The 140,756-nt window shown below is 43.4% G+C and overlaps 12 protein-coding genes and 1 long non-coding RNA gene across 20 annotated transcripts; 8 read left to right on the top strand and 5 right to left on the bottom strand.

Moving 5' to 3' along the window:
• The first annotated feature begins 2,182 nt into the window (after positions 1 to 2,182).
• On the top strand, positions 2,183 to 5,140 carry LOC144712074 (putative leucine-rich repeat receptor-like serine/threonine-protein kinase At2g19230). Its single transcript, XM_078586255.1, has 8 exons — positions 2,183 to 2,485; positions 2,553 to 3,081; positions 3,423 to 3,910; positions 4,003 to 4,144; positions 4,225 to 4,296; positions 4,397 to 4,468; positions 4,561 to 4,638; positions 4,834 to 5,140. The coding sequence occupies exons 1-8, from the start codon at positions 2,371 to 2,373 to the stop codon at positions 4,994 to 4,996; spliced, it is 1,659 nt and encodes a 552-aa protein (XP_078442381.1). The 5' UTR covers positions 2,183 to 2,370; the 3' UTR covers positions 4,997 to 5,140.
• An 8,842-nt stretch (positions 5,141 to 13,982) lies between these two features.
• Positions 13,983 to 16,728, top strand: LOC144712174 (putative LRR receptor-like serine/threonine-protein kinase At1g05700). 3 transcript variants are annotated; one of them, XM_078586373.1, is made up of 9 exons: positions 13,983 to 14,183; positions 14,274 to 14,401; positions 14,477 to 14,802; positions 14,988 to 15,475; positions 15,566 to 15,707; positions 15,788 to 15,859; positions 15,960 to 16,031; positions 16,124 to 16,201; positions 16,341 to 16,728. In XM_078586373.1, exons 1-9 carry the CDS (start codon positions 14,090 to 14,092, stop codon positions 16,486 to 16,488), a joined length of 1,548 nt encoding a protein of 515 aa, XP_078442499.1. In that variant the 5' UTR covers positions 13,983 to 14,089; the 3' UTR covers positions 16,489 to 16,728. The 3 variants fall into 3 exon arrangements, 2 of the variants coding, with proteins under 2 accessions (XP_078442499.1, XP_078442498.1); XM_078586372.1 differs by having other exon boundaries at positions 13,985 to 14,183; positions 14,274 to 14,802; XR_013583742.1 differs by lacking the exon at positions 16,341 to 16,728 and having other exon boundaries at positions 14,274 to 14,802; positions 15,944 to 16,031.
• Positions 16,729 to 34,181: 17,453 nt separating this feature from the next.
• Positions 34,182 to 34,793, bottom strand: LOC144712005 (putative transcriptional regulator tpeD). Its single transcript, XM_078586181.1, has one exon. The coding sequence runs from the start codon at positions 34,791 to 34,793 to the stop codon at positions 34,182 to 34,184; it is 612 nt and encodes a 203-aa protein (XP_078442307.1).
• A 52,340-nt stretch (positions 34,794 to 87,133) lies between these two features.
• LOC144711989 (uncharacterized) lies at positions 87,134 to 88,125 on the bottom strand. Its single transcript, XM_078586162.1, has 2 exons — positions 87,522 to 88,125; positions 87,134 to 87,429 (listed from the first exon to the last, which is right to left on the bottom strand). The coding sequence occupies exon 1, from the start codon at positions 87,854 to 87,856 to the stop codon at positions 87,527 to 87,529; it is 330 nt and encodes a 109-aa protein (XP_078442288.1). The 5' UTR covers positions 87,857 to 88,125; the 3' UTR covers positions 87,134 to 87,429; positions 87,522 to 87,526.
• Positions 88,126 to 92,954: 4,829 nt separating this feature from the next.
• Positions 92,955 to 95,736, bottom strand: LOC144711626 (la-related protein 6C-like). Its single transcript, XM_078585616.1, has 9 exons — positions 95,238 to 95,736; positions 95,004 to 95,153; positions 94,844 to 94,915; positions 94,699 to 94,778; positions 94,546 to 94,630; positions 93,868 to 93,915; positions 93,694 to 93,762; positions 93,497 to 93,616; positions 92,955 to 93,414 (listed from the first exon to the last, which is right to left on the bottom strand). The coding sequence occupies exons 1-9, from the start codon at positions 95,601 to 95,603 to the stop codon at positions 93,082 to 93,084; spliced, it is 1,323 nt and encodes a 440-aa protein (XP_078441742.1). The 5' UTR covers positions 95,604 to 95,736; the 3' UTR covers positions 92,955 to 93,081.
• Positions 95,737 to 95,832: 96 nt separating this feature from the next.
• LOC144711627 (FkbM family methyltransferase) lies at positions 95,833 to 97,783 on the top strand. Its single transcript, XM_078585617.1, has one exon. The coding sequence runs from the start codon at positions 95,855 to 95,857 to the stop codon at positions 96,815 to 96,817; it is 963 nt and encodes a 320-aa protein (XP_078441743.1). The 5' UTR covers positions 95,833 to 95,854; the 3' UTR covers positions 96,818 to 97,783.
• On the bottom strand, positions 96,849 to 103,837 carry LOC144711625 (P-loop containing nucleoside triphosphate hydrolases superfamily protein). 3 transcript variants are annotated; one of them, XM_078585613.1, is made up of 26 exons: positions 103,723 to 103,837; positions 103,382 to 103,585; positions 103,130 to 103,276; positions 102,903 to 103,055; positions 102,503 to 102,753; positions 102,211 to 102,392; positions 101,993 to 102,117; positions 101,792 to 101,828; positions 101,607 to 101,698; positions 101,407 to 101,520; positions 101,196 to 101,309; positions 101,042 to 101,128; positions 100,745 to 100,946; positions 100,514 to 100,614; positions 100,109 to 100,207; positions 99,915 to 100,028; positions 99,724 to 99,840; positions 99,560 to 99,640; positions 99,141 to 99,212; positions 98,958 to 99,051; positions 98,849 to 98,880; positions 98,690 to 98,775; positions 98,416 to 98,490; positions 97,974 to 98,340; positions 97,800 to 97,898; positions 96,849 to 97,717 (listed from the first exon to the last, which is right to left on the bottom strand). In XM_078585613.1, exons 2-26 carry the CDS (start codon positions 103,520 to 103,522, stop codon positions 96,932 to 96,934), a joined length of 3,768 nt encoding a protein of 1,255 aa, XP_078441739.1. In that variant the 5' UTR covers positions 103,523 to 103,585; positions 103,723 to 103,837; the 3' UTR covers positions 96,849 to 96,931. The 3 variants fall into 3 exon arrangements, with proteins under 3 accessions (XP_078441739.1, XP_078441738.1, XP_078441740.1); XM_078585612.1 differs by having other exon boundaries at positions 103,382 to 103,534; positions 103,723 to 103,827; XM_078585614.1 differs by having other exon boundaries at positions 100,766 to 100,946; positions 103,382 to 103,534; positions 103,723 to 103,827.
• LOC144711628 (uncharacterized) lies at positions 99,605 to 100,156 on the top strand. The gene is made up of 2 exons (XR_013583625.1): positions 99,605 to 99,743; positions 99,832 to 100,156. It is a non-coding gene; the product is annotated as an uncharacterized LOC144711628 (long non-coding RNA).
• Positions 103,838 to 104,112: 275 nt separating the features above from the next.
• On the top strand, positions 104,113 to 107,480 carry LOC144712274 (uncharacterized). Of its 3 annotated transcripts, none has more exons than XM_078586505.1 (5): positions 104,113 to 104,303; positions 104,385 to 104,689; positions 105,501 to 105,975; positions 106,343 to 106,638; positions 106,759 to 107,480. In XM_078586505.1, exons 2-5 carry the CDS (start codon positions 104,387 to 104,389, stop codon positions 107,338 to 107,340), a joined length of 1,656 nt encoding a protein of 551 aa, XP_078442631.1. In that variant the 5' UTR covers positions 104,113 to 104,303; positions 104,385 to 104,386; the 3' UTR covers positions 107,341 to 107,480. The 3 variants fall into 3 exon arrangements, with proteins under 3 accessions (XP_078442631.1, XP_078442629.1, XP_078442630.1); XM_078586504.1 differs by having other exon boundaries at positions 104,114 to 104,303; positions 104,380 to 104,689; XM_078586503.1 differs by having other exon boundaries at positions 104,113 to 104,689.
• On the top strand, positions 107,380 to 108,991 carry LOC144712276 (Inositol monophosphatase family protein). The gene is made up of 2 exons (XM_078586507.1): positions 107,380 to 107,979; positions 108,053 to 108,991. The coding sequence occupies exons 1-2, from the start codon at positions 107,542 to 107,544 to the stop codon at positions 108,851 to 108,853; spliced, it is 1,239 nt and encodes a 412-aa protein (XP_078442633.1). The 5' UTR covers positions 107,380 to 107,541; the 3' UTR covers positions 108,854 to 108,991.
• Positions 108,992 to 109,142: 151 nt separating this feature from the next.
• LOC144712275 (uncharacterized) lies at positions 109,143 to 111,756 on the top strand. Its single transcript, XM_078586506.1, has one exon. The coding sequence runs from the start codon at positions 109,666 to 109,668 to the stop codon at positions 111,121 to 111,123; it is 1,458 nt and encodes a 485-aa protein (XP_078442632.1). The 5' UTR covers positions 109,143 to 109,665; the 3' UTR covers positions 111,124 to 111,756.
• A 15,171-nt stretch (positions 111,757 to 126,927) lies between these two features.
• On the top strand, positions 126,928 to 130,346 carry LOC144712123 (1,4-dihydroxy-2-naphthoyl-CoA thioesterase 1-like). 2 transcript variants are annotated; one of them, XM_078586310.1, is made up of 8 exons: positions 126,928 to 127,782; positions 127,886 to 128,283; positions 128,415 to 128,605; positions 128,713 to 128,779; positions 128,867 to 128,901; positions 129,181 to 129,248; positions 129,322 to 129,629; positions 129,751 to 129,889. In XM_078586310.1, exons 1-6 carry the CDS (start codon positions 127,047 to 127,049, stop codon positions 129,191 to 129,193), a joined length of 1,440 nt encoding a protein of 479 aa, XP_078442436.1. In that variant the 5' UTR covers positions 126,928 to 127,046; the 3' UTR covers positions 129,194 to 129,248; positions 129,322 to 129,629; positions 129,751 to 129,889. The 2 variants fall into 2 exon arrangements, with proteins under 2 accessions (XP_078442436.1, XP_078442437.1); XM_078586311.1 differs by lacking the exons at positions 126,928 to 127,782; positions 127,886 to 128,283; positions 128,415 to 128,605; ... (1 more) ...; positions 128,867 to 128,901; positions 129,181 to 129,248 and adding an exon at positions 130,017 to 130,346 and having other exon boundaries at positions 129,751 to 129,942.
• A 2,626-nt stretch (positions 130,347 to 132,972) lies between these two features.
• LOC144711911 (1,4-dihydroxy-2-naphthoyl-CoA thioesterase 1-like) lies at positions 132,973 to 133,875 on the bottom strand. Its single transcript, XM_078586050.1, has 3 exons — positions 133,665 to 133,875; positions 133,352 to 133,543; positions 132,973 to 133,277 (listed from the first exon to the last, which is right to left on the bottom strand). The coding sequence occupies exons 1-3, from the start codon at positions 133,788 to 133,790 to the stop codon at positions 133,110 to 133,112; spliced, it is 486 nt and encodes a 161-aa protein (XP_078442176.1). The 5' UTR covers positions 133,791 to 133,875; the 3' UTR covers positions 132,973 to 133,109.
• Positions 133,876 to 140,756: the final 6,881 nt, after the last annotated feature.

The raw sequence follows: 140,756 nt of genomic DNA, 5'->3' as shown, positions 1-140,756 counted from the left end.
TTCTTTCAGGATAATTTGATGTCCATCCCAATTATCTTTTAATATAAATTTTTATATTATATGTTTAAAGAATAGAGATTGTTGTATTTTGATTTGATCATATTTAACTAGATCATTGAATGTATTCAAGGACTTCGTTATAAACACCACAAGAGAATGCAAATGAACAAATAGTTATTTGAATGAACTTAAACATGATATGGAAGTGTGATTGGCTTGAAATTATCCATTACCCATAAGATGTATTATCCATTACTTATAGTTTATTGGCTTGAAATTCTCAATCAAGTACCAGTATTTTTATGTTTGTTCAAAATCAAGTATTTCTCATCCTTTTAAGTTTCAAATATGTGTGGATAAAGTCTCTGATCATATCTTATCACAGTTTCATCTTGTTTCCCCAACAATTATATTTTATTCTTTGTAATATGTTGATATTGGACCCTTTACACTACAATAACTCCATATACTATTGTGACTTTATTTAATTTTCTTTTCATTACTTTATCAAAATTTATTTATAGGGTTTTTCTCCATTATTCCTTAAGTTAGAAACTTTAGTCTTCTATCATCAATCTTCTCACATTCTGCATACTGTAGATTCATCCATCAGGAATACCCTTTCCTATACCCCAATATATTGGTGAATATTATCTTTTTGTCCTCACTAAGAAATCCAAGGTTTTACAATTTCCAAACCACTTTACAACTCAACCAAATGTCAATTTTATGACACTCTAAGCATATGTTCTAAGTTTGATGCCAGCCCAATTGCTTGGGGTAAACTTCATAAGATATCCTCGCAAACCAATCACATATATTCCCTAATAATATTATTATATATGACATACTAATGAATCACACTTTCCACTTCTATTCAAGGAAACATATTCATTATGAGGTATGTGTGGTAATTATAATAAAGTTCAAGTATTTGTGCAAGGATTAATGAATCATGATGAGATCATAAAGAAATGATTACTTATCTTTAAATATTAGTCCTAAATATTTTTATGCATTGCTTATCAAAATATCTGGCTAGAATACCATTTTGTGCTCTTGCTCATAAGATGAATATGATTGATCATGGAACCACTTGTCGAAGACACAATATTATAATGGATGCTAACGTTTGGGATTCTTCCTGATAGCAGTGGCTACAGGTGGGGGCGGTGCCAGTCGGAGGATCCCTGCAGGAAAGATCACAAGATAGTAAGTAAAAGAACACAAAACAATTCAATAATCTTCATGTCTCTAGAAAAATAGAGTTCCAAGTATTTATATAGAAGCGGCGGGCAATGGGCAGAAGGAAGAATGCGAAGAGTCTGTTAGCGGGGACATATCTCCAAAATAAATGAAGTTGGGGTCTTTTTGCACTGGTCGTCGCAGCAGGATAATTTTTCTGGGCCACCTGTCTATTGCTGTTGTGGTCCGCACCACAATATCTATTGTTCCTACTTCGATCACCATACTGTGGTTTTCCCATTTGACTTTAATTATTAATATCTGAAATGTAAATTATCCTTCGAATTGAAGTTGAATTTTGTAATCCTTTCTTTAAATCACCTTCTCTAATTGTATCTCAAAGGTTTGACCTACTGTCACAGATTGCTCTGTATTTCATCATCGGCTTATGGTTCTATGAAGATGGTTGTTTATTAAAGGACCATGGCTCCTGACTGGTAATTATTCTCTGATTCTTTGATGCCGCTTCGTTGCAGATGATTCTCTGGCTCTGTTTGCAAGCCCCATTCATAATCCGGGAAAAGTTGAGGACGCTGTCTCAATGCATGTAAACGACTGATGATAGGAAAATTTTCTCTGATCGGATGTCGCCTGAAAGACACGTGTTCACTGACGAGCTTCCTACCGGGTCAAAGAAACCATATAACCTCGCCATCAAAAGACTGAGGAAGCGTTAATTCACGGCATGGAAAGAACTCTCTACATTTGATAGCGTAAGTGCCCTGAGCCAGGTAAGCTTCACCTTAAATTTAGACAGCGATAAATTTACCAATTAACAAAATATGTTATAAGTTCAATGGAAGAAGACAGCGATGATGATGGCGCCGGAGTAAATGCGGTAGCTTGAAGACAGCGATGAGGGAAACACCAGGCTGCGGCAGTGGTTTTGTGGGATGGAGGCGTGGGGACGGCGGCTACGAATAACGCGAGAGAGAGAGAGAGCGAGAGCGAGAATATGTGAGAGAGAGAGAGAGAAGATGAGCTAGAGAGAGAGTAAACCGGCAAGTCTTTCCTGGTCTATCCTGATGATGACATCCACCTCATCTTTAGAGAGGAAACCGGCAGGAGAATTGATTTTATTGCTCCTTATACAGCTGAATTCGTCAACCGGCTTGAGTGAGGACGATGAGTTTCCCGAAGCTTTGCCGAGGCTTCCAAGGCGTGGTCTCCCTTTTTTTTTCCTTCTTCTTCTTCATCTTCTTCTTCCTGATCCTATGCTCGGCGGTTGAAGCCCAGCCAGGTACTTCACAGATTTAAGGATAAGTGAGACGGCCCCGTTTATGATTAGCTCGATTCACGTTGGGCAGGTTTCATAAGCCTGGACTGCGGCCTTCCAGAAGGAAAGGACTATGTAGAAGATGGGACGGGAATAAAATACATCCCTGATGCTAAGTACGTGGACTCCGGGGAAGCCAAAACAGTGAAGGCGAGCGAGTTTGCACAGCGTTATCAGACCCTGCGAGCCTTTCCGCAGGGGGACAGGAACTGCTATAATCTCCGGCCTCTGCAGGTAGGGGGCAGGTACCTGGTTCGAGCTGAATTGTTCTACGGCAACTATGACGGGCTCCAAAAGCCTCCCGCGTTTGACGTTCACGTCGGAGTACACGTCAGGGTCACTGTTTCTCTGTCGCTCAACGAGATATATATCCAGGAATCGATCGCCGCGGCCAACGGCGACACAATATGGGTCTGCTTGGTCAACACAGGCACGGGGACGCCTGTGGTCTCGACGATCCAGCTCAGGCAGCTTCCCGATCTCTTCTACACTGCAGCCAACGCCTCGCAGACCTTGTTAGTTCAACAACGAACCAATTACGGAGCGGCGGCCCAGGTGAGGTAAGCCGGATATTTTTGAGGATCTTTACTGTTTACTTCAACAATTATATAAATATTGGTCAATTTATCTGACGTTCACAATTTGCATGATGATCTCGTATTCTTTACGGATCAAGAATTAATATAACATTGCTTCTATATCTCTTGTGTCCGTAAAACCACCAATGATCAATCAGAAGAACAGTAATTATTGAAGACCAACATCTTGCTTAAAGATAAAAAATAGCGGAAGATCGTCCGGCCTTGGTTTTACCAGACTCGCCTGATAAATCTAGTTTCATAGAATCGCAAGGACAAATTGGCGTTCGTCTGAAAAAGAAAAATTGTCTGGTGGCATGCAGGTACCCGATCGACCGATATGACCGAATATGGTTTCCGCTCTCAGGGTCTTTGCCGACGATCAACACCACCATGCCTGTGAAGTCGATTCTCAACAACAAGTTCCAAGTGCCCTCGATAGTTATGCAGACGGCCACAACGGTCCCAAACGTGGGCTACTCGTTAACCATCCGTGCCGCCACTGGCTCTCCGACCGACACAGTTTATGTCGTGTTATACTTTGCGGAGCTGCAGAACCTGAGCCGCTCGAACCGATCAAGGGTGATGGACATCTTTGGTTCGGGTAGCGAGATAAAGTCCCTGAGCAACTACACGGCTCCGTTCCTTACGACAGCTTACGTCTCCGTCACGAATGCCGTCATCGGGCCTACCTCTTTTTACAACATCACACTTCGCCCCTCGATCACGTCGACCCTGCCCCCCATGATCAACGCCTTGGAGAGCTTCATCATAAAGAAGATCGACGAACTACCGACTGACTTTGTTGATGGTGAGACCCGATCGAGCTTAGCATCATTCAAAGCCTTCTCTACTCTCCCAGATTGGCTCTAATCGACGCTACCCGAATATTTTTCTGTTCAGTTCGAGCAATTCAGGATATCAAGGCAGCATACAAATTGCAGAGTAACTGGCAGGGAGATCCTTGCGTCCCTAAGAAGTATAGCTGGAATGGTGTTGAGTGCGCTTACTACGATGGCACAAAAGCCCCAAGAATTGTCTCTCTGTGAGTGGATCCGTCGCGCTAACCCTTGATCCCAACTCTAGTTCCCTAACGCCTTTTTATATGAATGACCCATAATGTAGAAACCTATCATCGAGCGGTCTGACAGCCGAAATTCCAGCCTCCATTGAGAATCTCACCGCTTTAACGACCCTGTATGAAATATTTTCGCATTGTTATGGTGGATCATGTTCGTCGCAGATCCATGAAATCAGCTGTATTACCACGCTGATTTTTTGGTCTTTTCTTTTTCAGGGATGTGTCTAATAACAGCATTCCAATCACAGTTACAGAACTCCTCGCAAAGTTGCCGTCTCTCAAACTGCTGTGAGCTTCAGTTATCCAGGCTTCGCTCCTTTAAATATTCGTCGGTCAATGTATCGATAATAGAACATCGGAAACCTTCCGTTTTCTGTCAGGAATTTGTCCGGGAACAAGATCACAGGAGTTTCCAAGGATCTTTGCACCAAATCACCGGCCGACAAGCTCTCCCTAAGGTGCAATCTACAAAAGATCTCTTGCTTCCCTTTCTACTTTTCATCTTCACTTGGGTGGTTATTTGAAAGATTATGTTGCTTGGCTGTTAATACATGGTGATCGTTATCACAGGATTTCATGGCACCAATATCTCTTTTTTTCTTGATTTCGTTAACCGTCTAAAATTAAGTCTTCATCCGTGCTTTGAATTCCAGGATTGAAGGGCTTGAGGCCGTATGCGCAACTTCCCCGCAGCCGAGTCCCAGCGCAGCAAAACCCAGCCCACCTCCAAGCCAGAGTGGATCCACATCGTTCAGACCAGGTTTTCATGCTTCTGGTGCTGTGTTCGTTTTCTTTCTCGGCTTACTCGTCGCTTGAACTAAGCTTGAAGCGAATAAGGAGGCGTTCGTTCTTCATGCCCCATAAAGCCTATGAAACTTTCTTGCTCAGCACGTCTCTACTAGCAGTTGTTGTCGATCAAACCATCAAAAAGATAAACCTTCCTTGAAACCCTTTTCTATATCTCTCTCTCCCTCTTCGCTCTCTATCTCTCTTAATGTCTCCATCTCTGAGGAAATTTCCCTCGATTAAACCTGGTAAGTGGGATAAAAAGAGGAAAGTCCTTTTCTTAAACCGGGAAAGTCCGATTAACGTAACATAATCTCTCTTAATTAAACCCAGAACGCATGAGAAAACAAACTTTCTTAAGTAGATATTGTACATTTGTAGGTCTGATATGAATAAAATACTCCATTAGTTAAACCCTTTTCCACGTATCTATATCTCTGTCCATCTCGTTTTTTTAATTTTTCTCCATCTCTTTCTCTATCCTTATATCTTTATCTCCCACCCCCACCCCAATAGTTAGCTTTCTCGAATATGTGTCTATATTGATCTGACTCTCTCTTCATTTATCCCTCCAACCTTTCTTCATCTAATCCCACCATCACTCTCTCTATCCTCTCTATCTCCGTCTCGTCGTCAATATATTTCCCTCCATTTTCCCTTTTTTTCCATATAGCTCTTCGGGCTTTTGTTTTTTTCCATCGAGCTTTATAATACGAAACCCCGTTCGGCCTGAATGATTTTAATGGACCATCCACTTCACTGATCCAGCCATCTCGGTCTCGACTCTACCAATTCGGGCAACTAGCTTTGGATAATCCAATTTTGGAACAAGTTTTTTGGCTGATATTTTCGCTAGTCCCATTAAATAGAACATCGCCGCAATTTCGAGGACCCCAGTCTATGTCCAAATGGGGGACATATAAATAAAGAATTTAAAAAACACTGTAAACCTGGTTAAAAAAAACTATGGATCTATCCCTCTATTCGGCTACATATCTATCTCTTCATCCTTGTGTTGTTGATTTTTCTTATTCACCACTGACATGTTTTATTCCAACATGGGAAATCTCTTTTCAAATCATCCTCCTTTGATATTACGAGCCTCTCTATGTCCGGTAGTCTCTCTCTGTCAGGTATTACGAGCCTTTCGAGGTAGACCGTCAGACTGTTGGCCCTGAAAATGGAGATACAGTACGTTTGGAGATTAGATATATTATTGTAGAAGTGTACATTTTTATTTGCAAGTTGATTTGCAAAAAAAAAAAGTCACTCTTAGGGAATGACAGTTTCAGTCTCGGCATCAGTTTTTGGCCAATTCCTATACCTATACCTAAACGTCGGTACGGTCTCAGTTAGGTCAGAATTCAGTTTTGGTTCAGTAAACCTATAAGTTCGGTCACATCCCTCTTAAAAAAATCATATTGAAAGCAAAAAAATCAAAGTAAAAATTTAGGTAAAAAATACTATTAAAAGAGTTAATAAACATATGTACTATGTAAAGATTCCATTATTTCTATGGATTCATTACATGATCAAAGACCAAACTGTATTTGTGCCACATTTTTATATATTTATATTTGAATTTATGCATTAACATTGTCATAGATTTACATATTTACATAGTCATACATTTACATATTTATATAATTAAATATTTAAGTACTTACACGATTACATATCTAGGTGTTTAAATTTTTGTATTTATATTATTTTTGTACTTGAATATTTATGTTATTTTCATATTAACGTTATTTATAAGTTAATATTCTTTGTTTTTACATTATTTCTGTAATTATGTTATTTGTGTATTGATGTTATTGTCATATTTATGTATTGTTTATATATGTTATCTATGTCTTTATTTGATCTGGGTATTTATGTATTTTTTGTCTATGTTATATTTATATGTTAAATGGATAACTATCTTAATTTTGCATTTATGTTATTTGTGTATATATGTTATTTTTAAATTTATGTATTTTTTATATGTTATTCATTCCTTTATCTGATTTGAATTTTTATATATTTTTTGTATATGTTATTTTTATATTTATATATTATTCATATATGTTATATGTGTATCTATCATAATTTCGCATTTAGGTTATTTATGTATATATGTTATTTTAAAATTGATGTTTTTTATATGTTATTCATGCCTTTATCTGATTTGCATTTTTATGTATTTTTTATATATGTTATTTTCTGATTTATATATTTTACGTATATTTTATTTGCAAATTTATGTTATTTTCATATTTATGTATTTTTCTTTCATTTTATTTGTGTATCTATCCTTTTTTTGCATTGCTGCATTTTTCATAAATGGATTATTTGCATAAAGATTATATTATGGATTAATATTGTTTATTTCATTTTCTAAAGCATAAAGCTGGCTAGCGCAGTTGCCACAAGATTGTTGTGAAAGTATTACTGGTCCCAACTTCAAAAATCACTATCAACATATGTATTGTCCCATTTTTTTGTTAATATAATATTCGGTTAGGTTATCGGTTTGGTTTTCTCCTGAAACTGAACCCGGTACGGAACTTTTGGTACAACTAATTTCGGTTTGGTTTGGTTTTACCACATTTTGGTAAGAAATGACAAACCCTAGTCACTCTTTAGCTTGTTTGGTTAAAGTAACCCTCCTCAAAAATATATTTCAGTTTATCCAATTTCATTGGCACTGGCATGAAAACCTTATTTCATTAAACCATAAAAAAGATTAAGAATGAGAAGAGCAAACCGCCTTTAATTAAACCCTTCTCTCTCTCTCTTTTCATACATCTCCATCTCCGTGGCCATAACTCTCTCCCCCCCTCCCCCCCATATCACTTTTATATTATCTCTTGACCTTCTCTTTATCTCTCTTCACTATTCATTCAGTCTCATAATTGACTCTGGATGGTCCGATAAATATAACAGAAACCCGTAGGTGCAAAAAAAAACTTCTAGAATGAAACCCCTCAGTCCACTAAAGAGTAAGAAATGCCTAAATTAAACCCTTTTTGACGTCCCTCTTTTTCCATCCATACCATTCTCTCACTGTCCCTCAGATTGTCTATATATGTATCTCTTTCTCTGTCTTTCTTTATCTATTTCTCTCCCTTTTTTCATCCATCTATCTTTCCATCTCTCTCTTCCTTCTCCCTCTCTGTCTATGTGTTTATCTCTCGTTCATATTTTTCTCTGCCTATATTTCCTCTAAGATATTTCTTTTATACTCTTCAGCTACTGATCCTTCTCTCTCCATTGATTTTTCTTTGCGTCATTTTTATCCCGCTCTCTATATGTAAGATAAGTCCAAATTTAGGGGTTTAATGTATTTGTTTTAATTCATACTTAACCAACAATAATCATGAAAATTTCCAGTTAACTATATAATTAATATAGTGCAAGGGGTCAATCCGTAGAGAGGCGGAAATTTAATTTCAGAATTTTTCAAACTTGGACAGAAGGAAATGATTTTAAAAGTGAGAAATATAATTTTTTGGATTTTTAGTTAATTTTATTAATCTAGTATGATCAAAATTGAAGCAGAAATACAAGGAAAAACAGTAAAATATTGAGAATAATTTTCATAATTCTAATTAACACAATAAATAGAAAATAAATATTTTAAGAATTTTCTGGATATTAATAAACACTAAAAACCACAAGAAATATTAAAAATGAGAGTTCAATAAATTTTAAGAAGTTTTTTAGATGTCAAAATCACTAGTATTTGATTAGACGAGTTTTAGAGATATTTCCTGATTTTTTTGAAAATTGTAAATGCAGAAAATAATTTTTATGAATTTCTCTTGATTTTTTCTAATTTTTTTTAAATTTTTTAAATGCTAAAATTATAAATTTACCTTTTCCATTGATTGCCAGCATCGGTAGGGGGAAGCGGCGGCAGAGTGGTGGAGCGGGTTGGTCCTATGGGATTGGCAGGGCCCGGTGTGGCCCGTGAAGGACTACATATTGGTCAGCCCAATTAAGGTAGCATTTTGGGTCAACTTAATTGGATCAGCCCAATTGGGTTAGCCAAATTAAGGCAGCCTCTTGGGCCTATAGTGGAGGGACGCGAATAGGACAATTTTTTCATCCTAGGACAAAAAATCATCCCCTCTGTGAGATTGGATGAATACTGGGATGGAAATTCATCTCAAGACGACGGGACACGACAATTTTTGCATCGTCCATGAAAAAACCGTCCCATCCGAAGGTCTCGGACGATGGACGGTATGGGATGGATGAAAATCCACAAAATTTGCTTATGACGGTTGAGATCTTGCCATGTGGCATCACTATATCAATTCCATGACATTTTTCATCAAAGTCCCTACTTTTTTGTGCCCGAAACCTGATGACGCCCGAAAGTAATGGTACATATGTCCCTGCGCGTTCTCTCTCCTCCATATTTGCCTAAAAACTTAGGAAAATCCATATTAATTCAATCAGACCTTGGAACAATTTTTATTGGATATTTACACCTGAAATACGCGATCGAGAGTTGTTTTAAGGGCATATTTGCAACGAAATTTGAAAAAGAGTCCCTCCAACTTTCAAAATTACTTTAAACTCTTATTTTTCTTATAATTGTATCTTTTTTCAATTCAAATATTCAATTCTTTGGCGGTTAACTCCCCAAAAAATCAAATGATATCAAAACTTTTAAACGTGATTTTTTTGTTCGGGACGAGGGACGGGACGGATTTTCTCCGAACGGTGTGAAACTAGCAAAGTCGAGATGCGGACGAGATGATTTTTTTCGTGGAATGAAAAAACTCTCCTGTCCACATCCCTGCACTGACTCCGGACATCAGACGGGATGATCTTTTTCCCTTCCCGTTCGTCATCCACATCCCGGACAATCGGGAACTATACTTGGGTCAGCCGGATTATGGCAGGACTTAGCCGATTTATGTAAGTCCTGCATAGTGCGCTTTTTTGCCCTAAGTGATGGGAATTCAAACACGATTTTTTTAAAATTTGAAATGAAGGAGTTATTATCTTGATAGATATAGGAATGGCTTTTAGGGAGAGAAATAAATTGGTTTCGAGAGAGAGAAAATGACTGAAATGAAGAGATAGAGAGAGAAAATTAAGAGAGGGTGTAGAAGAAGTTGAGATAGAATTTGAAGGTGCAAATGAAGGACATTTTTTATGAAATTTTGAGGGAATGAACTAGGGATATGGATTAAGATCTAGAGAAATAAATAGTTTATTCTAGAGAGAGAAAGTATAGAAAATGAGTGTTTGGAGTGAGAAAGGGATGATTTTAAAGGATAAATTGATGGATAATGAAGGACATTTTTTATGAAAAAATGCAAGTCTTGTGTCCTATCAAGTCTGTATCCTTATATTTTGACAGGATTAGGCATTTTGCAATGCCTTAAAAACTTCAACAAAAACTTACATTAAGAAGGTTGAACAACATGTATTTTGAAATATGCCTTTTCCCGCTGGCCATCCACATGCTAGAGCAATTCCAGAATGAGGGGAAATGAGGGAGAAAAAGAGTATTTATAAATTTTAAGAATTACTAAAATAATCCCTTGGGGCATTCCCTATTCTCTTTTCTTGCCATTTGCCTATTTTTCTCCGGCGGTTGAGAGCTTTGCCTTGTAATTTCCAGCTTCTTTATTTTTTAAAGTGTCTGAAGTCTCAATAGGTAGGTCATGTCATGGCCCAAGTCCCTCTGATTTCTCTTTTAGAAGCCTACAACACGATTTCATCATTTCAGCCCATTTCGATAATCACTAAGCTTAAAAAATTCTCAAGTTCCCTAAGAATTGTATCTTCTGATTCCTGTAAATTCTGCACATTTGTAACTATAAAATAGTCATCAGTAATCAAACTGTTTGACTTCATAGAAGTCAATGAAGTTAGTGAAAAATAACCATAATGTGCAAACATTGAAATTTCTAGCAAATGCATAAATATTTGGTTAATTCAAATAATAACATGATAAATTATAAATTAATGATACAAAACATCTAAAATGTATTGGAATATTTATGCATTTGTCATGTAATCAATATACATCTCCTTTTCTCCATATCTTTTCACTATTCTCTCTCTCTCTCTCTCTCTCCATATTTGTCTTTTTCTTCTACTCTCTTGCCCCCTTGTCTATCCGCATAGTTGATGTCTATATTATGTCTCACAAAATTCATCATAGCATTGTCAAAATCAATTCAATATAAATATTTACCCATCAAGACTACGTAATTTCTAAGAATATCCCCATTTTGATAATTTACAAAACCTAATAGTTCATCCATCAGGTGTACTTTACTATACCTCAATATATTGGTGAATATTATCCTTTTTCTCCTCACTATGAAATCAAAGGTTATACAATTCACAAACCAGTCTGTGAAGCTCACCAAACATTTATCTTATGAAACTACAAGCATATCTTTTCAGCTTGATGCCACCTCGAATCCCTCAGGTAGACTTCATAAGATCTCCTCGCAAACCAATCACATATATGCGGTGCAAGCAAACCACAAATTTCAAATCTATTCAAGGAAACATATTCATTAAGAGGCATATGTGATACTTATAATGAAGATCAAGGATGTATGTAATGATAAATAAATCATGATGAGATCATAAAGAAATGATAACTTATCAGAAGTTGGGATGTTATTTATTGGCTGTCAATACGATCCATTACATATATTTTGAATATGCAATTACATAACCTTAATCATAATTTGATGCATTTGATTTGCATCAATAATGTATGTTATCATTCATTTAATACATATTCTCATAATTCATTGATAATTAATTGTATAATTTTAAAAATAAGAAAATATCAAATAGTCCTCATGAAATGGTGTCCAAAGTCATTGGATAAAGTTACATTACTTAATTTGATTCCCCGAGTTACTAGATTTTTTATTACTTCAGTTTTTTTAAAATGAATTTATCAATTAAGAACATATAGTTCAAAGGATTATTTATATTAATTTCAGAAAGTTTTTGGGTTAATCTGATCAATAGAGTGGGTTAGTGGGTTTGAGGAACAGCTCAGCCGGCTAGCTGGTTGTTGGAGCAGGCCAGAAGACCAGAGGCCATGAGGAGTATGTGGCCTGTAGTTATCAGCCCACAATGGCGTCACACGCTTACAAGATACTGAATCACGAATGTTCGATTGACAATCCCCTTTCTATATATTTTATTGTGAAATATCTCTCTTCTTGTCCGGTGATATACTCTTCATATTTTTAGTGTGCCAAGAAACCAGCATATTAGCATACATTTTCTTTTGTTTTTATAAACTGAGATTTGGGCGAGTCCGTTGAATCTAAGAGTTTATGAATTTGAAAAATAATTGAAGAATAGCTACTGCCACGACCAAGGGGTCTAGTGTTTCTGGTTAATTATATGAAACAATGAATCCGCGTAAAACGGATCTGTCTAAAGGGAAACTAGGTTATCCACTGGCTAGTCTTCGACTTATCATTGATCTTCCAAAATGAGAGAGAGAGAGAAGGAGAGAGAGAGAGAGAGAGAGAGAGAGAGAGAGAGAGAGAGAGAGAGAGAGAGAGAGAGAGAGAGAGAGAGAGAGAAAGAGAACGCGAGACAGAATGAGAGAGAGAGCCAGAGGGGGAGAGGCGAGAATCATAGAGGCTGGAGAGAGAATCAGAGCGAGAAAGATGGAGCAAGAGGGAGAGAGAGAATCAGAGCGATAAAGAGAGAAAGAGAGAACGAGAGAGCGTGTGCGAGAGGGTTAGAACTAGAAAGAGAACTAGTGAGAGAGAGAGATAGAGAGAGAACTAGAAAGAGCACTAGCGAGAGAGAGAGAGAAAGAGATAATAGAAAACAGAACTAGCGAGAGAGTCCCATTGGGCCACGTCAGCATCCTCGCTGACTTGGCTATCGGCAGAGAGCCGAGTTTGAGACTCGCCTACAAGAACAAGAGAGAGAGCATGAGAGAGAGAGAGAAAGAGAGAACGAGCGAGAGAGAACAAGATAGATAGATAGAGAGAGAGAGAGAAAGAGAGAACGAGCGAGAGAGAACAAGATAGATAGATAGAGACAGAGAGAGAGAAAGAGAGAGAAAGAGAGAACAAGCGAGAGAGAACAAGATAGATAGATAGAGAGAGAGAGAGAAAGAGAGAACGAGCGAGAGAGAACAAGATAGATAGAGAGAGAGAGAGAACGAGCGAGAGAGAACAAGATAGATAGATAGAGAGAGATAGAGAGAGAGAGAGAGAGAGAAAGAGAGAGTGAGCACAATAAAGAGAGGGAGAGATCACGATAGGGACAGAGAGAGCCAGAGGAGGGAGGGATAGAATGAGCGAGCAAGCAAGAGAGAGAGAGAGCGAGAATCAGCGAGAGAGAGAGAGAGGGAGAATTAGCGAGAGAGAGAGAGAGAGCGATGGAGCATGAGATAGAGATGTTCCTGCTTTTTTCTTCAACTATCCGATCTCGTTCAAACAGTTGCAATGCATTTAAATTGATTTCGATTTTTCGAATCGAATCCATCGAAAATGTAGATCGAACACGACCGAATCTTTTTCTATTGGAAGATTCGATCTCTTTTAATCCCATTCTGATCAAATCTTGATCGAACCACCGGGTCAAGGAAATAATGGCGGAACGGAAAGTACGAAGACAAGAGAGAGCGAGAGAGGACGAGTCAAAGTCAAGTTTTATTCTTATTTTGGTGGGTTCCACAGATGACTGGACGTCACTGGATGAGGCCCACCAAATATGAATGGAAACTTCCCTTTGCGGATGGGGAAATACCATTTCCCAACTAAAGTATAATTTCTCGAAATTCATCAGTATGGATTAAATACTGCAACTCGCATCACCACAGTGCAAACAAAAAAATAATCTCGAATGTCAACGCCATACGAAATGAAAGTGAAGGCTAAAGCAGCCTAATTTGTTCAATATCTCTAGTTGCCTCCCCTTTCATTATCATATCATGTGATGTCAACGTCAGGACAGACAAACGAAAGAAGAGTCTTCTGGTTCCTCACGCCCATTCCCGTCAAGATAGCTTCTTGACGAAGCCACCTCATCTGTAGAGAGAGGACGCGCAAGAAAATTGTCTTCATTGCTCGTTTTCATGTCGAATCCTTCCTTCCGCCGACTGGAGCGAGGACGATGAGTTTGCCGAAGCTTTGCCGAGGCCTCCAAGCCGTAGGCTCCTCTTTCTTCTTCCTGATCCTCCTCTGCTTTGCGGTTAACGCCCAACCAGGTAATCTACAGATTGAGGATAAACACAACTGTGTTGTTCTTCGCGATAGAGACAGCCCCGTTTATGATTAGCTCGTTTGACGTTGAGCAGGATTCATAACTCTGGACTGCGGCCTTCCTAAAGGGGAGGACTATGTAGATGATGACACGAGAATAAACTTCATCCCCGATGGACAGTACGTGGACACCGGGGAAACCAAGACCGTGAAGGTGAACAAGGTACCACGGCGGTATCAGACCTTGCGAGCCTTTCCGCAGGGGGACAGGAACTGCTATAATCTCAGGCCTCTACAGGTGGGGGGCAAGTACCTGGTTCGAGCCGGATTCATCTACGGTAACTACGACGAGCTCCAAAGGCCTCCCGACTTTGACTTTCATGTTGGGGTACACGCCAGGATCCCAGTTCTTCTGTCGCAAAGCGAAACATACAACCAGGAAGTCATTGCCGTGGCCAACAGCGACACAATATGGGTCTGCTTGGTCAACACAGGCAGGGGGACGCCGGTGGTGTCGACGATCCAGCTCAGGCAGCTCCCCGATCTCTCCTACACTGCAGCCAACGCCTCTCGGAGCTTGTTGCGTCAACGACGATACAATTATGGAGCCAAAACCCAGCTGAGGTAAGCTGTAGATGCCTGAGGATTTATTCAATTTAATCAAAAGAAAATTCTATAGGATGAAGCTAGAAAAGGTGGAAGATTAATCACCACCGGGTTATTCCGGATTCACGAGATAGATATAGTTCACCAAAATTTCTAAGCAACTGATATGCTTACACTAGAAAATTTTGCTACCTGGCCTGCAGGTACCCGATCGACAAGTTTGATCGCATATGGTTGCCGTTCTTAGAGACTATCCAGGCAATCAACACCACCATGGCTGTGAAGTCATTTCCTGAGGACAAGTACCTCGTGCCCTCGCAAGTTATGCAAACGGCCATCACGGCTTCAAACTTGGTCGCACCGTTGATACTCCCAGCTGCCTATGGTCTTCCTACTGACACTGTTTATGTCTTGTTGCATTTCGCCGAGCTCCAGAATCTGAGCCGCTCAAACCAATCAAGGATCATGGACCTCTTCGGTTTGGGTAGCGAGATAGTGTCCCTGACCAACTACACAGCTCTTTTCCTTACGGCAGCTCATGTCAAGATCTCGAATGCCCTTGTCGAGACTTCCGGCGCCTACCACGTCGCCGTTCGAGCCGCGAACACGTCGACCCTGCCTCCCATGCTCAATGCCCTGGAGAGCTTCACCATAAAGAAGGCCAACGAACTTCCAACTGACATTGTTGATGGTGAGAAAGGATTGATCTGAGCACCATTCCTCCTTCTCTACTCTTGCAGACAGGCACTGATCAACGCCACCCAAATTTTTATCTGTTTAGTTCAAGCCATTCAGAACATCAAGGCAGGATACAAATTGCAGAGGAATTGGCAGGGAGATCCTTGCGTCCCCTATGATTATACCTGGATTGGTGTAGGGTGCGACTACAACGATGGCACAAAAGACCCAAGAATTGTCTCCCTGTGAGTGGATCCGTCGCGCTAACCCTTGATCCCAACTCTAGTTCCCTAACGCCTTTTTATATGAATGACCCATAATGTAGAAACCTATCATCGAGCGGTTTGACAGCCGAAATTCCAGCCTCCATTGCGAATCTCACCGCTTTGACGACCCTGTATGAAATATTTTCGCATTGTTATGGCGGATCATGTTCGACGCAGATCCATGAAATCAGCTGTATTACCACGCTGATTTTTAGGCCGTTTCTTTTCCAGGGATGTGTCTAATAACAGCATTCCAATCACAGTTACAGAACTCCTCGCAAAGTTGCCGTCTCTCAAACTGCTGTGAGCTTCAGTTGTTCAGGCTCCTCTCGCTCAAATTCCGCTCGATTAATTTATCAATAATAGAATATCGGATACCTCCCATTTTATATCAGGAATTTGTCTGGGAACAAGATCAGAGAAGTTTCCGCGGATCTCTGCACTAATGCACTGGCCGGCAAGCTCTCCCTAAGGTTCAATATACATAAGATCTATTGTTTCGCTTTCTACTTTGTGAATGATGAAGTTGCTTAGTGCGCATTATCAGAGTATTTCTTGCTACATAGGTCTCATTTTATTGTGTTTCTGTCTTCATCCTTGTTTGAGTTCCAGGATTGAAGGTCTTGAGGCCGTGTGCCCAAAGTCCCCTCAACCGAGTCCCAGCCCACCTCTAGGCAAGAGCAGATCCACATCGTTCAAACTTGGCTTTCATGTTTCTGGTGCTGTGTTCGTTGCCTTGCTTGGCTTACTCGTCGCTTGAACCAAGGTTAAAGCGAATAAGGGGACGTATGTTCTTAATGGCACATCAAGTCTATGAAACTTTCTAGCTCATCACGGTCACCTCTTGAGATCACACTGCTAGGGCTCTGCACGTCTCTACTATTAGTTGTCGTAGTCGATAAACCCATAAGAACGGGAACAATAAGAAAAACCTCTCTCTCTGTCCTATTTTTCTCTTTTTAATTGTATATATATACAATCATCTCTCCCTCTTTCTAAATTCCTGTTGAAAGAAATCCCAGGATGCTATGGTAAAAGGGAAAATACGATTAACATAACAAAACACGTGACAAACAAAACTTTCTTTATTAAACAGTTTAGGTCGGGTAAAAATAAAATACTCCATCTCTCTGTCCATCTCGTTTTTATATTTCTAGAACTGGTTGTTCCTTTTTTATATCTTTATCTCCCTTCTCCCCCCCCCCCCCCCAAAAGCCCCCAACCAATCACTTGTCTCTCTCGAAACATGTGCCTCTCTCCATCTGACTCTCTATTCATGTCTCTATCTTACCTTACTTCATCTCACTCTCACCATCACTCTCTCTATCCTCTCTATCTCCATCTCTTAGTCTGTATCTTTCCTTCCATCTTCTCGTTTTTTTCATCTAACGCTTTGGGCTTTCTTTTCTCCATCAAGAGTTAAGATATGAAACCCCATTTGGCCTGAATGACTTTCATGGGGCATCTACTTGACTGGTCCAAATTGGTTTTTGACCAGCCATCTCGGCCTAGACTCTACCAATTTCGGCAACTAACTTGGATAATCCAATTTGGGAACATGTTTTTTGGCTGAAATCATATCTATTCCCATTTGTTAGGCCCCTAACTAGGCAGCATCCCTGCCCGGAGGCCTGCGTGCTTATTAGGAGGGCGTGTTCGCGTGAGACTCACGATCTGTAATGACTAAGTCCTATTTAGTGCTACGATGCATTAAGGGTGGTGACGCCCAACCTGATCTCTCAGGCCATCACCCGTGTAAGTGGTGATACACTGCAGACAGTGCGCATGCCCGTCCGCACTTAGGCAGAACGGATCAGGTGAAGTCCGTGCGTGCTGGGCGCGCGGGCCGGCAAGCGTGAACGTGCGTGTGCCAAGCGTCGCACGTCAGCGCCAAGCGCCACGCGCTGGTTTGGGACACGTAGCGCGGGAGGCATGATGCGGGTGCATCGCGCATTGTTCCGGATGCCGCGCAGCAGCTGAGCGAGCAGTGCGCCCATTTCATGTGCAGGGCGCGAGGTCGGGAGACATCCTGCCAGGAGACTAAGGCTATTGGCGCTCAGCGAGCGCCGAGACGGCATGGGGGCGTGGCACCCCCACGGGTAGTGTCGGGCGCGCAACACTTGGCTTGAGGTGCCAAATGCGGCGGCGTCGGGCAGATTATGCGCAATAGGTGTCAGCGCGGGTGCTGGTGGCGTGTGTGATCATTAAGGCAGGGGTGGCGTGTGTAATCGCCACGTCTGCGAGCGCACGACACCTGGTATGGGGGCACATGTGTAGCAGCAAGGTTGGCGAGTGTGAGCGCGCGGAACGACGGGCCTCAAGGCGGAGAGGTGATACTACCCTGGCACGATGCACCTCGTCTCTTACTATGTATCATCCCTGGTTTTCCACCTTGTAATGACCCTAACTACGATGTGACCTTTCTATGATATCAATGCGATGACCCTATTCCTCGACAGGGCTGCATCCCCACACTCACCTCTAACATGTTCTATGCGATCTTAAGCAATTCCGAAGTCTTTCGCTACAAGAGATCGAGGCTGCTTAGTGTTATGCTCCAAGCACTGAGGCCGGCACGCACCAAATTCAAATGATTGAGACACCTCGGGATTTGACTGCGTGACAACTTGTATCAAAACCAGGTCGGGCTGCATCTGCCTATGTTCTTAAACCAAGTTGGAGAGATGGACCTCATGAAGATGTTCAAGTTATGAAAGGATAAAATCCATCGACAGAGGCTTCGTCGCATGGAGAAGAACATCTTGGGTTTGAAGACCCAAGTCAACAAGAACCACGATGAAAAAAAAGGAAACATGGAAGATCTGAGGGCAGAGAGCTGCCAGAGATAAGATTACCTCGAGGGGAGAAGGTAAAGATGTGGACCCTGAGATTTAGTGGAGCCCACAATGAGGTAGAAGTGGCCGACTTCCTATATGATTGTGACAGATGTTTCAAAGTCAATGAGTTTTCGGAGGAGAAGAACATCCTCCAGGCCAGCTACTTCATTGTGGAGGACGCCAAACTATGGTGGCGCCAATGATCATAATGTGGAAATTGGCCGCCACCCACCTATGAAGAGTTTGTATGGGAGATAAAGGACAATTGCATTCCCTACAACACAGTGTGGATGGCGAGGGGAGAACTCAATAATTAGAAGATGACTGGTTACTCCAAGGGAGTATGTGAGACAATTTGTTTCCATAATCTGGAGGATTAACGACATGTTCGAGGCGGACAAGCTCTACCATTTCACTAAGGGACTCCCCCACTAGCTCCAGTCAGAGTTGGAAAAACGACAATGTAGAGACCTCAGCTCCGCCTATCAAGTTGTGGAGGGGATATAGCTCCACCCCAATAGAGTGACAAAGCTGTAGGAAAAGTCTGGGAAGTGGGGCAAGCCACACCAAGAGCGCACCAAAGTACCAGCAACCCAGAATGGTCCACGCTTGAAGAGGAAGTGGAAGCCACGCTATGGCAGGAGCCGGGACAAGGGCAAGAGCCCAAGACTGGGGAAGCTGACTCCAAGGGATGGGGGCAACAGGCTAACGTGCTTCGCATGCGGAGGCCCCCACTTCATGAAAGATTGCCTGAGGGGTCGAGGGCAGCCACCAACGTAAACACAATGGTTGTGTCTCTTCCCCAATCAGATGTTCCTGGGGGTAGTAGTATGGTGTCCCTGAACCCCCTCTAGTGCTTGGCGACACTACATGGGGTTGTCCCGATCCAGTATGAGGGTTTGAACCTCTTGCACACCCCGGTATTGATCAACGGCAAACCTGCCACACCCATGGTTGACACGGGGGTGATGCACAACATCCTCGTTGAAAAGGAGGCCAAAAAGCTTGGCTTGAAACTCGCCCCGAGTACGAGGAAGATCAAGGATGTTAACTCGCAAGCGTGAGATATCGTCGGCGTGCCCAAGGGAGTGTTGCTGCAGGTAGGATCGTGGGAGGGCCAGACCAACTTCATGGTGTCCCCCATGGATGACTTCACGATTGCCATGGGTCTCGACCTCTTGATGGAATCACGCGCGGTTGTGTTTCCCCAGTACCATGGCGTGTTGTTCAGGGAGGGATCTCACCCATGTTTCATGAGAGACCATGGAGTTCAGAAGCTGCGTAACACCACTCTCATGTCCGCTATGCAAATCAAGGACGGATTGAGGAAAGGGAAGAGACCTTCCTCATCACCATATGAGGCCCATCACCCCAAAAAAGGGGTGGAAGGTAGGGGTGCACACCAGCCCGTTTAGCTGCTCTGAGTTTGGGTGACAACGACGACAACAACCTCAGTGAAGCCGTGGGTGGACTACCGAGGCCAATTGCGGACGTATTGCAGGAGTTTGTCGGGGTGATGCCCTCACAACTCCCCGCATGCCGCCTAGGAGGGATGTGGACCACAAGATAGAACTATCCCCTGGTACACGTCCTCTTGCGCGGGCACCCTACAAGAGGCCGCCCACCTAACCAGAGGAATTGAGGAAACAGCTACAAGAATTCTAGGAGATCAAGCTAATCAGGCCATCCAAGGCTCACTTTGGCACCCCAGTCCTATTCTAGAAGAAGATGGATGGGTCGCTCCAACTTTTTGCTGATTACCGAGCGGTAAAGAAGTAACAGTGAAAAATAAATATCATGTACCCAACGCTGAGGAATTGTTTGACCGGCTTGAGGATGCCCATTACTTCTCGTAGATGGACTTGAAGAGTGGGTACCACCAAGTGCAGATCAAGGAGGGGGATGAACCGAAGACGGCGTGTATGATGCGCTAAGGATCTTTCAAATTATGTGTCATGCCTTTTGCTACTTTTTGTTGTCTCAGGAACACTATCTTTCGGGACTCTAATGATGATTTCGTTGTTGTATACTTGAATGATATTCTCGTATACAGCCAGAGCTTGGATAACCATGTGAGGCACCTGAGGAAGGTGATGGCCAAGCTGAAGGAGTACGAGCTCTACCTCAACCCAAAGAAGTGTGAGTTCGGCTTGCAGGAGATTGAGTTTCTCGAGCACCTGATCGGGAAGGGAAGTGTACACATGGATCCCTCGAAGGTGAAGGCAATCCATAATTGGATAGAGTTAAAGGGAGTACCACAATTGAGATCTTTCCTTGGTCTAGCTAATTACTACTGGATGTTTATCAAAGGCTTCTCCCGATTAGCACCGCTGTTGACGGATTTTTTGAAGAAAGATGTCAAGAGGCAATGGACAGACTAGTGTAAAAGAGCATTCGACGAGTTGAAGAGTGCAGTCTCTAGTGAACTGGTGCTTCGATTGCCAAAATTCGACCAGCCATATAATGTACACATTGATGCTTCTGACTTCGCACTTGGAGGTGTCTTGATGCAGGACGAGCACCCTGTGGCTTAAGAGAGCCGCAAGCTGAATGGCACATAGAGAAGATATTATGTGCACGAGAAGGAGATGACAGTAGTGGTACATTGCTTGAGGGCCTGGCTAACAATGTGGCCACTAGTTGCTTCGAGTCCTAGAAGAAGCTGACCCCGAAGCAAGCAAGATGGCAAGATTTATTGGCGGAGTTTGATTTTGTCTTGAAATACAAGCTGGGGCAAGCTAACCAAGTTGCCGACGCCTTAAGTCACATGGAACCAGAAGTGTTTGTGGCCACACTTTCAGCAGTCCAAGGAAGCATTCTTGATAAGATCAAGTTGGCGCTAAAAGATGATCCAGAAGATGAAGCGCATTGCTGCGGGCGAGACGAGGAGATTCTGGACGAAGGATGACATCATCTATGCGAATGGGAAAAGGTCTTATGTGCTGCATACGGGTGGGTTGCGCCAAAAGTTCCTCTAAAAAGCACATCGCATACACTACGCTAGACACCTAGGGTTGGTGCGCACGCTTGCACTCTTGTCCAACAGCTATCACTAGCTGGGAATGGAACGAGATGTGGAGGCTTATGTTCTTTTGTGCATGTGTGTCAACAAGACAAGACAGAGAAGACAAAGGCTATAGGAATGCTAGAACCTCTCACGAATGCGAGCAGACCGTGGGAGTCTATTTCAATGGATTTCATCACTTATCTTCCATGCGTGGGTGGGCTTGATGCCATCTTGGTGGTCGTGGATCATTTCTCTAAGTATGCGACATTCATCCCCACCACGTCAGAAGTGCACGCAGATGGTGTGGCTCGTCTCTTCATGTCCAATGTGGCAAAGTACTGGGTTCTTCCACTAGACATCATTAGCGACCGCGATACAAGATTCACAGGTCGTTTCTAGGAGTCATTGTTTAAGTACATGGGCTCCAAGCTCAAATTTTCTACGAGCTTCCACCCCTAGACAGATGATCAGATAGAACGCATAAACGCCATGCTTGAAGAGTATTTACGGCACTACATTTTGGTCAATCAAGAGAATTGGGTGGAGCTACTGGAATTGCACATAACATCAACCGGAGTTCAGATATGGGTCATTCGCCATTTGAGATTGCAATGGAAAGACAACAGCTAACTCCTCTGAAAGTGGTAAGGAGAAACGGGAACGGACATTTCCCAACGGCCTTGCGCTTTGCACGCGATTATCATGTCCACATTGAGGAAGCATGTGAGGCACTGGAACGTGCTGCTCAAAGAATGAAGAAGTACACCGATCAACATAGAAGGGATGTGGAGTTCCAAGTCGGTGACCTGGTCTTGTTGAAGACCAAAGCGCAGATGTTGAAGACAAAGCAAGCAAAGCAACTGCATAAGGGTCTGGTACCTCGCAACGATGGGCCTTTCGAGGTGGTAGCTAAGATCAGACGAGTTGCCTACCAGCTCAACATACCACGTCGGCTAGCGGTCCATCCGGTCTTTCATGTATCGGTTCTAAAGAAATATATACCAGATCCCAAAGACGCACCGAAGAACCAGCCTTAGTGTGCATCATCGAATGTGCGGGCGCATTTCAACTAGGAGGCAGAAGTAGTCTTGACGAAGAGGGAAATTGACCGGGGAGGACGTCACGGTTGCTATCACAAGATTGAGTATCTCATCAAGTGGAAGAATAGAACGGCCGAATCAGCAACATGGGAGTGTGACTCAGATTTATGGCAATTCGAACACCTACTGCGAGCGTATGAAGCGGAACAGCTGGCGTTGACAAGGGCGTCGACAAGTTCATGCGGTGGGGGTGTGTTGGGCCCCTAACTAGGCATCATTACCTACCTAGAGGCCTGCGTGCTTATTGGGAGGGTGTGCTCGTGTGAGACTCACAATCTGTAATGACTGAGTCTTATTTAGTGCTACGATGAACTAAGGGTGGTGACGCCTAACTTGATCTCTCAGGCTATTGCCCCTGTAAGTGATGATACACCGCATGCGGTGCACGTGCCCGTTCGCGCTTAGGTGGAATGGATCAGGTGAAGTCCGTGCGTGATGGGCGTGCGGGCTGACAGGCATGGATGCCCACGCGCGGACACCAACGCTTTGCATGAGCGCCAAGCACCACACGAGAGCGCCAAGCGCAGTGCGCGGGCGCGGGACGCGTAGGCTGGGCAACATGCAATGGGTGTAGCGCGCGGAGTTGTACGGGATGCCACGTGCATTGCGTGTGCGGGGTGCATGGTCGAGGACATCCCGCCAGGAGACTAAGTGGCGTAGGACAACTAAGGAAAAGGTGACTGAGGGATGGATGGGTTGACGGCAGGTAAGGGTAATATACGGGTTATAGGTAGGGATAAAACAATCCACAAAAATTCACGATCGGATTCGGATTTAAAAACCGATGAAAATCTGGTGGTGCAGCTCCGACCCTTGTCGAGGGCGGGAGTACTGTCTTCCCCCACCGCGACGATGCCTAAGCACCGAAATCAATACCCGAATTCGTGTCGCGAGTAAACACTCGAGAAAGAGGGAGAAGAATGTGAAAATCCAAACCAAATCTATTTCTGACGGCGGTGGAAACTTCTCGAGAAAACACTGAACGAGGCACACTTCGACACCAAAGAGTTCAGGCGTACCTTGGCACCGTAGTGCGTGAAGAGGTCGCGGGCAATTCTGATCATGACGGATCTGGGCGAATCCGGGCGTTGAGCGGCCCCACTGGGCGAGGACGAGGCTGGACGTTCCAGGCGTTGAACGGCCCTACTTGAGTGGCAGTTGTCATGGGCACAGAGTCAAGCGTGGGCGAACACCCGCGCGAGCGAAGCGTGCGCGGAGCGCACGGAGCGCGCGGAGCAGCTCATGCGGGCGCTGAGCGCGCAAAGCGCGCGGAGCGCCTGTGAGCACGCGGAGTGCGGCGGAGTGCACCCGAGCGCGCGTAGCACGCGCGGCTCGAAGCGCGGACGGCGCCCGGACACGGACTTCCTGAGCGCGACCTCGGGCGGCCCGGTTTGGGCAGTCTTGGGCGCTCTTGGGCAGCCCTAGCGAGGGTTGCCTAGGGCGGCCAGGTCGGGGCTGCCTGGGCGGCCTGGTCGAGGGCTGCCTGGGCGGCCTTGGCGGGGCTGCATGGGCGGCTCTGGCTGGGTGGCCTGGTCGGGGCTGCCTGGGCGGCCTTGGCGGGGCTGTCTGGGCGGCCTAGGCGGCCTGGTCGGGGTTGCCTGGGCGGCCTGGTCGGGGTTGCCTGGGCGGCCTGGTCGGGGCTGCCTGGGCAGCCTGGTCGGGGCTGCCTGATCAGCCCTGGTGGGACTGCTTGGGCGGCCAAGGTTGGCGGACAAGAGAGGGGGAGAGAGAGAGAGAGAGAGAGAGAGAGAGAGAGAGAGAGAGAGAGAGAGAGAGAGAGAGAGAGAGAGAGAGGAGGGGAGATGAGAGGCCGACGTCGCGAGGCGGCGGCGGCGTTGGCGGCGGCGTTGGCGGCGGCGACGACGGCTAGGGTTAAGAAGGATAGGGGAGGCTGGGCAGTCCTCCAAGAAGAGTTAACAAAACTCAATTCTTGAATTAATGACTGCCTATTGTTTCTTGAAAACAATGGCCTTTATATAGGCCTTGGAGGAAAGAGAAATTGATGAGAAAGTAAAGACGAGAAAATAAAGACGTGCGTCGTGTCACGCCAAAGGGCAGTTGTGGATCTGCCTTTGGCGTAGTGTCATGACGCGCATAGAGGCGTGCGCGGGTGGAGACGTGCAAGTTGGCGGTTGTGGTGTGTCGGCTTTAGGGTTGACTCTGGTTGACCGTGGCGGGTTGACTCCGGTTGACCGTGGTCCAAAGCATGCGTGTTGACTCCGGTTGACCGTGGTGACGTGTTCGTCGATGAGATGTTGGCGTCCGCGCCATCACTAAGGCTATTGCTGCTCAGCGAGGGCCAAGACAGCATGGGGAGTGCACGGCACCCCCGTGGGTAGCTCCGGGCGAGCGACGCTCAGCTTGAGGAGCCGAGTGCGGCAGCATCCGAGTGTGATCGCTTAGAAGTAGGGCTGGCATGTGTGATCGCTAGGCCCCTAGGCGCGTGGCGCCCGGTCTAGGGCATACGTGTTGCGGCCTCAAGGCGTGTGCGGGGCTGCGGGCTTCAAGGTGCAATGGCGCCCCTACCCAGGCACGTGGCTCCTCGTCTCGTTACTTGGGTATCAACCCTGGTCTTCCCCCTTGTAATGATCATGACTAGGATGTAACCTTTATGATATCAATGCAATGACCCTATTGTTCGATGGGGCTGCGCCCCACAATGTCCTCTAACCACTCCTATGCGATCTTAAGCAATGACCTTATTGCAAAGACTTCCGCTACAAGTAATCGAGGTTGCTCAGTATTCTTCTCCAAGCACTAAGGCCGGCACGCGCCAAATTTGACCGATTGACATAGCTCGGGATTAGACCGCGTGACACCATTATATAGAACATCCAGTCGGGTTGATGGACCCCAGTCTATGTCCACATGGGGGACATAAATACAAAATATAATAATCCTAATAAAAAAAATTATATCTGGATATATCTCTTTATTCAGCTACATATATATCTCTCCACTCATGTGTTGTTGATTTTTCTTATTCACCACTGCCATGTTTTACTCCAACATGGGACATTTCTTTTCAAAATCATCCTCCTTTGATCCTCCCATGCAGTCTATCTCTGTCAGATACTACAAGCCTTTCGGTGTAGACTGTCAGACAGTTAGGCCCGCAAATGGAGATATAATAGGTTTGGAGATTAGATATATTATTTGCAAAAATATCAATCTTTACCTTGTTTGGTTAAACCAACTGTCTCCAAAAAGTCTATTTCAATTTATCCAATTTCAATGGCACTTGCATGCAAACCTCATTTCATTAAACCATAAAAACATTAAGAATAAGAAGAGCAAACCTCCTTTAGTTAAACCCTTCTCTCTCTCTCTCTCCTGTCTCTTTCTCATCTTGCTCTCTTTCTATCTCTCTTTTTATGTCTCCATCATCCTCACCATAACTCTCTCTCTCTTCTCATTATATCTCTTTTACATTTTCTCTCCCCCATCTCTTTATCTCTGTTCAGTATTCATTCAGCCCTTTATTTAAAAAGATAATTAGTCTCCCTTAATTAACCACGAATGGTAGGATATATAAAATATATAAACCCGTCAGTGCGACAAAAAAATTTCTAGACTTAAACCCTAAAGTCAACTAAAAGTTAAGAAACGCCTAAACTAAACCTTGTTGACATCGCTATTTTTCCATCCATATCATTCTCTCATGATTCCTCTCTTTGTCTATCTATGTATCTCTTTATCTATCTCCCTATATGTATTCTCTTCTTTTCATCTCTCTATCTCTCTTCCATCTCTCTCTCCCCCCCTCTCTTTTTCTCCATCCATCTATCTATCTGTCTCTCGGTCATATTTTTATCGCTGTCTATATTTCCTTTAATCCATCTCTTTTCACTCTTGAGTTACCAGTCTCTTTATCAATCTATATCTTCTTCTTCTTTCTCTTTCTCTCTATATGTACATTTCCTTTTCTCCATCTCTCTTCACTCTTCAGACACTACTAGCTCTCTCTCTCTCTCTCTTCATTTCTCCCTTTTTCTTTTATTCTCTGGCCCCGAGTGTATCAATGTCGTTGATGTATATATTATGTCTCACAAATTCATCAAGGCATCGTCAAAATGAAGATCATAAAATCATCAAAAATCAATTTAATCTAATTATTTATGCATCAAAATTAACTTTTCAAAGAATATCCCCCTTTTGATAATTTACAAAACCTAGTAATTTATATGATGTTTATATATATTATGAAATGGTATATTATCCTTCGAATCCTAGATCCCCCTCAATTCAAGATGCTTCTACTTATCTGCTCTTGTTCCTCATGTTTCCATAGTCAAATAGGATATGGCATTATAATGAATAGAATATGGGATTCTAAAATTGATATAAAAATCAGCAAATAATATTTTTAATTTTTTAAATCTAAATCATCCGTCATTGTTCAAAAAACAATGACATTCTACATAGGTTTTCTCTTTCCTAAAATGGAAAATTAAGAATGTGACAAGCTATTTTGTGCATGATCTGACTAACAAAAATAGAAATTTAGTATATGTGTTCTCATTGTTTAAATAGTGCATATGAGTCAAACTTTTATTGGGAAATTAGTGAATATTATCACACTATGAAAGCACCATATATTTGACAAACACCACCAGATGAGAGATGATTTGATACAATGTTCAGACATCATAAATCACAATATCATGCGGAAACCATCATGCATTGCATATATATAAGCATAATTTTTATGCACCTATTCTTGAAGATTAGTTTTTCAAATCTACAAGAATGTTGGATTTACTCTCATACCCTAATTATAGTGGCAGATTTATTAGGCCTTGTTTTGAGTGCTTCTGAGTTTCACCATGAAATAAAAATACACGTAGGTAATATTCATAAATGAGATAGTGTTTATGTGAGTTTTTGAAATTTGGATGTGCAGTTTTTTGGGGCTAAGTAGTGCATTACATCCTTTTCACTCTTAAATAACTGTTCATAGTTGTCTCGGTGAATTCCATTCTTCTTTTGGGTCTCATGAGTGAATTCCTCAATATCACTCCAAATATTCATTCCTTTGTAGCTTTAAAGGTTTGTATTTTTCAAATAATAATAAAGTGTTTTCCTCAATATTTAACTCACTTATCATTGCATTCTAGATGCTATCAACAAGTAATTATGGAAGGACACAACTCAGTCAGACCAGACCAAACTGGACGATAGGTCAGCCTTTTTAGAGCTCACCGATTGTTTGATCTCTGCAAACCGGACCAAAGAACACACCCCCTCCCTCTTTTCCACTCTCAATATCTCCATCACTCTCCTTCATGTTCTCATCTCTCTCTTATATTTCCTTCTCTCCCTCACTCTCTCTCTCTATGACATCTTGGAAAGATAATCTTGACTGAGTTCTTTTAGAAGTTAGTTTTGAATGGTTCAATGAAAAAACCAAGTCTGCATGGATCACTAGTTTATAGGAAGTTGTGGAGGCAAGAGCTGATTTTTAGGAGTAGAAGACTGGGTGTCTTGGAGGACCAAGTCTTTTGACAGGTGTGTGGCCATGCTTAGTTTGAGTCTATAGGCAGTTATGGGGAACGCCTATAAATATGTCTGAATTCCTTGTAGTATGCTTTGTGCATCAAATGGTTTCTCCTTCTCTCTGAGTGTTCTTTTTTGCTCTTTCTTCTTCTTTCTCTGTGTGAGATCAACAAAGTGAGAGTTTCCTCTTTCCTTCTATGTGTGAGTCGCTTAAGTAAGAGTGCTAGGTTCCAACATGGCCCTCTCTCTCTCTCGTCCTCTCCCGCTCTTCCTCTTTACCTCTCTCTTGCCCTTTCTCCCGCTCTTCCTCTTTCCCTCTCTCTCGCTCTTCCTCTTTCCGTCTCTTTTGCCCTCTCTCCTGCTCTTCCTCTTTCCCTATCTCTTGCCCTCTCTCCCGCTCTCCCTCTTTCCCTCTCTCTTGCACTCTCTCCCGCTCTTCCTCTTTCCCTCTCTCTTGCCCTCTCTCCCACTCTTCCTCTTTCCCCCCCTCTCTCTCCCTCTCTTCCTGTCTCCCTCCCTCCCTCTCATTCTCCCTCACTCTACTTTTGTTCTCTCTTTCACCCTCTACCCTGCTCACCCTCTCCCCCTCTCATCTTCTCTCACTCTCCTCCTCGCATTCTCTCTCACTCTCCCTCTCTCTCTCTCACCCAGTACCCTGCTCTCCCTCTCTCATTCTCATTCTCCCTCCCCCTCCCCCTCTCATTATCTCTCAATCTCTCTCTCTCGTTCACTCTCACTCTCTTCCTCTCTCTCACACCCTCTTTCATGCTCTCCCTCCATCATTCTCATTCTCTCTCCCTCTCTCCCTCTCTCTCACCCTCTATCCTTCTCTCCCTTTCTCCCTCTCTCACTCTCGTTTTTCCACTCTTAATCTCTCCCTCTCTCATTCTCATTTTTCCACTCTTACTCTCTTCCTCTCACCCTCTATTTCGCTCTCACTCTGTCTCTCTCTCCATCTTGATCTCTCCCTCTCTCACACCCTCTCTCCCTCTCTCTCATCCTCTCACCCTCCCCCTCTCTCCCTCTCTTCCTCATCCTCTCTCACCCTCTCACCTTCCTCTCTCCCTGTCGTTCTCTTTCTCACATACCCTCTCTCTTTTTCTTCCCCACTTCACTCTCATCTCTCCCTCTCTCTCCCTGACCTCACTGTCCTCTCTTCTTCTCTCTCTTCCCCCTTTCACTCTCCTCTCTCTCACTCTCTCTCCCTCTCTCTCTTCCCACTCACACTCTCATTCTCTCCCTCTCTCTCTTCCCACTCTCACCCTTATTCTCTCCCTCTCTATTTTCCCTCACTCTCAATCTCTTCCTCTCGCCGTCCCCACTCTCACTCTCATTCTCTCCCTCTCCTTCTTCCCAATCTCATTCTCATTCTCTCTCTCTTCCAGCTCTCACTCTCCTCTCTCCCTCTCTCACCCCACTCTCACTCTCCTCCCTCTCTCTCTTCCCCCTAGTGTTTGTCCAACCGATATTCATCCGATATCCGATATCGGAAAACTGGTATCCGATATCCACAAAAAAAACTGGGACGGTGTCTGATATCGGATATCAGATATCGGTCAATATCCATCTTTAAGATGTGTACAGATATCGGTTGGCTAAGGATGAGATGGATCTCGGACACTGGATATCGGTTATTGATATCCGGATATCGAAACAGATATCTGGACATTGATATCCAATATCCAAATATTTTTTCCCAAACCGTTGTAATCCCATATGGAAGAATTCTAAGATTTTTTATAGTTCAAATGCTGTCTAGCCATTTTTCATATAAACCCATGTTTTACGTTGAGCGCGCAAACGGATGCTGCCTGTGACATTATTAGAGAAATGCCCCTCCGACTCTATATTCTCCAAGTTTGACTAGGAAAACTATACGAAGATAAAAAATTATTCTTTAAGCCCCTTTAAATAATTTATTTGGATTCTTACACATGCAACGTGTAACATAATTTTTTTGAGGGGCATATTTCTAAGGAATATCAAAAGTATTTTCCTCTAAATTAGAAATTAATCTAAAAGCTTATTTTTAATAACGTTATATCATGTATGTAATGATGATGTCTCCTTATCCACCAATAAATCCCTGATAAAATCAAGAAACTTTTAGTGAAATGTTGAAAATTCTACAATTAATGCCCACATTATATTGATCTTATGCATGATTTAAATACATACATACACACAATATAGCCAATATCACTTTGCACATCACATTAGCAAATTAAGTGAAAGTTTTAAATATTTACATTAGTATTTTTGCGGGATCCACAACCTGTAATCGGAGATTATTAATCTTGAAAAAATCTAGAAATTTTAGGGAAATGTTGAAAATTCTACAATTAATGCCCACACTATATTGACCTTAAACATGATTTAAATACACACGCACACACAATATAGCCAATATCACATTAGTGAATTAATTTCAAGTTTTAAATATTTATATTAGTATTTTTGCAGGATCTACAATCGGTAATTGAATTTTTTTAATGTTGAAAAAATCTAGAAATTTTTAGGGAAATGTTGAAAAGTTTTAACACACAAATTGTGCAACAAAATTGGCTAATTTTGTAATATTTGACCATCAAAATACGCACTTCGTCTTATAATTTCTCAATGGCTCTATCAACGATTTGTACTTGGTCATCACCAGCATAGCGAAAGAGAACAAATGAAACACAATGCTTATGTAAAATATGCATTATATGAGAGTTAGTCTAAGGGATGTGTACCTCGAGCAGATGCAACTACCCCATCCTAGGCATCCTCACCATCCGAATCCAGCTCCACATCATTGTACCATTGCTTGTTGTCCGCACGCAGCCAACGCTTCACAGTGATGAGTGTTTCAATGCTTATCGGTGACTAGCGTGCTCTCTTGTACGTGACAATAGCGTTGCCCTCAGAGAACATGTGTTTAACAGGAGTGCTTGTTGCACATAAAGACTATAGCTCCCTTGTAATGGAGGCAAGTAAGGGGAAGTGTTTTGCCCTTGTGCTGACCCACCAAGATAATGGGGTGAACACTCCCTCATTAGGCACAACCTCTGTTAGGTATTGGTTGAACTCATCCACTGCCGACCTCGTTGACACAAGTGCAGGTTGGACTTTCCACATAGTGCTCTATAGCCAAGAGTCCAACTCTCTACCTTTTTGTTCTCAGTTTCAAAGTGCCCAACCGTTGCATGTCTCGGCAAGTCACATGGTAACTCAGATCGTACATATGAAATGGTTACCTCTTTGATGCCCTCATGGAGCATGGATCCTTTGTGGAATGGGTACATCAATGCCGCGTCAGTGATTGTATCATTCGCCCACAAGATTTCTGCATAGTGCGCTAGCTCGTGTTGCATCGCCTTACACACTTGCGGCTATAGTGCAGGGATGAGGACGAACGAAATTTTTATCCCACGGGACGAATTCGTCCCATCCCGGAGAGTCGGACAAATTTTGGGACGGAAAATCGTCCGTTGGTTCTGTGGACGGGACGAATTCCGTCCGAGGGGACGAAAAAATCATTCGTCTGAAAGGGTTGGACGGTTGACGAATGAATTTGGACGGAAAAAAATGAAAAAAAATTATTTAATCCCCTACGAAATTTAAGGTTTATGATTTAAACTAAACTTCGTATTACAGCAGACTAATTATTATTAGAATTGAGTTTAGTTCCATTATATTGAATCAAATTAATTTGGGTAATTTACTAAATGAACATTAATTATAGATCTGGAGAAATATTATGTGTATGGGTTAAATTTTGAATGGTTAATTATATATACTTTACAAAGAATTTGTAGTATTGTTTATAAATCTAAGAAATTGCACTATTACTTATTATTCTCGACCTATTAAAATAATATGTTCATGGGTTCAATTTTGATTACTTAAGTCAAATAATATAGATAACCAATACCTAAAATGGTGGTTCCGTAATTATTTTTTATATTGCTCCTTCAGTTTAATCACTCGATCTGAGTATGTAAATAAAAATAAAAATGGCAAACCTTTACTTTGTCCAAGTCAAAAAAGTTGTAGACAGTAACTTAAATGTTCAAAAAGTATTTTTAGTATTTTCAGTACAAAGGAAGTGGATGTATAATACGACGCAGAAGACTGGTAAGCACCAAAGCCACACCGTAGCCGCGCCGTAGCCGCACCGTAAACGCACCGTAGCCGCACCGTACTCACACCATAGCCGCCTCCCCCGACCAAAAGGCCAGCTACTTCCTGAAAGTACATGGAATGATAATTGTGAGCTATAATTGACTGTTTAGTAAGAAATGAAGTATATGACACAATAATTATGAAGCAAACTATATCTCAACGGTTCGAAGCGTGTTCATCGGAGGGAAGCGCATTGGTGGGTGCGACAGTGAGCACCGTTGCATTGAAAAGTGTGTAATTCCTTTGAGCGATAAATTCATGCTGGAATATCTCCACAAAAATGCACATTTCATGGAGTCCCGCCGAGGAATATCAACTTTGAGCAGTAAGACAAATCATCATATCTCAACTAATTGTTACGGAAAAACTAAACACCACGTTCGACTGCTGTACACCGCAGGTGCTCAAGAATAATCAGAACATGTCTACGTCAAAATTCCCAGGGTAAATCTAAGACAAAGTTAACTTAGTATTTGTTTTTAATCAAAATTGAAATAGTAATTGGTAGAGAGAGAGAGAGAGATTGAAATAGTAATTTGTAGACAGACTGTACTTACAATGAGGATATGTGTCGTGAGTGAATGACACATCGCGATCATATTGTCTCTCCCTTTACTGTGTAACATGAAACGTAGATACTCAATAAAAGAGAAACATGTTTCTGAAAACTAGGAAAGCGATAGAGCGTAACCCACCATCGGCCGAGCTGTCATCATCGTCGGAGTCATCATCGGAGTCATCGGAGTCCCGCTCTACACGACGGAACCATGCGTGAAGCATCATCAACATCTCAATGCTCTCTGCATCAAGTCGTGATCTTCGGTATGTTGTGATGCCTTGGCCGACTGGAAAAAGACGCTCCACCGGTGCACTGGTCGGACTGACGGAGAGGAATTGGCGAGCAATTACTGTCAGATTTGGCAAGTACCGCATCCCAACATCCTTCCACCAACCTAGGGGGTTGTCTTCCTCCTCACTGCATGGGATGTTAATATACGTATCCAGCTCTTGCCTTGGCATTGAACGTGGTCGTTGACAGGTACACGGACGCGTATATTGCCGCTTGGATGAATATTGCTTTGGACGCCGACTTAGCAACAACATTACCCGCTTTGAGTCGCTTTCATCTCCTCTCGTCGTAGCCGTAGCCTCCAATAGACTGCCAAGATAGGAAAGCACACTCTGTCTACACGAAGGATGAACCACATCTAATTTCAAGACCGAATCTAATGTTGCCACTATAGCAACGGTATTATTGTCCCCAAAGTATCGTTGCATACTGCATCAATTTGCTATGCATAGCACCATACGCTGACCGTAGGGCATTCCAGCGATCGGCATCCAATGTTGCCCCTGCATTGACCGTGGCATGCTCAAGGTGTGTCGTGAGCTCCGCCACTAATGACGTTACTTCAATTATTGGCAATTTCCTCGCCGAGCACACAAAGTCAGTTCCTTGGCATAATGGCCCAAGGACGCCTAGGTATCCATCTATCAACTCCCAGTCCTCTTGACACAGGCCGTAATCTCTGGTGGGCGTCGAAAGGAACCGCATAGCCATGTGGTCCAGGACATCTTTGTTACCAAGAGCACGCTCTAACATCGTGAAGGTTGAGTTCCAGCGCATTGGGCAGTCGATCTTTATCTTGTTCGAATCCGGCAAATCAAACATCTCGCACATGTCAACATATTTTTCAATACGCTACGTGGATCCTTGAATGGCATTCACAATGGCTCTCACGCGTGAAACAGCTTCCCCCAAATGTGCAACTAGTGCCGCAATATCTTCCTCGACATGTGAATCAGTCGGGTCTTCCGTGTCCAACGGTGTTACTGGGCGAAGATCTCAGACACCTAGTAAATTAGTTGTAGGGGGTTCTGGATTGCGAATGACTTTGAGCTTGGCCTGGACGACGAGGTTCAGGACATGGGCAAAGCATGGTACATGTCGGTCCATGGTGAATTGGGGGTTTATTGTCTTCAACTGATCCACAACGGAAGCAATCATTGTTTTGTTGTTGGATGCATTGTCCGTGGTGATGGCACATATCTTCGACTCAATGCCGTGATGATATGCAACTTCCACGATGATCGTCGCTAAGTTCGAGCCGCTATGTGATCCCTTGATCTGTCGCAGTCCTAGAAGAAGCTCACATAGCTTTAAGTTGTTGTCAATCCAGTGGGCAGTGATTCCTAAAAGGGCGATGTTGTTTTGGGATGTCCAAGCATCCACAGTAAGTGATACGCTGGAGACCTCCGCAAACATCTCCACCAGCTTCCCTTGGACATCGGCATACATCCTTTCGGCCGTCGCCTTGACCGCATCCGGACTGGGGATGTCGCCCACCACCTGTGTCCCATAGAACCACAGCCTTTGGAACGACTTCTTCTTCACAAGACGCCAAGGAAGATCGTTGTTGCAGATGAACCTAACAAACTCTTCTTTTGTCTGTTTCATGGTGATGCCGCGTAAGTATAACTTACGTGAGACTAATTCGTAGTGTAGAATGGTTCTCTACTTCAGCTTGCGTCCATTAATTTCGTCGTGAACTCTACGGTGCACCTTCTCTAGATGTCACCAAAATACATTTGTGCTCTTGTCTTTATTCCTCCTGATGACAACCTTACGGATGGGGTTCTCTGCTTGACAAAGCGTGCAGTAATACTCGTTCGGTCCAATTTCAACAAAATAATCTAAAACTTTTGAACGATTACGTCTGCCACTACGAGATGACAGGTTATCATCAACCTCGATTGCGATGCAATCTGCTGTCATCGACGGCGTAGCCTTAGCCGTCGATTTTTGGGTAGTAGCAGAAGTGGATTCGATTACTCTACCTGGGGAATTAATAAGACGCAATCATTTATAAAGAAAGTGTGACTTATAGTAACTAGTAAATTCGGTCGACTAGGAAATTCAGTAAAAAATTGCAATCACTTAAAATCTTGCAAATATTTTCCTCATACATAAATAACTTTGCCATTACCATGGTTGCATAATGAACATTTACAAAAATCCCAGGAATTTCGTAGCCAAAATCAAACTCCACAATCCATACAGTTGAATAATATACCAGCGTAAAAATTTCATACCATCACTATGCATCAAACACAGTAAGGGAGTAAAAACATTAGTAAAAAATAAACGTTGTATCGTTGTCCAAATAGGTATTTTTTTTTTGAAGAAACTTCATTTAAAACGTTATCCCAATAGGGAACTTCATTTAAAATGCGAAAGATAAAGATAGAGAGAAGAGAGAACGCTAGATAATGAGAGGAGAACGCTAGACATAGGAAAACAGTTTCACTTCAACAACAACTGTGTTCTTCCACGTTACTGGAGATATTTAAAGAAAAAGTAGTCTTAAAAGTTTTAACCAACTAAGCTTGGTTTTGAACATGGCATGGTCGTTACTCGACTAGCCATCCATTGCCACCGTTGTCCGCCAAGGGGACTGTAGTTGTATGTGCACCAATGCTGACGTGGTCGTCGCGAAAAGGCTGGGCTACCATAACTTGTACAACGGCAATCATCTCCTATGAAAAATTATGGGCTTCCCAAAAAGCTGTATCCGTGAAAAAATTTTCTGGTACCTTTTGGGGGGGATTCGGAACCCCCAAAAGGAAGGGACGCAAACGGGAGAGAAGGCGGTGTGAACTTTCAATGATAAGGGTGTGCTGTCGGGGCGTGCCATGTGGAAGCAGGACTGTTGGGGACGGAAGGAAAATTACAGCCGGTGGTGGATTCGAGGAAGGATATGGGGTGTTAGAGTCCGAATCCGAGGAAATGTCAATGACGTCTTCATTTGGGTGACGATAGGCCAGGCATTGGAGGAGCAGACGAACACTACGGCGCAGAACGCGTCGACTACAATGCAGGGTATCCACACATGACTCGGCGTGGTGCTGGGTTGTCAATGATGATCGAGGCATAGATGTCGGTCTATCCCGTGACTCCCGTGTACCTGGAAAATACTCGTCCCACAAATGGGGAGCAAGTGTTAAAACATCGGCCGTAAACCATGTGGCGCGACTGGATGCCTTTTGCTAACGATTCCATCAAATGAATCGTTGGAGTAAAAACTAACCAGTTTTGGTGAATCTGATGAGCACGAGAGCCTTCCATTGGATGAATTGGTGGAGTGAAACTGACTAGTTTTGGTGAATCTGATGAGGAGTAGAGCCTTCCGTTTGAAGGAAGTGTTGGAGCGACTAAGAACTTCCAGGGGGGCTTTCTACTGAGGAAGCCGAGGCCAGGATGGGTCAAACTAGAGAGAATAGGGAGATGTAGAAATAGGTGAGAGAAGCTAGAATGATGAAGAAAGGGAGGGATGCAATGGAGAAGGAGACACAATATAGACTGTTGAAGACAGAGAAATCCATCACAAATACTACAAAGCATTCATTTCGTCTCGCAAATGAATTGGGAATTAATGTAAGTGTGATGCGACCAGACTTGGGAATTAATGAGAGTAGAGTAATTTTGTCTCGTAAGGATTAAATACTCCTCTACCCCTGTGATCGATCTCCGCATAAGACATATCTACCTGAGCAGACCAATATTAGAAAAGGATTTTTAAACAGCATACTTAAATCTTATCCAGAGGAGTAAGGAAAAGAAGTTCTCTAGACTGGACGGGACTTAGGGTTCTAAAAATCAGATTTAGGATATTTAAATGAAATTTAAAACACCCTTCAAGTTCCCAATTTTTTTATTGTCCTCTAAAGGAAATCTGTTCTGCTGGGATCAGATATGGACAAGGGGAAAAAAGAGTGGTTATGGACAAGATCACAGACACTTATATCCGCGGCGAATATAGTGGGACGGAGCTGATGACCGTAGAAGAGAAGCTGTTATGTTTCTCAGCTAAGTAATGATGCTTATTATAAACAATCTCATAGCTGGATGTTAAGGAGACTATAAATTGGTGTGTACAGAAACATCAAGCATAAACAACGGCTAAAATTCATAATGATGTATGCATATGACTCCTTAACGGAGCACATATGAGGGGAAATAAAATTCGATTTCCATGGGCGCAACTGTATCCTGGTCATGGCGGTAGTAATTGTATGGTGAGGAATAGGAGACAGATTAAGTAGACTGTGGAAGAAGACTTGTCCGGAGATAGATTCAAAGGAGTTTGAAAGGAGATAGGGGTCTACAAAATGGAAAACGAGTGCATTACACAACCATTCTTAGCTCTTCAGACCAAATTTTTCTTGCCAACGCAGGAGAAAAATGGATTTCCCAACCGTGAGCACGGCTTCTGGAAAACCAAGGTATTACACAACAGAAAGGCGTTACGCACAGCACACAGGAGATGATCACGAGTTTACAACATGAATGCACTTAATGGCGCAAAGAAATGACATCAATCAAGCTAAGAAAAATGGGATGCAACACAACGACATTATAATAAAGCCATTGAAAGAGAAAGAGATGAGAACATACCTTGACGTCAAATAAGCTGCAGAAGAGCGCCCTGCGCCTGCTGGGAGACTTCACGTTTCCGAAGGAGACAACAGGTGATCGTTCCCGAGTTCAGCCTCCGGAGTGCTTCCTCCTTCCTTCAGAGTTACAGGCTACCAGCGGATGCCCTAAATCTGCTGGGCGCGGGAGAGTGGAGACTGGAGAGTGGAGTGTGGAGAGGGGAGAACGGGAGAGTGGAGAGGGAAGATCGGGAGAGTGGAGAGTGGAGAGGGGAGACTGGGAGAGTGGAGAGTGGAGAGGGGAGACCGGGAGAGTGGAGACTGGAGAGTGGGAATGGAGATTTAGGGCTCCAAACGTGGGCCGCATATATTTTTCCCGTCACATATTTTTTCGTCCGGGACGATTTTGTGCCGGGAAAGGACAAAAAACCGTCCCGGCATTTCCGGAGGGGACGATTTTTCTATTCGCGGGATGGAAAATCATCCCGTCCTCCATCCTAACGCTAATGTAGGATGTTAGACGGGACGAAATACGTCCCGAACCATCCTCGTCCCGTCCCGTCCCCGTCCCTGAACTATACTTGCGGCATGTTACAATGATCTCCTTCATGCAACTATCCTATGCAGGTGAAGAAAGTGCCCTCTTCAATTTTTTGGACCACCTCCTCCATGTTGTGCATGAGACCGTCTATGAGAAATAATACATCACATATGACCGGAGTCACTTGATGACTCTAAAATATGTCATCAAATAATCAAGTTCTCAAGTTTAAATTCATTACAATTATCTTGTGAATTCATGCTAAGTTCATGCATATGTATTGTTTTATGAAATCACTAACCCCACTTGATTCTTTGAATCAAGTGGAATATATTTAACATTTTATGGCTAGTGAACATTCAGAAACAGGTTAAGAAGATCAAGGAAGAGAGGAGGATCAACAGAAGTGGGCAAAAATTCGAAGTGGCAAAAATTACGAAAATGCCCCTGGCATGACTTAAGAGAAAACCTATAAATACTCTCTTGAGAGAGGAGTTTAGGTGTTCAGAATTTTCTCTAAGGAAACTAGGGCTTGGAGAAGAGGATTTCTGCACCCTCCAGGAGCTGATGAGCTTTTGGAGTTGGAGAGGAAGAACAGACTGAAGATAGCTTGGATTGAAGAACCACGCCTCGCAAGGACGTGACACCCGACGTGGGAAATCGCAAGCTTCAGCCCTGTAATCCCTCTCTTCTCAGACAATTTTGGTTGGGTTGGAAGAGTCACAAGATCTTCCAATGTTTCCCAACCGAGGATTGTTTCGTTAGATTTGATTTCAGTTTAAACTTTGTTCCTTTGTTGTTCAAATCGTCTTCCCCAAATCTTCCAAAAGAACAGAACTCCTCCGCATCTCCACCACGCCGCAGGCAGCAAAGCCGCAGCCGCTGCAGTACAGCAAGACGCAGCACGCAGCGCGCACGGCGCAACTGACGCAGCACACAAGACAGCAGCGCGGCAGCGTATGCAGCGCGCGGCCGCGTCAAGCCGCGCGCGCAGCAGCGGCCGCAGCCGCGTGCGCAGCGCGCGGCAATCACAAGACAGCCGCAGCAGCGCAGCCGCGCGTGCAGCCGCTGCTGGCAGCGCGCAGCGTGCAAGCGCAGCCGCGCAGCAGCGTCGCGGCAGCCGCGCGCAGCGCAGCGCAGCCAGCAGTCGCTGCAGCGCGCAGCGGCAGCCGCGTGCAGCTGCAGCCGCAGCAGCACGCGCACTGCTGCGCTGGCGCGCACGCAGCACGCAACCGCGTGCAGCACGCAGCCGCGCGCAGCACGCAGCCGCGCGCAGCACGCTGTTGCGTGCAGGCATTCCGTGCATAGGCAGCCGCCGCGCGCTGCATAGTCAGCGCGCAGGAGGCCGCCAAGCACGCAACACCTTGCGCGCAGGTTGTCCCTGCACGCAAGGTGTTCGATCCTTTGCCCCAAAGGGCAAAGGATCTGTCTACAGAGAAATTCTCTGTAGACGGCTTGATTAAGTTGCACTTTAACGTACTGAAAAGGAATTTCCTGCTGTTTTCTTTTGCTCCCTGTGGATCGACCCTCACTCGCCCTAACTTGTGAGGTTTATAAATTCGTTGAATAAGCTTAATCCTCACACATGTTACTGATAAATAACCAGTAAAAAAACACAGTAAAATTGAGCTTATCAACTGGCGCCGTTGCCGGGGAGCACGGTATTACAGTAGAAAATTCTATTTTCTCTGAATCTCTGATTATCTCTCGACACCTACAGTCATTTTGGTAAATCTACAGTCATTTTTGTGAATCTACTCTCATTTCTCTAAATCTACAGTCATTTTTGTTGATTTTTCTAGAGCTGCAGGACTTGACAATCCTCAGCTCATTGTTATTCTAACCGTTTGCTGTAGATTTATGGTAGTAACACGCTCAAGAGCTGGTGAAAAGTCTGCAGAAAAAGACATTAGAGACGCCACTCCGGATTCTACAGTGACAGAACCAGAAAGTCAGCAGAGAAATATGGCTGAAGAGATGCACCAGCAGAATGAGAGGAGGAGGACTATGCTGGATAGGTCCACACCGTCGGGAAGCTTGCGTCAAACCGATGTAAATCTGAACATCGGTGACGGTATTTCCTTTCGATATGACAATGCATTAATTCATTCCTTACCTGAATTTAATGGACTGCCTGCTCAAAACCCATTAGAATTCCTTGATGATTTTCACATTAGGTGTTCATCTCAAAACGTTCCAGGGATATCTACAGAAATTTTAAAAATGAAATATTTTCCTCTAACCTTAAAAGATAAAGCATTTTCCTGGTACATAATTTAGGAATCACTTTTAATTCATGGGAAGAGATGCAGGAAAATTTCTGCAGAAATTTTACCCTCTCTCCAAAACTAACTTTTATAGAAGGGAAATTCACAACTTCCATCCTCATGATGGTGAGGCATTTAGTGAATCATGGGAGAGGTTCAATGATCTGTTGAGGAAGTGCCCTCACCATGGAATTGAACAATGTCAACTAGCTCAGATATTTTATGAGTCTCTCTCTGATTTTATGAAAAACAAGGTAAACCTCGCCACGGGTGGAACGTTTATACTGCATATGAGGATGAAGTTTTTGATATTTTGGAGAGAGTTGCAGAAACTGATTTGCAGGAGATTGGAGCCAATCAGAATGGGAGGAATGTGCAGCCCAAGAGAGCAGGAGTTCTGCAGGTCAACGCCAAGGAGGGAGAGCTACAAGCGGGCCTAAGGGAGACCAACCAGAAATTGGAGGAGCTCACCTCTACCTTGAAGAATGTCTTCCTAGGTAACTCTCCCATCATTAAAGCTAAGATCTGCTCTCTGTTTTAGCAGGAACATGAAGATGGAGCTTGCCAAGCCATGGAAGAAGAGGTGAAGGCTTTCAACCAGCCGCAACAACCGTGGGCGGGTCAAAAGCGGTCAAATTTCCAAAACGGAGAGGCCTTCCACCAAGGAAACAAGCCGGCAGCTCAACCCCCGTTCCAGCAGAGACAACAATTCCAGCACAGGCCTCCACAACAGTATCAGGTTTCATCGCAAACTCAACCTGATTTCTCCACATTAACTCCCGTCATTTCAGATATGATCGAAAAGCAAAATCAAAAGTTGCGGGCGGAAATGGAGATGCGGATGCAAGTGATGATGGAGTTTCAAACGAAGCAAATGCTGGATGCTCAAGAGCAGATGAGGAAGATGCTAGAAAGCCTCAGACCTGTCCAATCTGAACACCAAGGTATACCGTTAGATTCTCCTTGCACATCTTATAAACTTCCCACGAAACCGTCCATCAATCCATGCAACTTGCATCATGTGCAGCATTCCATTCATGATGAGACGAATAGAGATGATCTTGAGGTTCTAGCTATCTCAAAATTGAGAAATGGGAAAGAACTTCAGGATCCCTATCGGACTTCTATAGAGAATTCTAAGAAGGGAACCGAACCACAAGAGGGAGAAGGAGAGGACCCCCCCTACGTGGAGGAGCCTCTACCTTCTACGAGTGGGCAGCATGTTCCCTACCCTTCCGCTTTAAATAGAAAAAAACCGATATTTGATTATGAAAACCGACTGCTAGAGAATTTTAGAAAAGCCACCATGACTGTTACTGTCGAAGATATGCTTAGGTGTGCACCTTCCCTAAAGAAGTACCTTAAGGACTCTTGCACCATTAAGAAGCCTAGGGAAGTGGTTAAATTATCTGAAAATGCCTCTAGCATTCTTAATGCCATCCCTATCAAAATGAGAGACCCCGGAGCCCCTTTCATTACATGCGAAATAGGAGGAAACACCTTCTCTAAAGTTTTATTAGATACGGGAGCAAGCATAAGTATCATTCCGACCGCATTATATGAGGAGAGTGGGTTTGGAGAGTTGGAGGAAATTCATATGGACCTACTCTTAGCTGACGGCACTGTTAGGCAACCCGAGGGAAGGTTAACCGATGTCATGATCACTGTAGCGAATTGTGAAATCCCTGTAGACTTTATAGTGACAGATGTAAAGATATCGGGAGACATTAGTTTAGCTCCTATCATCTTAGGTAGACCATTCTTGGTTACGGCAAAAACGATTATGGATTGGGAGAAGGGGACGGTTGAGTTTAAAATTGGAAAGGAGAGAGTTCAACTGGATATATCGAAAATGATGAAATGTCCTGTAGGAAGCAATGAGGAGTTAAAATTGTGTGCAGAAGATGAAGGAGAGGATGTGGTTAAAGAATACTTGTCACAAGTAGAGGGTAGAGAGCTAGAGGAGAGATCATAGACCCCCTTCGGTAGAGGTAGGGCCAGAATTGAAACCTTTGCCCTCATCCCTCAAATATGCATATCTAGATGAGCAGAAAATCCTACCGGTAATCATATCTTCATCACTATCCTCTGAACAGGAAAAGGACTTGCTAGAGGTACTTAGGGAGCATAGAAATGCCATAGGTTGGACCTTTGATGATATTAGAGGAATTCCATCTTTGATCTGTGAACATAGGATATTTTTAGAAGAGGAAGCAAAACCTTGTAGAGAGCATCAAAGGAGACTCAACCCTTACATGAGAGAAGTTCTTGAGAAAGAAGTGATTAAGTGGTTGAATGCAGGAATAATTTATGCTATATCCGACAGTAGATGGGTGAGTCCTGTACACATGGTACCAAAGAAATCTGGAATTACCGTAGAAGTGAACGAAAAAGGGGAAGAGGTGCAGAAAAGATTGACCACAGGGTGGAGGGTGTGCATTGATTACAGGAAATTAAATAAGGCGACAAAGAAGGATCACTACCCACTACCCTTCATAGATCAAATACTAGAAAAACTGTCAGGGCAGCAATATTTTTGTTTTCTTGATGGTTATTCAGGATACAACCAAGTAAACATCCATCCTGATGATCAAGAGAAGACAACATTTACGAGTCCCGTAGGGACATATGCCTTCAGGCGTATGCCCTTCGGGTTATGCAATGCCCCCGCCACATTTCAGCGATGTATGAATGCCCTATTTTCTGATTTAGTAGGCGAATGTTTAGAAATATTTATGGATGATTTTTCAGTATTTGGATCTACCTTTGAGAACTGCCTCCTAAGCCTCACCAAAGTATTGAAGAGGTGCATTGAGTCCAACCTTGTCCTAAGTTGGGAAAAATCTCATTTCATGGTGCAGGAGGGAGTAGTGCTGGGACACACGGTCAGCAACCGTGGATTGGAAGTGGACAAGGCCAAAATCGAAATCATCCAGGGCCTTCCACCTCCAACCAACCTAAAAACCCTTAGGGTTTCTCGCCACGTGAGTTTCTATAGACGTTTTATCCTTGATTTTGCTAAAATTTCTAAACCTCTTACAAACCTTTTATCGTCTAAAAATAATGATTTTGAACTAACACTAGAGGCTAAAGATGCATTTTATAAATTGAAAGAAGCTTTGGTTAATGCGCCTATCCTGCAAGGGCCCGATTGGACCCTTCCTTTTGAACTAATGTGCGACGCTTCTGATTTTGCAGTAGGTGCAGTGTTAGGCCAAAGAATTGATAAGAAACCCGTGGTGATCTACTACGCCAGCAGGACCTTAGTGGACGCACAACTGAATTACACCACCACCGAAAAGGAGCTGCTGGCCATTATTTTCGCTTTAGAAAAGTTTAGGTCTTATTTACTAGGTAGTAAAATAACTGTTTATTCTGATCATGCAGCTATTAGATACTTGTTAACGAAGAAAGAGGCTAAACCGAGATTGATTAGATGGGTGCTTTTATTACAGGAATTTGATTTGGAAATTAAAGACAAGAAAGGGTGTGAAAATGTAGTAGCCACCATCTCTCACGAATCATAGGCGCCCCACCTGAACAAATTAATGATGCATTTCCTGATGAATTTGTCCTAACTGCACAAGGAACATTCGTTCCTTGGTATGCACATATTGTCAACTTTTTAGTTTCAGGACAAATTCCTACAGGTTGGACTTCCCACGAGAGAAAAAGCTACTCAAGGATGCGCGATTTTATTTTTGGGAAGATCCGGAGCTGTTTCACCAAGGACAAGATCAAATTCTCCGACGATGCGTCCCCGAGAGCGAGCAACGAAGCATCCTAGAATTCTGCCACGCAAAACCAGGAGGGGGTCACTACTCGGCCAAGGTAACAGCTCATAAGATTGTTGAATCGGGTTTCTTTTGGCCTACATTATTTCATGACGCGCAGAAATTTTATAACAGTTGTTTAGCATGCCAAGCATCCATCAATATCAATAGGAAAGATAGAATGCCCCTACAACCCATCTTAGAAGTGGAAATATTTGATTTATGGGGAATTGATTTTATGGGTCCATTTCCTAGTTCTAACGGTTATGAATACATCTTGATGGCTGTTGACTACGTCTCCAAATGGGTAGAAGCCATTCCTCCAAAACCAATGACAGTAAGGTAGTGACCAATTTTATTGAAAAACACATTTTTTATAGATATGGATGCCCACGAGCGATCATTAGTGATGGAGGTTCACACTTCACAAATTACAACTTTAGGAATCTCCTCAAAAAGTTTGGTGTTCATCATCGAGTCACTACCCCATATCATCCTCAAGCCAATGGACAAGTTGAATTGTGCAATAGAGAGGTGAAGAAAATTTTGAGGAAAATAGTGCCCAGATGGGAAAGATTGGTCCAGGAAGCTAGACGAGGCGTTATGGGCTTATAGGACAGCTTACAAAACCCTCTCGGCATGTCTCCTTCCGCCTTATCTTTGGCAAAGCTTGTCACCTACCACTTGAGTTAGAACACAAGGCCCTTTGGGCTATTAGAAAACTCAACCTAGATTTGGATAGAGCCGCAAGCATAGACTTCTTCAATTGAATGAGTTGGAAGAGTTAAGAAATGAGGCTTATGAGAATTCAAAGATTTATAAAGCCAAGATGAAGATGTTTCATGACAAGAGCTTGAGGAGAAGAATTTTTGTGGAGAATCAAAAGTATGGCTTTACAACTCTAGACTAAAACTCTTTCCAGGTAAATTGAAAACGCGATGGGATGGTCCTTCCTTGTTCAACAGGTTTTTGAGAATGGAGCCGTTACAATTTTAGATCCTACGTCTCAAAGATGATTCACTGTGAACGGGCAACGGCTCAAACCCTACTTAGAAGAAGAAGATCTTCACAGCCCCATGAATATTACGTTAGAAAAGCCATCGCATGATAGCTCATGATCCGATTAGTTTTTGTTTTTACTACATTTCATATTCTCTCTGCTTGATTACTTTCCTTGTTTTGTTTTTGTTTCTGCGTTTTTGTTTCTGTTCTCGTGTGCAGCCACTCCGATCCACGCCCACCTAACACGTCACTGGACAACACGCATGCTGATCGCTGCCCTTCCTTCCATGGTTTGGTATTCCTTTCTCCTTTCTCTCATTTATGATTTGTCATGTAGGAACATGCCTTTTATTGAGGGGGGGAGGGGAGTACATTTACATGCATTATCCATGAAATTTTTCGTTTTGCATTCACAAACCATGGATATTTGATGATCTTAGGAGATGATTGTCCAATGATATGCATGATAATTCGATTCTTTCAAAAGGGTAGAAATGCAAGAGTGGCCAGCTAGGGAATCCTAGGTGAAGTAAGCCTAGCTAGGTGCACTACGATCCATACCACGACAGTCGTATCTATTACCATTATACTTCTCTCACCTCACCATCCACCTCGGGTTGAGTTAGCACTTACATGCACGAAAATTTTTAGCTTTAGTGGAGAGTAGGGTTAGTGTTAGCTCATTGGCAGTATTATTATGACGTGAGTGAAGCTCCCTGACCCATGAAGGATACATAACTTCGTCGGGGGAATAAGCTGCCGGTCTACTAAGGACGGCACATGGGTAGTGGATAAGCGCCACCAAACTATCAAGTGAAAGCTGCACTGCGCATAAACAAGCAAAAGCTTGCATCATAGTACTAAAGTTGATTGTCATCAAAGATGACCAACAAGCAGCAAATGCCAAATAAAATAAAGGTGGAAAAGCTGTCTCCGTGTGTTTGAGCCGATGCTACTATAGCCATAGTATTGAGCTAGCATTAATGCCACTCTCACGCCTCGTTCAGTAGTGCGCTTGGAGTGTTAACTCGATCTTATTCCATATACTATGTACTTACTATATGTACTCCATAGATCATGTGCACTTAGTTGAGGTTTAAGGCTGAGATAGATCCTAAATTTCTTCTACGCTGGTCAATTTTAATTGCTGAAAATACTCCTTGAGAAGAGCATGAATCAAAGTTATCGGAAGTCAAAACTCACCTTGAGATCATCTTTTATTCTCACCTGCCTGTCATCACTAAGGGACTAGTAATGATCTAAGTTGGGGTGTTTGATGACTCTAAAATATGTCATCAAATAATCAAGTTCTCAAGTTTAAATTCATTACAATTATCTTGTGAATTCATGCTAAGTTCATGCATATGTATTGTTTTATGAACATTAACCCCACTTGATTCTTTGAATCAAGTGGAATATATTTAACGTTTTATGGCTAGTGAACATTCAGAAACAGGTTAAGAAGATCAAGGAAGAGAGGAGGATCAACAGAAGTGGGCAAAAATTCAAGTGGCAAAATTACGAAAATGCCCTGGCATGACTTAAGAGAAAACCTATAAATACTCTCTTGAGAGAGGAGTTTAGGTGTTCAGAATTTTCTCTAAGGAAACTAGGGCTTGGAGAAGAGGATTTCTGCACCCTCCAGGAGCTGATGAGCTTTTGGAGTTGGAGAGGAAGAACAGATGAAGATAGCTTGGATTGAAGAACCACGCCGCCGCAAGGACGTGACACCCGACGTGGGAAATCGCAAGCTTCAGCCCTGTAATCCCTCTCTTCTCAGACAATTTTGGTTGGGTTGGAAGAGTCACAAGATCTTCCAATGTTTCCCAACTGAGGATTGTTTCGTTTAGATTTGATTTCAGTTTAAACTTTGTTCCTTTGTTGTTCAAATCGTCTTCCCCAAATCTTCCAAAAGAACAGAACTCCTCCGCATCTCCACCACGCAGTGCAGCAAAGCCGCCAGCTCGGCCGCAGTGCAAGACGCGACGCAGCACAGCACTGCACGCAGCAAGACAGCACCACACAGGCGCACGGCCGCGCGGCCAGCTGCGCGCGGCCGCGTGACAAGCCGCGCCGCCTGGCAGCCAAGGCGGCGCAGCGTCTGGCCGCGCAGCAAGGCGCGCAGCAGCGCGCAAGACAGGCGCGTGCAGCCGCGGGCCGCGCAGCGTGCAGCGCAGCCGCGCAGACGCGGCTGGCCGCGCAGCACGCAGCCGCTGCACGCGCAGCGCGCAGCAGCGCATCGCCGCTGCGCCGCACGCCGCGCAGCACGCAGCGTGCAGCGCGCTGCGCGGCACGCGGCAGCGCGCGCCGCAGGCATTCCGCGTGCATAGGCAGCCGCCGCTGCATAGTCAGCGCAGGAGGCCGCCAAATCGCAACACCTTGCGCGCAGGTTGTCCTCGCGCAGGTGTTCGATCCTTTGCCCCAAAGGGCAAGGATCTGTCTACAGAGAAATTCTCTGTAGACGGCTTGATTAAGTTGCACTTTAACGTACTGAAAAGGAATTTCCTGCTGTTTTCTTTTGCTCCCTGTGGATCGACCCTCACTCGCCCTAACTTGTGAGGTTTATAAATTCGTTGAATAAGCTTAATCCTCACACATGTTACTGATAAATAACCAGTAAAAAAACACAGTAAAATTGAGCTTATCATCACTATCCGGCAAACATGATCGAAAGATACAGCGAACCGCCCAATGATGCAACAGAATTCTTTCACCAACTCCCACTTGTCCTTTGACATCTTCGTCGACTTTCCCTTTTTGCCAAAAATTTTTGACACTTCCTCAATCACATCACGTTTCTTCACGGCAGTGGATAACATAGCATAAGTGTTGTTCCTGTAGGTCGAACAGCCCAACATGACCATGTTAGAATCTTCATCTTTGGGGTCATGTTCACATGCCTTCACATATTCTCTCCGTTGAGCTCTGAATACTGTGCACTCGTGTCTGCACCTTCGCAATTGCATCACCCAAATATAACTAACAATGTGCTCCGTCATTGTCTTCAGACACTGAGTACATATCTCCATGTACGTTGTCCTCGTCGTTGTCATACTATTCTGATGTCCTGCTTGCATTGCCTTCATCGGGCTCTATTACTTGGGCCGAAAGACTGCCAAAGCTTTTAATTTCTGCTTGGACAATAATGTTCAGAATGTGTGCAACACATGGGACGTGCCTTTTGGCACTAAACGTTGGGTTGACGTTCTTTATATTCTTTGCAATCACTAATAACATTCTCTTATTCGCAAAGGCATTATCAATAGTCACAGCGTAAACTTGCATAAACACAGGTCACGTATAAAATCACATGTTTACTTACAGAGATAAGTTCGATGTTGAATGATGTCCTTTGGTCGTAGGCAGAATTCTTCTAAGACCTGTACCAGGGAAGCGTGTGGATAGGAGATCAGGGAAAAAAAGAGAGGAGGAGAAGAAAGGTAAGAGGGGAAAAAATTAACAGAGGAAAATGTAACATGAGAAGTGAAGAAGAAAATTTAAGAAGATATGCTAAGAAGAAAGAGGAAGAAGGGAAGTGAAGAGTAAAAAAAAAATTTAGGAGTGGAGAAGAGGGAAAAAGAGTAGAAGGGGCTAAGAAAAAGAAATAAGAGAGAAAAGAACAAGAACCAGGATGGGGAGAGGAGAGGAAAATAGAAACATCAGGAGAGGAGAGCAGGGAAAAAAAGAGAGGAGGAGAAGAAGATAGAAAGATAGAGAAAAAAACAAGAGGAAAAATTTGAAAGAGCAATGAAGAAGATAATTTAAGAGAAGGTGAGAATAAGGAATAGGAAGATGGGAAGAGAAGCGTAAAAAAATTTAGGATGAGATGAAAGGAAGAAAGTGGAAGAACGGGACAGAAGAGGAAAAAAAGCAAGAGGAATGGAAAAGAAGGAAGAAGAGTAGAGGAGTAGAAGAATAAGAAATAGGAAAGAAAATAAGAAGAACAAGGAAGAGGAGAGGAGAGGAAAATAGAAACATCAGGAGAGGAGAGCAGGGGAGAAAAGAAGAGAGGAGAAGAAGAAGATAGGAAGATAGAGAAAAAACAGCAGGGGAATAGGAAGATGAGAAAAGAAGAGTAAAAAAATTGAGGAGTTGACAAGATGGAAGAAGAGTAGAACAAGAGCAGAAAAAGAAAATGGAGAGAACACAAAAGGAGACAGGAAGACGAGAATAGAGAAGGGAAAAATAAAACAGGATGAGACGAAAAGAAATAGGAGAAGAGAATAAGAAAAATAAAGAGATGAAAAAATTAGCAGAAGAAAAAGTAAGAAGAGAATATAAGAAGAAAACTTAAGAAGACAAGAAAAGATGAAAAATTAAGGAAGGAGGATTAAGAAGCAAAATTAAGAAGACAAGAGGATGAAATTTTTTTAAGGGAAGAGAAGGGAATAGAAGAGGATGATCTATAACTATTTAACAATTCCCAAATGCATTGAACACCATTAAATAAATAATCAACACAAAATTAAATATGTAATGGGTGACAATGTTCAAACTTAAAAGAGTAGAACGCAAAAGCTAAATGCATTGAGGAATACAAATAAATTATCGTTACAGATACTTTAAATTTAAATGAAATTCTTTAAATACATGCAATCAGGATGGAAATTTCAACAGTTAAATGAAATGAGCCCACGTGAATTACAACTATTAGTAAGAAGGATAAGAAGGATAAGAAGATGAGAAGGAGAAGAAGAAGAACAACAACAAGATTAGCCAAACAACAAGAAGATGATAATTGGCTGAAGAAGATGATGAGAATTAGCCTGCCATCAGCCGATGCTGCCTTCGCCGCCATCCATCGATACCATCATCCACTATCAGTCGTCCGGCGTCAGTCCGATGTACGACATCGTCGGTGGACGTCCTACAGCAGGAGTGGTCCGCTCATCCTTCTCGGGGACGGTCGTCTCGGACTGCACATCCCGCTCTGGGGGTGTCCCGGAAAGGTCCTGCGCGGGGCCTCAATTCGTTGAAGCCGAAGGTGTCGCTATCTCCACATGGTCTGCGCTCCACTTGGTAGTTGTCGAGGCGTGGGTAGGCCCGACAACCGGTGGGCGGGCAGATCCGCCGGCCTGATGACGACAGCAAGGCCGGCAGCCGGAGGCGGCAGGGGGCGGCGGCCTGAGGCGGCAGCAGGCGGCGGCAGGAGGCGGCGGCTGGAGGCGACGACGGGCGGCGGCCATGGCTGGGCTATGGACTGGGCCGCGGGCAGGGCCACGGACTGGGCCGCGGGCGACCACGGTTTGGGCCGCGGAACTGGGCCGCGGTCTCTAAGGGCTGGCCCAGAAGACCAACTGAGCTGGCGGCCCAATGTGGCAGGCCCATCTGGGGGCTAAGGGCTGATGTGGCACCATCTGGGGACGCGAGCACGGGCGTCCAGTTGAAGCGGGGCCTCGGGGCATGGACCGGGGCGGCTAGGGCAGCTGCGGTGCCTCGGCGCGCGTGGTCTAGGCTGGGCTGGGCCTGGCCGGCTGGCGCCGGCCCAATGGGCGGGTTGGCCCACTAGGCCGGCCGGTGGAGCCCAGGGCGCGCAGCGGCGTGACTCAGGCACGGTGGTGACTTCTAGTATCGGCACAGTGGCGTGGAGTGGGCGAGGCGGCACGGCTTGGGGCGCGACGGCGTGGCTCAGGGCGCGGCAGCGTGGCTCGGGGCGCGGTAACACGGCTCGGAGCGTGACGGCGGCTTCCATGGTCGGTGTAGCGGCGCGGAGCACGGCAGACGACGCCTCGGTGCAGCAGCGCGGCGATGCGGCGCGGGCGCGGCAGGGCAGCGCCGCGAAGCTGCGGCAGCGTGGCGTGGCGATGACGCAGCGCGCGGCGGCAGCGTGGTGCGGCGGGCAGAGTGGCGCGCGGCGCGGCGCAGCACAGTGGGCGGTGCGTGCGGCAGCTGCAGCGCAGTGCGAACTGGCGCGCAGCGCGGGCACAACGGGCGACACGGCGCGGCTGGGCGGCGCAGCGGCGGGCAGCGCGCGTGGCGGCTGTGGTGTGCGCGCACAGGCGGAGGCCAGAGGGGGAGCGCGCTGGCGTCAGCTGGAAGGGGCTGACGGCGGTGGCGCCGCCTTCTTCAAACTCTCTCTAACTCACTCTTGTTCCAAAACTTTCAATCTCAAGACTTGTCTTTCTTCTTAACCTAAGGGTCCTATATATAGGCCCCATAAGAAACAAAGGAAACCCTAACTAAAAATTAAAATTTTACCTAAACCTAGGGAAAAACTTAGATAATTTGAGGGCTTCGCCATCACAGTCTTCCGCCATTCGCCGTCCGCAAAGCCGCCAAAAAATTTGAATCGAAAGTCAGGTTAGTATGTTATAGATGTTGGATATCAAAATTCGATTACCAACATCAACAATTGATGCCGTCATCCTACCCTTGAGACAGAGGCGGATGAGAACATCAAGACAGATATCGATATTGGATATCGTTATCCGGATATCAAAAAAATGATGCCAGAAATTCTCTTTCTGGTACAGTATCCGTCCTGATATCGTCATCTGATACCAGTATAGGGACAGACGATCACTACTTCTCGCTCTCACTCCCCTATCTACCTCTTTATCTCTCTTCTATCCCTCTCTTTCTTAGTACTCACTCTTATCTCTCCTTCTCTCTGTCCCCACTCTCACCCTCATTCTCTCCCTCTCTCTCCCCCCGCCCTCACTCTTCTATCTCCCTCTCTCTCTCTCCCCTCTATCATTCTCCTCTCTCCCCTTTCTCACTTTCCCCTATCTCTCTCTCTCTTCCCGCTCTCGCTCTCCCTTATCCCTCTCTCTCCCCCCTCTCTCACTCTCATCTCTCCCTCTTTCTCCCAGTTCTCACTCTCCTCTCTCCCTCTCTCCCCCCCTCTCATCTCTTATCTAAAGAGGAAAAAAGACCATGGCTTACATAACCGTTAGATAAACTAACGGTTAAAAGTTTAATTTTAAAGAGGTAAATATAGATCTCTATCTATATAACTACCTATTACTAGCCCTTACTACTACTCTATAAATATCAACCCATTTATTTAACAAAGATTCAACTTTTCACAGATTAAAACAATGATCTTCTTCCTTCTCTGGTTTCCATCATCTCGCTCCTTGTCATCTACCTACATTATTCGTCTTCTTCTACTTCAACTTCTTGTGAGAGAGCCTTTCATGATATCAGAGCCAATGATCTGAAGGAGCTTTGAAGAGCAATCAGTTGCTACAGTTTTTTTTCATTGATGAGAACTTTTGTTTCCCTGACATTTGAAGAGAAATCGGTGAGAGGCTTTACTGATATTGTTTCACTGGGGTCTGGCTTTAACCTTTTCACTGCAAAAAATGCAGCACTTCATTGGCGAGTACACCATTCTCTCCGGATTCTCAATGTGCGGAGGAATGATAGAGAATTATTTGACAAAATTTATCACCGTGAAAGAACATCACCCCCGAGGTGTGTTTCGGTGAGGGCTGGCTTCAAACCTCTAACTACAAAGATCAGCGTATGCATCTCTATCATCTCTGGCTTCAGTCCCAACCTGCTGCACTCCTCTCTCTCTCCGTTAATCCTTTGTTCAAAGCGACACCAGGGAAGCGGCCACCCGACAAAGTGATTCGAAATGATTCTTCGAAGAAATTTTCTTGCGAGAAATTTCCTGCTTCGGAGCTACAAAGTCATTAAGCTTCGGCAAACTTCCTGATCCAAGAGCAACATCTCCACTATCACTGTCGCTGATAGTAGAGATTAAAGTGGAAGATTGACTTTCTTATTCGGGTTTGCCAAGTGCAAGTTTTCACTTTCAATTTTGCAGCTCTCAAAAAGAGTTCTATATGAAGTACTTAAGGAATCAGAAAGTCAGTAGTTCTATCATGGGTACCTTAAGCACTGGTGCAATAACCGCCCAGGACGAGTTCTGACACTTGTTCCAATGGGAATGACGGTGTCCATCAAACTTACAAATGACAACTCAACCATGGAACAGCTCCATCTTATCGGTTCTCAACGTGTAAGAATTAGTTAAATATATTGAAGATTCATCACCACCTATCTCTGTTACAGATTCTGAAGGAAATAATGTTGAAAATCCAACTTTCAAAACATGGTGGAAATCCGACCAACAAGTGCTTGGCTTCCTGCATTCAACTCTATCTTAGTTATACCTTGCATCAGAAAAGTACTCTCTTCAAAAGAAGCATGGGATAAACTGGAACATACATTCTCCAATCAAAGTCAATAAAACATTATTGAAATTCATCAACAAATCCATACCATGAAGAAAGGTATTATGACAATTGATGACTATGTAGTTTAGTTTTGATCTACAGTTGAATATCTTGAAATTCCAAATCAAATGATCAGTGAACCAACTATGATCTTCATATTCTTGAGAGGATTAGGCACTGAATACTCACAATTTGTTGTTAGTATCAATGCAAATATCAATAGTATGAAACTTGATGATATTTTCATGAATTTAAAAGCTCATGATGCATATCTGGCCTATCAACAAGAGAGTACTGGAGAAGTTTTTGATCCAACAGCACATAGTACTCAAATTTGTAATACTTGACATTACAATCAGCACCAGAGAGATGGGTATTACAACAGTAATTATTACCAAAATTGTAGCAGAGGTCGTGGCAGAAATAATAGATTCCAACCAAGATGCCAGATTTGCTTCTAGTTTGGATATTGAGCACATGAGTGTAGTGAATTTTGCCACAAAACAGGTTTGCCCTGGGGAAACACAAATCAGCAAAGAATTCAAGGATCGACATCATCTCCCGATCAACCAAGAGCTTACACTGCCAATGCATTTGGAACTTCAAATGAAGCTTGGTACCCTGATAGTTGTGCTACACATCATGTGACACCAGACAAAAATCTGTTACATTTATCAACCAGCTACCTTGGCAATGATCAACTTCAACTAGATAATGGCTCAGGTTTGAATACTCTCTCAATTGAATCTTCTAAACTCGTTACCCATAATAGAAATCTTTATTTAAAAGATGTGATGCATGTTCTACATAACAAAGAATTTATTATCAATTTGACAGTTAACCCTTGATAATGATTTTTTTGTTGAATTTCATTCTTCGTGTTGTCTTATGAAGGACAAGAAAACAAATCGGGTCCTTCATGGAGGATCAATTAAAGATGGGCTTTACTGTCTTGATTCCTCTTCCAACTCAACTATGCCAAAAGCATAACTTGGGGAGAAAGCTTCATCATTTACTTGGCACTCACGACTAGAACATCCTGCTTTTCAAATTTTATACTCTGTTATAAACAAATTTGGTTTACCTGTTTCTCAATTTTGAAAACACTTTATGTGTGAATCTTTTTCTGATAGAAAATCACATAAATTTCCTTTTACTCCTTTAAATCATACTTCACATAAACCTCTAGAAGTCCTCCATTCAGATCTATGGGGACCATCACCGATTCAGTCTCATTCTGGTTTTATTTATTATATCATTTTTTGATGATTTTAGTAAATTTACCTGGCTATATCCACTTAAAGAGAAATCAGATGTCGTAACAACATTTACAGAATTTCAACATGTTATTTTTATGTTAATATATTTCCTTTCTCAAACGCTCAAATTAATACTCTATTGTCTGGTCTTCTTGGATCCCGTCCAAAAGGCACATCCTATTCTTTCCCTTTTTATTTTTCAGTTGCATCTCTATCCAATACTACCATGGATCATTCATCTTATTCTGGTTCACTTTGCTTAAAATCAATTCCTAATTTATCAACTCCTATGAGCTCAAACTTACATACTCCACCATCTCCATCTTCATCCTGTCGAATCAATCTAGATGCAGATTTACTTCCTACTTTAGATCACACATTAGAACGAGATACACATTTTAAAGTTAAATCTTTCTCAGATATCTATCTCCAAGATTCTCAGAATCCAATGAAATGCTCTACTTCATCTGCATCTTCTATACCCTCATCAATAAATACTTCTATTTTTATTAAACATCCTCTACCTGATTGTCTCCGTACCACTCTCCCAACATCTTTAGAACCCACTTCTTTCTCTGTAGCGTCTAAAGAAAACAACTGGATTCTTGTAATGCAATCTGAATTTAATTCTCTCATTGAAAATAATAACTGGTCTCTGGTTCCTCGAAACCCTAATCTACATGTAAATGGGTATATAAAAAAAATACAAATGTTCTGGAAATATTGGTCGATATAAAGCCCGATTTGTTGCCAAAGGATATTGGTGGGGAACAACAAGGGAAACATCCCCCCTTAACGAGATAGATCTCCTTCTATTTCTTTTTATTTTCTTTTAATAGTTTTGATTTTTTTTGTAATTCCAAATGTCGGGAGAATGCTATAAAAGCCATCTCCCTTGACAAAAATGTTGGTGAAAATTTGAATAGAGAAAATATTCATTTTCATCCTTTGGGCTTTGTTGTCGATGTGCTGCCGTCGTACCACCGCTGCATCGCTGTTGTGTCGCCGCCGTACTACTGCGCTGCTGCTCCCGCGCAAGCTCTCCTCTTCTTGTTTGCAATGAGCTGTTGTTGTCGTGTGTCTCGTTTTTGCCATTGGTGACCTGTTGGCCTCGTCGTCACAGTGGCCACCATTGCTGCTCGTCACCGTCCTGCATCAATTTGGTATCAGAGCGCAAGATCCTAATGGAGACGTCTCCATCGCATTCTTCACTACACTTCCTTCTACAAAGCATTTCATCAGGCCCTGTTGGACGGATTTCAGCAGATTCATAATTTCCTCTAGAGATTTGAGTCCAACATGGACAAGCTCGAAGCACGCATGAGGTGTCCCATTGTGCCTAGCGAGCTCCCTGTCAGTTGTTGCGAGGACCATCCCAAGCCTCACCAAGCATCATCTGGGTTGGCTCAATGACCGCTTTATCCATCCACGCTAAGGGGTATCGCAAACTCTAGCATCCATGACGGTCTGAGGTCGAATCCGGGACGACTCGCAAGTGGGTCTTGCGAACACAACCGTGAGAGGGGATCCCATCTCGCCTACACAGCTCCAGCATCATCCAATCCATTTTTTTGAGTGATAGTGGATCCATTTTGGCTCGTTGTCGGGCCTCGCGGACCCACCCTAGTGGGGAAATCAATCAGATTAACCGTAGCCAGCTCCATCGGCGCTCAACATTGCCACGGCATCCATCGTCCCCGAGCTGGCTCCCTTCCCCCATGCTCGGGCCTGCAACTCATGCCACCACCCGGTGTTCTGCCCTTTGCCATGGGTCTCCGCTGCCATCCGTAGCTCTGCCCCCTGGCACCGTCCTGTGTCACTGGCGGCGACTCCATCCCATGCTGACTTCCCCCTCCGTCGCTTGTGTCGCCCCCCATGGCTCCTACATGTGCTGTCACGCGCCGCACATGCTTGGAGATGCCGCTTGGCGCCCTCAATGCCTCCCTCTGTCGCTGCCTCACATTGTCGCTTGCTCTTGTGCCATCGTTAGTGCTGCCCCCATTCGACGCCGACACCTTGTGCAGCCATGGACGCGTCGCCGAGGTGGCGCCGCCTCCCTTGCATCGCCGTGCTCGGGGCGCGATCTCGCTGCAGCAGGCTTGCACAATCGCCCTTCCCCCATGCAACCGCATGCCACCAAGCTCAAGCTGCCATGGGCACACCGTCGAGCTCGCGCCATCGCCTTTGCACCGCCGGTACTGCCACTACGATTACACAGGTGCGACCACTGTTGCTGCGTCATGGCTTCGCTATGCCCTATCGGCGTCGTCGCCGCATTGCACTTTTGTCCCACCATCCCGTGGCGCATCCCTACATCAACTTCCGTCAACCGGTTCAAACGCTGACCAGCTGTTTGTAACAATGCCTCCCAAAATCTTTTGTGCGCCTTCCCCCACACGTTGCTTGCGCTCGCTTGTGCACGAGCTCAAAAGCCTGTGGAAGCATGCCCTGCATTCAGCGACACCCAGCTGCAGCGCTTGCTGCTCCCAAGCCACTTGGAACCTGCAATCAACCTCCTAGAGCACCCTCCAACTGTTTGTGAAAATGTCTCACCGAGACTGGTGCACTATTGTGCTACCTGGAATCAATTTCTCATGCCATTTGGCATAGCAGCACTCTTGCTAAATGCTGATTCATGTAACTCGCTGGAGTTGAGTTCTTGAAGAGGGGGGAGAATTGGTGGGGAACAACAGGGAAAACAAACCCCCTTAACAAGATAGATCTCCTTCTATTTGTGTTTCTTTTCTTTTAATAGTTTTGACTTTTTTGTAATTCCAAATGTGGGGAGAATGCTTTAAAAGCCATATCCCTTGACGAAAACGTTGGTGAAAATTTGAATAGAGAAAATATGCATTTTCATCCTTTGGGCTTCGTCGTCGTCATGCTGCCGCCGTACTGCCACCACGCCGTCGTCGTACCGCTGCCATGCTGTCGCTCCCACGCCAAGCTCTCCTCTTCTCATTTGTGACATGCTGTTGTCATCGTCTGTCTCATTTCCGCCGTTGGTGACGTGTTGGCCTCATCGTCACGGTCACCACCATCGCTGCCCGCCGCCATCCTGCATCGGATAAAGTCAACAAAAAGGTTTTGATTATTTTGAAACATTCAGTCATGTAGTTAAACATACAACTATCCGATTACTTTTATATGTTGCTATTAGTAATAATTAGAAAATTCATCAGTTGGATGTTTCAAATGCATTATTACATGGAGATCTTTCAGAAATTGTTTAGATGGAACAACCTCCAGGATTTCGAGATTCTCAGTATCCAAATCATATATGTAAACTTCAAAGATCTATTTATGGTATGAAACAAGAATCAATAACATGGTTTCATAAGTTAACGTCTTTCCTTCATACTATTGGTTTTCTTGGATCTAAGACTGACACTTCTCTGTTTTACAAATCTGATCCCATTCATCCATTTTTATCCTTATTTATATTGTTGCATTCCTATTATTTGTAAAAATATTTCTCAAATTAATAAACTACTTTCAAATCTTCATACACGTTTTGCAATCAAAGATCTTGGACCAGTTCATTCCTTTCTTGGTATTGAACTTATTCCAACTAAAAGTGGATTTCTTCTATCTCAAATTGAAATACATACATTCACTTTTACAACGTGCTAATTTAGAACATAGCAAACCCTTACCTACTCCTTGTCCCTTAAGTTAATATTCAATGTCATCTCATTCACCTGAGCTACTCGATGATTCTGTTTATCGAAAGTTAGTCGGAGGATTACAATATCTTACTTTAACACGCCCTGATTTTTTTATATTAACAAGGCATGTCATAAAATGTATAATCCTTCAGTTGGTAACTGGCGCGCTTTAAAACACTTACTTTGTTATCTTAAAGGCAGTATTACTCTTGGGCTAATTTTTTATTCTGATTCCAATCTATTTCTAAATGCATTTAGTGATGCAGACTAGGCAGGGAATCATACTAATATAATATCAACTAGTGCTTATTTTGTTTATTTTGGAAGAAATTTAATTTCATGGAGTTCAAAAAAACAACTAACTATGGCTAGATCTAGTAGTGAAACAGAATATAAATCTTTGGCAAATGTGGCATCTGAAATTATTTGGATTAACTCTCTTTTCACATAAATTCACATAGTACCATTATCACCTCCTTCTCTTTGGTGTGACAATATTGGTGCCACTTACTTGGTTAAAAATCTAAATTTTCATGCACGCATGAAACATATTGAGGTTGATTTTCATTTTGTGCGAGAACAGGTTTCCGCAAAATTACTTGATATCAAGTTTATGAGAAGTGATGACCAAATTTCTGATTCTTTGACCAAGTCTATCTCCAAACAATGTTTTTGGAAGCTTCAATCCAAGCTCAACGTCATCTCCGACGCCAATAAGCTAGCGGAGGGCTGAAGAGGAACAGACACCATGGCTTATATAACCTTTAGATAAACTAACAAATAAAAGTTTAATTTTAAAGAGGCAGTTATTAGCCGTTATTAGCCGTTACTATTACGAATAGGTACTAACGAATAAAAGTTACTACCTATTGTTAGCCGTTACTATTACTCTATAAATATCAACCTATTTGTTTAACAAAGATTCAACTTTTGACGGATTCAAACAATAATCTTCTTCCTTGTCTGGTTTCCATCATCTCGCTCCTTCTCCTCTACCTCCATTCTTCTTCTTCTTCTTCTACTTCCACTTCTTGTGAGAGAGCTTTTCACTCTCTTCCTCTCATTCTCTCCCACTCTCTCCCCGCTCTCACTCTCATCTCTCCCTCTCTCTGTCCCTGCTCTCACTGTATCTCTCAATCTTTCTCCCCCCTCTCCCCCTCCCTCTCTCCCTCTCTCACTCTCCTCTGTAGCTCTCTCTCTCTCTCCATTCTCACTCTCATCTCTCCCTCTCTCTCCTCTCTCTAACTCTCCTTTCTAACTCTCCCCTCTCTCTAACTCTCCCCTCTCTTGCTTTCCTATCTCCCTCTCCCTCTCCCCTCTCTCACTCTCCTCTCTCCCTCTCATTCTCTCCCCATCTCTCTCCCTCCCGTTCTCTCCCTCTCTCTCTCATCCTCTATCCCTTCCATTCTCTCTCTCTCTCTCACCCTCTATCCCTTCCATTCTCTCCCTCTCTCTCTCTCTCCCTCTATCCCTTCCATTCTCTCCTCTCTCTTACCCTCTCTCATGCTCTTCTCTCTCTCTCACCCTCTGCCCTCCCATTCTCTCCTTCTCTGTCACCCTCTCTCACGCTCTCCCTCTCCGCTTCCCTTATTCTCTCCATCTCTCCGTTCTCCCTCTCTCCCTCCTGCATTTTCTCTCTCTCCCCCCCATTCTCCCTCTCTCTCTCCATATTCTCCCTCTCTTATTCTCTCTCTCACTCTCTTCCTCTCTTCTTCCCTCTCTTTCTCTCTCTCACTCTCTTCCTCTCATCTTCCCTCTCTTTCTCTCACACACTCTATCCCTCTCTTCTTCTTCTTCGTCTTCTTCTTCTCTCTCTCTCCTTCTCTCCCTCTCTCCTCTCACCTGCTCCCATTCCCTCCCTCAATATCTTCCTCTACCTCCCTCTCCCTCCCCTGTTCCTGCTCTCTCCCCCTCTCCCTCTTTCCTGCTCCTCTCTCTCTCTCTCACTCTCTCACTCTCGTAGTCCCTTCCTTTTTCACCATATCCCTCTCACTTCCCCCTCTCTTTCAATGTTACACCATCTCTCTCCCTCTTGTAGTCCCTTCAACACCATCTCCTCTCACTTCCCTCTCTCCCTCTTTCAAATGAATTTAAACGTGATATCAATGTGTGATTGGCTCGACAGCCTCATAATACCTATAAGAGATTCAATCCATTAGCTGACATTCTCAATCTTGTACTTATACTATATTTTCTCAAACTCAAGTATTTCTGGTACTACTTCACACCATATGAGGGTAAATCTCTGACCATATCTCATCACAAATTGATCTTGTTGCTCCACTAATGACTTTTTTCTTTGTAATATGTAAATATTATCCAATTTTCTCTAGCAGAACTCCATGTACCATTGTGAATTTAGTTCTCTTTCTTTTCATTTTTTATCTTTATTTTTTATTTTTATTTTTATCACGTTATACATTCTTCTCTTCTATCTTTGATGTTATCACATTCATTGCATACTCTAGATGCATACTTGGGTACACCAATGTATTTTGGCAATTATTATACTTTCCTTCTCACTATAAAATCCAAGGTCATACCATTTACAAAGCACTTTGTGTAACTCAAATTCAGTCCATCTTACAACACTCCAAGCATATCTTCTAAGTGCCTGATGCCTCCTCAACTCCCTGGGGTCAAATCCAAAAGATTTTCTTGCAGGATAATCCCATATATTGCCTGCAAACGAATCTCACATTCCACATCGAGTTGTTACAATGAATCAAACATATGCCTAAAAATCAAACATAATCATTATAAGGCATATGAGCTGCTTACAATGAAGATCAAAGATATGTGCAATAAAAAATAAATTACAAAGAGATCATAATACAATGATTCCTTATCTTTAAACATGCGTTCTAGACATTCTTTTTCCTTCAATATCAAAATATCCAATTAGAATGTTATTATTTGCACTTGCTCATAACATGAGTATAATTGATCATGTAACCTTTAGTCGACAACAATATGGAATCATTAATGGATGATCTTTAAGGAAATAGATCATTTAATTGATCCATACATAAAATTTGATTGTTTTATATTCAACTGTCAACCAGGTCAATTCATGTCATTTTATTTAATCAATCCTTAGATTGAGACATTAAACTCATATTGTGGACATGTGGTTGTATTATATTGTGGTTAAAAGGATCTCTTCCTCTCACTATTATACACAATTTGGTGGATATTATGTGGCCGTCAAGACAAGCACACTACCATGTTTATTTAAGTTCATTGAATAAAATATTTGCATTCATTATTGTTCCGTGCGATGTGTATAATGAAGTCCATGAATATGTCCAATGACTTAGTGAATTATGATGAGATCATAAACAGTGATCACTAGTCTTTAAACATGTATTCTATATATTCCTATCCGATGGATAGTTGAGATGGATATCAAATTATCCGGATAGAATAGCACTAGCTGATCCTACTTATACGATAAGTATAGCTGATCTTGTGGCTACTAGTGTGGCGACATTGAAGATAGATAGTGGGTGCTATTTGGAGAAAGAGTTCAGTGAATTGATATGTACGAATCTCTGAATGGTATTATACCTTAAACGTCAATCAGGTTGATTCAAGTCACAGTTTTATAAGTGATCCACTGACCTGAGACACCAAGGACATCTCGTGAGTGGACGACTACGCTTGGACTATGACTTATGAGCCTCTAATCATGGGTTTCAAATAAGTTATAGATCAGATGTAGTAAGAAGTTTACAGAGATGATTGAGTGGTCAAGACAAGATCATCCGTATAAGAGGAGATTACTCAAGGAAGATGATGCAGAAAAAACCCTGGCCAGGGTAATGAGGATATTGGAGAAGGCGTTCTCCAATTATCCCTATTACGCATCAGTACTAATCGAATGATGGATTAGCGTTTGACAATAAACCATATCCTAAGTCTTCTGAGAGTTGTGCACAGATGATGACTTATACATATACGGTAACCGATGATGGTAAAGGTTTCCATGAGAGAGATCGAGACTACTCGGTATCTTCTAGAGCACGAGGGGTAGCTTGGCAATCCACACACTGGAAACTTAACCTATCGATTGGGTTAAATCAACCCTTATTTAATTAATATATATGTTGATAAAGTTAATTAATAAGGTTGGCTAATAAATGTCATTGGGCCACTAAAGTTATTATATAGAATGATACATGGGCCTAGAGGGTCATATGCACAAGGTCTTAAGGGCATTGGTGGATATATTTTACATTGTAGGGTTTTTGAGAAAAAACCTACAGTGAAATATAAAGAGGGAAAGGGGTCTCATTTTAAGCACCCATACAAGCCTGATTTGATAGCCCCTTGATGCCGGACATCGTCTAGGGCATCGTTCGGTCGGTACCGAGATCATACTTGGGTACCTAGATAGTGGGGTCGGATGTCGTCAACAACATCGTCCGACGGATAAACCCTAACAGGTATGTAACTATGATAGAATGATGCATCCTACGTGGTCCTACTTGTAGGCCCCAACTCGTTGGAGAGTGCTGAACTCTGAGCTCCGAAGGGGTTGCCGGGTGATGGCCACGGTGGCCTCTCGAACCTCGTGGGAGGGACGATGGCGTCTACGACCCCAACGGAGTCAATCCGTAGGGCTCGCACGCAACAGACAGGCTCAACCCATACCGATAAGTCACTCAAGTATCGTAGTTATCTCTCACTTCCTCTCTCACCTATCTAGCCCAAGCATAGTGGAGACAATCGACAATATAATGCAAGGAATAATATAACGAGCAGCGGGAGGACGACGTGATGCTCCTCGTGCAGAATCTTCGTCGATGTCGTGGGCCAGGACGGGACTAAGTCGGTGGTGTGCGGAGAGGGCCAGCTCGACAGCAGGCGTCGGCTCGATGTTGGAGCGATAGGCGGAGAGAGGGCACGAGGAGGGGGAGGGACGCAACGACAAGGCAGAGATGAGCATCTGATCATGGCTCGTCGGGCGCATCATAATTGGTGATTCGATGCGGCTGGAGCAGTTGAATGACATTAGTTGTCGTGGGAATGTTTGCCATGCAAGTTCCTCGATGGGCAGCAATCACGATGCTGGTGGCAGCAGCGTAGAGAGGGTGGTTCAATATCAGGGTGTCACGTCGTGTCGCGCACACATAGAAATTGTTGGGTGTGGGGGAAGCACCCCATAGGCCTAGACTGTTGAACTTGACGGTGGGCAGCGGATATCGCTCGTCCGGAAGGACTATCGTGAACGTTCGCAAGTTTGATCAGCGCCATGTCTTTAACACCTTTTGACAATACAGCATTGAGATGCGTCCGCGTAGACGGTGACTCGTCGAGCGGGCGTGACGCAGCTTGACAGTGCCTCGAGCTGTCGGGTGGATTATCTTGGGTGGATCAATAATCGTATGGTCTCTGGAGGTAAGATGGTTGAAGGTATAATCACACTGGTGGGCCGACCGTATCCACCATCGCTCACGCAGGCATGGTGGTGGGCCAATCAACGGACAGTCATCGCCCTTTTTTTCGTTCAACGTATAGGTCAGCAAGACAAGTTTAGCACGACGCGAAGCTCTCTCTCGGGTGTCGGTAGTGGAAATAACCGATGACCCCAGACTCCCCAGACGTCTACAGAAAGTTGAGCGGCTCAAAGCGCAAGTGGCGACTCAATGGGCCTGGTGGTGGGTTGCGATGGCACAGATCAGGATATGTTGTTAAGGGGAAGCGCCTGGATGTTGCGTGGGTCGAATTGCAAGTGGTGGGACTAGGTGTTGCTTTGTTGATTTCCCCTCCTTAGCAGTCCGCCATCTCCCTTCTCATTTTGCCTCCCCCCCCCTCTTTCAACTGCTCTTCTTTCTTCTTCAAGGTGAGACAAAGCTTACAAGAATTCCCTTCTAAAAAAAAAACCTGGTCTGCCTTCTCCTAGGGCGCCACTCTTCCCTTATGAGGGGAATTAATGGGCCCTAGGAGGTCCATCAAGGAGGGGGGGTATGGTCCAATATGGAGGCCCTTATATCATGGGCCCATGTTTACAACCAAAACATAGGCCAAAAAAAAAAAACATAAAATGACTAACACGGATGCACGACGAGCACTTGACGACTCGACAAAAATGATTAGACGAGACCAAAGAAACATAAATGCAACTAATGAAGAAGGCAAAAGAAACCAAAATGCGATACGAACGAATGCAATTTCACCCTGGATCTTCGAGGCCAAGTGTCTTATTAGGTGTCTTGGTGTGATGGCCGGGCAGACGCTAACCGGTGGGCCGACGATGACGAGAAGGATGGTATTGATGACGTCTCCGAGGGAGCAAGATGGCGTGCTCCATCACCCCTCCCTTTCTCTGTTCTCTTCTCACTCATCCAAGGGAGAGGGTCTTCATGGTGAGGAGATCTTCTATATTTTCAAGAAAAATCAAAGAACAAGACGTGGAGACCCAAGCGCCGAGTGATCGCGTGGATACTTCTAGAGGCTAGATGCGTGAATGGCTTCATAACAATCTCGGAGCAGCAAAGTCAAGGGTGGAACAAGTTCCCCATATGGTACATTAGATGTTCAATTTTAAAGATCGATTGTGAATCGATCTACATGCTTCTGCATCCATGAAAATGTATTTTCCATTGACGAACCAATGCACCGAACCTAACACTATTGTCTATCATTCTTATTATTTACAAATATTAGATGTTATCTTCATTTATCTCCATTTCCCTCATCCACTATGTAAGTCGTATTTTATACTCATCTTCTTTCATCTCTTCGATCGTCATTTAAAGAAAACTAAATCACCAAGCATTTTTCCTTGTGAAGATAATCTTTAATTTCCCCAAGCTAAGTTTATTTACATCTAAAAAAAAAAATTATAAATTTATTGATGAAATCAGAAGCATCAATCCAATAAATTCAAACAATTATTTTGAGTTTATTATCAATGTGAGCAAGAAGGTGATCACTAGTAGACACACCAGCGTGAAAGAAGAAGATATGTAGTTTGACATGAGGGCCCAAATGATGCAAATACGAGGTAAAAATATATCACACAAGAACTGGATTGGGGCATAATAGAGAAGAGTTCAGTGTAGTGACAAGCTAGGGCATGGTGTAGTGGCAGGCCAGGTCACAATGCAATTGTAGGATATGCTATGGAGTAGTGGCATGTCAAGGGTGTGGCGAAGGAGTGACACGTATAGGATTCTGGAAAGGAAGGGGGTGGTGGTACTGGGGCAAGGGCTGCAATGGTACTGGTTGTATGGCAGATCAATTAGCAGTTTTTAGGGTAACATGTGGTGGTGCAGTTAGGTCCAGAAATGATCCTACTGTGATGTGATTTGAATCAAAGATAATTAATTATCATGTGTTTGAATCCCATATTATTTATATGTTTGAAACTATATTTTAAATATCAACATGCCTCATCAATCCACATGACCAAACCAGAATGGAAATACTCATCACAATACCAAAAATAGGGAAAGCTTCAAACTTATCATTTTAAAAGTTGAAAAAATTGTCTCATTATATGATTAAATATTTCATACAAAATGATAAATCATTAGTTCCATATGGTTTGATTTCCCATAGTTTCATAATCAATAAATAAATAATGGTAATTGCAAAAATCTATCAAAAACAGTCTTTCACAAAATAAAATTTCACATGAGAATCCTAACAAGAGAATTTGATCAAATTTTTTGAATTTTGAAATACACCATAACATATTTATCAAGATATAAGTACCAATATTTATTTAAAATCTAATTCATTGAAGCTCATGATGAGAAAATTGACAATAAGAATTTATAATTCAGGAGAGAGATTTCCTTGAGATATTTCCTCAAAAAATACATACTTTGTGACGAGAGTGAGAAAATAATATTATTTATAAGAGCCTTAGTTTGGGGTAAAATATTTTTCTTCTCTTGCCATCATACCATTGAAAGGGTATGATTGGCTTATAGTTATTTGGGAGAAAGATAATGAAAGAACCCACAATTATGCAATAATACATGAGGCAATGGAAAATATATTACAAGAAGGCCATCTAAAGTAAATCATAAAAATTAATTCTAAGTTCATGAAATACTGAAATAGGAAATAGAAATAAATAATAATAAGTCACCATAAAACTAAGCTCTTTTGATATTTTTCAAAAAGCTTTCTTACATGTGAGTAGGCATACACTCTGATATTTTTACATAATAAATAAAATAAACTCTTCATGTGGAAAGATACAAAAAAGTAAGAAATGAGTAGCAGAGAAGTAACAATAATAATATACCAAAATGCACATAGATTTTTATGATGTTCGGATTTTATGAAAAAATGGGTATCAACGAATTATTTAGAGACATCACATCACTGTCATTGATCGAAGAATTTGGGATGTTATTTGTAACCTGTCAACATGATCCATTACAAGCGTCTTGAATATGCAATGACGTAGTTTAGTCATAATTTTATACATTTCAGTAACATGCATGTTATCATTCATCTAATTAATATTTACATTATTCATGCATAGCTACTGTTTTTCCTTAATTTTATTCACTTTAAAAGAAGGAAAATTTTAAAAACTTAGATGAAATGGAGTCTAAAGCCAATCAATAAGTTTTACAGTATTCAAATTGGTTTCCTACGTTTTTTGGATTTTTCATTAATTTCCTTATTTAAAAAAAATGATTTTATGAAGTAAGAACATATACTTTAAAGGAATATCTTTATTAATTTCAAAAATTACTTGGATTTTGTCTGCTCAACCAGTTAGATTATTGTGGAATTATACCAATAGACCAATGGATTGCTTCAGTGTACTATTGACATTAGAGAAAGCATATGGAAGAGAAGTGGAAGTTTAGTCAAAGTCATGAATGAGTCAGCTTGATAGTAAGGCCATGAGAGGTATGTGGCTTGTTGTTATCAGCTCATAACGGAGTAGTAACATGGTGAATCACAAGTTTTGGATTTACTCCTTTCCATTTATTTTATGGTACAATATCTCTACTCTTGCTTGGTGATATACTCATATAAATGTATAAAAATCAGCATTTTATTGTACATTTTACTGTTTCTTTACAAAAATGAAATGTTGTCATTTTAATGAATATCCATACATTATAAATTCATGAAGATAATATTTCCATGATGGACAGTATACTTTTTTATAATAATATTATCATTATTTTTAGAAATATATTCCAAATTTCTGTAATTTTATGTATTTTGGGAATCTTGTCTCACATCAAATTCTAAAAGAATATAATATGTCTGAGTTATAATATTATTTTTCTCGACTTTTTCCATAAAATTCAGAAATAAATAATTTTCTAAGTCAAAAAATATATATTTATTAGTATTTTTTGGAATTTATTTTATTAAATATGAATTTTATAATATTATAATACCTTTATTTTTGCAACGCCATGTGTCGCCATTCAATTTGTCGAACAGCAACAAATCAGAAATATTGCCAATAATTAAGGACAATTACTAATAAATACTGATTGGTGTCAGCCAAATATTTAACTAGGTTGTTATGGTATTGTGATCAGTGATGCCATAATTTCATTCAATACTAAAGAAATCACTTTTCACTTTTTCCTGGCTCAGGTGATGCGGAACAATCAGAAAACATACATCCTTTTTATGTAATAAATACTGCATGACGAATGAGACCCAAATTTTAGAATTTATAATTTTTTATTATCACTGACCAATCAAAGATTACACCACTATCTACGTGTCACCGACTCATGGCACCACATGTATACACAGCGCGCGCACTTACACTTAGCTTTTAAGTGTCAATTTGTCATAAAATTTTCAAGAGGCTCGAGCGGATGTGGCCCATGCTGATGCGGCCCCATGTCAGTTGTGACCTGGTTATTTAACAATGTAATTAAATAATAAAATAACAATCTTTTTATTTGTCTTTTTCCCTACGTTTTCACGTGTCATGATGAGAGTTGTCGATCGCAGATGACAAGGAGGAATATCAGCTAATCATCCCATTTAATGCCCAAACCAGATAAAATGCTAATCAAACAATGTGACGGCACTGACAAGAAAGCCTTGAACTCACGAATGCAATCCGGGATCTAAGAAATCACGGATGCGATCCGTGGAAAGGTACATCGTTTCAATGATTTTATCGATGCCGTTCGATTCTTTCAAGTCTTCCGCTGTGAATCGTTTTCATTTATTCATCCATGTCAAGGCCTCTAGAACCCAACAGTCTGCCACATGGGCCACCCGCCTAGGTGGCCACCGCCACGTAGGCGGCCCTCCTTAGGTTCTTTAGGCCTTGACATGAATGAACAAAACAAAACGATTTGCAGAGAAAGCCTTGAACGAATCGAACAACATCAACGAAAACACTAAAACGAGTACCTTTTGACGGATCGCATCTGTGATTTCTTGGATCCCGGAGTGAGCCGAGTCGAGCTGCTCAGGTGTGCAGCCTCTAGTCGTATCCACGCGGTCCTCGGCACATCGGATCTCCTCCTACTTGTTGATGAACCCCGTTCTTTCCTCGCCGGCGTCGTTACGTCGCCCCGATCACATCGGGGAGGGAGAGGGGGTGGTGGGAGAAGGGAGAAGAAGGGGAAAGGACCATGAACAATTATGGTCTGAGTGAATTTCGTTCAGGGCCTTCACCTATTTATACTAAGTGGGTATTTTTCATAAAAACCCCCAAAACTTAAGTATTTCTTCTGACATCCAAAAGATCATTTGTGTGTGACCCTCTAGGCCCATGTATCAGTCTAGTTAACGACTCCATCAGCCCAATAACCTTTATTGGCCTTCCAAATTAATTAACTATATCATCATTTAGATTAATTAATATCGGATCGATTTAACCCAATCGATAGGTTGAGTCTCCGACACGTGGGGTGCCAAGCTACACCTCGTGTCCTAGAAGATACAAAGGAGTGTGTATCGACTTACTCATGGAACATGTTCATCATCAGTTACCGTGTATGTATATCCCTCATCCACTTTACGCTCCTTGGACGACTTAGGGTATGGTCAACTGTCAAACCCTAATCAGTCATCCGAGTTAGTACTGATGCATTCAGAAATCATCGAAGAACTCTTCTCCGATATTTCACTACCTTGGCCAAGGACTTCATCGCATCATCTTCCTTGAGCTGTCACCTCTTATACCGCAGGTGGACGATCCCATCTTGACCACTCAATCGTCTTCGTGAACTTCTTGATGTACCTGAACTAAGACCATTTAGAATCCCATGATTAGAGACTCGTTGGCCATAGCCAAAGTACGACCGTCCATCCACAAGACGTCTTTGGTGTCTCAAGTCTAAGGACCACTTACACAATTCGTGATGTGAATCAACCTGATTGACAGTTTGGAATAATACCATTTAGGGATTCGTACGGATCAATTCAGTGAACTTTTTCTAGTAAAGAGCACCCACTATCTATCCTTAGTGTCTCCACACTAATAGCTACGGGACCAGCCATACTCATCATATGAGTGAGGCTAGATAGTGTTATTCTATCTCGATACTTTGATGTCCTTCTCGCATATCCTTTGAATAGGAATGTTTAGAACACATGTTTAAAGACTAGTGATCTCCGTATTACGATCTCATCATAATTCACTAAGTCCGATCAAGTATTCATAGACTTCACTATGCACATCATACGTGCACTATAATGAATATGTTCTATAAATGAACATGGAACGAGATGTGGAATGTGTGATTGGCTTGCCGAACACATATATTTCCATCAGTTTCCACGTGGCATGATGAGAGTTTTCGATCGCAGATGACAAGGAGAAATATCAGCTAATCATCACATTTAATGCCCAAACCAGATAAAATGCTAATCAAACAACATAACGGCACTGACAAGATCAGGAAAGAGAAATATTTGAATTAAATTGATGGCTATAAATCCTCCAACTTCCAAGGTTGATATCAAACAATCCAGAACTCAAATTGAGCTGACATTTTAAGGGTAGATGCATCTTTTTGTCCTCTATCCATCCATGTGTTTGGATCTGTAAAGTGAATCTTGATATTTATATAAAACATCTTTAAGTTCACTTCCTCCTAGTGAGACATATTGAAATAAAGTGAAGTTTTGAAGGTATATCAAGTATCCCTTGGTGTCTCTAGTGCTTGGAGAGGTTCAACGAAGAAATGGGAAGGTTGATCTGCCACAAGAAGGCGCTTTGATCCAGGTGGAATGTAGGTGAAATGGGAAGGTTGATTTCACCTTACATTGAATCATCTCCAACACATTTAGTTAGTGTAGCCATCTTCACCATCCATCACCTTCATTCATACACCTCTATCACCATCCACTCTCATCCATATGGCGTCCCCTCTCACACTATCACTATCTAATTACCTATATGTTTCAATTACATTACTCTCTCCCATTTTTATCATCATTCTATTTTATTCTCAATATCTCCATCACCATACCCACAACCGACCACATCGCTACCACCTACCATGCAAACTATCAAGTATCCATTTGACGTACCCACTACCAACCACATCACCGTACACACAATCCAATCTTAATCCCAATTAGCAAAACCCTAATTAGCCATATCACTCTCATCATGCATTCACTAACGCGTACGCTAAATATAATTCTTCCTATCTTTGTGATATCACCTGATCGCAATCGTTCATTCCCTAACATTCATTTCCTGTGGAGCCGACCCTTCCTCATCACATTGCAAATTAAACTATTAACGAGTATAGGTTTAATAATTTATTTATTAAGCTTAAATTCTCAACGACGCAATTTTAACCCTGAGCTTGAGTTTATCAGAAATCATACATGATACTTTTTGACTTCATTCAATTTCCAACCTATCCACTAAGACATCCCACTAATTCTGATTAAAATTTTAAAATTGGGCCAATACCTTTTCTGATGTCTCAAATTACTACAAAAAAATAATAAAATTTGGAAGTTATGCTGACATTGTAAAAACTTAATGATGGTTGAATCATACTACTATAATCTCTATAATCATTTATCCTTCATTTAGTATTTGTTCCATGGATGAAAGCATACATAATTTTTTGACTTCATTCCATCCCAAAAACATCCACTGAGAGATTCAATTAATTCTGATACAATATTTGAAATTTTGCCAATAACATTTTGGATCAACCTAAAATCACCACAAGATATTGATAAAATTTGGAACTTATTTTTAGTTTAGAAAATCTTTATGATTTTGAATAGTACTGATATAATGTCTATAATCATTTAAATCATCATTTAGTGTTGTTAAATGAATGCTTTGATCACAATGTGAAAATACATAATATTTTTGTTTGCGATGTGGCGCATGGCATGGAGAGTAAGATGAAGGTGTCCACGAAGTCATGTATCAGTGGTGTAGCAGACTCAAAGAGGGACAAGTACCAGCTGATGACAACCGAGGCCTTCCCATCAACCAGTCAAGGTCTCCCCATAGTATATTTTGACTTTGTGTCGTCTTTGTGGGAAAGTGGGGTCCTTGTGGAATGACGACATGCTTCAGTTGCTATACGCCTGCAAACTCTTGAAAACACTAAACCATTACATAAACAAAACCCCCTGAATGGGATCCAGGGCATCACCATTAGTACCCAGCCGAATATTTTTTTCTCCAAACAAAGAAAAAAAAATCAAATAATATTAACCATAAAATATAATATTTATCACATAATTATTGTAATAAAATATACTATCATTTATTCAATGCTTATAGAAATAGTTTGGTAGAGGCCTCTCATTAGATAAAAACAGTTGAATCATTGTAATTCTCAAAAGGATGTGATCATACAACTCAAATATGCCAATTTTAACAAAAAGAGCACTAACGGTGGTGAGATAATTTTTACTATATGGAATTTAATGCAAAGTTTCTACGGATGAATTTGTACAAAAACAATGTTTTTGGGAACAGTTTTTAGAGATCTATCAAAAAATAAAACAAACAAATCATTTTAACTCTCAAAAGGATATGATGATACAAATTAAATATGCCAATTGTAACCAAAGGAATACTAAATTTAAAAGTATATTATACCTGGGTTAATGTGAAATTTTGACGTATAAATTATATAGAAACAATGCAGTTTCACCGTGTGGTTTATTGTAAGGGGTTAATGTGCATTTTTTTTTATTTTAGTGCATAATGATTATATGTTGTGATGCATTGTGTATTTTTTCTTTGCTATTTACCTCAAAATTAAATTAAATATATCAGCTAATTATAACTACTGATTTTTTTATTTTTATATCTAATATAATGCATAATGCAACATTTGGATAACAATATTATGTAGGCCTTTATACTTTCGTGTGCTTGGAGATTTTCACATGACAATCTAGGGGGCAAGACATTTTTGTTTTAGTGGCAATTTTTAGAAATGAATTCATTAATTCTAAATTTTGCAAAGGTGAATAGGGAGATCCGTAAAAAAAGGCTGCTAAAGATATTCCTCCAAAAGCTATACCTACGCGAAAAGTTGATTACTATGTTTCTGGTTTTGGTAAGCTTTAGATAAAAGATAAGTGAGACTTACAAAATTCCAAAAATCAACATCCATTTTTTTAGATGTTGTGATCACCTTGTTAAGAATATCATACAGAAATATTCAGCAAGTACCTTATACAGGTAAAACACAGTTTTACAATTGGAAATTAGAGGTGAATGATATTATCATTTGAAGTTAGAAGTGTGTAAATCTATGACATTAATATCAAGCTCATCTCCATTTAATTTCTGAGATGAATGATATTATCATTTGAATTTAGAGGTGTGAAAATCTATTACATTAAATTCAAGCTCAGTATTATCTTTTGAAAAAACTATTACATTAAGTTCAAGCTCAGTATTATCTTATTTTGCCCCACAATCTTCAGAATAAAACTTATTCTAGTCATAATATTTCCGTAGATGGTATTATTGCTTCACAAATAGCCCGAGCATAAATGAATCATCATTTTATTATGGCAACTGATATACTCAAGATTAAGGTTTCAATTTGTAGTAGTTTCTATTGAGTTTAATTAATAAAAATAATACTCTCACTTAAGTAAATTTAGCTAGTGAGAGTATGGATAGTCTCCACATGGAATATTTATTAAATAGTGATTAACGAAATTAGTGGCATAATTTTAAAGTACAAGGCTGAGAGATAATCGAAATCTAGGGCGAGAAGCTAATAACTATTAATAAGATGAGCATACGCATAGTAGATAATGATGATGAAAATACAAGAAAAATGACTAAGAGAGAGAAGGAATTGACCATACAGATGACAAAGACGTGGTGACGTAAAAGGTAAGATGTTATTAAAAGGTGTAAAAATGTAATGTGAAAGCAGAATTGGATGATAAGATGGATATGAGATAACATTTGTGATGAAAAGAAACAATCTAAGTTAAGGACCTCTAATGTTGATCATTTCATTATACAGGGATCATGACAATTTGTGAGTGCATATAAGATCCCCCTCTTCTCTATTTCCTCATGTCAAACTCTTAGACACCAAGGACAAGCTTGATGGATCCCCGAGATTCACTATCCTTCCTTTGACCTACACATGTAAAAAGTAGGTGACAAGATTATTTTGCGAAGATCCATACCTCAAATTATAGATTACAAGACATTAATGTAAAGTGGGGTATAGACAACGCTAACATAAATTTCATCTAAATTGGACTTTTGGGTTGTCAGATATCAAGCTCTGAAGTTAGATAATCTTTTTCATTCATTTATTATATTACACATCAAGGCGTCTCATTCTCACAAAAAAAAAAAAGAAATGAAAATGATTGTGACATAGGACGACTATGGAATAGGGCGACTGAGGAGACGGATGGGTTGACGACGGGTAAAGGGTGATAGACGGGTTTGTAGGGAGGGATAAAACAATCCACAGAAATTCACACGATTGATTTCGGACTTTAAAACCGATGAAAATCTGGTGGTGCAGCTCCGACCCTTATCGAGGGCGGGAGTACTGTCTTCCCCCACCGCGACGATGCCTAAGCACCGAAATCAATACCCGAATTCACGTCGCGAGGAAACACTCGAGAAAGAGGGAGAAGTAGAAAATCCCAATCCAAATCTAATTCTGACGGCGGTGGAAACTTCTTGAGAAAACACTGAACGGAGAACACTTCGACACCAAAGAGTTCAGGCGTACCTCGGCACCGTAGTGCATGAAGAGGATGCGGGAAATTCCGATCGTGATGAGGCTGGACGAATCCGGGCGTTGAGCGGCCCACTGGACGGGACGATCTTGGGCGCTCTGGGCATTGAATGGCCCTGGTTGAGACTAGATGATGCCGTCGCAGAGTCAGGCGTGGACGAAAACCCGCGCGCGCGAAGCGCACGTAGGGTGCGTGGAGCACACGGAGCGCGCGGAGCGCCGGCGCGCGCGCGGCTCGAAGCATCGACGGCATCGACGATGAACTGTTGGACGGCCTCGACGTTGGTGGCTGGCGTGTGACGTGGCGAGCGGCCGCGTGCGGTCGGCCGCGTGCGCAGCGCGGGCAGGCCGTCAGCGTGCAGGGTGCGCGGGCGCCCGCGTGCGCGCAGACAAGCGGTCGGCACGCGGCGTGCGCGTGCGGCCAGGGGCAGCCCTGGGCGACCCTGGATGGACGGCCAGGGCGGCCCTGGCGGGCCTGCATGGGTGGCCCTAGGGCGGTCTTGGCTTGGGGTGGCCTAGGCGGCCTTGGGGGGGCTGCTTGGGCGGCCTTGGTTGGGGTGGCCTGGGCGGCCCTAGGGGGGCTGCTTGGGCAACCTTGGCTGGGGCGGCTTGGGCGGCCCTGGCGGGGCTGCTTGGGCGGCCTTGGCTGGGACGGCCTGGGCGGCCCTGGCGGGGCTGCCTGGGCGGCCTTGGGCGGCCTTGGTTGGGGTGGCTTGGTTGGCCCTAGCGGGGCTACCTAGGCTGGGTGGCCTTGGGCGAGAGAGAGGGTGAGAGGGAGAGGGAGAAAGAGAGAGAGAAAGGAGAGAGGGTGGAAGGCCGACATCGCTGGCGGCGGCGGCGACAGTGGCAGCGACGGTGGCGACGGCGGCGGCGACGGCTAGGGTTAGGAGGGGTAGGGGAGGCTGGGCAGTCCTCCAAGAAGAGTTAAACTGAAACTCAATTCTTGAAATTATGACTGCCTGAAAGTTTCTTGAAAACAATGGCCTTTATATAGGCCTTGGAGGAAAGAGAAATTGACGAGAAAATAAAGATGTGCACCGTGTCACGCCAAAGGGCAGTTGTGGATCTGCCTTTGGTGTCGTGTCATGACACGCGTAGAGGCGTGCGCGGGTGGAGACGTGCAAGTTGGCGGTTGTGACGTGTCGGCTTTAGGGTTGATGCCGATTGACCGTGGCGGGTTGACTTCGGTTGACTCCAGTTGACCGTGGTCTAAAGCATGTGTGTTGACTCTGGTTGACCATGGTGACGTGTTTGTCGATGAGATGTTGGTGTCCTCGCCATCAGATTGCATGGTGTTGTGACATATTGCCACGTGCCACATCAACACTTATGGCATTGTTTAATGTGTGACACTGATGTCGTGATGTGGTGATGTGGTAATGTGGACTCAGATGTCGTGCTAATGTGTTTTAGTTTCTTTTGCCAATGATGGGGTACGATGTAAGAATGCCACCTTTTCTTACTTTCCAACTTAAATTAACATGTAAATGAATGATGAACGTGTCTGCCTTACAATTTTAATCCATTTTTTTTCATCTTCCCACACACACAATCACTATAATTTAAAAAATAGTACACGTTTAGTCAATGATTTACCATTAATACATCACAATATGTGATACCATAATGTGGATTGTGACCCAAAATCTTTATAAAATCTAATCATGATGCACCAGTATAGCAGTTATAAATCCATGTTAGTAGGGCTTAAAATGCGTTATTTTATTCTTACAGTGAACTTCCAATTTTTTCTGTATTTTAGGGTATTTAACATAATTTTCTGAAATATTTTTTCATAAATAAAATATAACGGTTTAATTTAAGTTAGATTTACTTTTATAAGACATAAAATACAAAACTAGATTTGTTAACGTTTCCAATGGTTCATTATATTTTTTGAAATGATATTCTCATTTTTCTGGATTTTCTGGTATTTTTATGGATTTTCTGACATTAAATTCATGAATAACATAATTTTATAAGTCATTAAGTATTAAAATTTTTAAATGATATTTTATAATTTTTTAACTCCTAGAATTTTGTGTCACATTGGCACTTTGTTATACAAATCAGAGGAGAGAGAAAATTGAATGGCTTAGATTGCTTCAAATTGAAACGATGATATCTAATGATTCGCAAGGATTTTTGGGAAGATATTTAGAAGGGTAGTTCCGCCTTTCCCTCCTCTATCCATCCATTATCTTGGTCTAAAAATAGAATCCCCCATTATTGTATAAAGGTGCCCTTGAACTTTGCTCCTAATTACGATTTGCGGAGTGATTTGCTCATTGAAGGATGACTTTACATCAGGTTTAGGGCATGTTATTGTAATCCGGCTGTGAAGGATTGAAGGAGTAACATTCATATCAAGGTACATGAAGAAAAAAGCACCTCTTCTTGACAAGAAGAGTGAAAATTATGCCTCTTGTTAACAGGTATGATTTATTGAAGTTCATAGAACATTTTCCTCCATTTTCTAAACAAGGAAGAGTGAAAATGCTGCATATTTCTAAAAGATATGATTTAATGAAGTCCATATAATACTTTACACCTCCATTTTCCATTCAGATGCCCAGGGAAACACAACTGAGAACTCTAAGTTCAGGAAATGGCGGATAGTAGATCGACAAGTCTTTGAATTTGTCCATCAAACCATTTTAGAATCCGGTATTCCTCATATACATAAAGCTTAATCAACATGTGAAGCTAGGGAAAAGCTAGAGAATATGTTTTCTTTGTAGAACCAAATCTGCATGATGGAGCTGCAACAACACTATAACAATATGATGAAAGGGTCCATGAACATCTACGAATATAAAAAGTGATTCAGGTCAGTTTTTGAATTATTAGAATTGGTGGGAAACCAGTCAATGAGTCATCAATAGAATTTGCTTTCTAGCCCACACACAAATTTCTGTTAGCTACGTAATTTCAAATATTATGGTTCTCAGCATCAAGGGTATTATGGAAGCGATCAACTACAAATCGGTAATGGTACAGGTTTGGTCTTACATGGCTTTATCTTCTAAAAAGGAAATGTGACCTGCTAAATATGTTTAAAGTTTTCCAAACTTGGATAGAAAATCAATTTATTAAAAACATAAATCATTTAAAGTCTGTTTGGGGTGGAAAGTACCAAGCCCTCCACACCTGTCTTAAAACTAAAGGAGATGTTCAGAGAGTGTCGTGTCCATGTACACCTTAACAAAGTGCAACAGCCGAAACAAAGTACATACATTTCATTGCAACTGGACTTTCTTTGCTTCATAAAGCACAAAAAATCCAAAAAAATTTTGGATGAAGCTTTTGCTACTGCTCCATTTCTTATAAATCATATGACAAATCCAGTTCCTAAAAACAAATCGCCTTATGGAAGTCATATTCAAAACACAAAAAATTATACATTAAGAACATTTTTTTGCCTTTATTATCTGTATTTCTGACAAAAATCTCAGATCATAAAACTGTGTCCTTGGGCTACAACTCTCTGCACATGGATTACATATCCTTCTCATTGCACAAAGATTAATTTTTCTCTCCATATGTTATCTTTTTTGAAGATTCATTTCCTTTTTTATTGCACCAGATCTTAGCCATGATGTGTAAATTGGGTCATATCGAGATAATCCCATGGTCTTCGCAAAAATCATGACATCCATGAATCTCAGGACTTCATTTAGCCTACTCAATCTACTGGTATGGATCGCACCATCTTGATGATAAGTCACAATATTCAATATCTACGAATGCATCCCTTAATGCAACAATGAGAACTGCATCACTCAACATACTTTAAGCTAAAACTATGGAACTAGCCTCAAAATTTCAGCCTAAAACTCCTTCCGGATTTTTATAATATTTTTTAATTATAAGTATATGAGAAATCATACATCAAAAACATTTAAATAAATTTATATTTCTGATGTGTGATTTTTTTTCTAATGAAGTCCTTGAATCCATGTAATGTCATAGTTGATAACACTTGGATTCAGAAGACTATCAACATGATTTTTCATACTCAAAAACAGTATTTGAGAAAAAAAGGATTAGGTTACCAGATATACAAAGAAATTATGATGAGCACAATAAAAAATTTTGCTAATTGTGTGAGTTGGATAAAGGATGTAATAACAGATAAGAAAATTGATTTATCCTATGAGATCAACGAAAAAATTAGAGCATGTGGATAAATTGTGCATTCACATAGTATCCATATTAAATATAAAACTCGCAGAGAAATTAAAAAATAAAAACGTGTGAAGAATAAAGAAATGGCCTACTTCCATAAGATAAATGCACAAATTAAATAGTCTATGAATATATTCTTATAGCATTTGGCATTGTGATGGATCAATTTTTTATAATAAATTCAGACACAAGCTAATATAAAGAATGATTAGATGTTGAGATCAAATAAATATGTTAGATGTGAAGGATTTAACTTAAAAAATATTTTGGATTATTATAATTCAAAAAAATATAATGTATGGTCCGCACACGACCAATGCAGTTAGATTTCTGTGTATGATGTGATCGGATACAAATTTTCAGGTAATTTGGTCACATATTGCAATTAAAAAAATTAGAGAAAAAACCAAATTTTGACCTGACCTAGGTATGGCCTTCGCTGCTTTAGTCTCTTGATTAAATTTATCTACAAATTTTGTTTAAAGGATGTTCAACACTTTGATAGTGTTTTTTAAGACTAAAGCTGAGAAAGGTACAGTAATATATGGAAAAAGAAGCAGTGGAAATATTAAAGGTATAGCAGAGTTTCTGTGGATCATGATATACTTATATGTAACATCCTATTTGTTAAAGGACCTCAGCATAACTTGATCAGCATTAGTCAACCATGTGAAAGTGAAATCATTGTCAAATTTCATCATACTATATGTACACTTATAATGAAATAACTACTGAAATATTATTTAGAATAAGAGCACGAAAAATATGTAAGTGATAGATTTGAACGTAGTGAGAATATCAAGTATCTGCTTACTGATTGAATGCAATGAGCGTTATATTAATTGTAGAAATCTAGATATTCAAAAATATATGATTTAGTAAAGGGATTTCCTTCAAGTCAAAACAGGAATAATCAAGTTTTAAAATTAAAATAGATATATCTACGACAAAACCACTTGAATTACTACTCATGGACTTGTTTGTCCCTAATCCAGTTATGAATCTCAGAGGAAAATTGAACTATCTTTTCAATGTGAATGAATATTTTAGGTTTATTTGGATTTTATTTATCTTCTGTATTTTTTCATTCTTATTTCTCTCAAGTTTAATTTTTATGCATATTGAATCTCAAAGCTAGCTGCACATTCTAATGTGAAGTTGACTCTTTGTGAGCTGGAGAATTCCTGTGAACCAGAAGTCTAATGAGCACAAAAGACACTACTTGAGTCGAGAAGCATAACATGTGGAGGTATGATACGTATGTGATGATGCAGGATCTTGGCGAGGAGGTCAGCCCGAGGAAATCAAGGTGTTCTGAAGCAGACGAGTTCAAGACTGGAGTGGGTATTGATTTAGAACATTGATTGCTATTCATTGAATGCCGCAATATGTTCTTACCTGCAATAAGAGAGTGTCGAAATGCATTCAATGTGGGCATGCCAATGCAGTTTGTGAAGCCCATAACAATAAAATTTTTACTTTCTCCAATGACAAGACATCATGTGTGTGGATCCTGTTTTGACTTGTAGAGTATTTATTACAGAAAAAACTAAATTTTATCAAGAGGATGCATGTCTCTGCATCTCAGTCTGAAAATTGCATTTATCGTGATTTAAATCTAGTCGTTCTTTGCATTGGTCCAGGTCATCCTACACACTAAAATAGAATCAAATCATCAAGTAATCATTGGCCATTTTGGTATTGCAATTGGCACAGCCAGAATGAAACTTTTTTATAATGATTAGTTATGCTAATCATTATCAAAAATGTTGATTGGTTGCCATTCGCATAAATAAAAAAAAATTAGCGAACAAACACATGGCAGGGCAGAAAAATAAAATTATTTAAAAACATTTAAATAACTAAATAAATATATTCTTAGTCATAAATTTCCATAAATATATATTCTGACTTGAAAATTTATTTCCTTTACAAATACTTTGTCATAAAATTCCATAAATTTCCTAAAATTCCGGTAATATTACAAATTGATTCTGAAATATATTTATTAATTTTAAGCTTTATAGCATGTATATATAATTATTTTAGAAACTGTATGATATTAATAAAATGATAGCTTTTATCTATACTAATTAGGATGACTGATTAGGGTTTTACATTTTACCATACAGTGAATTATTCTACAAGAGTCCCATAAATGATGAATTATTCATTCATAGTGACCAATGAAATCAAAGAGTTGATAAACTCTTTGGGCGTACTAGAGAACAATGTGTAGCTTGGTTCCTAAAGTGCGGATGACTCAACCTATTGGTTGGAATAAAATAATCTTTGATTAATTAAACAATAAGGTTAGCCAATAAAAACTTTATTGCTATTGTATTGCATTAACTATATTAGGTCATGGACTTGAAGGGAAACACCCATAAGGCTTGTGAAATGTGAAAAATATATACTTAAGTTATGACGCTCTTTATGAAAAGCTTTGTAAATATAAAATGATAAAGCCCCTAATGAATATGCTCATGCAATTATTTACTTGGATACCCCTTTTCTATTCCTCTCTCCTTGTTTTCTCTCCCCTCTCAATGTGACTATAATGACAAGAATATCCTTCCCACATGAATGGTCTCACTTATCGAGTAGAAGATGAGGATATTCTGTATAATGAACACCACATGGATATGTCTGGTGGCATGTTGATGAAATCAAATATGTTGTGATAAATATGTATTTTTATGATTTATATTACTATTTATACCAATAATATTCACATAAAAGTATCACTTATTCATTTTGAAAGGGAAATTAATTCTCCGTTTTGTAATTGGCCCTCACTAATGGGGTTTGATGATTTATGAATTAACGCCCACTTGATTCCCTTGAATCAACTGGTTTATTTTTCTCACAATTTTGTTTGTATCTTTATTTATCACAGCACAAGTATCCAAATCCTATCCACACAATATAGGTTTCTCACATTAAGAATCTAGGATCCTTGATTATACCCCTTTTCTCCCACATTGTAACTATACTTGAATTTCTATCCCAAAATCCATTTGTCAGCTTTGAGTGCAGAAGTATTTCTTGGATCCACTCAATTTGAGTTTCAAGTTAAGTGAAGAAGAACTCAGATCATCAGGTTTGGAGAAAAATGAAAAATAATGCATCCTTGGCCCGAAACGGAGTGACACCAAAGGTTCATGCATTCTCGGAGGTTCCTGCCTTCCACACTCAATTTTTCTGGATCATCACGTGACTGATAGACAAGATCTAGGGCTTTCCAATGCCAGAAATTCTTCAAAAATTTGTCCTAAAGCTCAAGTTATTGCATTTTTACTAAACCGAAAAACCGGAGATCCACCACACATTTTTTGGCGCCTCTGTGTAAAGTCCAGTGTGCTCTTGTGGGAAACCCTGGTGCCCTCTTCCAAAAAATACTGTAATATATTGTAAGTATTTATTCCTTGATTTCTTAACATTACAATATTGAAATAAAGCTTATCTTTGACATAATCATAATTTTGGTTTTCCTTCACTGCATATGCTTAAGAAACAGCATTAATATTGCTTCTCTTATATTTAGTTTTTGTTTTTATCTAAAAAACAATGAATATATAACCACACAGAAAAGTATTATAATTGATTTCTGGCTCTCTCACTCAAATCTATACTTAGAAAGGAAACACTATAAATGTGTTGTTTAATCCAGGAATTAACAATGACATATACTCTTTTTTGGGTTATCATGCGACACTTATGCAGCTTCTGAAGACTCACTGGAGGAACCAAAAGGGAAAAAGATTTTATTCCATCCTAGGCGATTTGATCATTAAAGTTTGAATTTTTTTTCCACACTTATGGTCATCCCTATTTCTTTTGCCCTATGAATGGTCAATCATGACGTCAAAACTCACTAATGACATATCTTCCAAGTTCACTTCAATGATCTACTATGACTTAAATATCTCAGCAAATAGATGAGTCGATCTTATTCAACGTAACTGATTTATACAAAATTAATTTTGAATGAATCAGAAACATTTTTTAATCACTTCGGCGCATGCGCTTGTTTCATGGTATTACTTCCTAAACATAAGGAATTAATTTAAGACATATTTCATGATTATAGAAGGTTGATTTTATCAAATTGAGTCATAGGAAATAATTATATAGAAGGTTTCAAATAAGAATACTTGTTACAATATGGAATCGTGAAAACACATAGGAGGATCTAAAACCATGGGTATCACCCAGTGTCACGTGGTCAAATTAAGAGCAAGGTTAATTGCTTGAATCTGTCATGTGTTGGCCTTAGTGCTTGGAGCAGAATACTGAGCAGCCTTGATCTCTTGTAGCGGAAGTCTTCGCAATAGCTTAAGATTGCATAGAAGGGTTAGAGGAGAGGGTGGGGATGCAGCCCCGTCAAGGAATAGGGTCATTGCACTAATATCATCAAAAGAGTTACATTTCCATCATAGGCATTACATGGGGGAAGACGAGGGTTGATACCGAAGTAATGAGATGAGGTATCACGCGCCGTGGTAAGGGTGCTCCTGCACCTTGAGGCCCATCGCCCCGCACGCGCCCTCGTCAGCCCCGTCGCTACACGTGTGGCCCCGAGCCGCGCCGCGCGCCCGTGGGCATGGCGATCACACACAACCACACACGCCACTCCGGCACTCTTGTTGACACCCATCACACGGTCTGCCCGGACACTGCCGTGCTCGACGCCTCAAGCTGGGCACCGCACGCCTAGAGCTACCCGCAGGGGCGTCAAGGCCAAGCCTTGACAATCACACAGTGAGTGTCACCTCGGCGCCAATTATGCGCCAATGCCTTAGTCTCCGAACGGGATGTATCCCGCCCACGCCTTGCACACGAGATGTGTACGATGCCCGCACACAGCCGCGTGGCTCCCTGCGTGGCCCCGCGTGCTACACCACGGCACTGCCGCCCAGTCTGCGCGTCCTGCACACGCGCACTACGCATGATGACCGCCGCGAGCTCCCATCAACCCGTGCGCCCAGCTCACGCGAGTCTTACCCTGATCCGTCATGCCGAAGTGCCGATGGGCACACGCACCATCCCTAGTGTATCACCACTTCGAGGGCGATGGTCTGAAAGATAAGGGGTGTCACCACCCTTAGTGTGTTGCAACATTGCACTAAATAGGACTCAATCATTAAAGATCGTAAGTCTAAATGCGAACACACCCTCCCAATAAGCACGCAGGCCTCTAGTCAAGGATGTCGCCGAGTTAGGCGCCTAACACCCAGCTATATAATTTTAAAACAAAAACCACATCAATAAGACCAAAAATGAATTAGGATGTATCCTACAGTCGGCCTACATATCCACCTTTATGCTCCTTACATATAGGTAAGACCTGCCCTGTCTACTTAAAGCTCCATACTCTCTCATTTCCTTTAGGAAATTAAGGTTAAATAGTGGTGTAAGAGGGAGAACTGAGAAGTTATTTTTTGAAGATACACTATTTCTTCTTACTTGGTACTGCTATTCTTCTTCCATCAATCTGGTGTTCTCTTCCCCAGATCTCCATTGTCGAACTCTCCTTTCAAGCGCGTGATCACCAGGTGCCCGTTCATTCTTTTGAGTTCTCTCTACTCACATCAACCTTATTCTTGACTCATCACCCGTTCAAACTGTTGAAGAATAAGGACTTGAACTCCTCAAAACACAAAGGGAATCACTAGAAATCAAAATAGGAAATGGGTAGAACTCAATGAAGGAAATGGCAATATTCAAAATAAGGAAACTGAAGTGGATCCTTCCTCTCATTCTCTCCTATAAATATTTCTTCTTTGTAACAATTTTACCAGGGTTTCAGAAGCACAGTTCAGCCATTCATTATTCTTCTTATTTTTTCTTCCTTACTTTTCTCTTCCTTGTCTAGAGTGCTTCAGTTATTTTCACGGCTTTAGAGCATAAAGCCTGATGGCACAGATCCACAAAATGGCAAATATATCTCCGAATGTCAGAGAAAGCTCTGCAGAAACACCACAATCCATCATTTCAAGTCATGCTAATGTTCCAAAGGTGCTACTTGGTGGTATGTGTGTTCCTTTGAAACTTACTCGAGATAATTTTCTTCTCTGAAAAACCCAGTTCATCCCCAAGATTAAATGTTTTGGTCTTTCTAGAATTGTTGAGCAATATCCCACTCTTATTTCCTACATGGATGAAAAGGGGAACACTCAAATTCATCTTGATTATGATGCTTGGGCCCATTTAAATCAGCATATATTTATGATAACCTCCACATCTTTATATGAGTTAATGCTATCATGCATAGTAAGAAGCAACACTACTAAAGAAGCTTGGGAATCTATATGTAAATGTGTTGCAGGATGAAACCAGTCTAATATCATGAACTACACAATATCATTAAAGGAGACAAACCAACCGAGGATTATGTTCAAGAACTAAGGTTGTCGCGTGATGAGTTTGTTGTTACAAGAGAACCAATCAATGAAACCATACTAAATTTTCATCTTCTTATGGGTCTCACACCCCAGTAAAACTCCTTATTCTTCAACACAAACTGTTGATGCTTGCACTCCCCGATCTTTGCTTCTTGTCAATCACTTGGCTGACTACTTCTGGAATGGCCCCTCCTTCAGATTCCTCTATATTCTTCTTCTTGCAATTCTGGATCACAGACAATTGTTGCAAACCCGATATTCACAGTTCTGGCTTACAGTCGTCTTTGAAGAAGTTCTCATGTTGGTCACTAGGTCCTAATTCCATTAGACCGTGTGGTTACATCAAAATATATGTCCAAAAGTGATCAAGCAGCTCAAATTACTTAATTGTATGACTCAAAAAAACAGGTTTTACTGTAAAAATTATCTTAAAAGCTTTAATTTTCTCTGGGAAATCAGATCGCTTAAAGAATTTTGGCACATAGTACTCATGCATTACAGGATACCAAAAATGAACATCTCTAGGGAAGTCAGATAAAGATTGAAGAAATGGTGATGGAAGATCAAGATCGGGAACCAAGTTCAGGCAAACCTGATTGAAAAACTACGGTCAGAGGTATCCCAAAATCAAGGTCATTCTGGGCTTCTTGAAATCCAACACAGGGGTGTAGGGAGAGGGAGCTCTGTTCTTTCATATCATTTTTTTCAACGAGAGTAGGTCCTCCGTCCAATCAAGGGATGGTATTTTTACTCTTCATATTAGGAAACAATTTTTAAGAAATCCAATTTTGTGTTTAGAAAACATCAAATTAAGGAACATGTTATTGTTTAAAAATAAAGATTAAATATAGTAAAAATGAATAGAATATTATATAATGAAAATTATCCTACTAATGATTTAAATAATCGGTTTATTAAACATGAAAGCTCATTTAATGATGACATAAAATTAAACATGTATGAGGATAATTTCATTTAATCAAGGTAATAATTTCATCTCATGAGAAATATATAATCCAATCATTAACCCATTTTAAAATCACGGTTAAACAAAAATAATATCAATAGCATTATTGAAGTACCAAAATAACTTATGTTCTATCAGATCAAGCTTCAAAAATATGATTTGATTCATTTGTTTAATATAGACTCAATAAATTGTGATATAAAAGATCCTTCCAAGGCTGTAAGATAATTTTCTTAAGGATTCTTGAAACAGCATGTCCATTTTTATGTGATTTAAAGGAAGACTTTTTAACGAGCCTGCTAATTAACTATTGTATGAACTAATATCTATGATCAGATATAAAATAATTATCAATTATAATATAGACCAATAAGATCTGATGGGATTCTACAACTATGAACTAATGTATTCTGGATCCTTCATGCACAGAAAAAGGAACATACATATTTTGATCGATAATGGATCTTCACTATATGATCATAACTATATTATCATTAAACAAATCAAACATATCTCATGAAAATCATCAAGGTTTCAAACTAATAACCTTAGAAATAAAAAATTGGTATTCATATTGCACCAGTCAAAAAACTTAACGAAATCATTTTGAGAAATGAGATTTAGTTCAATCAAACGGGAAATAACTCTCAAACTAAACGCCTTCAGGATACTACGCATAAGAATCGGCATCAAAGACTCCCACTATCGATTCGTCCACCGTCACATCGCACCCTATCTTGATTCCGGAGTCGTTTCTATCCTAGCTTATGAAATCGATATCTGCAACACCTAAGCAGGCGTGTAATGTTTTGAAATTTCGTACCTTACTATTTATTACGAGGTCAGCCCATTTATGTTACTATCATGCCTTCTTCCAGTTGGAGATTCTGAACGATAAAAGCCTAAGAGCGCTCCTGTCAGGCCATCGGAGGATCCTAACGGCTAGTTTTTCCCCATACCGGCTCCATTCTTTGTTCTCTCTCACTCGCTCTCTCTCTCTCTCTCTCTCTCTAGAGTAAGGACGTCACAATCGCCGCCACCTGAGGACAAATCAGCAGCGCTTCGGCCATTAATGCGACCACAAGCTCACAGCTCCTGGACTGGACGAAGCAAGGAAGACGAAAGGGACGGCTCGTGGTACTGTAACGTTTGAAACTCCCGTGACTCTGCCGTTGGCTTATTCTCCGACAAGAAGAAGAAGATGAAGATGCTGAACAGGAGGAAGAAGAGAGAGAGAGAGAGAGTTAAGGAGAAGGGGAGGAATAAATGGGACTCCATTCTCTGTACAAAACTGCGTCTCACTCGATTCACGGCTCAGGTTGCGACGGCTTCGCCGGCGGCAGAGAGGAAGCGGAAGAGGAGGGGGGTGGCGGCGCCGCCGCGGGCTCGAAGTGGCCGTCGATGCAGGAAGCGCACTTGGTCTCGATCCAGGCTTCGAGGTCGTAAGGGCCGTGGCCGAAGATCCTTCCGCCGGAGCACAGCCGTCCGATTATGCCGGAGACAATGCCGAGCACGGCGATGATGGCCAGGACGCCGATGAGCGGCCCAACCGATCCGCCGCCGGGGTGAGACTCAGACGGTGGGTTCAGCGCCATGGCCGCGGGCGGGGGGTTCTGCTCCAGTGGGAACGTCGACATATGGCCGAAGCTGCGACTGCTCGACTGGCTTCGGCCCTTTCGTCTCCTGCTCGAAGCTGCGATCGGTAGAGCGCAAAGAAAAAAGAAGAGGGAGGGGGAGAGGTGGAGTTGTCTGTCTCCCAGAGTTTATGGCGATATTAAGACGATAACACACGACAGGGAGACGAGACGAGACTTTAAATGAGGCAAAACCCGAGGAAAGAGCAGCGACGAGGCCGAGGAGACGAAGCCGGTGTTACCGTACCACTGGAGAAGAGAGAGAAAGTGCACGCGATGAATGTATCTTGTACGACAGGCACTATGAGGCAAGAGAGAGAGCGACTGCGATAAATGAATCAGTGACAGACGGTACGAGGCAAGCACGCGCGAGGTTTAAAAATGAGGGGAAATGCGGATTACTTACAAAGAGAAGCTCATAATGCTCTCTCTCTCTCTCTCTCTCTCTCTCTCTCTCTCTCTCTCTCTCTCTCTCTATATATATATATATATATATATATATATATATATATATATATATATATATGTATATGTATATATATTTTCCTCTCTTCTCTCTTCCCTCTTTCTCTTTCTCTCTCTCTCCTTCTATGTATATATTTTCCTCTCTTCTCTCTCCCTCTCGCTGTCTCTCCCTCTATGTATATATATTTTCCTATCTTCTCTCACCCTCTCGCTCTTTCTCCTTCTATGTTAATATATTTTCTTCTCTTCTCTCTCCTTCTCTCTCTATAGATGTGTATATATTGTTTCCTTTCTTCTCTCTCCCTCTCTGTATATATGTATATATATTTCCTCTCGTCTCCATTCTCTCTCCTCTCTATCTACATAAAGATATATTAATAAATATGCTCTCCTCTCTCTAATGTATTTAAATGTATTCTCCTCTCTCCTCCCTCTTCCCTCTCTCTCTCAATAAATATCATTTCCTCTCTCCCCTCACTATAAATATAAATATCTCCTCTCTCTCTACAGCTCTCTCTCTCTCTCTCTCTCTCTCTCTCTCTCTCTCTCTCTCTCTCTCTCTCTCTCTCTCTCTCTCTCTCGATCTCTCTCTCTCGATCTCTCTCGACATATTTATCTGTCCCTCTCTCTGTATCTAGTAACGCAAGCAAGTTTTGGCGGATTTGGAGCAGTGCCTTATCTTTTGAAGAATTGTAACTGAAATGTTGAAGGGTTAATCATATTTCTCACATTCCTAGCTAATTAGGTTCTGCGCAAATGACTTTGATGTCTAATCAATATACAAATGTTTATGTTAATGCAACAATGCAAGTCCCTGTATCTCTGTATGCGGTCCTGTGTGCTCACATCAATGTATGCGGAATAATTTTGGTAACATCAAATGTCTAAATATCTATACATCTTTATTCACAAAACGAGCATACATACCCATTTCCTTTCTTAATCTCAGTTTAGGAGTTAATTTAATCCACTTTGAACTTATTTGATCTCATAAATTATGCATAAATTAATAAATGACCTTTGGCATCATTAAATTAATCATTATTCTTTCCGAAGATCTCATAGAACTTTTCATCAGATCTTAAAATGAATTTTCGTTGAAGCCATTGGACTCTTTCCTATTGATGCGAATATCTTATAATCCCACTTGAGCACTTTCCATGTCGGAAGACTAACTCTATTATTACCAATTTGATGTCGGACGTCGTCGGGGACGTAGTCCAGTCGGCACCAAGTATGATGACTCGGTACCGATAAGAGATGATGGTATCAAATGTCGATCGTGTCGTCATGCGACGAATGCAATCCTAACGGGTTATGTAACTACAACGTGATGAATGGGTGTCCTACGTGATGTACGTGTAGACTCCGACTCGAGGGAGGCGCCGAGCTCCAAGCTTGGACGGGGGTCGCCGGGTGACGCCGACGGTGGCCTCTCAAACCTCATCGGAGCGACAAAGGCGTTTACGGCCGAACAGAATCTATCTGTAAGGCTCGCACGTAACGGACGGTCTCGTCCGTACCGTTAAGACACTCACAGAGTCGTAGTTCTCTCAATTTGTCTCTCTCACCTACCTAGCCTGAGCGCCGTGGAGTTGAGACGAAAGTATACTACAAAAGGTAAATAAACGAGCATCAGGAGAGGATAGCGTACGTCGTCGACGAGGCTCGCGGTGCAGAACTTTGTCGACGTCGGCGGAGCGGGTGGAGCGGAGAGACGCCGGAGAGCAGACGGCGGCTCGACGAGCAGTGATGCTGGAGCTGTGCGTAAAGGTCGGAGGTAGAGGAGAATGAGGGTGAAGCCCTGGACAACACGGCTCAAGAGTCAACTAAGCCTGGCAACGTGACCATCAGAGGATTGGTACAGTCGAGTGCGAGCGGTTGAGGCGAGCTGGTGGCATGCTGGTGGAGCGGCGCCACGGGGTGTCTGGTGAAACAGAGCTAGGGGAAATTCCCCGAACAGTTGGTGGGCAACCGGCTGGCAGTCCGCGGGCGATGTTTGAGGCAATCTGGGAGGACAGGCGCTGGTCAACCTCGACCTGTTGCGCAGAGCGATCTCAGACCGTCATCATGTTGAACAAGGATCTGAGAAAGGACCCCCGAATATCCTGATCGCACGGTGGTTCCACCCGTGGATGTTGACTAAGAGGGCGACGTGGGTGAGATTGGGGTTCCCTCATCGATCAACATTTCCCGTCAACGCCTGTTACAAATACTTGATCAGAGTTTACAAAGTGGGGTCTTAGATTCTCGTTGGGCTGGATTGATTAGGCGTGGAGTGGAATCACAGATACTTCAATTCACGACGACGTGCACGCCGCTGAGTGAAATTGTCGGCTTCCGGGGAGGTCGACGGGAGGTGGATTAGCCAGAAAACCTCCGCTCGACGACAAGAAATTCTGATCTGTCCTGTTAATCCTCGGAACGACTGCAAGCCTAATTTAGACCGATAATCCTCTCGAACATCAGCAAAAATTGAATCTTCCCGGTAGTCTTCTCGATCGGCAACAATATCTGAATGCTTTTGATAATCCTCTCGAACGGCAACAAAATCAGAATTCTCCTGATAATCCACCCGCTCAATGCCCGTTTATCAGAACACGGTCGAAGAACCGCCCAGACACGATCCAATGCCGGAATCGTCCAAGTTCACTGAATTCAGTGGATCGGCAGGAGTATCGATCGTTCGCTTCTCAGGGGCCTTAGGATCCCAAAATCAGAATTCAAAGGCCTTGATCGAAGACCGATAGTCTCTTGGCAGAGAATTAGTCTCGGTGGACGGACGAAAGGAAGGGCTCTTTCCCTTGACGATAAAACGATGGACGGACGAAACACATCGCCAACGCGACGAAAACACAATGACGAGAATGGGAAAATGAAACACAAAACACGACAAAGGACGATGAAAAAACAAAATGCGATAATTTGAGCAATTTAACCCGATCTTCGATGACGGCGTCGGGCGGCGCGGACGACGTCGTCGACGATCTTTGATGGCATGCGCCATCACTCTGAACATAGATCCAAAGCATCTACAACCTGAAGACCCACTTTTTTTGCTTTCCCCTAGTTATTGTGGAAGCTTGCAATTGATGTTTATTGAATTGATCCATTAAACTCAAGAACTCTTGATCTGAAAGGAACACTGCTATCAACTCAAAGAGAAGATTGTACGTTGGTATTCTTCAAGAATATTAGAGGAAGACGTAAAAAAAATCTATTTTACAAGAAATAAGTCAAGTGGTGAATTCATCTAAACTTATCTAAAAAAATATCATAGTCGTAAATAAGATGGCCTTTGACTTATTGAAAGATGGCTTCCATATACAATGGTGCAGTAGGTTAATGTACAAGGAAACTGCCTTCATTTTCAGTAAATTTTTACTATAACATCTTATGAAGTGATTTTCGATAACTGGGCTTGAGATTCGTTCAAAAAATTAAGATATGAAGAGTTTTTAGTTGGACATAAACACTCTTATAATTTCTTCTACCAAAAAGTATATGGCTGTCATTATAGACTTCATCTGCTTTACTGCGATGAAATTTCTATTTCTTGGCGTCCTGTAGTTTAAAATTTTGATATTTTGATTTTAAAAATCGTTAAAATAAAATAGCAACCTCAAACCGCTAACTCATCCATAGGTTAGTGATAATGCGTCAACTCGTCCAATTTAAGAGTGCAAAAGCATGAGAAGGGCCAAATATTAATATGATATAACTAGTAAAAAATATCATTTGATAAACATAACATAGTGTGAATAATGTTTCTCGGGTTTTTGGAAGTGAAATTGCATTACGATTTATGTGGTCTGGATATTATAATTTAGGACAAATGATGTAACAGTTAATATTCTCGAATAAGCGCAACAATAACAATCCTTTCAAAATATCCAACCTGTCATTTTCGTTCAAAGCACATTAACTCGAAATGTCCAGGATAACTATTTTTATAGTTTCACAAAACGCATCAAGGCATTCTTTCCATGTCATTCAAATTTTGTGATTGTCAAACCTAGAGAACCAAGAATCACTAATCAGAAATAAGCAGATGCAGAACTAACACTACTCAAACGCAAATAATTCTCGGTGAGATTATTACCTAAATGCATGAATATTTGAAAAGTTGGAATCCTAGATGATGGTATACAGTAATTCGTAATAATATATTCGATAGAATAAGTTAGTATTACTTAAAAACAAACAACAAATTCATAGAGTTGATGCCTTTCAAAATCAAGAACTAAAATCAAAACCTTATAGTAGAATCCTGCTAAGAATCAAACTCTTCATCGAATCTACGTCATCGGCGTTTCATGGTTTACTGGTCTAATGTCTTTAGTTGGCAAATCATTTGACTTTGATTAGCCGCCAAGAAATTAGGACATAGTATTGGGCAAGTAACCCCAACAGGCCCGCTACGATTGAACTTAATTATAATTATCCATCCGAGGCCCTGACATGCGTCCGAACTTTACTATCATCCTGATCGAACAGTCCATTGCACGACTGGCGTTCAAGCTGCAGTGGGGGGAGGACAACAAATAAAAAACCCTGTGCGCCGCCAGATGCAGCGATTCGGCGAGACGCGACCGGGACGTTATCAGTAGAAAAACAGAGTAAAACAAAATGCAGAAGAAGGAAAATCCGAGTTTCGGCTGGTAGAGCCAGTCATCTCTGAGTTTCGGCTGCCTAGAAAGAAGAAAAAAAATGTTAATTCTTAATACATGCATGCATGGATACGGAATTCGCCGGGGTGGGCCTCAGGCGGCGGCGCCGCCAGAGGGAGCGGCGAGGGGCTTCCCTCTGCCCATGGAGAAGCCGCGCGTGCCGTCCGGCATTCTGGGTCCTATTCGAGGGCTGTTCTTGCCGGAGTTCTCGCCTTGGCCGGAGCTCGCCGGCGGCGCCGCCTGCGGAAACGGCGAAAGGATCCCCTTGCCACCGTCCACGGCCGGCCGCGGGCTACGCGGCGACGTCTGCGTGGCGAGGGCGAGCAGCCCGCGCGCGGGCAGTGCCTGAGCCGCGCTCCCGCGCAGCTTCTCTCTCCCGCGAGCCGCCCACGTCCTCGCCGCCGCGGCGACGAAGCTCTCCTCGCTCTGCGTCGAGATAATAGCGCAACGTAAGGGATGAATGCAGCACAAGATGACGAGAGTTTGAAACGTGGGACGCCATGTTTACTTGGCTGCGCTCGAGAGAAGGAGACGGTGGCTGAGATGACGCCATCGGGGAGTCGTCGTCCTCGGAGTTGATGTCGAAGGTGTCGCAGTCGGCCCTCCTCCCTCGGATCACCGACCTCGGCTGGAAGCAGGAGGCCAAAGTCAAGCAACGAGCGCTTCCGAAATGGAGATCCGTAAATCTTTATCGCTATCTCTCACCGTCTTCCGGAGCAGGATTCTCACGCGCAGGCCTTTCCTCCAGTTTCCTTGGTCGTTTAGTCTCTCCACCTGCGATCGAAACCAAACTGCAGCGTTCAGATCTAGATCCAAGGATCTCCAAAGTTGGACGAGATGAGATCGAAGAAGATGAGAGAAATCTAGTAGGGGGCTGACCGCCCTCTCTGCCTGATCTGCGGTCTCGTACTCCACCAGAGCATGCAGCTGGAAACAATACTTTAGAAATTAGAAGTTGAGGGAGCAGAAGAAGAAGAAGAAGAAGAAGAAGACAAAGATGAAGAAGAGGGAGAAGAAGATGAAGAAGAAAAACAAAAACAAGAAGAGGAAGGATAAGAAGGAAAGCAACAAGAAGAAGAACCAAAACAACAAGAAGAAGAAGAATAGGAAGAAAAACAAAAATAGAAAGAAGAAGACGAAGAATAAGAAGGAAAAACAAAAATAGAAAGAAGAAGACGAAGAATAAGAAGGAAAAAACAAGAAGAGCAACAACAAAAACAAGAGGAAGAAGAAATTAAACAAGACGAAAAAGAAGACCAAAGATAATAAGAAGAAGAACAACAAAAACAAGAAGAAGAGCAAAAACAAAAACAAGAGGAAGAAGACGACGAACAACAAAAACAAGTAGAAGAAGAAGAAAAACAAAAGCAAGAAGAAGAAAAAGGAAAACAACAAGAACAACAAAAACAAGAAGAAGAACAAGCACAAGAAAAAGAATGACAAGAAGAAGAGGAAAAGTAGCAGTAACAAGAATAGGCAAAAAAACAATCACAATAATTAGAAGACCAAGAAAAAGAATGAAAGATGAAGAAGAAGAATTGTTGCGCCCGAGGACACCTTGTTACTAATGACCAGCTCTGGCTTCAGGGATCGGACGGCGCTGGGGCTGTCCTGCGGGCGGCACACCTTGATATTCCTGACGCTGTTCGCAAAGATACCACCGGTGAGAGCGAGATAGAAGAAAACAAAGGACGGGGAGCTGGACCGCACCTCCCAGCAGCTCTGAAGATCTTCTCGAGGTTCCGGCGTGAATAATCCTCTGGCAGGTTCTCCGCCACGACAGTCCGGCACTGAAGAACGAAATACCTCATCAAACCACAGAAACAGCCGAGCAAGGGTCGAGCAGAGGGGGCACCTGAAGCTCCTCCCTTTCTCTTTCCGAGAAGGCTTGTCTCCTCCGGACTTTGCTCCCATCCTGGCTGATAACCTGCAGGTGGGTAGATAGTGCGTGAGAGACACAGAGATAATGCTCAGTCTCTAGCGAGAAAAGAGAGCAAGGGGAAGAGGAGTCTCACGAGTCTGGACGAGGACCGGAGAGCGGCGGCCAACTTCTGGTGGTGGTCGCCGCCGCCTCCGCCGCCGCCGCCGCCGAGGGACTTGACCTTCTTCATGGGCGCCAGAGGCTCGTTGACGGAGAGGCTGGAGCTGCAGAGCTCATACTCCACCTGCGCAGGGAAGAAGAAGAAGAAGAAGACGATGACGATGACGCGGAGCAGGAGGAAGAAGACCAAGTGTCACGAAGCGAGGACCTGGTCGACGTCGGAGAAGACGTGCGAGGGGTCGTGGGCGGCGACGAAGGGGAACCAGTCGCCGTCGCCGGCGAGGAAACCGTACCAGGGGTGGAAGACGCCGGCCACCGCCACCGGCGAGTGCGCGTAGGGAACGAACTCCGGCGCCTCCGCGTTGAGCTTCGACCCCCCCTCCCCCCTCTCCTGCTCTCCCTCCGCCTTGCCGTCCGCCATGTCCACGCCCTCTCTTCTCTCTCTCTCTCTTCCCTCGTCGCCTCTTCTGTATCTCTGCCTCAGCTCGCGTTTCTCTCTCCACCTGGGTTTCAACGGTGGGGAGCGCAAGCAGCGGCAACAGAGGAGGGCACTTGTGTCCCTCCCTCGCCTCATTGAGGGACGAGGAGAGGGCCTTCTTTCCTCCTATTTTTGTATTTATAGCAAGTGCCATTTCTCTATTTCTCTGTTTCTCTACCGTCGCCGCAATGCATGCAGGGCGGGAGAGGGGGTGCGACCCGGTCAGCTCTTCCCCACGGGCCAGAACTTGCTGGCCTATTGGGCTTACTCTGAATGGGCCGGCCCATTGGGCGAGGAGGAAAGAAACAAGTAGCGGATCGGGGGCGGCGGGAACAGATCTGCAGGAGATGGCTAACGCCTGGAGGAGGGAGAGGGCGGCCCGCTGGCCGGCGCTGTCGCTGCGGGGCTTGCTCGCGGCGGGGCTGCTAAGCGCCGTCGTCGTCGTGCTCTGCCTTTTCTGGCGCGCGGCGGTGCCGGAGGGGGGGTTTCGCGGCGGGGCCTGGGCGGCGGCGAAGGGCCCGATCGAGCCGTTGGACTGCCGGGGCAGCCCGCAGGCTTGGCCGGTGTTCGCCAGCTCGGTGGAGGGCCTGGCGCGGCCGTTTCTGTACTCGCTGGCGGACTTGGGGAGCCTGCCGGAGCGGCCGCACAAGAACATCGCGCGGATGCTCAAGGGCAAGCCCTTCCGCCGCCCGGACATCTCCCTCACCGTGCAGCAGATCCTGGGCGAGAGGAAGGCCGAGGAGGGCGGGCTGGTGGTGGACGTTGGCGCCAACGTGGGGATGGCCACCTTCGCGGCGGCGGCCATGGGGTTCCGCGTGCTGGCGCTGGAGCCCGTCCCGGAGAACCTCCAGCGGCTCTGCGACGGGCTCTTCCTGAACCGCGCCTGGGACCGCGTCACGCTCCTGGCGGCCGCGGCCTCGGACCGCTCCGGCAACATCACCCTGCACAAGCTGGTGGGGCGGCTGGACAACAGCGCGGTCTCGGCGGAGGGGGCGAGGATGGCGTTCAAGGACAAGGAGGAGGTGGCGGTGGGGGTGGCGGCGGTGCGGCTGGACGACGTGGTGCCGGCGGAGCGGAGGGTGGCGCTGCTCAAGATCGACGTGCAGGGCTGGGAGCTGCACGTCCTGCGCGGCGCCCGGGAGCTGCTCTCGCGGAAGCCCGGGGAAGCACCTTACCTCATCTACGAGGAGGACGAGCGCCTGCTCCGCGCCAGCAACGCCACCGCCGCCGACATCCGCCGCTTCCTCGCCGGCCTCGGCTACCACCGCTGCCAGCTCCGCGCCACCGACGCCCACTGCACCAAGGACTGATTATCTCGCCGTTCTTGTCCGTGGTCCTCTGTTAAAGAAGAATCAAGCATAAATTTAAGAAATTAAAAAAAAATTCCTGTTGCGGCAAGAGCTGAAGGAGCGCGGATTCAGATTTCAGACGAGCCGGTTGTTCTCCTTCTCGTCGTGCTGGAGTGGCCGGGGGGGCTGGGCGGGGGTCGCGGCAGGGTCGGCCGAGTTTCTCTGGGCGAGGGGCTCCGCGGCCGGGGCCATGGCGCGGGGAAGCCTGAGAGACCCCACGGCCTTGTCCATCCTCGCGGCAGCCTGATTCTCTTGTTCCGCCTGCGGCTGGTGCTGGGGCTGCGGCTGCGGTTCGGGGACGAGCTGGTACTGGGACTTGCGCCAGTTCTTGCGGCGCCTGGGCTTGGGCGCCGTTCCTTGGGTGTTGCCGATGTCGGAGAGGGCTTTACGGGGCTGCTGGCTGGCTTCGGCCGCTTCCTTTGGCTTGGAGGGGCGTCCGTCAGTTAAGGCGTTCTCGAGGAGCGATGCCGCCTGCGAGACCAGGTCGCGATGGCTTTCCCCGTTGGCGCATTTGGAGGGCAGGCAGCCGCAGGACGCGCCGCAGGCCCTCCCCGCCGCGCGGCACTCGCATTTTTGGGTCTTGCAGGAGGAGCTCTTCGAACAGGTGCAGCAGGCCTCCGCCGACGCGGACCCCTCCTGCGGCGTGCACGAGCCGTGATCGCCGGAGGAGGCACCGTCCTCGTCCGCCGGTTCGGCTTGGGGCCGACCGCCCTTGGTCCGGGCCTTCCCTCTCTGCCCAGCCTTCTTCTTGTTGGACTCCACCCAGTCGTCATCGTCCGAGTGCGACGCGTCCGAATCCCCCGAGTCGGAGGTGTCCATGTCCGTGAGATAGGTGCCCATGAACTGCGATTTTCTCGGCGCCTGATGCAGGATGGGCAAGTCAGCCAGAAAGGAAATTCTCAAATAATAGTATAGTATACAAATAAGGCTCATTCCTCACTACCTTGCGCAGCTCGTAAGTGGGTCCCTCATCACCCCAGAATGAAATCTTCGAATCATCAAACGTGCCCGTCGCGGCGTCCCGGAAGCGCTTCTCCCATGCCTGTTGAAAGGAGATGCAAATTTTTACTTGTATACATCTTATATATAAGTGGATCTAGCCGGCTCACGCACTAACCTGGATCTTCTGTTCCATTTCAATCTTCTGCACTTCCGACTGCCTTAGCAAATTGCCTACCCTGACAATCTTCTCCTTGAGCTCATCGATGAACTGATCCTTCTCCTGACATTCCGCGTGTTTACTCTGAGCTTGGCATTTTGATGCCGAGGCAAGGCCGAACAAGTAGTTGAGCAAGAGTTTTGCATCTCCAAGGGAGCGGACTTGGCTCCAGCGGGTTCTGCCGCTGAAGAGACGCTCCCGCTCTTCGGCCTCGGACAAGTGGGAGGCCATAGAGACGAGCGTGCTGGACGATGTGGCCAGCATGTTCTCCAACGCAGAGATTCTCGAGTTCCTCGCGCTGGGAGACATTCCCTGCCCGCAACCACTGTGAAAAGGACACAATAGCCTTGTGAGATGCTAGCTCGAATGCCATCGCATGACCAAATCAAGGTCCACCAACCTCTTCGTTTGCTGTTGTTTGATTCTTTCAGCCTCCTCCCTCAGCCTCGCTAATTCGTCCGCCATCTCAGATCTCCTGCATTCGCAGAGGACAGGATGAGCACAGCCAGAGTTGGATTACGAAAGGGCAATAAGAAAGTATGTTATGAAAGTATCCCCATTTTAAAAATATGCATGCATCAACGGTCTCGAGAGAGAGCAACTCATTTCCAAAGACATGACTGATGCCGCGATGCCACGGGCAAAAAGGTTAGGGGGCAATGAAAGAGACTTACGCCTTCAGCTGTTTCTCGTACTTGGATCGAACTTCATCAACTTGCAACATAACCTCGAGTTCATGATTGATCGCATGGATCAGCGCCTGTTGATTCGGTAGAAAAGGTGTCAGAACGTACGCTTTCTCAAGCAAGGAAAATTTGAATGAGGAAAATCACCTGGTGCGTATGTCCGTTGCCAAGTCCATTCCCTGCGCCCGTAAAGAAAAGAGGGAAAACGTTATTCGAGACTGTTCAAGAGGTTTGATTGAAAAACATGCAAACCTACCAGAATTTTCTCGAGATGAAACCTTCTTCGCTTCCAGAAGCTCCTTCAGCCTTTTTGTGGCAAGCGCGGCCTCTTCAGTCTTGCGTTGAAGGACCTTCGATTGAGAAAAAGATTCAAGGATTGAACATGGCCACCAAACATCTGCACCACATTAAGCGCGGGCAAATATTATAACAAACTGACCATTTTCTGCCTCTGGTTTAGGGACAACAATTTATGCATCTCGTATTCGTTCCTTCGGCCCTCTTTTTTTAACTGGACATAAAAGCACAATCAAGTCAGAAAATTACAGTAGATAACACATCCGAAAAGTAAACCAGGGAAATACGAGAAGGAGATTAGAAAATAAAATGATTCAGACCACAGTAAAAAGATTATATTACTGAAAATACATTGAAATGTAACGAAAGGGCAAAATTCTAGAGGCCTGAAATGGCCGTTGCTTGTCGCCTTAATCCAGAAAACAAATGGAGATAATCCGAATGCAGCCATCCCTGTAAGTTTTTCTGAAAGTATAGGCCACTAAATAACAATATGCAATCTATTGCGGATCTCCAACCATCAAATTTCTACGCCAACCGAGCCCCCAGAAAAATGGATACCTGCAGAACTTCCTTTTCTCTCGAAGCCTTCCAAGCCCTAAACTGCTCCGACTCGTGCTTGATCTTATGCTGAAGATTAACCTGTAGCAGGATTCGGCGCATCACGGGCCAGGAATGATATCATAAACTAGATCAGAGAGAAAGGATAAACATCTGATGAGCACCTTCTGAGACTTAATTCTCTGTATTTCATCGATCAATCTTTTCGCTGCTTCGTCACTTTTTTGCTTCTGACGCAAAAGCTGGGACTGCGCTTCCTGCTTCTTTTTCAGGTCGGACACCTAGCCAGAGAAAAGGAGCGAGGGTTAATACGTTTCTTAGTGTAGTTACAACACCAGAAAGCCAACGTACTAACCTGTGTTTCAAGAAGAGTCAATTTCTGAAGATACTCTTCTTTCAACTTCTGCGCACCATCTCCAGAAGCCGACGATATGTCGGCTATATTGGAGCGGAGATCCTCAATTTCTTTCTGGACAACAGTTTAAGAAATTTGAGTCCCGCGCCTAATTTGTTTGTGAAAAAATATTAAGGGAAAAAGGTTGTGGGTACCTGTAATACTTTCTTCTCGTGTTCAAGTTCAAATATTTTCTTCTCGTAGTGATGCTTGAGCACCGAATTGTCTCCTTTTGAGACTCTCTTCATTTCCGCCTACAAAATCAGAAACAAATTCCAACAATCAAACCAACCTATTCCAAAGAAATACAAAAGTCATTAACTCAAGGTACTTTTCACATTGGGTTAAAAACTCAAGATAAAATAAATCCTGGTTAGAAACAAGCCAAAGAAATTGCATGAAAATTTAAGAGCAGTAATCTGCCTCTAGGAGAATAGTACAAACTACCCTTGAACTTGCCGGCGGGAACAGAATAAAAAAGAGTTAGCCTTTTTTTCTGGAGAAACTTGATTGCAACTACCCGTTACATCATTAACATAAGTAAAACATAGACACCGTACCTCTTTCAGTTCTAGTTGCTTGTCTAACTCCTGAAGCTCTCTATCCAATCTCTCTTGCATAGCTGTGTGTTCTAGTTCCTTAACGTCGGTTACCATAGCCTCTGTACATGTCATAGAATATCCAAACATCAGATAGGATACGCAAATGAAAAAAAATGTTTCAGTGTATCATAGAGATGAGTAGAATGAAACAACAGAAGCTGATGCTAGCATTCCAAGACTCATGCGCACCCATATTAGACGCCTCAGCACCTTGTCCATCGGAAGAGGGTAATAACCCACGAATAGGGCCCTTCGAACAAACATCTTCATCATCCACGTCAAGGATATCAACGAGGCCATGGCGGCCAGAGCTTGAGAAGCTTTGGAGCCGGAGTAATTCTGTCTCCAAATCTTGAATCTTAGACACATAACTTCTCATTGTATCAACCTCCTGAAATCACAAATTGGTGTGGCAAGTATAAAGCATGAGAATATTTGTAGTTATCAGGTGCGATCTGGCGAATCATGAACTAAAACAATATATACCTGCTTCTGGTCAGCACCATCAATCTCATTCCATGACTTCCCTTTGCGGGACGATTCGATTTTTAGAACCAACTCATCTCGTTCAACCTACATTTTATTTATCGTCAGTACGGTCCGCCCTCAATGATTTTCAGGATTCATCGATCAAAATCACCTGAGCATCGAGAGCACGTTTTCCAAGACGTTCACAAGAAGTCTGGTACTCTTTCAATTTCTGATGCAACTCTGAATTACTCGACTCCAACAAGAAAATTTTATGCCGAAGGACCTGCCAGGTTTGAGAGAAGCATAATGTTTGTCCGACTAAATTGAAAAAGAGCTCCGAGTTAACTGTCTTGTCTGAAGAGAATGGTAAGACGTCAAACCTGCAGCTCCTCAGAAGGTGCAGCTCCATTGCGATAAAATAACAGCTCCGCATGTAATTGCTCAATTTCACTTCTCATTCTTTGCATCTGAGCGGCAACAGGATCATGATTCACCTAAAATTAACTCATGTAAGGAACAAGTTTCTTATGCGCAACGTTCATAAACTGGAAAATATCAGAGTTATCTTTCAAACACTAACCACTGCCTTATTTTGAATGTTCCGAGCACGATTGGCATATTTCAGAGTGTTGATTGTCTCTTCTGCATTGGTGTCTGCAGGACTAACACAAGCTGCAGCACCAAGCGCGTGAGGAAATGATAAAACAAACTAGAAGGCCCCCAGGGCCAGGCCTACGCTATGTTGCATTCTCGAACAGGACTTACCGATCATTACGGTCTTGCTGTTTCCACCCAAAGAATCCTGCAAAGTCGTACAATATTTCAATGACGAGGAAAAGATAACACACAGAATCCAAGAGCATGTGATATGATACAGCATTACGAACGATTCACGATTGGGAAAACTGAATTAACAAGAGAAAGCAATGTCAGATTAAGTTGAGGCAGAAAAGGCAGAATATCTACTTGCAACAAACGAGTAAGTTTGCTGTCACGGTAGGGAACGTGACCCCCGTCCTTTCGTTTCTTCTCATCACCCAGAGCACTGATCACATTCCCAAGGGCCAGCAAACCGCGATTTATGTGAATTCCTGTATAAAGCATGTAAATGTTGAGCTAAAAGCAAATGATATCAAAATTTATAAATATGGTAGTCAACACTGACTAGCTTATGTCAACAGTACCTTCTTTCAACCTCAATCCATCAGCTCCAGTACGTTTTGCACGTTCAGACCCAGCAAGGTCAACGAGATGAAATTTGGATAATACAATGTCGTCACAATCTTCACCGTGTGTCGGCCCAGAGACTGACGGCTTAGTATGCCTTTTCTGCTCCATATTTATGGTAAAAATAGCATGGGAACGGCTAAAACAAAAAATAAATAAACAAACATATTACTAAAGAAGATAACGGGTGATAAACAAGATAATAAAAGATAAATTAATTACAACAGTTTTGAGGATATGATGGGAAACCTTGATTGGCTGTTCATATTTGTGCTCCCTGTGGCTCGAGATATGGAACCACGGGTCAAGAACGACGCCATCTCCTCTTTGGAATTTACTTCTGCTTCAATCACGCCAGCAAGGGCAATTCCTCCGCTCGGTGTTTCTCTAATTTGGATTGGAGCTCTAGGTGCCGCTGGCTGTTTCGAGAAATTCGTCGCTTCATTTCTCAAAGCATGAGAATTCGTATCAAGTAAATCAAATACTTCTTCCTTAAAAATCTGCAAGGCGAGATAAATTCAATGAATAATTTTCGAAGTAGAGATAAATCCAGCTTCAAAAACATTTAAGATTCAGCAAGCCTGGTCATGGAATATGGAAACACATGACAAGAGTCCTAATAATATTTGACGACTCAAAGAAAACAAACCTCAATAAATGATACACGAATAAAATATTCAGTGCAGTTCGTCGTCTCTGACACTTTCGTAAAGATGCTATCCATTACTTGTGGGATTATACCATTGCTTCTACCATCTCCCGAATAATTTGTACCCATTGTATAGGTTTTGCCTGAGCCAGTCTGCATAAAGAGGAGTAATAACGCAAGTTAAATGCATCAAGAACGACGCATGAACAGTTCAAAAACATATTTACCTGCCCATAGGCAAGCACCGTCGTGTTGTAACCCTGGAAGAACGCGTCGACAAGGGGAGCTATACACTCTCCATACATTTCAGATGAAGGAAAGCATGAGGCCCCGTACACGTAATCATATGTAAAACTATGGGCCCCAATTTGTACCTAACACAGCACAGTAGAACTTGTTTAGGCAATAAGCATTATCGAACGAAGAAATTCATCACGGAACAAAAGGAAAATCCAAAAATATATAAAGCTGAAATCGACCTGAGGTTCCCCCGGAACGACGGTAATGCAATCAGTGCATCCATTAAGTAATTCTGGCTCTACAAGAGGCCGAATGTTAACTGCAACCCGAACGGCCTCGGCTTTTTCATGCTGCGCGGCCTTCCCGTCGGCCGCCTCCATTACCGACTTCTCCTGCGGAAGGCAAACACCAAACCGCGCATGAGAAAACTATCAGATCACCCACTGCATTACAAATTCAAATTGCGTGGGACAGTCAAGCGAACGAAATGACATAAACTTCGATAAAGATCACTCGCATCATAAAATAAAAATGTGAACAGACAGCTGCGTAGATCAAGAGAAGATGGATCGAGATCCACCTTGAGTGAAGATCGCAATGCCGTGATGCGATTCCAGATCCGCCGGCGACACGGCTGCCTGCTCTTCTCTAGTCGATCCGCGGCGACGCAGGCGGAGCGAAAAACCACGACGAACTGCAAGAATACAAAATGGCGGTCTACTGATAATTCAAATTCCGGGGACACGTGGTCTGCGTTGATTGCTCTCGCTCATCAATAGAAATCCCCCAAATGCCTAAAATACCCTTTCAAGGGCAGGAATCGAAGCTTGATAACCGTCCGTCGTCCGATCCATCGGGGGTCGCTGCGATGAGGCGAAGAACCAACGGTAGATTCATGTGTGTATCAAAGAATCTCTCACTCTTAATCTCAGCCGTCCATTTGATGGACCTCGAATTCGGAACTGTCCGGTGGACCTCCATGGGGGGCGCCTTAGGGCTCTCCTCCGCCTTCCACCCCGCCTCGGTTGCAACTTGAACTCTCGGCTTCGCTCTTCGGGGACGGAGGAGCTCTTCTTCTTCCCTCAGCCGTTCGCTCTTCAAGAAGGGCTTCTCTCCGCCGCCCGTCGATCTCGGAAGAGTTTAATATCTTCTTGGGACGAGGTATTTCCCTGCGGGTTTGAACTCTGTTCAAGATTGGGTAATTTTTTTTCCTGCGGTTAATGGCGAACGACCACAGTTCAGTCATGGAAGACGATGGCGATGATGATTTCTTCCGCGAAGTGTATGGGAAGGAATATGCTGGTCCGCCTCGCTTACCCTCCGGAAACTCGCAGGATGTGCAGCGAGACAGTAAAAGACCTCTTCAGGCTGAAGATTATGATGCGGATAACGGAGGTGCCGACCCTTATGCTGTCCCTACGGATTTCACTAGTAGGGAAGCTAAGGTCTGGGAGGCTAAAGCGAAGGCTATCGAAAGAAATTGGAATAGGAGGAAAGAAGAGGAAATGATCTGCAAAATTTGTGGCGAGTCGGGCCACTTCACTCAGGTATCTTTGCTAGTATTTCTTTTCATAGATAGAAGGTTGTTAATCGTGGTGCTATTCATATTTATACGCTTCTCATCCCTGGTTCTCATTGCTTCTTCTTCTTTTTTCGAAATAATACCTTTTACTCCTGAATCTACTTCTGATATGTTGTGATATGCATCGGCTTCCTTCTGGTATGCATTCTATTGGGTCGTGAAAATTGAACAGATGTTGTGCAGATGATGATGAGCCCGATTTTTATCTCTTTTTTTCTGGACTTTTTGCATCGTCGAGCCCACGTTATGTTATAAGACCATCCTAAGCCATCATTATATTTGGAAGCGGATTCTCGTTTAGAATAATTTAATGAAGTTAGTATCCACTCTTTGAAAAGATCCACTTCGTTCCGAATTTGCATCGATTTATCATTTTTTTCTCCATGTGAGTCGTCCAAGTTCCTATGGCATTATTAAATGTCAATCTTCGAGGCACTATTACCAGGAAATAAAGATCATATGGATCCCTCGAGTTGTTACAACAGTGCGCACTAGTTGCCATATCATCCTTTGCACTGGTACCCGACTTGGGGACGGGATGTCTCCGTCTCTTGCGATTCTCGGGGTTTCAGTCCCTGGCACAGTATTTAGGTGCTTATTCACATAGGCTGCCGCTTTTGAATTCAATTTCTTAGTGTGAGCATTCCTGGATAGCCTATTTTATTTCTCGCGAAACAATAACCATCAGTGATTCACAGAAATCAGGAGTCAAGCCCTTCTTTTATTCTGGCTCTGGAAAGACTTTTTTTCAAATTCCAATCTCTACTAATATGCAGGGCTGCCCTTCTACGCTTGGAGGGGGTAAAAAATTTGCTGATTTTTTTGAGAGGGTTGCGGCAAGAGACAAGCGTGTGAAGGCCCTATTCTCTGACGCAGTGATCAGTCGGCTTGAAAAGGAGATTGGTTGCAAAATAAGAATGGATGAGAAATTTATCTTCGTTAGTGGTAAGGACAGGCTAATCTTGGCAAAAGGTGTGGATGCCGTGCACAAGCTGATTCAGGAAGGGAAAGAAGACGATGACAGGAGTAAGAGTCCACCCAAGAACTCTCAGAAATCATCCAAGTCCAAATCACCTGAAAGGAGTCCTCCTCGGCCGCAGTCGGCGGGACGTGAGGCCCGAAGCACATATCCCAGTCATCGAGACCCTACTCAAGTGGTTCATCAGCGCAAGGGCTTTTCTTCCCAGGAAAGGTTTGTCGAGGACCGTGCGCGCGAAGGGTCGCACAAGTTTTCTAGAGATTCTCCAGAAGGTAGGGCACCTCATAGACTATGTTTCCCACTTAACCTCTTCTTCCCAACTCCCATAGCCATATCAACTTGGAACTCGTATGTTAAAATATACTCGGTGCTATAGTGTTTGTTCCTGGCTGATGTGAAATTATGATGCAGTCTGCTATAGCCCGCTCTCAAGCTTTCTTGCCCCAGAAGGTAAGTTCAAGATTTTTATGAAACTGTAGTCTCTGCTAGTGGGGACCTTGTTCCGGTGGGGTGGATTGCATGTCTACGATTCATAAGCATCACCCAAAAGTTTTTCTTGTTGCATTGATCATTTGAATATGAGAAATGTCTCACGGAAATGCGCGAAAAACCAGCTCACGCAATCTCAATTTTATGAAGCTCATGGTAAGAACGGAGTGAAACGCCGCCAGGCAGCGCCTTCCAACTCGGATGTCGCGGGCAACCATGCATTTAGCAACAATGCCTATGATGCAGTGCACAAGCGAGCCACCGCCGCCGCTGCTGCAACAAGGACGGACCGCTGGGATACCGAGACGCCCATCGGAAAGCAACCAGATTTTGCCACCTACCCTCAAACAATGGAAGAACTGGAGGCAGAGTTCAAGAGGCAGGCGGCAGAGATGCGGATGCAGCACGACAAGGAAGAAGCGGAGGAGAAATCAAGGTACCAAGAGGTATTTTCTGTTCTTCCACTCTCGTTGAGTTAATTTGTACAAGCCCGCAATTTTTTTAGAAAAAACTCGGATAGTCCATAAACTAATGTAGTCTGGTGGCGTTGTTTGTTTGATGGCCAGAGGATTAGGAAGCTGAGAGCGGGCTTGGAAGGGAGGATGGAGGCGATGAGGGTGGCACAGGCAAAAAGACGGGAGGAGTTCCTTCGGGCGGAGGTCCAGCGGCGGATGATGGGGTGGCAGCAGATGGCGTGGTATGCCGCCACCCATGGCCGCAGTGGCAGCGGCAGCGGCAGCGGGGATGCCCGGGGTGCCATGTATGCCGCGATGAATGTGCGCGAGGCCTATCCAGAGTTTCCGCATTCGAGGAGAGAGGAGCTGGCGAGGGCGGCAGCCTATGGCGGCGGAGGCGCGGCGGCCATGGTAGATGCTTGGGGTGGCATGTACACGGCTGCCGGTGCCGCCGCGGCAATGGGTGGCACCCACGACTCGTACATCGACCGTCAGCTTTCGAGGAGAGAAGATAATGGCAGGGCCACGGGCTATGGCGGCGGGCCGGCGGCAGCGGCGGCGATGGATGCAGCTTGGGGAGGCATGTACGCAGCGATGAGCCCGCACGAGGGGTACGCAGAGTTCCAGCATTCTACAAGGGAGGATCGTCAAAGAGGCGAGCCCTTCGGCGGTGGAGGTGGTGGTCGGTACTGACCGTTATCTTCGCCTAGAAGACGATCGATCATGAATCATGGACTGTGATGTGAGTCACCGTTAAAAGAAAGAACCGACGAGAGAATCATGTTCAATGAACGTTATCCGATGGCATCATCCTCTCTGCTCCCAAGTCCCAATCAATGATGTTCCACCGTTGCTCGTAAAAGAACAACTAAAAAGAGACCTCTCCTCCCTCCCATGCCCATGGCAGCAGTCTGCTTCCTCTCTTCTTCTTCTTCTTATTCTTCTTCGCCGCCGCGGGTACTTGTATCCGCGAGCCGGCGAGAAGGCGACTACTGCTTCCAAAGCGCTCGGCGGGGGCTTCTCCCAGCTAACAGGATGTTCCCCTCTCTCGCAGCAGGTTCTAGGGCATCGCGCGCCGCCGCCGTCGCCGCCGCCTCTTCGTCTGCGGGGGGGGAAGGGGCGCCGCCGACTCTGGCGGAGTTGCTGGCAGAGATCGGCGCGGAGGACGACCTCGCCGCGCTATTCGGGCACCTCCAGCACGCCTGCAAGAGAATCGCGGCGCTGGTAGCCTCCCCCTTCAACGCCGAGCTCGGCCGCGCCAAGAGCTCGCCGGACTCCTCCTCCTCCGTCGGCACCGGCAGGGACGCCCCCAAACCCCTCGACGTCATCTCGGTACTCGCCTCAATCGACGACGATTAGGGGCTGGATTTTTAGGGCCGGAGTTGACGATTCTCGGTGCGCGCAGAACGAGATCATCCTGTCGTCGCTGAGGCGGTCGCGGAAGGTGGCGGCCGTGGCGTCGGAGGAGGACGACGAGGCCATCTGGTTGACGGACGACGGGCCGTTCGTGGTGGTGACGGACCCGCTGGACGGGTCGCGCAACATCGAGGCGTCCATCCCGACGGGGAGCATCTTCGGGGTGTACCGGCGGCTGCCGGAGCTGGACCATCTCCCGGCGGCGGAGAAGGCGGCGCTGAACGCGCTGCAGAGCGGCGCCCACCTCGTGGCGGCGGCCTACGTGCTCTACTCCTCCGCCACCATCCTCTGCCTCGGCTTGGGCGGCGGCGGCGCCCACGCCCTCACGCTCGACCGCGGCGCCGGCGAGTTCGTCCTCACCCACCCGTCGCTGCGCATCCCGCCGCGCGGGCAGATCTACTCCGTCAACGACGCGCGGTACTTCGACTGGCCGGCGGGGCTGCGGCGGTACGTGGACGATGTCCGGCAGGGGAAGGGGCGGTCGGGCAACAAGTACTCGGCCAGGTACGTGTGCTCGCTGGTGGCGGACCTGCACCGGACGCTGCTCTACGGCGGGGTGGCGATGAACCCGAGGGACCATCTCCGGCTGGTCTACGAGGCCAACCCGCTCAGCTTCATCGTGGAGAAGGCCGGCGGGAGGGGGTCCGACGGCAGGCGAAGGATACTCGACATTCAGCCCCAGGAATTGCACCAGAGGCTGCCGCTCTTTCTGGGTAGCCCCGAAGACATGGAGGAGCTCGAGAGCTATGGCGACGTGCAGCAGAAGTTCAACCCCGGCTACCAAGTCTGATGCCACCGCACAACCCAAAACCAAGTCTACCTCTCAACGCTTGCTGCTTGGGAAGGTGAATAAAAGCTTCAAATAAACTAAGGTCTTCTTCATCCTTCTCCTGTTTGCTATTATCCTTTCTTCCTTTTTTTCATCTCATCTCTGGGAATCGTAACTCGTGCCATGGATTGGAGGAGACCCACGAGGAAGGCTTCCCTCTCCATCACCATTCACAATTAGCAACGGATTATTTATAATTCTCAAGTCTGTTTGGGGCAAAACAGCAGACAGCAGTCGGCCTGAATGCTTAGTATTCTTCTTGCCGAAGCTTTGGGAAATATCATCCACATAATATTTCTCCTATTTTTCGTCCACCGGTGATTTTCCAATTAGTAAGATGATTATATAGGAGCGACCGAGTTTCTCGATCCTCCGGGGAGCGGACGATCTCCACCGGAGCTTGACGATCTCCGCCGTCGGGCACGATCTCCGCCGTCGGCCCCGACGGTGGCCCACTCGTCGTCGGCACTTGCCTCGTCGCCGACGCAGACGGCCCCCCCTCCGCCGTCTGCTGCAAAAACTCTCGCCTCCTCCAGCATCTCCGTCGGCTCTCGACCCAGCTTCCACATCCAGGGTGATGAAGATTTCTGCCATGGAAGGGAGCTCGAGCGAGAACCGGAAACCCTAGCGCCCGAGGAAGAAGAAAGAAAGGACTGGGGGCAACGCTGCCGGTCGGTTCAGGGCGGCCGTTTTTTCCTGAAGCGGGGTTCCACCCCTCTCGCCGACGTGAAGGATCTGCTGAGGGTTTCCTTTGGCGCGATTGTGCAAAATACATGGCACGGATATACGTTGGAAACCTGGACGCCAGTTTTACTAAAAGGGAGCTTGAAGACAAGTTTCGGGCCTACGGTGCTTTGAGAAGTGTATGGGTGGCCCGTAAACCTCCAGGTTATGCTTTTGTTGAATTTGCTGACAGAAGGGATGCTCTTGATGCTATCCGTGAGCTTGATGGCAAAAATGGATGGAGGGTTGAGATGTCTCATGGGGGAGGTAGCCATACTCGGGAGCGACATGTGGGGTCGGCTATGAAGTGTTATGAGTGTGGCGAGCCGGGGCATCTTGCCAGAGTGTGCCCGAGTCCTAGCCCCAGGCGACGAAGAAGCCAAAGCTATGGCCGTAGGGCCTGGCGGGCCCCCCCGCGCCACGGACCGAATGACCGGGCGGGCAAACGGCGAAGTCCAGGCCGTGCGGGGTCGGAGGCCGACGCTGGCAAACAGAGTACTTTTGCAGACATACTCCGAGAAGCTCCGCGTGGGGCTGGCTCTGGTGCGCACCCTTTGACAGCCCGATTTGCCCAACGAGAAGAGCATTCCACACAACAGAAGCGACGGCTTGAACGAATCGACGAGAACTGTTGCTTCCGTTGCCTGGGACGCGGACATGTCGCAAAAGACTGCAGAGATCCAGTAATCTGCCGCCGATGCCGATGCACAGGTCACCGCCGATCCGAGTGCCCAATGAACCTTAAGCTGGGAGGCCGTGCTGACTCGAGAAGTTTCGCGGAGTTCAGAGTCACCTCTCTCATCGGGGAGGTTCAAGGAGGCGCTCCGACATTGGAGGCAGTTCAAGCAGGTTTGGCGGAACACGAGGCCCCGGGTTTGCAGGCGGATCTCCAAATGGTGGACGAGAAACAATTCCTACTTAGAAGATTGCCTCGGGCAGCAAGAGAAAACATCTGTGGATGGCACCAGCAGATGCCGGCGCAAGGAACAGTTAAATGGCGGGGAGTCAAAAAGACAGACGGGGGATGCAAGATAAAGAACGGTACGATCTTGGTGGAGGCTCATGGCATTCCGTTCGGATATTGCTTAGTGGAACACGCAGCCCATATGGTGCGAAAATTTGCTCGCCTTCGCCGGATTATATCCACCGGGCTGGAGAGCGGAGACCCTCTAATCACAGTGCTTGAAGTGGAACCCCACAACGTCGGCATGCTCCCTCGATCAGTTTTATGCGAGGCGGCCCCAGGGGCCCCGGTTGTCCAGCTCTTGGTGGTCCCACCGCCTCCTCCCCTTCCTCGATCGGCCAACTTTGTGATGGTCGGGAACCCCCCCACAGGCATCGAAGGGGATGGACGGTCCTTCAGGGGAACCTCAGGGCCTCAGGCAGGCCGAACAGAGTGGAGGCAAAAGTCTGCGGCGCTTTCCACGATTGGCTTTGAGAGCGTTTCTTCGCTCATTCAAAATTTGGGGCGCAATCCTCCGACAACGCGTGATGCAACTCCTGAGTAAGCAGCCAAGAATGACTCATCGGAGGGGAGAGAAGCATGGACTCAAGCAACAAGGGAAGGTGTCATGGCAGACGAAGGGGCCACCTCCCCAGCTGCCCCTATCGCGGTTGAGCCCAGCTCCCAGGGGACAGCGCCAGAACGTGTTGAACATCCCAAGACGAGAATGATTGCGGAGGCAGCAGGAGCTATGATGGCTTCGACAGTAGAGGGCGCCACGGTAGCCTCCCCATGAATTGCCTCTCATGGAACGTGCGAGGCCTCCGTGACGAGCAAAGGCGAGGAGTAGTGGGAAGATATATCAATGAATGGGGGGCAAAGGTGGTGTGCATCCAAGAGACTATGTTAGAGCAGGATCTACCCCAAGTGTGGGGCGCCCTCGGGCGGGGGGCTGATGGAGCACACGTAACGGGTGATGCAATTGGCCGATCAGGGGGTATTGCAGTGGCTTGGAGGGCGGAGGACTTTGATAAGCTGGAGGAGTGGAAAGGGCGGCATGTGGTTGCGGCCCGTTTGTCCAACCGTGAGGACGTGCGGACATGGGTGGTGGCCTCGGCCTACGGACCACCGGCCTCGCGAAGAGGGGAACTGGGGGAAGATATTTACGCCTTTGCCCACAAATTCCAGGAGCTCCCGATTCTCATTAGGGGTGATTTCAATGTGATGGCGGCGAGGACAGGCCGAATGGCTTGGGGGATGGACCCAGGTTCGGGCGGAGTTCAGGAACCTACTGCCAATCAGGACTTCAAGAAATGGGGCTCTCGACCGACGATTCACCCGGAAGCGCAGCAGGCCCTCCAGTGCGCTCTCGGCTCGATCGATTCCTATGCTCCATCGCGCTGCTGGAGATGTTTCCGCTCAGAGGTCACGCCCCGACCCCGCCTATTTCTGATCATACTCCTATTTCCTGGCAGGCACAAACAGGAACTGCAAAGCCCCCTATTTCAAGCTAGATCGTTCCTGGTTACGAGAGGAGGGCTTCAAGAGGCGAGTTGCCGAGTGGTGGGGTACCGTTCCTGCTATCGGATCAGCGTCGGCACGGCTGGCTACTAAGCTGACAGGGCTCCGCCGACACCTCATCGACTTCCGCCGGAAGATTCGCGAGGACCGGAACCAAACCAGGGACGCTGCTCTTGCGGAGATACAACGATGGGACAGAGAGGAGGATAGCCGGCCTTTATCAGCGGAGGAGTTGGCGACGCGTCAAGCCCATCGGGACGTAGTGGTTGAGGAGGATTTAAAGACTGAAATGGACTGGCGACAGCGATCACGGCAGCTTTGGCTGGCGGCAGGGGATGCACATACCCGCTTCTTCCATCAAGCAGCAAGTGGGAGACGAAGAATGAACAAGATCAATCATTTACGGGTGGAGGGGACAGTGGTCAGCGGCCAGACGGAGGTTGGACGTGCCCTAGCTAACCACTTTCGGGCTTTCTACCGTCGGGGACCGCGTAACAAATGGAAGTGGTCTGGAGCTGACGCACCCAGGATCTCGGAAGAGCAACGAACTAAGCTAATCGAGCCTTTCTCAACTGAAGAGGCTCAGCTGGCCATTCGTGGGTTGAATGCTGAAGGGGCTTCGGGACCGGACGGCATGCCAATTTTCTTCTACAAGGAGTGCTGGGATGTGGTGGGTCCGGAGGTCATGGCGACTTTGGAGGAATTCCGGAATGGTACCTGCGAGATGGACCGGCTGAACAAAGCTTATATCGTGCTTATCCCAAAATGTCTGGGAGCTGAACAAGTGGGAGAGTTCTGGCCCATCGCTCTCTCCAATTCGATATACCTGATCATCGCCAAGGTACTTGCCAACAGACTCCGCGAGGTAATCGGCTACTTAGTGAGCCCTCTTCAATTTGCTTTTGTCCCGGGTAGACACATGGTGGAGAGTGTGGTTGTGGCAGAGGAAATTCTTGCGGCCTGGAGGCGAACAGGCACCTCCGGATTTATGTGGAAGGTGGACTTCGCCAAGGCATATGATACGCTTGACTGGCGATATCTCTGGAATGTATTGCGCAAGCGTGGTTTCCCGGAGGTTTGGGTGCGATGGATGAAGCTCTGCGTAGCGACCAGCACTCTTGCAGTCCTAGTCAATGGCCGACCTCAAGGGGGCTGGATCCACCCCCAAAGGGGTATCCGGCAAGGATGTCCACTGGCCCCGCTTTTATTTATAATGGCGGCGGACACCTTGACGCGGTGCTCAGAACGGTTGTGTGCAAGGGGGCTGCTCAGAGGATTTCACACCCCTGGCTGGCCTAGCGGGATCCCACTCCTTCAATATGCAGACGACACTACTTTTTTCATCGAGGGATCGGTGGAGGAGGCTGAGAACCTCTCGATCTTGCTGGACATCTTCTCCGATTTCTCTGGACTCAAACTGAATAGGGCCAAGTCTACACTCGTCGGTATCGGGCTATCTCCAGAAGATTTGTGTCAGTGCTCCCAACTTCTATATACGCCGATTGGCTCCCTGCCCATTCGGTATTTGGGCCTGCCTCTCACTGATGGCCGAGTTGGAGCACGGGAATGGCAACCGGTGGTGGAGAGGGTTGAACAGCGGCTGGGAGGCTGGCGAGGTCGTCTCTTGTCTCGAGGAGGGCGACTGGTCTTGGTGAAGGCTGTGCTAGCCGCGATTCCTCTACACTTCATGTCAGTCTTCAGGATGCCGGTGAGTGTTCGTAGAAGGCTTGAAAGCTGCATGCGGCGATTTTTTTGGAGCGGGCCCAGTCAAGGGGAATCGAGGGGCGTGGCCCTCGTCAGCTGGGACACTGTATGTCTCCCCACGTCACAGGGAGGCCTCGGTGTCAGGCACATTCAGCACACCAACATGGCTCTGCTGATCAAATGGGTACGTCGACTGATGCAGCCTCCATTAGATCAGGTCACGGCGGTCCTGCACGACAGCTACAGAAGGGAAATGGACTGGGAGCAATGGGCTACACCCCTCCGAGGGGACTCCGCTTTCATCAGGGGGCTGAGGGGGGTCTTCGCCAAGGCTCAGCCTCTCTTTCGGCCGAAGCTAGGGGATGGAACCAGCCTTCGATTTTGGTTGGACGATTGGACCGGTCTTGGGCCCCTACGAGACCTATTCCCCAGATTATATGGTCTCTCGCCCGCCCCTAGTGCCCCGGTTCGGGGGATGTGGGACAATGCGTGGTGCCCAACATTACCTGCCCATCTTTCCGAGCAACGAATGGAAGACTTCCTCCAGTTACAGCAATTGATTGCCTCTTTGCAGCCGCAAGAAGGGGCGCGGGACACCTGGGAGTGGCGAGGAGCCAGTTTTTCGGCCAAAACTGCATACCGCATTCTGCGAGGACAGGGGAGTCCAGCAGACCGCTCCCTCATACCCCGAAGTCGAATACTGTGGAGGCGGCGAATCCCACTGAAGGTGAAAATCTTCGGCTGGCTTCTCTTGCGGCGTAGACTGGTGACGCGACAGTTCCGTCAACGCTGGTACACGGGGAATACTGCCGAATGTGTCCTATGCTCCGGGGCGGTGGAAGACTGTGGCCACCTGTTCTTCCGATGCCCGACGGCCCAGGCTGTGTGGCAGGCGGCCGGGGTGGGTAGCGTTGACCCCGCTACTGAAGAGGACTTTTGGAACTTCATCAGTGGTGGGTTGTTCCGCCGGGAGCCGGAGTGGCAACGGATCTTCGCCCACCTTTGGGCGATATGGCTACACCGAAATGAAGTCATCTTCAAGGGGAGGCCTCCCTCCGTCGATGCTATTCTGCACGACGCTAGGGGATTGGCAAATTTTTGGAAGAGAGGTGGCTGTGGCCCCCTGATTTCGTCCCCCTTGTAATGCATGACTTGATTTTCTATGTCATTATATCAATGGCAACGGGGGGTCCCTATTCTCTATGTCATTATATCAATGGCAACGGGGGGTCCTCAAAAAAAAAAAAAAAAGATGATTATATACTTAGTATAATGCTAGCTTCTTTATTATGTCCTGTGGCATGCAACGAAGAGAACTTGTGAAGTGGCTGATTCTGGTTTTACTTCGACTTTAACTCCATGACAAATGGTATGTTTATTTCATCGAGTAGGACTGACATCGTACAGGATGTCACGTTGTATAATAATGTGTCATGTTGTGTAAGGTAGAAAAATCCTTTGTCTTAGTGTTTGTTGAGCACTTTTCATTTATGCTATCCAGTGGATTCCTTCCTATTTTTGAATCGCCACGAAAGAGAAATTCGATTGGATAGGTGCCATATTTTTCATGCAAACATGTTACCACATACGCATTGGTATACTTCAAGTCTTCAAGCTACTCGGGTGAACAAGGTTATCAAAAAACATCAGAGACTATATGTGTTTGGAATATTTATAAGTTTATTTAATGAAGAATTGAATTGTTCCTATAACCATTCAGACCCGCCATCCTTGATGAACTCAAATTTGGGTGTTTATTTGTTATGGATCATTAAGTTTATCAATCAAGTTTATGTAAGTCCTTGATACTAAAAAAATTATGATTATTGATTGATGAGCAAGGGTAGTCCCCATGGGGAACGAATGTTAGGTCTCAATGTATTTCGAAATGATGATTAGTGGATGCCGAGAGATACCTTATAAGATAAGAAAGACGGTGAGTGAAAAATGTGATAAGGATAGATATATGTATCAATTAGTGTATACAAATATTTATAAAAATAAAATAAGGGAGCACGGTTAATGGATGGACTGATGTTGAGAAGAAGACGACAACATGAGTGCAAAGATATTGTAGTATCTTTCTTTCACTCAGCCCTCCAATGTAGATGAAATTTTAAGATGATTTTTACTTTGGCAATAGGGGGTCTCTCTACAAGTCCAAGTGGATTGATGGATAGAGGAGAGAGCCACAGAGAGACAACTTCACCCTTAGCACTTCAGCCCAAAATTCCTACACTGTTAGTTATTGGATTTTGAAGTTTGATATTCTCCTTTGTGACTTTTCTCTCTCTTCGCCAATCCACGTGTCAGATCAATGGTGTGCAAGAAAAATCCTCAGATTTCTGAAGAGGTTTATAAATTAATAATGCATATTTGTTGAATCCTTGTTTTCCACTTTTGCAAAGTGTTATTGGATTTTGAATTTGCATTTATTATGATTTTAATATCCATGTTTTGTGATCATAACATGTGTCATGCTTTCTTATTACATTTATGGTGATTAAAATGCCAGATTTTATACTGCTTCAAACTCTCTTACACGTCCATCACATTTATTGTGAATGAAATGGGTATTTTTTTCATGCCACCACGTCTCGAGACGACTTAAAATGATTAGATCACGATTATCAATTATAGCATTGCAATTCACAATAATTAGCGCATCTAAAATCTGTAATTCAAAATCAATGATCGGTCGCTATAATTTTGAAAATAGCATAAAAATATAATTTTGAAAAATCTATTTTGTCTCGCAAGATAATTATATATATGAATTGGACACTCAGAAATTCCGAAAAATATGAGACGATTTGAATTTTATTTTATTTATGAATATGATGCCAAAAACCTTCATACCTATATATTATGACTTAAAAAGTATTGCCCTTGTTAACATGACGATGAAAATTTGATAAAAACACTTGCAGTTAAAAACTACTGGAGTACCATTCTAAGAAGTATATTCATAGCTTTAAGATCAATACCATGCATATATGATCATTTTAAAGGATAGAAACATATACATTTATAGCACTAACTATATAACTGCATTGCCGTCACCCTTCAGTGTCCATGGTGTAGGAAACTAGAGAAAACTATATCCTATCATCTTCAATTTGAGGGGTATATGAATAAAGGGTCATTGGACCCTAGACAACAATTATACCTCTAAAAAGAACCCTGTACTTGACTAATGAATTCATCGCATCATCTTCTTTGAGTTGTCTTCTCTTATGTCCAGGGCAGAAAATCTCTTCTTGACCACTCAATCTTCATAAGTTTCTTCTTATATCCAAGCTTTAACAATTTGGAATTTCAGGAAAAGGAACTCGTAGGTTGTAGTCGAAGTACAACCATACATCCATGAGACGACTTACACAACTGCAAGATGAATCAACTCGATTCACAGTTTTGTATAATATCATTAAAAGATTCATATGAATCAATATAGTTAATTATTTCTGCTAAAGAATACTCATTGTCTACATTTAATGTATCCACATTGACGACTAAAAGACCAACAACTCTTCACATGAATGAGACTAAATAGTGTTATTTTATTCATATACTTTGATTTTATTCTAGAGTATACTTTGACTAGGAATTTTTAGAACACATGTTTAAAGACTAGTGATCTCTCTATTATGACCTCATCATAATTCACTAAGTTAGATCATGTCCTCATGGACTTCATTATAAGCATTACACATGCATTATAATTAATACATTGTATGCATACAAACTACATAAGATATAGAATACGTGATGGGATTACTGAACACACATAATACTTAAATTCTAAGCACTCCTATTCGAAGGATACTCAAGACGTACATCAAAGTATCCAAATAGAATAATACTATTTATCCTTAATCATATGATGAGTATGGGTGGTCCCATAGGATAGATAGTGGGTGCTCTTTAGTGGAAAGAGGTCATTGAATTGATCTGTAGGAATCCTTGAATGGTATTGCGCTTACTGTCAATCAGGTTGATTCACATCACGATTGTGTAAGTGATGCTTAGACTTGAGACACCAAACATGTCTTGTCGACATAAAATTGTACTTGACTATGACCTACGAGTCCCTAATCATGGGATTCTAAACAACCTTAGTTCAAGTGCATCGAGAAGTTCACGAAAGACGGTTGAGTGGTCAAGATGAGATCGTCCACCTTTGATATAAGAGGTGATAACTTAAGGAAGATGATGTGATTAAGCCCATAGCTAAGGCATTCAAATATCAAAGAAGAGGTCTATGATGATTTCCAAATGCATCAATACTAACTCGAATGGCGAACAAGTTCCATGAGTTTGACAATTGATCGAACCCTAAGTCATCCTAGGAGCGTCAAGTGGATGAGGGTCTACACATAAAAGGTAACCGATAATGAACAAGTTCCATGAGTGAGTCAATAAACACTCATTTGTATCTTCTAAAGCACGAGGTTAGCTTGGCACCCCGCATGTTGGAGACTCAATTTATCGATTGGATAAAATTGATCCAACGTTAAGTAATCTATAGGATGATATAGTTATTTAATTTGAAAGGCCAATAAAGGTTATCGGGAGATTAGAGTCACTAACTAGACTGATACATGCAATTGGTGTTTTGGACATCATAAGATATACTTAAGTTTGAGAGTATTTGTGAAAATACCCGCTTAGTGTAAATACGAGAAGGCCAAGAATGAAATTCACCCATGCTAGAATGGTTCAAGGGCCTTCCCCTTATTCCAACATCTCCACACCTCTACTCCACTCTCGATGTGATCAAGACGATGTAACGACAAGGACAAATGTTTCACGGAGCTCGTCAAGGCAAAGGAGGAGATTTGACATGCCATGGACCATGTGGATACGTCTAGAGGCTACACACATGAGTAGATTGACTCATCTCACTTGAGGATCCAATAAATCACAGATGCGATCATTTCCAATGTTATTTGTTTCTTGGTCTTGTTGATGTCATTATGATTCCATTATAAGTCTTTCGTTGCATTGAATCCTTATGTTCATCCAGATCAAGGTTTATATTATAGAACCCAATAGGGTACAAAACAGCGTGGAATCCTTTGATTAATGTGAAGATAAAACATACACAATGGCATGATTTGATAATATTAATTTTACCAAATTGTATTATAATGGAACATACCTAATGATGATTTGATAATTGAATTACCCTTAATCCAATAAACTTACCCATGTGACCCTTTCGTAAGACGAGTCAGACCAAACTAATGCGAGGTACCCTTATGACAGGTCCGAGTGACTTGACCCGACCGAAGTGGCCATGTCACGGGACGGGTCCCATGTAACCGACATGATCGCTCCATATGATGTCTCAGACCAAACAGTCCCAACAAACGTCGCACACGGGTGTGACGGCTTGGACTTACCCGAGTGACCCATATTAAGTCTCTGACCTGAGCGATGCGTTCGACATGACCGACCCATATGATGGGTTGGTTCTAATAGACCCTACCCATATGTCGGGAATGCCACATTCGAGACGTGACGCCCCCGACGTGATGGAATGGATGATGATCTGCGACGGACGGTGACGTGATGGGAGTTCTGTCACATCACCATCCTGTCACACATCCGCGGACTTTGGAAAAATCCATCACAATAGTGTCAGGCGTCCCTCGTTGCGACGTCCCGTCATCACTGGATGGCATCACCGTAACGTGTGACGGGGAGAACAACCTCTGAACAAAGGTTTCAAGATTGCCGATTATCATCGATTTCCCTCAAAAATGCTTTTGTTGCTCTAGGGCTTGATCATGGATCAGCTGATGAAGATTGTCAAACGTGCTAACCTTCTCGATTGATGATCACGTCGATCATTTTTAAAGGTAAATTTGATCTCTTACAACCTCTTCTGTGATCTACATCTGTTGTATCAGCACTGCGGGTTAGTCGTTGAATGTGAAAAACTGATTCGCTTGAAGAACTGAAGCTCCATTTCTGTAGTAGAGATTTGGGGATTTGCATTGATCTGTTTTGGATTCTTTGATGGTGAAAGATGGAACTTATTAGCATTGTTGACCAAATCTTACGATCCATTCAGTCGGACTTTTGGAATGTTATCCTCTCTCTCTCTTTCTCTCTTGAATGATGATGACATCATGTTTCCTCTTGCAGAGGAGTTCAGTGCACGTGCAAAATTGGGACAACTGTCTTCTCAGTGCTCTTCGATCCAAGCTAGAACACAAACTCTCTTCAAAGCTGCAAACATCCCCTCAGGTTAGAACCCAGTACAATTCAAACTCTTTCATCATGAGAAATAGAGAAAAATATTTTTTTTCCTTCAATCTTCTGTTCCAATATTTCACCGTTGAAGGAGAATATGGAAAACCCAACTGAAATGCTCCCCACATCTTCTTCTTGTTAATTTCAGAGTTGGAAGAAAAGATGGAGAACCCCAAAAAAAACTAGCCATTTTCGCCAAGTGATAACATGCAAATTAATATACTTAATTACTGAATTATAAATTCTATTTATGTGTTTTAATGGTCATATTTGCATGTTATCATGATAAAATACATTGAAATCAGTTAACATGTTGTTTTTCTATTATTTCATATTTTTTATCATTTTTTACATGGAATTTGACATTGTTTCAGTGAAGAAATATTTTTACATGATTTTATTTGCTTGGTTTAAGGTCAGTAAATCATCTCCTGATTTTTCTGAATTTTTCACATATTTTAATGAATTTTTCTGAATTTTTCTGACCATTATTTAGGCAAGAAATGATTTTTATTTAATTAAATAATATATTGATTATTTATTTTGCATTTTAAATGCATTTAAAATGAATATCCATGTCATTCGCCCGAAATTCGGGCGAATGAAGGGATATATTAATTAAATAAGAAAGGAGAGAAGAGAGGAGAGAGATAGGAAAAGTCAAATAGAGTGATTAAAAGAGAGAGAGAGAGAGAAGCGGAAGAGAGAGGAGAGAGAGTAGAGCGGCTAGAGAGGAGAGAGCAGAAAAGATATTTAATAGGAGGAGAGAGATTTGAAAAGTTAAAAAGCAGCGAAAAAGTGCGGCCGACGCGGACAACGAGGGTGCACGTGTCCCGAAACACGGAAAGCGAGAAAATCAAGCCCAGCCAATAGGAAATTCCGATTTTTTAGAGAAAATAAAAGAGATCCAACGGCTCACATTTGATCTCACTAAAACTGCGATATCTTGAGATCTACAACTCCGATTGGGCTGAAATTTTGAGGGCAGGTTCGTCTTTTCCTCCTCTACAATCTGGACGGTTGGATCTTTAAATAGAGGTCAGAAAAAAAGGCGAAATTCACTTTTTGGAGGCTCTCCCCAAGCAATTGGCCAGGAAGGACACAAGAGGCATTCTGGAAGTCGTCAGATCTGGATCTCTTTATCAAATTTGTAAGTTTCTGAATTGTATTTGATCATCTTCTAGAACGATTCGAAAACGCCTTGGCATGGGCGAAATGTACATGCCCTAGATTCATGTTTTGAATGCATCAGCACTTCTTTTTGATTTGGATTCGAGATCTGACTTTTGATAATTAATTCTTAATCATTTTAGGAAATTTCTGCTTCATTGCATTTTTAATTTAGGGTCGAAATTGGGGCTTTCCCCAATTTCTTCACTTTCTCTCTCTAGGTTAATTTGATTTGTTTCTCTCTCTAGATTTCGGTTTTTATTGTTTAGGAATTTAATTTAATATGTAAAAAACCCAAAAATAAAATTTGAACCGAAAATTCATCCATTTTGAACTCCAATTCAAAAATCACTTTCTTGATTATTAATTTCCCAATTTTAATTCTGAAAATTATTATAAATTTTATTAAATTGGGAAATTAATAATTTATATTTTATGAGCTTAAAATAATAATAATATTCTTATCTGGAATTATCTGACCGAAATCAAAATTAAGTTTTACTTAATTTTGATTATTTTAAGAATATTATTTAATATTAATTGAATTAAATATTGCAAAATTCAAAATTACTTGACTTGATTCATAAAAATTGTTTGAAAATTCTGAATTGTTGCCTCCTTGCGGATCGACCCCTTGCTTGCTCTATATTCTTATTTAGTAATTAAGGGAATTATAAATTTATTGCATAAGTCTAAAAAGCGCAACGACCACATAATTTTACGTGATTTTTCGGCTTATCACCAAGAACACGAGGAAAAAAGACCTCCCCACGTCTTCGACTTGTCAACTTCACAACTGAAAGAAAAGATGGAGAACCACAGAAAAAAACTAACCATTTTTGCCAAGAACATGAGGAAACAAAGCCTCTCCACGTCTTCTACATGTCCATTTCACAGTTGAATGACTTGAAGTGAATAGTAATTGCGTCCGTCATGTTGTTCCCCTCCTCGCCCTTCTACTTGGATCTTGTATTTGAATTTAATTTCATGGTTGTTTTCACTTGGATCCTGTATTTTCTAGTTTGATCAGTGATGTTCCACTCAGTGTCTTGTTTTGGTGAGTGAGTGCTGAATTTTCTAATTGTGAAATGGTTCGTGAGTTACGCATAAAATGTTCAAGACAAAGTAATTATTTTTAACAGTCTCAATATTCAATTGCATATTTCAGAAGTATTTGAACTGAATTTTGTTAATTGTCTTTTATTTCTGTCGCGCCTTGATTGCATTATCATATGAAGCTTTATTTCTAAGAATGTTGTAGTTTATAATAGGCTGCATATCCATATGTCACTCTGCAAATCCTCTTTCTCCACTCTTGTCCCTCCATCCTTCTCCCTTTCTCTGAAATTCTGTCTCTCTCCATCTAATGTTCTGAAAATCCTCTTTCTCCACCCTCTTCTCCTTCCATCCTTCTCTCTTTCTATGAAATTCCTACTCTCCACATCTTACACTGTGTAAATCCTCTTTCTCCACCCTCTTCTCCCTCCATCTTTCTATCCTACTCTGAAATTCCTACTCTCCCCATCTTATGCTCTGTAAATCCTCTATCTCCACCCTCTTCTCCCGCCATCTTTCTCTCTTCCTCTGAAATTCCTAATCTCCCCATCTTACGCTCTACAAATCCTCTCTCTCCCACCTTCTTCTCCCTCCATCCTTCTCTCTTACTCTGAGATTCCTACTCTCCCCACCTTATGCTCTACAAATCCTCTCTCTCCACCCTCTTCTCCTTCCATCTTAATCTCTGCAATTTTCTTTTGTGTTATAATTTTGCGCATACTTATTTAACTTGTCTGTTAATTTTTCATCCTCCATGCATTCTTATCGGTGTATACATAGTGTTGAATGGAAATCCCACGTGGCGAATTGCGCGTTGACTCTGATGGAGAGTCATCGGCAGATGGTGTTCAAGAAAGCACTCTGCCTTTGGTTGGGACATCTCGCACCAAATATAAAGGGAAGGCAGAAATATTAAAATATTTCACGGATGTTGGGTCGGGCATATTGGCGTGTCTACTATGTCCTGACCGAAAAGTTGACCCCTTACAGAATAGGTTGAAGAGACGCGAAGATGGATCTATAAACATATTCTAGAGGCATTTTCAGTTCAATCAGGTAGAATATATGATAAACTGAAGGGCATTCCTATTGGTTAACGCTCGATAGCTGAGGCGTACCAACATGGTCGTGTAGTAAAGAAGATGCTTAACAAGATGAAGGATATTAAAGCGCAATTTGTTTGTCTTACGGACTCCCCTTGGGCCATCGTGGACAATGTGGGGTTCAAGATCATGTGTAAGTATGCCACTTAGACGACTGTTGAACCGCTAGGACCAAAGGCAACAACGACTACGACATAGAAACTATACGGGGTCAAGAAAGGGAAGCTAGTAGAGTTATTAGCAAATGTCTTGAATGTCTCATTAATACTGGACGCGAGGACCGCTGAGAATTTGTGTGGTATTCCTGGCATCATGGTTCATTGGGTGAACAACCGATGGGAACTTTGTGAACCTGTGCTAATAATACGCAAGCTTGTGGGAAACACGATGGTGCAAATATGATCACGATCGTGCTTCAAGCGTTGGATGACTTCGGTTTAAGGACGAAGGTCACCGACAACCCATCAAACTTCCTATTGTTATATATTACCTTATGACATAACTCACCATTTTTTTATGCAGGTTGGTGCTATCACCACATACAATGCCTCAAGCAACGGGCTGACGATATCTCTACTGGCGAACGAGCTTAAGCCGGTGAATGACCATTTCACAGTGGCCCGACATGTCTCATGTGCTGCCAGGTGCTGAACATAATTGTTCAAGCTGCCTTAACATCATTGTGTAGCAGCGACTGTACCTGTCTCGCGGATTGTAGACAGTTGTATAGTTGGCGGAGGAGATGATACTGCTTATGACTCTGACATAGATGCTTTGGATGCCATGCGCGAGGTCGTAACGAGTCATGGAGACATGGTCATTCATGATATTGCCCTGTTCTTGGGGGATGCGATCGCTCGTTTGCAGTCCTTAGTCACAAGCATCCGAAAATCAACGCAACGATGCCAACAATATTACATGCAAAGACGTCAGACAACAAAATCATAATCAAATCCCATTAGATTTTCCAACACGATGTAACCATATGCATGCCATATTACATGCTGATTTGGAGAAGCGAGATGTCGTCGATTTCATGGCCTTACATATTTTGCCCGTGATAGAGAAGGACTTGAGAGTTTCTCGTGAAGAGTAGAAAATGTTGGCCGACTTCAGTGACATCATAGGGCCATTTTACAGGTTAACAAACTATGTTAGTGGCTCGAAGACAGTGAGAGTGGTGGAAGCACTTTGCATTTTGAAGGCATTGATGAGACATTGATACTACCCTACAGAGGTTTGATCTGGTTAAAATCTTTACTTTGGGAAGAAAGCTGACAGCTAGACAAATCAAATCGATATGACAAGCGTGTGAGAGTATGAAGAATAAGATATTGCAGTATGAGTCGATTATATCTAAGAACCGTGCGACCACAACAACGACCATTCTTGACCCTTTCAACAAGGGGTCATCACTCGATCCCAGCGTCAGTCATGATGCTATGGTATTCATCCGAAAACTAATGCCCCATTAGGGGGACCAAGATCTAGCTTGTAATGACCTTGAGGATGATGACTGGCTCACTAACTCATCGACGGGGTACCACCCTCTAGAGAGAAGGAACGACGGGTACCCACTCCTATAGAGGAATTGGAAACTTATCTCCATTCAACAAAGAGGAAGGATATAGTGACAACATTAGGATGGTGGGCAGGCATAGGCGCACAGACTTACCCTCGACTATCTACCCTTGCGCAAGAGGTTCTTTCAATATGTGTGACTGGTGCCCCAGTAGAGCATTTATTCTCCGCAGAACCTGCAGTCGTCACTTTCAAGAAGGCACATCTTAGTCACAGTGAAGTGTTGACTACTTGTCGAGAATGCTCAAGTGTGTGACGGAGATTGTCAAGGACTTTTCTGACGACGAGTAATATGAGGTATTAATCCTATTATTGAGCATTACTTGTGTTATTTTATTTGCATTCACATATCCTTAATTTGATTGATGTCCCCTTTCATATTTCTCATTCTGTAACCTAATGTGAACTTGATCCATTGATTGGAGTTCATTAAAATGGTATTGCAGTCTTTCATTTTCATAGTTGATGTAAAATTGTTCAAAACTGTTATTGCAAGAATAAATAACCTAGTGAGATGAATGATAACCCTAAATTCTGAGATTAATTCAATTAATTATCGTAATTTAATACATTTAAAGAATTTAAAATAGTCTCTTTATCATATATTTACATGTTTATTAATATTCAAGGTGAATTCTCATTTTAACCTAGTGATAGTTAATTTATGAATTTGATGGAATTTTTAAAATTTTAGAATAACTCTATTTAAATAGAAATGACAGGTTTAAAAATTAATTTTAATGGGGATGAATTACAGAATTTTCTAGACTTTTTGGAAATTTATTGAATGTTTTGGGATTTTTCGAGGAATAAATGAATATTTAAATAAAAAAGGATGCGATTATAAGGAAAATTAGAGTTTAAATTAAAAATTAAAGTATTAAATAAAATTCAATATTGTTAAATTTTGATTGCAAATGTGCCCTTAAAATGGCTCTGGGACGCATATTGCAGGCGTAAAAATCCAATAAAACATTGCACGGTTTTATATAGATAATCTGAAATTTCCTATGGTTTTTTAGTGAAATATGGAGGAGAGAGAATCAGAGGGCATGTCTCTAATTATTTTCGAGCGGCGTCCTTTTGCGCGCGAGGACTAATGCAGGGACTTTTCTCCAAAATGCCAAGAAATCGATTTAGTGATGCCACGTGGCGAAATCTCAGCCGTCAGAAAGTTTAAATCTAACGTTTTAAAGCTTTTTGGTGATTTTTAAAGACTTTTAAAAATCCATCACGACCGTCATCGGTGACAGCCGTCCCGTCGCTTCCCCTGTCCAATGCCCCCTGTCACCGTCACGTCACCATCGTGACCAAGTTGTCATCCGTCAGCATCACGAGCCCCTAATTCCATCACCGTCACCGTCACATCATCCATCATGGTGCAGTCATTGTGACGTGACGGATGGCTGCCGAACCCTACACACATGTTCCAATCATGAGATGACTCTAAGCAAACCAACTCGAACGATACATATAGAGTCTCTGATGCTACAGTCCGGAACACCATCGCCGACTGCGTTGGCAGATGTCACCGACTCATATTAAGTCGCCGTCCAAAGCATACTTGTCTGGTACTCCAGACCGATGTGACCGACTCATGTACGACAAAACCATTGTGCTACACCCATAGAGAGTTGTCCCAACCAATGTCACAGGTTGGATAGAGCTGACCCGACCATTTGCCATGGCTCAAGGGTGGCTCGCGGCTGGCTCTACTTGGCTCGAACATTCATGTGCAATCAACTTGAGGTGTGACACTTGGATGACTTAACAAGCATATTTCCTTACCCTTAACCCAATATACGGTAATATTTGGAGTAAATCCATTTCCCAAATCTGACCATAAGTCTACAACCTAAGTCTGTCTGATAATTGAAAATTTTGACTTAATATTATATTAAGTTCTGACTTACCAGATAATGAGAAGGTATATAAATAATTTATTGACCTGGTGATCAACTGAGAAGGCAATTTCAAAGTGGAGTTAACAGTTCTTCGTCCCCGCCCAAATTCCGCGGCTCTTCCTCCTCCTCTCAGGCGACCAAACCCTAGACAGAAGATCGTCCCGATTTCTCGCAGATTTTGGAGGATCATGGCCGGGGATAAATCCTCGTGGATCTTGGAGTTCCTCCTTCGTCAGCCCCTCGAAGACTGGCTCGTCAAAGAAATCCTCTTCCGCCTCGCGAAGCCGGCGTGTTTCGACAATCCCCAACTCAAGAGGGTCCTCTTCCTCAGGCAACTCTCATACGACCTCTCCGCCCGCCGCTACTCCGAGATCACTCTGATGAATCTGGAACTGCTCGAGGAGCTTGACAGATCCCTCTGCGGGACCGCTACCTACGACGCCCTGAGGACCGCCTACTGCGCCGTGGCTGCCGAGGTAACCGTTTCGTCATTGAGGGATGGGAGCGTGTCGGAGTTCAGATCGATGGCTGACAGGGTATGGTGCCGCCGGGTGGGTGACTTGGAGCGGTCGGAGGCTAGGGGGCTCGTTGGACGAAGCCTGAGGGGATGGAAAAAGCTGTTCGAAGAAGCAACCGGCGACGATGAATGGAAGGGTCGTGTTCTGAGACAGGAAACAGCCCAGGAAGCGGCAACGGCTCTGGGAAATTATCTGAAACTAGCTTTCCAGGACATGGGTCCTCCGCTGCTTGAGCGGATGGCCCGCCGAGTTGCTAGCGATCCCCGCGAATTTCGAAGCCACTGGGCTGAAAAGAGAGTCGGAGAAGAAACGGGGGAGCTCGTTGGGTCTGCGGAACTCACCTCAAAGTCTCATCCTCCTCATACATCCGCAGACGATGATGGTGGAAGTGCGCCTGTTCAACGGGGTCAGGATTTCATTGTGTTGGATTTCGGTTTTTTGGACTTCCGCTATAATGTTCATACTTTCCGGTGTTTGCCAATCGATAATAGTAGTGCGATTTTTGACAGGAGTAACTATCCCGATGGAGATGGCGGAAAGACCGGGGCCTACCGACGAAGGCAAGACGTTTGGGTATCCAGTTATACCCTCCATGGAAGTTGAGGTGGTGAAGGAAGCGCTGAAGTCGAGCTGCGCTGATCTGGAGAGGGCGGTGAGGGACCCTCTTCCTGAAGCATTGCAAAAAGCTAGCGCGGTCCAGGCCACGGCGATGGAGAAAGGGGACGGTTCGAATGATTTAGAACGCGAAAGGCCGGTTATTCCGAGTGTCTTACTCCCTTCCGTGGACGGCCATGCCCATGAGATCCCTGCTAATGAAATGTACGAAGACAAACGAGACGAAAAAGAGAAGGCAGCAGCACCGCGGCCAAGGCTCCTGGAACGTAATCCGACTGCTCACACAGTCGAGGTGGTTAACTTCTGATCTTAATTTCAGATTTTTCTTTTCGAGGTTCATCTGTTTGGGGAGAGATTCATGGAAGTGCTTCAACCGTCTTTTGGGGAGAGATTCATGGGACTGGTCCGTTTTTTTGTTTGCAGTGGAGTGAAGATTCAGAAGAGTTGATTTCTGAGAAAACGACTTATTCTTCAAGAAGACTTCGGTTGCCATCGCCTAGGATCGGGAGAGTTTCTCCTTTAAAGAGGCACAATGATTTGAAGTTTGCAAGGAGGAGAAAGATGAAGAAATGGACGACGGAAGAAGAGGAGGCCTTGAGAAAGGCAGTGGAGAAGTATGCGAAACCCATTGGGACTAAAATATTACGAAATAGTGTTTTTTTTCTTTGGGTTCTTTGGAAGAAAAGTATAATTCGGGTGGCCCATTTCATCTTTCATGAAGGCACGGCTCTGGGCAGTGGAAATTTATCTTGCAACGCCATCCTGAGGTGTTCGAAGAAAGGACCGAGGTCGAGTTTCCGGAATTATTATTTTCTGATCAAAAGAAGAAGCGGGTTTTTTAATGATGAAATAATTATTTTTCATAATTGACGCAGGTCGATCTGAAGGACAAGTGGAGAAATATGTGCAGGTAGTCCATCTCTTTTTTTATTCCAATGGATCAAAAAATTTTGTTTACGCTTGAAATTCGTTCATTCATTCGTTTGAATGCATTCATTGAGGATGGAAATTTCAGGAAAAAACGTGCAACTGCCTTCTTAAAAGGATCTTATTATGGATCTTGTTAACGGGGCCCGATCTATTTTTCCAATATTTAACTGATTTCAGCATATTCCGACTTTTATCCTTCAGAAATACACCAGGGCTTCTCTTCTTGCTGTATCTTACTCAGTCATTCTATTGCGTGCAGATATCGCTTGTAATCTCAGCCAGACGTTCTCCCCTATGTTTTGGAGAAGAAAGAGAATCAGGAATGAGGTATGTCGAGTTGGTTTTCACCCATCTGACTATTTTCTTCAATTTTCTTTTATCAAACATCTCGAGTCTCCAGGGGGGACCGTCCAAGACAAGTCGAAAAAGCGCGGTGGGGTCTCTGATAGGGCGTTCGGTTCTACTGCCGCCAAGTTAGATTGAAGATGTGGCCCTTGTGGCATGCTGCCCCACACTGAATTATAAAAAGAGACAAGAATGAGAGAGAAAGAGAGGCACAGAGACAGAGAGGAGGAGACGGCCATGGGGGGGGCACCGGAGAAGACGGTGGAGCTGGACGCGCCGCTCTCGGCGTTTGGGTTCCAATTCGAGGAGCTTTCGCCAAACCTCGTCTCAGGGCGCTTCACCGTGACACCCATTTGCTGCCAGGTAGGTACCTCTGCTCTTCTCTCCTCGTTTCTCTTGAATCTCTGATCCATTCTCCTGGCCGTTTCTTCGATCTCCGATGATGGGTAATGGGTTAATTCGGAGTGGATGTCTTCGATCGCAGCCGTTCAAGGTGCTGCACGGCGGGTTATCGGCGCTGGTGGCGGAGGCGCTGGCGAGCATCGGAGCCCACATAGCGTCGGGGTTCCATCGCGTCGCCGGCGTTCAGCTGAGCATCAACCACCACCGCCCCGCCGCCCTCGGCGACGTCGTGGCGGCGGAGGCGCGGCCCGTCAGCGTCGGCAAGACCATCCAGGTCTGCGCGTTCAAAGACGGCCCATTTCTTGCCTTTTTTTTAGCTTTTGCTCCTCTGCTGACCATCTCTGCCAGGTTTGGGAGGTGCGGCTGTATAAGGTGAAGGCGGAAGAAGAAGGGAAAGAGAAGAAGAGCGAGGGGCCGCTGCTGGCGTCGTCGAGGGTGACGCTGCTCACCAACCTGCCCGTCACCGACGACATCCGCGGCGCCGCCCAGACCCTCCGCAAGCACGCCAAGCTCTGAAGCAGCCTTCGCCTAATACACGAAGACCAACTCCCGAAGGCTAAAGAGGATGGGCTGCGGGTGGAAGTAGATGCCTGATGTGAACCCCGGCTGGGTCTTTCAAGTGCCTTGTAAGTTGTAATCCTCCTTCAAAACGAGAATGAACTTATAAATTCCGATGTTCAGGGAGATAAAGTAGAGAAAGGGAGAGGCATTCAAGGATTGAGAGGTAGGGGAAGAAGAGGGAGGGACGCCGGAAGCCCATCACCTCTGGAAGATAGGAGAAACTGACGTCTCATACGAGAGAGAGAGAGAGAGAGAGAGAGAGAGAGAGAGAGAGAGAGAGAGAGAGAGAGAGAGAGAGAGAGAGAGAGAGAGAGAGAGAGAGCTGGGTGACAGAGGGAGTGAGACAGAGATAGAGAGTGATTGAGAGAGAGTGAGAAAGGGAGAGAGAGTGATTGAGAGAGAGTGAGAAAGGGAGAGAGAGTGATTGAGAGACAGTGATAGAGAGACAGACGGAGAGAGTGATAGAGAGACAGAGAGAGAGTGAGAGAGAGAGAGAGAGCTGGGTGACAGAGGGAGTGAGACAGAGATAGAGAGTGATTGAGAGAGAGTGAGAAAGGGAGAGAGAGTGATTGAGAGAGAGACAGACAGAGAGAGTGTGATAGAGAGACAGAGAGAGAGAGAGTGAGAGAGACAGAGAGACAGAGAGAGAGAGAGAGAGTGAGTGAGAGTGAGAGAGAGAGAGAGAGAGAGAGAGAGAGAGAGAGAGAGAGAGAGAGAGAGAGAGAGAGAGAGAGAGAGAGAGAGAGATCACTACGAGTGGAGAACAGGGTGCTACCGTGCTGATAACGAATACAGAAATGGATATCGGATATACCTGACTTAAGAATTATAATCTACCTTTGAATCTGATGTAGTATTCCATAAAAGTAACTCAAAATCCAGAAAAAATCAGAATAACCTTCTGAAAAAAATTAATAATTTTAGCCTAATACACATCAATGCTCATTTAATACTAATAAATAGGTAAAATCAATTATATTACAGTCATATCTAATGTTTTGTCAATATCATATAGAAGAAGATGTGTTGAAAAGAGTTTAGGCTATCATTCAAAGGGAAATCAATATCGAAATAAGTTAACACTATGATCTATCGGTATTCATTAGTAAGATACTTTAGGGAGGTTATTTTGAATGTATTGAACATCCTTGAGAAAATATTAGATGCATATTAGTTGAGATTAGTCAAAGATTGAGAATAAAGATAGTTCCTTTGGCTATTTTGAGCGACTCAAATGTTTTGTTAATTGACTCGAAGGAGTCATGCGGTTGATTCATGGATAATCTGGATGTGGATTATTGTGAGTTGGAAAGTGACTAATGAAGATTCGTAGCCTGACTTTGCAAGAGTTCACTAGATTTTACTACAAGTTGATGGCAAGAAGATGCACCGAGGTCGAAAAGGCACACTTGGAGGAGGCGAGGCAGTGATGAGAATGAAAGGGTATCTGAGATAAAGCGTGTTCTGAAGAGAGTAGAGAGCACCTATGCTATATTGTGAAGTCTACTTGATGTAGCTGGGATGGGCATGAAGGTCTGAGGAGATACATCAGGAGTGAACTGTAAGATGAGTGTCAACGTGTGGTCTACAGAATTGATATGTAAGCAATACAGTCAAGTAGAAAGTGCTAAATGATTGTACAGAGTCAATTAAACTCCAAAGTGATTGGATTACGTCACTTTGCATCTTCAAACTAGGGGAAGAATGTATATCTTTATGAATATAAAAATAAGTATAGAAACCATGAATCGAAGGCATAAGCTGCCACCAAAGTGTTGAAAATCTGAAGCTAAGAATACTAAAATGTATGGATCAGGCGAGCAACTTATAGTATTTTGAGTTCCGCGGCAGCATTTGAGTTCTCCATAATCCCGTATTTGACATTTTGTCTTGATTACATTTCTTGCATTATATTCTATTTAATTTTGGCTAGACGTGCTGCCTGTTAGATTCAGCTTACTGATGGGGACACCTACTTTATCCATTTGAAAACTGTCACATGACATTATATGGCAGACCACTTGTCCATCAGAATATAAAAATACGTGGTTGAAGTGGGGCTCAAATCTCCATCTATTTGTCTACCTCTGTCTATATCTATTTATCTCTATCACTATCTCTATATATCTGTACCTATCTATATCTCTATCTCTATCTACCTACATCTTTATCTCGATCTCGACCTATTAAGAACTTTATCTCTATTTTTCTCCATCTCTATATCTTTCTAGAATATGTTTTAGGCAGGCAACACAAGGATAAAATGGGACATATGCGGGAGGAGATGTAGTACAGGCCCCACACCACTCTGATTTCTCCATCTTGCCTTATTTGTCATTTTATCTAAACTGTATGACTTTGCTTTCTATCTTGTTTACATTCGGTGACATGTGCTTTCAATTAGATTCACCGGGCTCCATCTCCAAAATTGACACATCGAAGACATTGATTACCTCCGGTTGCTTTGATTTAGTTTTTTTTTGTGCTTAAATGGCTATACACGAGGGATGAGGTCTCTATCATCAATTTCTTAAAATTATTCATGTATCGCCAATATTATGTAGACAATTAAATTTTACCCTGAGTATTTTATAATGGCGATGGTTAGGTGAGCATAATATTGATAGCTGATGTTTACTTTATAAGGAAACGAGTTTTAATTTCTCAAGTTACTGCATTTTCTAGTGAAACTCCCTGACGTTCCAAGCTGATCGTCTTCCACACACCACCCACCCTCCGCGGCACCGTAAAAAATTTACCGGACCCTTGAACGCTGAGAGCGAGAGAGAGAGAGAGGCAATGTTTAGCCTTGGGAAGTTAGTTTCCTAGAGCGTTATTCGACTGTCTTCTTGTACTAGTCACTGTTCGCCGACGGCTGCCTTAGAGCTTGGCGTGCTTGCGGAGGGTCTGGGCGGCCCCGCGGATGTCGTCGGTGACGGGCAGGTTGGTGAGCAGCGTCACCCTCGACGACGCCAGCAGCGGTCCCTTGCTCTTCTTCTCTTCCCCTTCTTCTTCCGCCTCCACCTTATACAGCCGCACCTCCCAAACCTGGCAGAGATGGTCAGCAGAGGAGCAAAAGCTAAAAAAAAGGCAAGAAATGGGCCGTCTTTGAACGCCCAGACCTGGATGGTCTTGCCGACGCTGACGGGCTGCGCCTCCGCCGCCACGACCTCGCCGAGGGCGGCGGGGCGGTGGTGGTTGATGCTGAGCTGAACCCCGGCGACGCGGTGGAACCCCGACGCTATGTGGGCTCCGATGCTCGCCAGCGCCTCCGCCACCAGCGCCGATAATCCGCCGTGCAGCACCTTGAACGGCTGCGATTGAAGACATCCACTCCGAATTAACCCATTACCCATCATCGGAGATCGAAGAAACGGCCAGGAGAATGGATCAGAGATTCAAGAGAAACGAGGAGAGAAGAGCAGAGGTAACTACCTGGCAGCAAATGGGTGTCACGGTGAAGCGCCCTGAGACGAGGTTTGGCAGAAGCTCCTCGAATTGGAACCCAAACGCCGAGAGCGGCGCGTCCAGCTCCACCGTCTTCTCCGGTGTCCCCGCCATGGCTCTCTCTCTCTCTCTCTCTCTCTCTCTCTCTCTCTCTCTCTATCTCTCTCTCTCTCTCTCTCTATTTCACCGTTAACGGTGGTGGGCCGTAGACCACCTCTTTTATGAAGTTTAGCCATTAGTAGCAGATCAGTTTTCTTTTTTTGGGGCCGTCTATCGCCAGGAGGCCCCACGGGCCTAACAAAGCCCATCAAATGGGGCGAAAGTCTTCATCCATTTTGTATTTTAGTTTATAGTTTTCAAATTTGGTTATCTTCCGTTTCTGAGGACTAAGGGGCCCACTCTCAATGCTCGCTTCGGGTGGGTAGATGGAGAAGTAAACAGACAAAGGCTCTTTTGTTTGGGTAACATGCCGGGGGTAGCATAGATGACGGGTGATGGAGCAGACCTCACATGGTCCCTCTGCAACAATGTCGCTCATTCCTTCTTCACATCAAAGCTTCTCGCCGCAGGCAGTGAAACTCTTTAATTCAGATCCCCCAAGAGAATTATCTGGCTGCCACGGTAACAAAAATAATTCAAAATAAATTAGATTATAATATTACGACCTGTATCGGGTGTAGTTTGTGTCTTGATTTGGCAAATTGTTTCTTGATGATTTCAATTTTAGGGTTAAAATTCGTCGTTGGTGATTGAGATTATTCAACAAAATATATTTGACCGTACTTGAAAATACTTATTTAGTGATGAGTACGGATCGTCTCCACAGGGAACGATGATTAAGGAATTACTTTCTTAAACTAGTGATGATCAATGAGTGATCGACAAAAACACAATTCAAGGATATGAGCGTGTGATATCGATTAAGAAGTACTTAATTTATATGTTAATTTAACTTAAATAAAAAAGTAAGTGATTGTGACGGACACGATAATGAACTATGGTATGAACGAGGATAGTGGTTGGATATGGAATGGTATGATGGCAAGGATAGAGAGATGAGAGAGTGGGGACGTAAGTAAGTGAAGTGATAAATGAAACGTTGATAAAAAAAAACTATAACTATGATAACGATGATGTTGGGAGAGAAACAACGTAAGGCGAAGACACTTACCTTAGATCCTTACGTTCCGCCAGGATCATGGCGATTTGCGAGTGCCGGTAAGTTCCCCCTCTTCTCTTTTGTCTCTTCCCACACACCCAAGACACCAAGAACACTCTTAATGGATCTCAAAACTCACTCTCTTTCAATCAGCCCACAAAAGTGGGAAGCAAGTTCAAGATGATTTTTACAATGATCCATGCCTCTATTTATAGATAAGAGGGTATGGATAGAAAGAGGAGGGGAAGATCAAAAGTTATGGCTGTTAGAAGTTAAGAAGTCAAAGCACTTGGTATTCTATGGCTTTTTGTATTCCATGGCTTTTTGTATTCCGTGGCTTTTTGTATTCCGTGGCTTTTCATATTCCGTGGCTTTTCGTATTCTGTGGCTTTTCGTATTCCATGGCTTTTCGTATTCCATGGCTTTTCCTATTCCGTGGCTTTTTGCATTCCATGCCACATGTACATGAAAAAGGACCAAAAAAAGGAAAATCTCTTTCTCGACGCTGACGTGGCGGCGCATCGGCGCGCCACGTCACCCTATGCCATAAAAAAAACCAAAATACTTAAAATTTCATATTAAATAAAAGCCCAAAAAATATGTATAAATATATATTTTGACTCAGAAAAATCAAACAATTCCATAAAAATAATATTCTGTTTTAAAAGTTATATTCTTTTAGAGTATATTGTTAGCAAAATCCTAAAAAATACAGAAATTTCAGAAATTTTTTCTAAAAATAGATTTAATCATTTTAAGCTTGATAACATGCAAATATGAGTAATTTAATGCATAAAGATACATAAATATAATAATATAAGGCACTAGAAATGCATGTTATCATTTCTCACTCGTGGTCGAGGGTTTTCCTTGGCCGTCGGCGGAGGAAGGCGGGGTGAGAGAGGATCTTGATACTTAAATATCAAGATGCATGCAACGTCTTGGCGGCGACGCGGTTGCACTACCGCTCGTCTCTGGCGGCCCCGCCGGATGACAAATGGCAGTAAACTAAGCAAAAGCTCTTTTTATGAAGGAAGAAGCTCTTGATTCATTTTTAGCAATAAATAGATTCAGAAGTCATTAATGTCATTAAAATACATTCAAATTTCATTAAAATAGATTTTCAGCAGAAAATAGATTCACATTTCATTAATTTCATTAAAATCCATTAATTTCAGAAAATAGATTTCCGTGGATTTTGAATTATTGTATTGTAGTATTTCACTGCCAAACATGTGGGGTACTCGATGGACACACGGGAAACACAGTGTTGCAGATTTATTTTTGCTGTCGTACTTGCTTTTTGATCTTGAGTGGGCTCAAACAAAAAAAGAGAGACGAGCTGTTACAGAACCAAAGTTTTTTGGGTACGGTGTTTTTTTTTTAGCATATGCAGATAAAGGTTTGTCAAGTCGATAACCATTTTTTGAATTGGAATCTTACTATTCTTCCTTCTCCTTTCCCAAGCACTTGTATCAGACAGTTCACTCAATGTACCTGTTGGGTTCTAGAGGCCTTGACATGGATGAACAAAAGGAAATGATTCATAGCGGAAGACTTAAACGAATTGAACGGCATAAAAAAAACATTAAACAAAGTACCTTTCCACGAATCTTATTTGTGATTTCTTCGATCCTTGAGCGAGACGAGTCGAGATGCTCAAGTGTACAGCATCTAGATGTATCCACGCGGTCCTCGGCACGTGGGATCTCCTCCTTCTCATTGACGAGCACCATTCTACCTCCACCGTCATCGTTATGCCATTCCGATTGCATCGGGCATGGAGAGGGGTTTTGGGAAGAGTGGAGAAGAAGGGGAAGGCCTTTGAACAATTCTGGCCCGTGTGAATTTCGTTCAGGGCCTTTCCCTATTTATACTAAGTGGGTATTTTTCATAAAAACCCCCAAAACTTAAATATATCTTCCGACGTCCAAAATACCATTTGCGTGTGACCCTCTAGGCCCATGTATCAGTTTAGTTAACGACTTTAGTGGCCCAATAACCTTTATTGGCCTTCCAAAGTAATTAATTATATCATCATTTAGATGAATTAATATTAGATCGATTTAACCCAATCAATAGGTTGAGTCTCTGACACGTGGGGTGCCAAGCTACACCTCGTGTCCTAAAAGATACAAAGGAGTGTGTATCGGCTCACTGATGGAACCTGTTCATCATTAGTTACCGTGTATGTATAATCCCTCATCCACTTGATGCTCCTTGGACGACTTAGGGCATGGTCAATTGTCAAACCCAAATCGATCATCCGAGTTAAGTATTGATGCATTCGAAAATCATCGGAGAACTCTTCTCCAATATTTCACTGCTTTGGCCAAGGACTTCATCTCATCAACTTCCTTGAGCTATCACCTCTTATACCGAGGGTGGACAATCCCATCTTGACCACTCAATCGTCTTCGTGAACTTCTTGATGTACCCGAACTAAGACCGTTTAGCATCCCATGATTAGAGACTCGTTGGCCATAGCCAAAGTACAACCGTCCGTCCACAAGACATCTTTGGTGTCTCAGGTCTAAGGACCACTTACACAATCGTGATGTGAATCAACCTGATTGACAGTTCGGTATAATACCATTCAGGTATTCGTACGGATCAATTTGGTGAGCTCTTTCCACTAAAGAGCACCCACTATCTATCCTTAGTGTCTCCACACTAATAACTACGGGAACGACCATACTCATCATATGAGTTAGGCTACATAGTGTTATTCTATCTGGATACTTTGATGTCCTTCTCGTGTCTCCTTTGAATAGGAATGTTTAGAACACATGCTTAAAGACTAGTGATCTCCATATTACGATCTCATCATAATTCACTAAGTCCGATCATGTATTCATGGACTCCATTATAAGCATCACATGTGCAATATAACGAATATGTTCTATAAATGAACATGGAACGAGATGTGGAATGTGTGATAGGCTTGCCAGCCACATTTATTTCTATTAGTACCAACTTCTTTGTTTCATTTGGATTGCATAAAGAGTAGTATGTTAAACTGATGAACCTCAACAATAATGATCAGAGAGTTCTTCGAAGAATTCATGATATAATAGAAATGTGAATTTTTATGGAGGGAGAAAGAATGTTGTGACATATGGTCAAAATTCAACAACATCTGCCGTTGATACCTTTTCAGTAGAAGATAGATTCAGAAGTTATTAATTTCATTAAAATATATTCAAAATTTCATTAAAATATATTTTCAGAAAATAGATTCAAAATCTCAGAAAATAGAGTAAAAAATAACAACATCTGCCATTGATCCATTTTCAGCAGAAAATAGATTCATTATTTTCATTAAATTTCATTCAAATACATTTTCAGCAGAAAATAGATTCAAAATTCATTATTTTCATTAAAATAAAATAATCGTTAATAATGGCTCTACCGAATCCGAATTAAAACGTATGAGCAACATACGCAGACAAATTTCGCATGGGGGTAAAACTCCACAGTCGCTTCTTCTGGAACCCTATGGAGATGCTTCGTGTAAGCGCATCTCCAAAGGTAAATTTGAAGTTTCCCTCTGTAAATTCCAAAACTGTGACTATTGCGGGAGATCTCCCCTTGCGAGTTTACCAGGCGGTTGATTGACTGCAGTTTGCCCAAATTTCAAACGATTCTGAGATCAAGTCGATCTAAAATATTTGAAATATCTCTCTGCAAATTCCAAACCTATGAATTTTGGGGGAAGATTGCGAGTTTACCAAGCGGATTATTGACTGCAGTTTGCCCAAATTTTACTCGATTCCAAGAAAAATTTGATTTACAAAGGTAAATTTCTCGCCGCAAATTCCAAAACAGAAAATTTTGGTGGAATATTGGAAGTTCACGTGGTTCTGAGAACGCCATGATCTACAGTGGTCAATATCTCTCCGGAAATGCACTGAATTATAGCAACCTGCAGCCACTAACTCGCCTGGCATTTGTAAACTCGCAATTTTCCCCCAAAAATCTCAGCATTAACCAGTAACATTAGGAAACCTGCAGCCACTAATCTGCCTGGAAACTGAAAGCTCGGCCCAAAAAATCACCATGATCAATGCGATGCTGAAACACTGAATGCAAAAAAAAATACCCCATGCGGATCATTGTGAGCGTATTTGATCCGCTTTCCTCCCTTCCTTCCCCGGCGAACAAATACCCCAGAAGAACATTGCGGGCATACTTGATCCTGACGAACCTCCCGACCCCCACTCTCTTGTGCACGACATAATCCCCCGGCCTGAGCGTATCCCTGAAGAAATGCTTCTCTATCTAGTGCACGACCTAACCTCCCAAACAAATGGTTCTCTCTTTCTTCTCTCTCACTCTCTTGTCAGCCAATCAGAGGCCAGAAGGGTACATGTATTCCTGTTATAGAAGTAGAGGTATATATATTTTCAATAATAATGATTCTCCATGGATTCAGAAATACATTTCATATTTTATAGGAACACGAGAATTAATTGGCACGAATATTGTGTTTGTAATTATGTATGAATCATGATTGGGTTTGAAATTATCAGATTTGAAACTTGTTAAAATCAGTTATCAAATACTTGAAAAAAGTATTTCAACTACTCAAAAAGTATTTCAGTTATCATAGAAAAAGTTTTTCTATGATTGATGATTACATAATGTCAGTGCAACTACTCAATTTGATGGTGTGAAGTGAATTTCTCGAATGAAATACTGCATTCATGAAATTAAAAATTTTCCATCTTGATTATTATAGAGAAAAAAATTGATTTGAGATTTTATATTTTGCTTGATAAATGGCTGGTCTTCAACGAGTTGACATACTAGTTGAGAGGTAAAATTATGATTTTGTCACTTGTAAAGTTGATATGAAATGATAATTATGTTCATTAATATAAATGTAATTACTTATATATATATCATAAGAGTTTAGGTTTTGCGAGATATTTTGGTAAGTTTATGATATAATTAATTAACTAGCTACATAGGGAGAGAGGTTAAGAGATTAAGGGCAAATAAAGAAACTAAGAAGAGTAATAAGAAGGATTATATATGATTAATAATGTGTTTATACTAGTAGGCTAAAAAATATATATTCTAGTTACTATATAGTTATATATATTCATTTATATTTTTATATTTTTTATATAGCAGAAAATCAGAGAAAAAAGGGTTATTCTGTCGACACTCGAGAGGTGCTCTATAGAATGCTTAGAAGAAACCAAAATAGGATGTTTACCAATTTTTATATTTATATATATATATATATCTATATTTATATGTTTTATAACTATTTTAATGATTGAAAGAAATTTAATCATGTGTATGTTGTTTTTCTATTCAATTGCAACAAGAAAGAGCTTAAGAGTTATCAGATTTTTCCCTGAATCAATGAGCAAGAGTGGTGGCACCGGTCACCACCGTCACCCTTTGGATTGCAGTCTCCCTCTCTCTTCTGTTCTGTGATGGCGCACAATCCTCGCTCTCCTAGCTCTTCCCTGAAGCCTCTGTGAGCTGTCTGCACACTGCCGGAGCTGTCAAGCCACTGCCGTTTGCTTCAAAACACGAGAGGGACCTCCACCACTGTTTTCCTTCCTGTAATGAAGATACTTTTTAAGCCTTCAATTTCTCTTGTTAAGCCATTGAGAGAGGTTCTCTCGACCCCTCAAGGGGTCATGCTTGATCCAAGGGCTCTCCATGGGCCGTTGGATCAGCCCGTGGTCCCCTCGTTGGCGGCCTCTGTCAGTCGGCCGACGAGGCTGTCACCAAGGGTGAAGAAATATGGAATTGTCTCCAACCATTCGATCCCCCATCAGAATGGGTTCAACAACTGTGACTAAATCGCAGTCGTGGACCCATTCTTAATGGTTTACCCCTTCCTTATCATGTCATCTGCCTCGTCACTCTGCATCGTTAGCCACCCTGTCAGCTACCCC

This window comes from Wolffia australiana, chromosome 14 (assembly GCF_029677425.1).
Source record: "Wolffia australiana isolate 7733 chromosome 14, ASM2967742v1".
In the NCBI taxonomy this organism is placed as follows: Eukaryota; Viridiplantae; Streptophyta; class Magnoliopsida; order Alismatales; family Araceae; genus Wolffia; species Wolffia australiana.
Note: the sequence above shows the minus strand (reverse complement) of the source record. Positions and strands in the feature narration are given on the sequence as shown.

Coding starts and splice junctions, on each gene's coding strand:
- LOC144712074 (XM_078586255.1), top strand. CDS start 2,371: ATGAGTTTCCCGAAGCTTTGCCGAGGCTTCCAAGGCGTGGTCTCCCTT. Junction 2,486..2,552: donor GGCGGTTGAAGCCCAGCCAG/GTACTTCACAGA, acceptor CACGTTGGGCAG/GTTTCATAAGCCTGGACTGC. Junction 3,082..3,422: donor GGAGCGGCGGCCCAGGTGAG/GTAAGCCGGATA, acceptor GGTGGCATGCAG/GTACCCGATCGACCGATATG.
- LOC144712174 (XM_078586372.1), top strand. CDS start 14,090: ATGAGTTTGCCGAAGCTTTGCCGAGGCCTCCAAGCCGTAGGCTCCTCT. Junction 14,184..14,273: donor TGCGGTTAACGCCCAACCAG/GTAATCTACAGA, acceptor GACGTTGAGCAG/GATTCATAACTCTGGACTGC. Junction 15,708..15,787: donor GACCCAAGAATTGTCTCCCT/GTGAGTGGATCC, acceptor CCCATAATGTAG/AAACCTATCATCGAGCGGTT.
- LOC144712005 (XM_078586181.1), bottom strand. CDS start 34,793: ATGAAACAGACAAAAGAAGAGTTTGTTAGGTTCATCTGCAACAACGAT.
- LOC144711989 (XM_078586162.1), bottom strand. CDS start 87,856: ATGTCGACGTTCCCACTGGAGCAGAACCCCCCGCCCGCGGCCATGGCG.
- LOC144711626 (XM_078585616.1), bottom strand. CDS start 95,603: ATGAGGCGAGGGAGGGACACAAGTGCCCTCCTCTGTTGCCGCTGCTTG. Junction 93,617..93,693: donor GAATCCTGCTCCGGAAGACG/GTGAGAGATAGC, acceptor TCCTGCTTCCAG/CCGAGGTCGGTGATCCGAGG. Junction 93,415..93,496: donor CTTCTCTCGAGCGCAGCCAA/GTAAACATGGCG, acceptor ATCTCGACGCAG/AGCGAGGAGAGCTTCGTCGC.
- LOC144711627 (XM_078585617.1), top strand. CDS start 95,855: ATGGCTAACGCCTGGAGGAGGGAGAGGGCGGCCCGCTGGCCGGCGCTG.
- LOC144711625 (XM_078585613.1), bottom strand. CDS start 103,522: ATGGAGGCGGCCGACGGGAAGGCCGCGCAGCATGAAAAAGCCGAGGCC. Junction 103,056..103,129: donor CGGTGCTTGCCTATGGGCAG/GTAAATATGTTT, acceptor CTCTTTATGCAG/ACTGGCTCAGGCAAAACCTA. Junction 100,029..100,108: donor ACGAGAAGAAAGTATTACAG/GTACCCACAACC, acceptor ACTGTTGTCCAG/AAAGAAATTGAGGATCTCCG.
- LOC144712274 (XM_078586503.1), top strand. CDS start 104,363: ATGGCGAACGACCACAGTTCAGTCATGGAAGACGATGGCGATGATGAT. Junction 104,690..105,500: donor AGTCGGGCCACTTCACTCAG/GTATCTTTGCTA, acceptor ACTAATATGCAG/GGCTGCCCTTCTACGCTTGG. Junction 105,976..106,342: donor TTCTAGAGATTCTCCAGAAG/GTAGGGCACCTC, acceptor AATTTTATGAAG/CTCATGGTAAGAACGGAGTG.
- LOC144712276 (XM_078586507.1), top strand. CDS start 107,542: ATGCCCATGGCAGCAGTCTGCTTCCTCTCTTCTTCTTCTTCTTATTCT. Junction 107,980..108,052: donor AACCCCTCGACGTCATCTCG/GTACTCGCCTCA, acceptor CGGTGCGCGCAG/AACGAGATCATCCTGTCGTC.
- LOC144712275 (XM_078586506.1), top strand. CDS start 109,666: ATGGCACGGATATACGTTGGAAACCTGGACGCCAGTTTTACTAAAAGG.
- LOC144712123 (XM_078586310.1), top strand. CDS start 127,047: ATGGCCGGGGATAAATCCTCGTGGATCTTGGAGTTCCTCCTTCGTCAG. Junction 127,783..127,885: donor AAGTGCGCCTGTTCAACGGG/GTCAGGATTTCA, acceptor GATTTTTGACAG/GAGTAACTATCCCGATGGAG. Junction 128,284..128,414: donor CGACTGCTCACACAGTCGAG/GTGGTTAACTTC, acceptor TTTTGTTTGCAG/TGGAGTGAAGATTCAGAAGA.
- LOC144711911 (XM_078586050.1), bottom strand. CDS start 133,790: ATGGCGGGGACACCGGAGAAGACGGTGGAGCTGGACGCGCCGCTCTCG. Junction 133,544..133,664: donor TGACACCCATTTGCTGCCAG/GTAGTTACCTCT, acceptor CTTCAATCGCAG/CCGTTCAAGGTGCTGCACGG. Junction 133,278..133,351: donor GCGTCGGCAAGACCATCCAG/GTCTGGGCGTTC, acceptor CATCTCTGCCAG/GTTTGGGAGGTGCGGCTGTA.